The 104071-nt window shown below is 45.2% G+C and overlaps 24 protein-coding genes across 24 annotated transcripts; 8 read left to right on the top strand and 16 right to left on the bottom strand.

Annotated features, from left to right (window-relative positions):
* Nucleotides 1–203: 203 nt before the first annotated feature.
* Nucleotides 204–1772, bottom strand: DFL_008407 (uncharacterized protein; the record flags this gene model as incomplete). Its single annotated transcript, XM_067638135.1, has 4 exons — nucleotides 204–340; nucleotides 397–641; nucleotides 707–1134; nucleotides 1191–1772. 4 exons carry the CDS (start codon nucleotides 1770–1772, stop codon nucleotides 204–206), a joined length of 1392 nt encoding a protein of 463 aa, XP_067486054.1.
* Nucleotides 1773–4321: 2549 nt separating this feature from the next.
* DFL_008406 (uncharacterized protein) lies at nucleotides 4322–8726 on the bottom strand (the record flags this gene model as incomplete). The annotated part of the gene is made up of 5 exons (XM_067638134.1): nucleotides 4322–4936; nucleotides 5039–6592; nucleotides 6671–6752; nucleotides 7083–7125; nucleotides 7235–8726. The coding sequence occupies 5 exons, from the start codon at nucleotides 8724–8726 to the stop codon at nucleotides 4322–4324; spliced, it is 3786 nt and encodes a 1261-aa protein (XP_067486053.1).
* A 2409-nt stretch (nucleotides 8727–11135) lies between these two features.
* Nucleotides 11136–11820, bottom strand: DFL_008405 (uncharacterized protein; the record flags this gene model as incomplete). Its single annotated transcript, XM_067638133.1, has 3 exons — nucleotides 11136–11165; nucleotides 11326–11445; nucleotides 11755–11820. 3 exons carry the CDS (start codon nucleotides 11818–11820, stop codon nucleotides 11136–11138), a joined length of 216 nt encoding a protein of 71 aa, XP_067486052.1.
* Nucleotides 11821–12129: 309 nt separating this feature from the next.
* On the top strand, nucleotides 12130–13247 carry DFL_008404 (uncharacterized protein; the record flags this gene model as incomplete). The annotated part of the gene is made up of 2 exons (XM_067638132.1): nucleotides 12130–12852; nucleotides 12921–13247. The coding sequence occupies 2 exons, from the start codon at nucleotides 12130–12132 to the stop codon at nucleotides 13245–13247; spliced, it is 1050 nt and encodes a 349-aa protein (XP_067486051.1).
* A 630-nt stretch (nucleotides 13248–13877) lies between these two features.
* On the bottom strand, nucleotides 13878–15438 carry DFL_008403 (uncharacterized protein; the record flags this gene model as incomplete). Its single annotated transcript, XM_067638131.1, has 5 exons — nucleotides 13878–14288; nucleotides 14343–14639; nucleotides 14713–14955; nucleotides 15015–15226; nucleotides 15312–15438. 5 exons carry the CDS (start codon nucleotides 15436–15438, stop codon nucleotides 13878–13880), a joined length of 1290 nt encoding a protein of 429 aa, XP_067486050.1.
* A 6835-nt stretch (nucleotides 15439–22273) lies between these two features.
* Nucleotides 22274–23413, top strand: DFL_008402 (uncharacterized protein; the record flags this gene model as incomplete). Its single annotated transcript, XM_067638130.1, has 1 exon — nucleotides 22274–23413. One exon carries the CDS (start codon nucleotides 22274–22276, stop codon nucleotides 23411–23413), a length of 1140 nt encoding a protein of 379 aa, XP_067486049.1.
* A 10978-nt stretch (nucleotides 23414–34391) lies between these two features.
* On the bottom strand, nucleotides 34392–36534 carry DFL_008401 (uncharacterized protein; the record flags this gene model as incomplete). Its single annotated transcript, XM_067638129.1, has 8 exons — nucleotides 34392–34410; nucleotides 34471–34939; nucleotides 34995–35072; nucleotides 35130–35490; nucleotides 35546–35691; nucleotides 35754–35865; nucleotides 35930–36261; nucleotides 36378–36534. The coding sequence occupies 8 exons, from the start codon at nucleotides 36532–36534 to the stop codon at nucleotides 34392–34394; spliced, it is 1674 nt and encodes a 557-aa protein (XP_067486048.1).
* A 21-nt stretch (nucleotides 36535–36555) lies between these two features.
* On the bottom strand, nucleotides 36556–37896 carry DFL_008400 (uncharacterized protein; the record flags this gene model as incomplete). The annotated part of the gene is made up of 5 exons (XM_067638128.1): nucleotides 36556–36662; nucleotides 36724–36747; nucleotides 36928–36942; nucleotides 37021–37143; nucleotides 37812–37896. The coding sequence occupies 5 exons, from the start codon at nucleotides 37894–37896 to the stop codon at nucleotides 36556–36558; spliced, it is 354 nt and encodes a 117-aa protein (XP_067486047.1).
* A 711-nt stretch (nucleotides 37897–38607) lies between these two features.
* Nucleotides 38608–40181, bottom strand: DFL_008399 (uncharacterized protein; the record flags this gene model as incomplete). Its single annotated transcript, XM_067638124.1, has 4 exons — nucleotides 38608–39218; nucleotides 39280–39344; nucleotides 39407–39906; nucleotides 39978–40181. 4 exons carry the CDS (start codon nucleotides 40179–40181, stop codon nucleotides 38608–38610), a joined length of 1380 nt encoding a protein of 459 aa, XP_067486046.1.
* A 1876-nt stretch (nucleotides 40182–42057) lies between these two features.
* Nucleotides 42058–43004, top strand: DFL_008398 (uncharacterized protein; the record flags this gene model as incomplete). The annotated part of the gene is made up of 3 exons (XM_067638123.1): nucleotides 42058–42076; nucleotides 42676–42883; nucleotides 42971–43004. 3 exons carry the CDS (start codon nucleotides 42058–42060, stop codon nucleotides 43002–43004), a joined length of 261 nt encoding a protein of 86 aa, XP_067486045.1.
* Nucleotides 43005–43096: 92 nt separating this feature from the next.
* DFL_008397 (uncharacterized protein) lies at nucleotides 43097–44839 on the top strand (the record flags this gene model as incomplete). The annotated part of the gene is made up of 1 exon (XM_067638122.1): nucleotides 43097–44839. The coding sequence occupies one exon, from the start codon at nucleotides 43097–43099 to the stop codon at nucleotides 44837–44839; it is 1743 nt and encodes a 580-aa protein (XP_067486044.1).
* Nucleotides 44840–49630: 4791 nt separating this feature from the next.
* On the top strand, nucleotides 49631–51759 carry DFL_008396 (uncharacterized protein; the record flags this gene model as incomplete). The annotated part of the gene is made up of 5 exons (XM_067638121.1): nucleotides 49631–49929; nucleotides 49996–50157; nucleotides 50236–50385; nucleotides 50441–51165; nucleotides 51236–51759. The coding sequence occupies 5 exons, from the start codon at nucleotides 49631–49633 to the stop codon at nucleotides 51757–51759; spliced, it is 1860 nt and encodes a 619-aa protein (XP_067486043.1).
* A 1597-nt stretch (nucleotides 51760–53356) lies between these two features.
* DFL_008395 (uncharacterized protein) lies at nucleotides 53357–55195 on the bottom strand (the record flags this gene model as incomplete). The annotated part of the gene is made up of 4 exons (XM_067638120.1): nucleotides 53357–53691; nucleotides 53752–53857; nucleotides 53913–54963; nucleotides 55044–55195. 4 exons carry the CDS (start codon nucleotides 55193–55195, stop codon nucleotides 53357–53359), a joined length of 1644 nt encoding a protein of 547 aa, XP_067486042.1.
* A 600-nt stretch (nucleotides 55196–55795) lies between these two features.
* DFL_008394 (uncharacterized protein) lies at nucleotides 55796–57006 on the bottom strand (the record flags this gene model as incomplete). Its single annotated transcript, XM_067638119.1, has 2 exons — nucleotides 55796–55999; nucleotides 56071–57006. 2 exons carry the CDS (start codon nucleotides 57004–57006, stop codon nucleotides 55796–55798), a joined length of 1140 nt encoding a protein of 379 aa, XP_067486041.1.
* A 2534-nt stretch (nucleotides 57007–59540) lies between these two features.
* Nucleotides 59541–62102, bottom strand: DFL_008393 (uncharacterized protein; the record flags this gene model as incomplete). The annotated part of the gene is made up of 1 exon (XM_067638118.1): nucleotides 59541–62102. One exon carries the CDS (start codon nucleotides 62100–62102, stop codon nucleotides 59541–59543), a length of 2562 nt encoding a protein of 853 aa, XP_067486040.1.
* A 2586-nt stretch (nucleotides 62103–64688) lies between these two features.
* On the bottom strand, nucleotides 64689–65063 carry DFL_008392 (uncharacterized protein; the record flags this gene model as incomplete). Its single annotated transcript, XM_067638117.1, has 2 exons — nucleotides 64689–64807; nucleotides 64895–65063. The coding sequence occupies 2 exons, from the start codon at nucleotides 65061–65063 to the stop codon at nucleotides 64689–64691; spliced, it is 288 nt and encodes a 95-aa protein (XP_067486039.1).
* Nucleotides 65064–65846: 783 nt separating this feature from the next.
* Nucleotides 65847–67737, bottom strand: DFL_008391 (uncharacterized protein; the record flags this gene model as incomplete). The annotated part of the gene is made up of 2 exons (XM_067638116.1): nucleotides 65847–66845; nucleotides 66964–67737. 2 exons carry the CDS (start codon nucleotides 67735–67737, stop codon nucleotides 65847–65849), a joined length of 1773 nt encoding a protein of 590 aa, XP_067486038.1.
* A 2651-nt stretch (nucleotides 67738–70388) lies between these two features.
* Nucleotides 70389–71737, bottom strand: DFL_008390 (uncharacterized protein; the record flags this gene model as incomplete). Its single annotated transcript, XM_067638115.1, has 2 exons — nucleotides 70389–70451; nucleotides 70520–71737. 2 exons carry the CDS (start codon nucleotides 71735–71737, stop codon nucleotides 70389–70391), a joined length of 1281 nt encoding a protein of 426 aa, XP_067486037.1.
* A 758-nt stretch (nucleotides 71738–72495) lies between these two features.
* Nucleotides 72496–73815, top strand: DFL_008389 (uncharacterized protein; the record flags this gene model as incomplete). Its single annotated transcript, XM_067638113.1, has 1 exon — nucleotides 72496–73815. The coding sequence occupies one exon, from the start codon at nucleotides 72496–72498 to the stop codon at nucleotides 73813–73815; it is 1320 nt and encodes a 439-aa protein (XP_067486036.1).
* A 1435-nt stretch (nucleotides 73816–75250) lies between these two features.
* On the bottom strand, nucleotides 75251–76399 carry DFL_008388 (uncharacterized protein; the record flags this gene model as incomplete). Its single annotated transcript, XM_067638112.1, has 1 exon — nucleotides 75251–76399. The coding sequence occupies one exon, from the start codon at nucleotides 76397–76399 to the stop codon at nucleotides 75251–75253; it is 1149 nt and encodes a 382-aa protein (XP_067486035.1).
* Nucleotides 76400–84796: 8397 nt separating this feature from the next.
* DFL_008387 (uncharacterized protein) lies at nucleotides 84797–88414 on the top strand (the record flags this gene model as incomplete). Its single annotated transcript, XM_067638111.1, has 3 exons — nucleotides 84797–84938; nucleotides 85004–85572; nucleotides 85631–88414. The coding sequence occupies 3 exons, from the start codon at nucleotides 84797–84799 to the stop codon at nucleotides 88412–88414; spliced, it is 3495 nt and encodes a 1164-aa protein (XP_067486034.1).
* Nucleotides 88415–89389: 975 nt separating this feature from the next.
* On the bottom strand, nucleotides 89390–89889 carry DFL_008386 (uncharacterized protein; the record flags this gene model as incomplete). Its single annotated transcript, XM_067638110.1, has 2 exons — nucleotides 89390–89708; nucleotides 89828–89889. The coding sequence occupies 2 exons, from the start codon at nucleotides 89887–89889 to the stop codon at nucleotides 89390–89392; spliced, it is 381 nt and encodes a 126-aa protein (XP_067486033.1).
* A 1348-nt stretch (nucleotides 89890–91237) lies between these two features.
* On the bottom strand, nucleotides 91238–91806 carry DFL_008385 (uncharacterized protein; the record flags this gene model as incomplete). Its single annotated transcript, XM_067638109.1, has 3 exons — nucleotides 91238–91553; nucleotides 91664–91712; nucleotides 91794–91806. 3 exons carry the CDS (start codon nucleotides 91804–91806, stop codon nucleotides 91238–91240), a joined length of 378 nt encoding a protein of 125 aa, XP_067486032.1.
* A 4204-nt stretch (nucleotides 91807–96010) lies between these two features.
* On the top strand, nucleotides 96011–97315 carry DFL_008384 (uncharacterized protein; the record flags this gene model as incomplete). The annotated part of the gene is made up of 1 exon (XM_067638108.1): nucleotides 96011–97315. One exon carries the CDS (start codon nucleotides 96011–96013, stop codon nucleotides 97313–97315), a length of 1305 nt encoding a protein of 434 aa, XP_067486031.1.
* Nucleotides 97316–104071: the final 6756 nt, after the last annotated feature.

The following is a 104071-nucleotide window of genomic DNA, read 5'->3' as shown; positions in this document are numbered from 1 at the left end:
GCGTCTCTGCAGGCTCAATCTAATTTGTAAACATCTTCAATATTGGATGCTCAAAGACAATCATCTGTGTTATAAAATCTAAAATATCGCTGCTATGATACATTTAAATTCTCAATCGAAATCATCATTACATGGCATAGTTTCCCCATAAGAGGGACTCTTCTAGATCTCCTTTATTTCCAATATTCTTTTCTATAGGCTGTTTACAATATTGGAGCCCCTTCTGGAGTACATGGGATGCCAACATCGCCAACGATGTTCTGGCAAACAGCCACTGGTGGGCTGCCATTTGGAGAGGTTGTTTCAATATCCTCAAGGTGGATCTTCTCGCAGACGGCACCTATATTTTCCGTTAGTATAAATGCTCTAAGCTTAAGATAGAAGATTTTGCCTTACCTGGAGAGCACTTGAGGTCAACGACAACTTTGCCCTTCTTACCGGAGCTGGAACCGGTGAAGTTGAGAAAGTTGATGTTAGAGATATCGACACGGGATGGATAGCTGGAGCATTCGGTAGCATTGATATTGAAGTAGCACTGATCAAGAACAATTGGCTCGTCGGTATTGTAGTTGTAGAAGTTCTTGAAGGTGACGTTGCGGATGTAACCGTATCCTGCTGATCGACCGGCCCAAGCTTTGAGTCTACATTTTTCATATTCTATATCAGCATTTGCGTTTTCATTGAGGGGTAAATTGTAGTATCATACCTAGCACCGCATTGTGCGTTCAACATGATAATATCCTCGACATGGACATTCTCAATGTAATCCTTGACACCAGCATATTGACCAATTGATCCCATGGAAATACCATGAGTACCATTGCACCAAAGGTTCTTGACAAAGATGTTAGACGTATTTGGCTTTGGCGAGAAGCAATCGTCACCAATGTTAACGTATGAGTTTGTGAAGGAAATTCCGTCGAGGTTAAGTGAGTCGAAGCCATCGGTGTTCTTAGGGAGATTCTGGTTCTTGGACTGGTTGTCGATAATGACATTGTCGTACTCAACATTCTTGGATGTGACGACAAAGTTAGTCCAGCATGGAGAATTCCTGAATTCGATACCCTCGATACGGAGATTGGTAGCATTTTCGGCGTAGAACAGAATCGGGCGGAGGTAGGTGTTAGTGGGATCCTGGGAAACTGTTAGTTTTGCGTTGTAGACGTTAAAATGCAACAGTTTATACATACCAGAATCTCAAGACCCGCGAAACCATCATACCATGCCTGACCGTTACCGTTCAGGATACCATTTCCATAGATGAGGATGTCTTTCCCTCCCCATTTCCAGAACGTAATTGACTTCTGGAATGGGTGGTAGAAGTAATCGTTCTGCCAGTAGGTAACATTATTGGTGAACAAAATCTCACCAAGAAGCTCGACATGAACATTGTTCAAGAATGTCAAGTCGAGTTTCTTTCCAATAACGTAGGTGGTCTCTCGCTCAAGAACGAGAGTGCCACCGTTATTCGCATCCTTCAAACCCTGCAGGAATTCAGCGGAGACATCATCCGTCTCGTTCTGAGAAGCACGGATGTAGACCTTCTTTCTGTGAGAGAAATGTGGCCTAGTATATTTAACCCAATGCTTGTCCTTTCCACGATTGACGATTAGAGAGTTAGGAAATCTCTCAAGATATTCCTTGGTCTTGGTGGTCCTCTTTTCTAGCTCAAGAGAGTCGTCGAGAGCATCGAGGTCGGCGTATTCTGGGAGAGCCGCTGCGAGCGCAGTGGTGATAACACCAGCAAGGGCTGCAAATCGAGAGAACTTCATCTTTGCGTTTCAAGGAGGGTCAGTGGAGCTATACCGTCTGGATTGAGGAGCGAACTGAGCTGATCTCTGAATCGGAGGGAACCGTCGATGTTTCAGGGAGTTGACAGCATATTTATATCATGGCAAGCCGAGGTGGCTGATTATCAAGATAGCGAGGGCCATCTCAGTAAATGTGAATGAGATTGAAAGATTCTCCACATATCGCGGTGGATAGATGAACTTTGCGGGGCACGGCTGCTATTTTCTCCGTAATATTGTTATCCAAAACAATTTCGCCAACCATGGGGTTTCCACGCGCTCCAGTGGTAAGTACTTACAGTAAACCCCTACAATATCGTAGATCCCATCGACCGAATATACTCCAAAGTTCGCATCAGTACTACTTGCGCCCATGAAATTGGCAGGGATGCTTTCGAGCGGTAGTAATTTGGAAGTTGAAGAGCTACATTCCGGAGAGCATTGGCCTGGTCGGATCCCGGGGTACATTTCGGATAAAGACCCCTGCCGTTATCGATACCCCTCAAGAATTTCTAAGTATGCACAAGAAATCTTGTTCAGAACAAGCACCTCCTGGCAAAGCCCTGGCTTGCCACGGCGTCTTTAATTGGTGGAAATCACAGCTACCGTTGCGGTCTGTCCCGAGGGCGCAAGATCCTGGGGTAGGATGCTCTTGGCAATATCGACAAAAAAAGCTATGACCTCGGGGGAACAAAATTCCATCCAAAACGAACGACTTCGTACGCTTTGGAGTGATGGGGATCTTATATCATACAACGCTAGTTACCACACCGTCTTGTCAATCGATTGGCTCATGATACTATCCCCATGATTCACTTGTGGATTGACTGGATTCTGAAGGCTTTGGGCGCAAGCTTCGGAGGGAACTACTGTAAAAGCCAAAGATTCTCCGAAAGTACCCCCACCTTAGGTATTGTGTATGGAGAAGCGGTCCGATGTGGCTGGACTAGTTTAGCGTTCCTCCTAACCTTATCGTATGTTCTCCATCATCTTGCGTTAAGGAGCATTGGTTTCACAATTAGAGCAAACTTCATGATTTTCGAAGATAGAAAATACTCGACTAGTTGTTAAAAAGTTTGAGACATGCTAGAGTAGACATTCGTTCAAGGTGCTTCGCGGGCAAAAACAAAGCGCTTACAAAGATGCAGCTACATAGAACCTCTGTTCGAGACTGTAGCCGTATAGACGTCTATCAGTTATGTATGACCCTTCACTACATTGTTGGAATCCGAGAGATTGTGCGTTGTATCTGCAGGTTCCCGGTTCCATGAAGCCAAGAAACTCCAAGAAAATGCGAAGAGAAGTTAAGATTTCGCCGCGACCGGATTTCGGCAACGAAGGAGCCCAGAGACTGTCGAGGGATGGTGGTCGAATATCCGTCTTGGATGATTCTTGGACAATTCTTGGAAATTATATCCAACGCAACACGGCCGGCCACGATAAAGCATTCGTAAGCCCGGGAGGTTCATACGTACCTTGTGGTGAGAGGTGCGAAGGAGTGAGTCCGAAGCTGGCAAGGATCTGAGCTTTAGCTGCAGAGCTAAGCTGCCATAGATCTTCCGTCTTGGTCCAGGCCTTAATGTTTCAGTATTAGTTTGAAAAACTTTGTACAGTACAGTTCTAACCGTGCAACAAGGTTTCTCCGTCGGTAAGCTGCCGGTAGCTTAAGCGATCGTAAACAGTCTTATCATCTAGACTAGCTGGGAGATCTTTCACAGTTCGCAAATGTCATATTTTGCAATACTAGTCAAATCAATTAGAGTGGAGATATTGTGTGTATCAATTCTGTTGGCACTGCACTACTTGTTCGTAGAGGTCCAGGCTTGACCTAATCTTTAAATGGGCACTTAACTTCGTCGTTTAGGCCGTAGCTAACGATAAGTTAAGAATCGGTGCCGATTATGTCCCAAATGTTCGTTCAATCGGGTCTCGACATGCATTCCCGGTCGCCCGCCTTTGCGTCAACCGGGACTTCGAGGCTGGTCAACCAGTTTCTGGTTGCTGGAAGCCGTCTCTAAGAATCCGATCCATGCACTTGTACCACGTAGAAGGATTATGGTTGGGATCCAGGATCACTAGAAAGGTATGAGCAAGGAAGCTGCTGATAGACGTGTACGTGTTATAATTTTCCAGATAGCATGCATGATAATCAATAATGATATATTTATTCCCAACAAATGTACTCTCACGATAGCACCAAAAACAGATAACCAACCGGTGATAAGAATAAACTTGGGGAAGGAGAAAAAGGAAGAAGATGCGAACGGAGGGCCTGGCGAATGAGGCCGCTATGAGATGAACTCACAACCGCAAATGAAAGTGAGATGAAAATACAAATGATCGAGATGACTAATGATAATGGTCATATGAGAATGAGAAGGAAAGCGGAGTTGCACAAACAAGAATAAGACTTCCCATAAAGGTAGACATAGAAGTTAAGGAATGTAATACGGATCCAGAAATGACTGAAGGCATGAAGGAAAGTGCAAATAAAAGAAAGATGAGAGGCGCAAAAAGCCACAGAAAATAACTCATGGCTTGACTATCACAGTGCCAAACCCAGCCGCATCTTTCGCATGCATCCACCGTATGTATGCTTGCAGCTCCTTATCAAGTACTTCACGATCTGGGGATATTTTCCGCCATTCCTCGTCCCCAGGGGTAAAGTCGCTCGGATACATAACCGCAGGTAAAGCAAGCGTGTCATCATCAACCGTTTTACGTTTCTGAGGCTTTCCCACCGTGGTACCATCAATGAACCCTCCTTCCCCAGGTTTCATGCAGAATATCCGCCAGCTATCGATGGCATACATACCACATCCGTATACGTCTCCGATGATGCAGCCCCACTTTCTGTTAAGACCCGTTGGGTCTTCCGGTTTATAATCCGCTCTAACTTTCCAAGACTGGAGACCACGGGGCTTTTTGTAGGGATCTAGCAAATGGAAATGATGTGCCATCATCCATACAGTCTTCGCCCTAACCGTATGTAAACCGAGGGGGTTGAACATTGCTTTTACTTGATCCATGGAACTGGCGAGAAGATCTTGGGGGGTAGGCCAGCGCCTAAGAAACTCTCGGAAAACTGGGATGGCTGAAGAAGCCTTAGTCTTTTGGAGGAAAACAGTTGCGATTAAAAGATAGTACTACCCAAAACAAAGGAAAATGTTAGACCATTTTTTTTGGCCATATATATATGTAGGAGGCCCCCTGTGAGAAATTTGGGGTGATCAAGAGGCGGTACCCACAGGATTGTGGCAGACCTCTTCTTGAATTAATCCGAAGCGCTCTGCATCGACGGGCGGTGGAACGATGACTGAGGTGCCTGCTGGGACTCGTTTAGAAGGTGAGTTTGAACCAAGGTTCAATACACTTTCGGAGACTGTTTCTAGCGCCGTACTTGGGACGTCTTGCTTGGCTGGAGATTTCCTCTGCTTGGTAATGGATTTGGGTTCCTCTACGGTACTCGCGTTTTCGACGTCAGTAGTGGATTTCTTGGCTTTCTTGGGCTTCGGAGTCTCTGAGTCGTCTGACTTCCGCTTTCTAGATCTCGTTGGCTGGGTGGAGTCGGAAGTTGTATTCCCACTAGCCTCAGGGCTGGATGAGGACTGCTGTTCCCTTGGAGTAGCGCCTTCAGATGAAGTATCCGTCCCTGCTTCCTTCTCTTCCCCCTCCTTGGATTTCTTCTTATGCTTATGCTTCTTTTTCGTTTCCCCATCACGCTCTTTCTTTTGTTTCTTTTCTTCCTTCCTCCGTCTTCGCTCCTCCTTGCGCTGCTTCTTCAGCTCCCTTTCAATCTTTCTTTCCTCCTTGGTCCGCTTTTTCTCCTCCTTAGGCTCATTAGTTGCTATAGCGGATGTTTCTGTGGCACTTTGTTTCTTCTTTGAAACACCAGAGGCCTTACCCGATGATGTTCGATTTTCTCCTTTCCAGTTTCCGTAGAGCTTGATATTTTCGATGACAGTAGTGACTGAAGGATCTGTAGGTAACCTAGTTCTTCTCATACAAAAACTAGCATACTCTCCCCAGTCGAAATTCTCTCCGTACTTCAAGACCAGATCGGACTCGTTGGTATCAGTGGTGGTAGGAGCATTTGTCTTGCGGGCAGAACCTTTGGAAGGGTTCTCAGACGACGTCGGCTTCGAGGGTGTCTTTGATGGCGTCTTTGATGGTTTCTTCGATGGTGTTTTCGATGGTGTCTTCGACGATGGCTTTGCAGTGTCCTTCGAGGCCTCCTTCGCAGCGTCCTTTGGAGTCTTTCCAGATTTCTCTTTAGGGGTCTTCTTCGAAGAAGCGGTCTTGGGGGTTTTCGATGACTTATCGTTTTTCGACTTTTCAGGCGTTTCTTCGTATTCTTCCACCATTTCGTCTTGTTTTCGCGCGCGAGGGGTGGTTGTCGAAGCGCTACGTGTGACTCTCTTGCTAAGTAGTAATGGTGATACCTTTATTGGACTGCGAAATGTCCTGGGTCTAAGGCGCCGAGTAGTTGTCTGTGGTGTCGCCTCTGCGAAATAAGGACTAGTCTCCATGGAAGAATCTTCCGACGGAAGAACCGGTTTTGGTTCTGAAGGTTCATCCAACGTATTCTCAGCATTCGAAACATCTTCAACCACTTCGGAAGATTCCTCTCGAGTGCTTGGGAGTATAGGCTCTTCGACGAGCTTTTGGATTCGGCTTGATGCCCGCCTTCCTCTTCCAGTCGACCCCTCCATGACTTGTTCAATTGGATTCTCCATCCTTCTCTTCAAGAAAATTGCAAAAACTCGATATGTCGGAGAAGAGCTGTTGTTCCAGAAAGGGTTCTGGTGACACAACTTGTTAACAAACTGTCCTTCTCGTCGGAGAAAAAAATGCCTGTTTGAGATAATGTGGGGACTCACAAAGTCCCGAAGGATATATCGAAGCCGAAGGAGCGATTCGAAGTAGACGGGGATATCAAGGGGGATAGTACTCAAAGGGCCGCTGGTGAATAGTGAAGGGAAGAGAAGGAGACAAGAGAAGGAATGTTATCATGATCCCCTTCTTCGTGTATCCTCGCGCTGATGAAATCAAATCAAGATTGGACGCGTCGTTGGTGGCTCGAATCCTGTCGGGGTTCGGCAAGATCTTGGCTTGGACTTTGCCCTTTTGAGCGAGTTTCTGAAATACCACAAGAACAACGCTGGGCTCCTAATGGAATGGGGCTATTATCTCAAATATATGCATTGATGCGCTAAGTTTAAGGGCTAAATGAACGCTAATAGGGATAGAGTATCTAAAATACAAGACCTAGCATGCTAAAGGGCAGTATACCTCGCAAGCCTCGTTGAAATATTCCCAACCCCCCCTCGAAACACTATTGAAACGCCAGAGATATGACATCCACTCATATGATTATCGTAACATTAGAACTTCAAGACCAGGTATTGTCCCGCTTTCCAGTATAGTTTTACTGGCGCTTTTACCATTATTAATTCCCTTATCTTGCTTGAAAAGTTCGCTCACAGGAATAGATTTTGTTTTATCCTTGCAATTGCTCTTGACGATAGTCTTCGATTTCGATTTCCGCAGCGATGGCCGTGACTTTTTGGAGGAGAGTGATTTCGCGAAGAGCTTGAAAAACCTCGCATCTGCATCAGTATTTCTTGTGCTGTGGCCATACTCCACAGCAGAAACGGTAGGGTGGCACGAGTCCGAAGGGTGGAGATATTCGCTGAGGACTATTGTCTCAGACTCCACGTTTTCGTCTGCCTGTTCACTCTCAACTTTAAGTACCGGCTTATTTTCTTCGTTTATAGCATTGAAAGTGGGGCTTTTGCTCTTTGATCGCTTTCTTACTCTCTTCCTCTTCTTTTTCGATATATCCGGCTCGCTCTGCGAGACTTCCTCTGGAGACCGAGCCAAGGATATTTCAACAACTTCGCCGTCTGTGGCTTCGGATTTCTCTTTTGTTTCCAGTTCCGGTTGTGAAGAGAAATAAGCCTTCTGACTCTCCTCTAACTGGCGACATATCTCAGCACGAACATCTCCCCATCCTTCCGGTTGTTCCAGAACCGTCGGAATCCCATGCGTGTATGGCGTGTGAGTTGGCTCTCCTGATGTGGGCGGCACCCATATACTCCGCTCAGAATTGTTTCCGTAATAAAGTATTTGACTTCCGGTAGCCCGTGGTGCTTGTGTTTCAAATTGCGCTCCAGACAATAAATCATCTTCTGTGACCCCTGTGTTCTGGTTTTCACTGGCGATATTCGCAATGGTTCTCGCTTCCTCGCTTCCCTTTGAATCCACAGTGTCTGATATTGTGTCGAGCTGTTTTGAAATAACTCCCTTCAATGCCATCAGTTCGCCCACTCGGTTTTCCAACGTCTTCGCGTTACCGTTCAACCGAGCGATCTTATCTGCAACATTCTCTTGCTTCTCCACCATCTGGTTAATCATCCAGGGTTGAACGCGTCGAATATCGCCTTCCATTTCGTCACAACGCTTTTTCAAACCCACCAGGCAGGCCGCAAGCTCCTCCTGGGACCTTTCGAATTCTCGTAGTTTTTCGATTGTTTGTTCCATCAGATATAGTGTATTCGTTGATTTAACCCGATCAACTCCTTTCTCCTGACTAGAAACCCAATGATGTTCCGCCATCAAGGTCTCCGTCCGATCCTGACATTCGCGTAGTTCCTTCCAAAGCCTGGATACATCCTTTGCATCGCGTCGTTGTTTCTGTTCTACCTCTGAAATTCGAAGTTCCCAAGGATGTTCGTCAAGTCCTCCCAATTTCTCTTCGAGGAGTGAAAGCTCGTATTTACAATCGCATGGATGCTCTGGTTTGTGGTGACGAAGTTTGGTCTCTAGCGCGATAACACGCATTTCTAATGTTGGGATTTGACTAGCAGATAATGATGCTTGGGACCCCAAAGGGGATCCGGCTGTTGAGATGGGATGTGTGTCCGAAGCAAGCATTTTCATTAGCTTGGGATGCAAAATAGATAAGGTATGCGGAAGAGCTGGTGGCAGTGTCGATACGGATATCGGTAGAGCGGCCAGAACCATGGTTCCACGACATGCGCATGCAGGCAGGGACCAGCCCGATTCAAGGGGCTCGAGTCGAGGCTGGGCATCGAGCCAGCCTCAAATCCCATCCCCACGACAACATGAAACCTAAAGAGATCCTGGGACTGGGGCAAATAAAATCCAGCAGCTGTGCATAGAGCCGTCTAACATAGCTTTGGAAATCAATATTCATCTACGTATATGTAAGTACTTACATATTAATTGCATTAATTGTATCGCTTCAAGGCTTGGGGACACCTTTAATACTTTATTAATTCTGTGTTGGCGCATAACTCTTGTGCACTTCCCCGTGCAATGTTTTCCGGAGTACTCTCTAAAATTGATTCTTTCGCAGGGTACCTCATGCCCGATAGGCACCTAGCATCATATCTAGTATTGATCATTGGTCTCGTACTCCCGATATCTGGCTTAACATCATAGACGGGCTGTTAGACTTCACATAGCTACTACGCTCCTTTTTTATCTTCAGTTTCGCCACCGCAAGCCTCTTCTCTAGAATTTCTATTTTGCGCACTAGAACTTTTCTCTCGTCCAACACTTGGTCTCGCTCAATAGAAGTTTGGCGCAAGACATCTTCCGCTTCTTGGATCTCTTTTTGTATGGATTCCCGCGCATACCTTGCGTCGTTCATTTCGTCTTCTAGATCACATTGTTTATTAAGCAGGGCGCCGATGGTTTCCGCAGGGTGTCGTTTTCTGGCGGCCACGAACCACTCTTTCAGTCGTACGGCTGCGGGTATATCTTGCTCTTGTACTATGCTGAATTCATGGCTTCTTGCTTTAGCTTTGGGTTCATTTGCAGACTTTGTTTCTACTGTGCCCGCAACCATTGCTATTGTTTATATCGGCTTAGCTCTCTCTCGCGTAGTCCCTACAATCTTGGGAAGCAGCATCTCAAGTAGCTTTTGTCGATTGTCGCCTCGTTGATGACAGCAGTAGGCTTTACGAGCTTAAGCTTCGCATACTCTGGCTCTTCAAAAAGAAGCCGCTGGTGATAAATGGCCAAATTTCGAAGCGCTTCCCGACTAGCAAGTTGGTTTGCGTGCTCTCCAAACGGATGCATTTCCTTCCACGGTGATGCGCTATAGAATATGTCTTCAATGTAGACTGTAGTATCAGAGCGTAGATCCACCACATTCGGGATAGCCACCTCATTGTGCCGGTATATTAGACGTTGTAGATTGAACCTTTGACAGTATTCGGCGAATTCGCTGACGTAGACCCGGCTATCAGGTCGGAGGGTAGGCGTCTAGGATATCGACTTGTCTAGCGGCGCCAGTGGCTGTGACGATGGTATGTCTAGTGAGGCCGGCGTAGCTTTGTAGGCGGCCAAAGGTTTTTAGGGAATGCATCAGATTTCCAGACTCCATCCCTGTTCCCTAGATTGGCTTGATCTAGATACAGAGCTTTGTGTGTAGTAGGGGACTTGATTCGAGGCTGATAAAATTGATTGAGGGAAGAATTCACTCCTCAGATCTATGTAGGCCGTGCCGCGTTGTGGATTATACTCCACCTCGAACCTTGCATAAGCATGGTACAGCATGCAGAATCCTGCAATTCGCAAGCCAATTAGGGCAGTAAATTTGCTAAAGGAGTTCTAGAGTTTGCCCTCGTATTTACCCCACCACCGCTTTGAAGTTTGGGCCATAAGATTCAATTCACTTGCTTGCAACTTTCAACCATGGCGGGGATACCTATCGCTGCAATATCTCTCCAAGCTCTTCGTACACCGTCAACTTCTTCTTTGGCGAACACAACAGATGACAACCGTAATGAGCTCTACAAAGCGTTATGAGGTGAAGTTTCTGTGACGGTTGTAGATATACCGGAATCTGCACCCTCGTAACATGTCCTGGAAATCGAACGTCTTCTCTAGAAAGGTACTTTGGGAATTATACAAAACTCGCTTCATCATATAGTCACGATCTCGAGCATCATAGAAAGGATGCTATCGTGAGTTTTCACGAAGAGATGTTCGATCTTATCAGAATTTTCAAGAAGCAGCCCAATATAACCCGAGGCTCAAGTATTTGGAAACCCTACTAATATGGGAATAGAATCTGAGCAAGAACATGTTATTGGATTAGCTGTCAAGGCTCTTACAATGGTATGCTCTACCCACTGGCTTAATCAAAATGCGGAACATGATAATGGAGACCTGGTATCACCTAATTGGTTAAAGGATATTCCTTTCCATGCTTTTCTTGAGGGTTATTTCCGATGATAGGCCATCCTGGATTTGGTGAAGATGCTTCTGCTTCACTTTGGGAGATAAAAAGCAGTATAACTTGTAGTAAACTTATTCGAAGAGGAGGGTTGTCGTTTGCACCTATAGAAGGCCTTAGCAATCACCTCAAACTCAATAGAAAGACTGGAGTCATAGAAATCTGTCATCACACCGCTTTCTTGAAAAAGAACCTTCAGATTACAAGATTTCTTAAAGGGGTAATGGGTATAGAGGGAAGTCTTCGTTTGTCAGTATATCTTACCTCCCGAATTGTAGAGAAGCTTATTATCAAATTAGAGGTGCATTCCTTCGTCAGCTTGCTCTTGAAGCTCTCGGCTTCATCCAGAAGATTATTCCCGCTTTCTGATCCATCAGCCGTCACCTTACTTCAACAACTCGTCATAGAGAAGGGATCCGACGAAGACTGTCTTCGATTCGAGGCGTCTGCAATACTAATACTCGGTACCTCTACTTCGGTGCAATACTTGCCGATATATATGACGAGTTAGAGAACCCAACACCTCGAGGGCTGATATCTCGATGGGCCAAACGCAAGGGTGCCGGACACGCCAATATCGCGACTATTGTCGCCGTTATCATTGCACTGATTTTTGGACTTGTGACATTGGGGCTGGGCGGCTTCCAGACATGGATTTCCTGGCGACAGTGGAAACCTTCATTGAAGGTTCACCATAGCTTCACCGTTGTTGGATTTAACAGAGTTCGGTATGGTGGTCGTCTTGTCGGATATGCACATTTTCTAGTGCCATCGATGACTAAGCTCCTTTCTGTTTCGAGGCGATACGTCATTTCATGACGTTCGGAGTCGTTCTAATATCAGTTAGAGCATGTGAAACCGGGGTTAGGAAGGTTAAGTCCGACGTCTTCTTTCTACAACATTCGATGTCGGCTTTGTGTTGTGGACGGTGACATAATCGTCGTCCACCCCACCATCCAACTCCATCGCCATTTTTAAACTTTTCATCATCCCGGACGGCTTCGTCAGCTTCACCGATACACTTCACTGGACAATACAATACAGCACAGTACAAAAATAATCTCCAGTATGATTTCTCTACGACGTCCTCTCGCCGGCTGCGCTGCTAGGCCAGCTGTCGCCGTCACACCTATTGCGAAACAACGGACTGCCACCTTCCTCAAACCGCGAACATTCACCGCTGCGTTCTCCTCGTCACGGCCCGCTGCATCCCGCCAGTCTGTTCTTACGACTTTCTCCAAGTTCTCCAAGTCATCGAATCCGTTCTCCCGTTTCCAACAATCTCGCAATTCCTCGTTCGCCACTGAACCCGCAGTAGCCCGTCCGAATGAATCCGCTCTGTACAAAGGTCTCTATGCCGTCGCTGTCTTCGGTGGTACAGCATTTGCTATCAACTTCATCTTCAACCGGGAGACTCGTGAAGGACCTATTCCAGCTTACCAACGAGAATATCTTCATGAGACGTTCATGTACACCGGTCTCGGTGTCGGTATGATCGGTGTTGTGGCGAAAAGTCTTCACAATATGGGGTGGAGTTACAGGTTGATGGCTATGAATCCATGGGCGTTCGTTGGTATTTCTTTAATCGGTGGTATCGGAACTATGATGGCGACATGGGCATGTCCACCTGAGAACTATGTTGCCAAGCATGCTCTATGGTCGGCCTTCAACGTCACTCAGGCAGCTACCCTGAGCCCTATATTGTTCTACAACCCAGCTATTCTCGCCAGGGCCGGATTGTACACTGTCGGAATGATGGGTGCTATTTCTTATGTCGGTGCTACAGCAAAGGTATATTGTCTTTAACCCTAATAATATATCGTATAATATATACAGATGCTTACAGAACACCCTTGTAGACTGACCAATACCTCTACCTCGGTGGCCCTCTCCTCGCCGGTCTTACTGTCGTCGCCCTCTCCGGTCTCGCGCCATTCGTTGTTCCCGCTACCGCCGCTCGTACCCTAGCTTTCACTGAGAACCTCTGGCTCTATGGCGGTCTTGCGGTCTTCGGCGGCTTCACACTATACGATATCCAGAAGGTTCTGTACCACGGCCGGATGTCCGAGGCTGGCTTGATGAAGAGAGATACAGTCAACGAGTCTATTTCGCTCGAGTTGGATTTCCTCAATATCTTTATCAGGATGGTTTTTATCCTACAGAATGGCGGTAATAGAAGGAAATAAGCTAGGAAAATAACTAAACTGATGGTGGTGTTTATGAAGCTGTGGTTTTCGAATGATCTTAATCGAGGACTCCGTTCTTTGAAGTTTCTTGTCTTATTGTTAAATTTCCTTTCTTTTCTACTGCGTAATGGGGCATTCTTAGCGTATATTTTAACGGTTCATTCGTATTTTGTATAAAAGAACAAAAGATACATTCCAATATTAAATAACTGTATGTAGTCTAGCTGGATGAATCTATGAAAGTTTTCTCTTAAAATATCAAAATTCGCTGCTAAGACAATATAGCCAGAAGTAAAGCTAAATGTCGTATCGGGAAGATGAAGGCGGGTGCTAATCGATGAGGAACCAAACGAGATATAATGCAACCAGATGTATATTTCCATCACCAACGTATGTACCAACAGACCAAAACTCCCAAAAAGCCAACAAAAATAATGAACTACGGCGTGAAATGAAAAGGACCAAGGTGTGGAGCTCGCAGGGTTGTGGGATTCTCATCGAATAGTCTCATCTCTTCTGTAATGAAAACAAGAAACAATAAAAGCAAAAGGCAAAAGACAAAAGACATTATTAAAATTTCATATATCATGCCACCCATCAAAACAAACCTCCAAACATCACCCGATTATCTTATAGCAATATAGCCATAGCGAGAACCGCAGCCGCAAAACAACCGTTCAAAACGACCACCACCTTACCCGCGGCGCTAGGCTTCGAAGCCTCCGCCGGAGCTCCAGTAGTAGTCGCGCTACCATCCCTCTCCACCGGATCTCCAGAGGCTTCGGCCAAAACAGCTGTCTGTCCCAACGTTGGCAATGCCGAAGAAGGGTCGACGTTCCAGATACCGGATGTAGATGCAGGACAAGAGATCGGGCCGTTGGTGGAGGTGTATTTGTCCTTTGAGATTCCGGATGGGATAACGGAGGACCAGACGGATTTGAGGACGGTGAAGTCTAGGAGAGGGGTGGGTTTTCCGCCGCGAGCCCAGGTGTCACCGCCGATTGCGGTTTTGGGGTCTGCTCGGCCGTAGTCGACGAGACCCTGATTGAAGTTAGTTATACGGTTTCTCGATCACACATTAAGTGGAATACTAACGTAGTTATTGTCTTCTTGAATCCATTCGTAGATTATAGCGCCGGACCAGACATCTCGCATTTCGGGACCAAAGATTGCAAACTGGTCTTTGAAGTCTCTTGGAGTCGGAACATTGCAGCCAGTCTCGGAGAAGAAAATGGGGACGGGGTAGTCGGTAGCGTTCTTGTTGAGCATGTCATAGCCGGAGATATGGTAGTCAGTAGCTTCGCCACACCATTCATAGGCGTTGAGACCGAAGAAGTCGACATTGACAGAGGAGTCCTCTCCACAAGCAAGGTAGTTCTGGAGGTTTGGACGCTGTATTAAAAACCTTTGTTAACGACACTCCTAAACCTTTTGATATATTGTGTACATGTATAGGAAAACATACCAACTCGGCAATGTCGGCTGCTGAATACCCAGTAGGGATTTTGCGAGCGAACTTTTTATCCTCCATGTACGCTTTGATATCTCGCACGGCAGCCTTGATATACGGGGCAGCAAAAGATCCATTAGACCTGGTGATGATCTCGTTACCAACGAAAACACCTCCGAGGTTTGGATAACCAGCGAGGTTATCCAAAACTTTGGTGTATTCGGTCAATTGGGTTTCATTCCAGTGTGGCGGTCCGTCCTATTTTCTTATACCGTAAGTGTCCGTTCCGAGTATAATAAATATCGTGGTATTCTAACCTGTTCGATGTAGGTATGGAAGGTATCAAGATCGATAAAGGCATAAACGCCAATATCCTCGAATATATTCATACAGTCATCGTGGTTCCCATCTGGGTCGACATGGTAAACACGGATTGCGTTCGCACCAAGCTGTTTCATGAGGTCGGCATCCAATTGACATTGCTTCTTGTCTAGAAGCGGGTCAAATGGAGAGCGTTGGTACGCAATTCCTATTCATAAACGACAACATCAATACATATTCTCCCTTTTACGGGAACAAAGATCCTTGGCTAGGCAGGCTGAGACTAAAACCACCTTTCATGAAGTATTGAGAACCATCCGCATGGAAGAATTTGGAACCTTTGATGGTAATTGGTTCGAGAGCGAGCGAACTTGCTGCCAGAATACCAGCAGCAAGGATTGAGAGACCAATTGCCTTCATCTTGACTCGAATGTGGTGATATCGCAATGACACGCGAGTCGAGGTTGGGTCAAGTTGAAGGTCAAACAACGATCGAGAGGTGAGTAAAATCGACTGAGGTTTCCAGATCCAGCGAGTTTATATATCCGTATCTTCTCTCCAGAGAGAATAACGGCTACCGGCGCCGAAAGCGTTAACTTGAAGTCGTCGAGATGCTCCGGTTGAAGTGAATCGCTGGAGACGTGTTGTTATATGGAATTAGGGGCACCAAAAGTCTGTCGAAGCAGCCCAACCAAACGAACGGTGGCAAGCCAAATACTATATTAATGAGACTTGAAAAGATCGATCCAGCAACAGCGAGTGACTAAATTATGCCTGTAATATTATCGACATCGAAAACGACCGAAATGCAAGAAACGACTGTCCAAAGTTCGAGAATGTATATGTTAGATGTGAAAGAATTCAACATTCCGAAAGAAAAAAGGCGGGAAACGGGCAGAAACCTGCGAGAACACTAAATATCTCGCCCCCAAAAAAAGTTAAATCCGCCATCGCGATTGCATTGAGCAATTCGCCTCTTATTCCCTGCTAGTTTCTTCACGTTTGTGCTGCCTTTGTCGCGGATTGAGAATGTGGGGTACGTCATTCAAGCATGGACAAGCCAAACAAGCATCTCGTTCGCTGGCTTGGTCGCGGCGTCGGAATGGCCGTCCGATTGGTTAATCCGCTTCAGCCAAGCCGACCTGAATCATCTCGGGGATAGGCGGCAACTGCTCTGCTGCTTTTGATTCGAGCTAAAAACAGAAATGCAACGTCCTCAACACGTATGTATCGCACCTTAACAACTCGAATTTGTTCCGCAGTACAGAAATCAGACAGATTTCAGATTTGCCTAAGTTGGGCACATAACTTGTGAACTCTGGAAGATTGTAAAGCTGTGTGAAATATGACAAATCGACAAAACACGATCGCAGTGGAGCTGGTTCAACGACAACAAGGAGCTAGTATATGATAAACACTGGCCAGATCGAAGCCAGAGAACTGTCACCATTCGATCTCTCGATTTCGGCCCTCCATACTGCCAGGTACTTTATATAACTCTTTTCTCGGATGCGAAAAACTGATGTATAACTTTCGATCGAATGCGCTTCGATATAAGGCTGAAAAGTAATGTTGCGAAACCAAGAATAGATTCTCGCATTCATGCCTTCAAAATCATACCGCTTTGATACTCCAGTTACAGCCCTTAACACTGCTTCGGACGGCCAACAGAATATATAATTCCTTTTGAAATATATTCCGGATCACTGGTATGTTTGTTAGATATATCTACTGTTTAAGGTGTTTTTTTTTTTTTTCCTAATTGGCTCATGCGCTCACGGGGCTGGGTTGACCTACAGATTTAGATGGTGTGTAGTGGACACCTACAACATCATATGCAGCAAGGGGACGTTTCAAAAACGGCAAATGATGTTGAAAAACAAGTATTTTACATGAATTGGATAAGCTGGAGCATTTATCAGATGGTGGAACCCGTCGTCTAACATCTGGTTAAAAGAATTGTCATCTAGTTTTGGGAGATTCTGACCTTGCGGCCTCGTAGACATCTATGGGCAAAAGAAGAGAAAAAGCAGATGGGGTCAGTGCATTTGCTATATGCAGTTGGGTTGGTGGTTTCCAAGCCAAATATCGTCATGCCATCCACACCCTCACATTGAAGGCATAATTGCCATATATGCGCATGCGACTGCCGGCGCGAGCTTACCCTCCTAAACTGGATTTATCGGGAATGCTACCACCCCACATTGCCATGCACACCAAAAGACCAAATTATTCAAGCGCTCCCAGTTGCAGGCCGTTGTGAGACCGTTGATACTGATGTGATAGCGATGCGGGGTATTTCGAAAATAGTATCGATATCGATAAATCAGGCACACACACTGGAGTACGAACCGATCGAGATGCCTAATAGATACGAATTCGGAGCCTAGAAATGGAACGACCGCGATCCGGCTTATAGTGAAGGGTGCCAACTCTTTGGCTCTCCAACAAAACTATCCACTCACGTTATGACCACCCGATCAAAATGAGTTTGCCCTCAAATGGATTATATGCCACGTCCACAGCTGTACAGATTAACCTAGATTACCCCGCAGAGGCCGTTTTCAACGGTGGTGGGTTCGATTTCGACATGTCTACCTTGAGAGCAAAAGAATCTTGCTCACGGTGCGCAATTTACAGCTAGCTGCACAACCGTTAGGGGGCGTTATGGCCACAGTTTCACGGGGTACATCGCTCTTCAGCAGAGAGCTCTAAGCTTCGTATTTCTTAAGAAACTTACTTTGCCTCATGTAAATTTATCAAATATCTGTCAATTTTGTCAGTGGAAGATATCACTCATATGCATCTACGAAACGTAAGGTTGGGCAGAACCCCCACAGTCATGGTTGTGTCTGTGGCTGAATAATAACAATTAATTGTAAATTATGTTATCTGGACAAAGGAGGGGTGCAGGGAAAGGTGAAATCTCGCATATCATAAAATTACTTGACAAAGAAAAAAACCACCGACGGACCGATTTTTCGATCTCTCTCTACCCCTAGTACGTACAAACGTTTGATATCTCATGCACCCCTAGCCCCTACGTGATACATGTTATCAAAACACATGGCAAAGATACAATCGAGTCTAACTGTACCTAGCTAGGTCGCCCGAAACTTTACCGTCATATTTGTGCGATTTCTGCCGCTAGATCTGGTATGAGTTGGGGCCCAACAATGTTGCACTCGTTCGCGATGTCGAGACTACATGCCGTCCCTTAACAGTTGCCACCCCAGCTCTGTTGCAATGTCAAATATAATTTAACATCGAAAGGTTGGCTTCCCTTGACAGCTCGCTACCGTCGAAGTGCACATGACTAAGGTTCTAACAGGCATAACGGAAGAAAAAGTCGCCACCTCCCTGCATTAACTTCCCGTTGTCCATCTACTGCCTAATTCGACCGTAGACGTCGAACGGTAACCGCATACCGTTTCTAGGTATTCCAGGGCTCGATATGGACTACCTTGATATTTTCACGAAGTAGTTCCGGATGACAATCCCACCACAAGTGTGGCACGAGTGCATGGAAAATGCTGCGCCTATGGCCTAGGGCCCACCTCGCCACACAATCGGAACTTGAAAGATGCGGTGTAGTTAATCTTAAGTTCGGAACAGGCTCACTCGTCAAGTAATTGCGAAACTAGTCTAAAGTCTCGGATGAGGCGGGGCGAGGCGATGTACGGAATTCACCCGAGGATTGCTGCCGCGCTTCTCCAATAAATGTGTCAAAGATAACGGGATAAAGTATGAGATTGCAAATAATACCCATGGGGACTGCCCCTGCACCTAATCTACCGATATCGCCATACCCGTCAATCCTAAGACCTAATTATTCGGGGTACCTCGTGACTCTAAGACAATGGGCCGTCAGCAATGTTATATCACAATGCGGGCACGCCATGCAAGGTACTGAAAAACGAGCACCCCGCCTCCGCGCAGTTACGTTAGTACTCATACGAAAAAAGTTTTTTTTTCTAAAGCAGGGATAATTCGAATACTGCTGCGGTACGGGCTGTCGTCAAGGCAAATCACGGTTTAGTGATATCTCGGCGGGCATATTCATCGTGTTGGAGTGTATGGTATGAAACGGTGTTTTCAGCGCTTAATTACATATCATAAACATTCGAACCACGGTTTCGGGCCAACGTGAAACATGAGCATCTCATGCCTCAGAGGCTTAGTGCCAATCGAATCATGTGCTCTTTTTTATATTCCTGCTGTTGATTTATTTTTACTTTCTACGCGGTAACATTGCATAAAACTCGCAGGAATTTTTGGCAATTGGGTAGATAGTCACTTTTTCGTTAAATTTTCTGAGGGTAAACGGTGTCGAACATTGAAATTTCGAGAGAAAAAATTATTTTTTTTTCACTTAATCCTATACTAGAAGTCATGCGTACGACCACATGTCTACAAGGTTATCCGAATCTCATATTGTTTGAGGTATCCAACGTCAAGGAGATGGTAGCGAGGGTCGCGAATGTTGTGCAGTTGGATTTCTGCCGTCTTGTTGGAAAATCTCTTCAAAGTAGTCTCAAAGAACAGATTGACCTTGATAAAACGCCCCATTGTTTATATGTTAGTTCCGGGGTAAGATCTTAATTGATTTTCGGTTTGGGGCGCAGGAAATCTTTCCCGATATAATTTCTAAGGCCCAGGGTACCAACTTTCTGGGTTGAGATATTTTTATTTATTTTTTTTATCTTCGAATCTCTGATGGAAGGTTGTCCCCCGTTTGGTTATCCCAACAAACCCCTTCTCCAAAATACCACCGTGATACATGTGTCGGCGGGCCGGACCCAGCTTAGAGAGAGCAACTCGGCTTCCAAAGGTAACTATCGACGTCAACTATATTTGGACAAACAGGCAAACTATGAAACGTTCAAAGATAATTCTGTGTTTCTAAACCTGCAAGGTACGAACTAAATTTTGACAGCGACAGCATCATGACATCTAGAAATTGATGGGATGTTTGAGTTCGCTTGCGATTGTGTTAAACGTTCGGCGTTGGCGCTAATCACTTCGAGCCTGAAATTCTATCACGTGTTCTAGTAGCCGGCACTCGATCTGTTAATTTTAGTCCTATGTGCATAATATATGTGTAGGGATGGGAAGAATATTGACAAAGAACGATTGTTCTGGCAGAGTGTATCGTATTACATTGTATGGTCGTAGAAATCCGATTTAGAAATTGTGATTGGTCTTTGAGTTTAGGGTGTGTCTACGAACCATTCCGTCACCTCCTGCACCTTTGACGAAAATAGGCCGGCATAGACGTGTCCGCGGCAGCAGCGGGCACATCTTTCTCACAAAAAATTCGAATACTCGGTGTGTGGGGCATCCAAAAGGTTCAAAGATGTTATTATCTTGGTTGGAATGGTTTGTTTGCACTTGACCTGTGTCTCCAAAAATAGGCTAGAATGACCTCCACCTGAGCACGGGTTTTTGAACTAATCGCGCTCGAGGATGCTGCCAACTAAAATTATGCGACCAAACTGTCGGGTATTCATTCGTTTTCGAACGATACTGCTTGCGGCATGGCGGCTTGGGGGTTGCTCTGCCAATTTCGTTCCGAGACGCAGAAACCGCGGTCGAGTGACATGCAACTTGCAAGCTTGATTGGGGAAATCGGAGCGAGTAACTTGGGAGCTAGCGAAATGAATTGAGCCGAGCTGCGGAATCCGACTCAGATCATGGAAATCGAAATCAGGGAAGTCCTTAAGTCTTATCAGTCGAAGTTAGACATTTCAGACTAGGCCCCTGTGTGATATACGTAAATCTGAGAAATATGTTCTCTTGAACCTAAAATTTTCTAGGATTTTAAACCATTTGTCCATAGACATGGTGTTGCAATCGTTGATCTCTAGTACAATGGATTTTCATCCAGTCAGGATACTATCAACGAAGTGTTTCTGGACTTGCAAAGTGGGGAATCAGATTCGTGAAACCAAAGCCTTTAGGAACATGTATCGATGAGGCACAGAAGGTAAGGCGAAGAGTGCGAGCGTGTCATCACTTTTTCGGCCCTTCCACGGCTTGTGGACCGCCAGAGGCTATATCCGCCTGCTCAATGCAAGGATATCGTGTACATGTTTGGCAGCCAAGGTGACTCCGTGCGAGTTTTGCGCCAACATGCCTGCGATGCTTGGTCAGGCTAGACATTAGCGCACCTTCCTGCCCGTGACAGGCTCGGTGGACCAAGGGATGCCTCCCGAGACCTCCACTCCTTTACAGGGAGCTCCCCGGCCCGTGATAAGTTTGAAGAAGCAAAACCTCGAGCGGGGATTGCATAGTCGCGAGGCACTTTTCGACCACCACACCCCCTTCTTCTCGAGGCCCTCAGAAGCACTTCTCCTGCGAGCAGGGTATTGAGGATACGCATTCCAACATGGATTCGAAGATCCTATCAAAACCTGACCTATAGGCTACTTCAAAATAAAAAAAGTTGGTCGTTGGAACTAGTCGAAATATAGCACTCGTCCATTTTTTGAAGGGGTGAGTGGGCTGCGTCAAATAATTGGCGGCTACGAGCGTGAGCGAAAATCGGGCAACAAAGCTCTGGCCTCGAACTAGTATGCGAAACCCGCCGCAGGTAGGTGTCCCCAAATGTTTGGTCGTGCCCACCTTCTTTTCGGCCACCCGTATCGCATGATGCCATCCATGGGAACTGGGCTCCACCAAAAGCCGTTTGAATGTTTCAATAGCAAGTTCTCGTAGTAGCGTTGTAGCCGCATCTACACATGGGAACAAAAAGCAAAAGTGGGAGAAAAGTGATGAGCCCTGCTAAGAAGGCTAATCAGCTTAGGACCCTCCATTGCATTTGGTGCAGGTGTCGTGTCCGGCGTCCAGATTATATAACAACCTGGGCTGTTCCACTTTGACAGAAGTGCTTCTTCAATTGATACCACACAGCACTCGAAAAACGATATTCGAGAAAGCTTGACAGCACTTTACGAGTTTTAACATCACCACTTTTCTTCCTTTTCCCTAAGAACTCGCTACTCGAAGACGGAATAGAAATCGTCTTCGATCAGCCGTGCCACCTTCTTTTCTGATAATACAAACCATTAGGACCCTTGTTTAATTTATATAAGCTCCCCCCTCGAATACCGGGCCACAGTCTACTGTATAGGCAAGAACTCCACAGAGACAAGCCTTAACCTTAAGTTAGATCATGGTTATGAATTCAAACTTAGCACGTATCTCTCACAAGAAAGAACGGGAGACTTCTCTGCAGAGGGTTACATTAGCAGGAATGTCCCCTTTAGTCAAACCAGAAGATATTGAATGCCCCAAGGTGGCAACGAACACACAGTACTATATGTCAAGCGTTAAAGATGTGGACGGTATACAGTCGTTACTGTCGGCAGCAGAATTCTCTTATCCACCCGCTTACCTTCGGCCAACTACATCTCCTCAATCGATATCTCATATGGCACCCGGCCGTGGCAGCCCTCGGCGACAAGTTATCAAACCTGCCAAAAGGACGCCAAGGGACCATCGGCCTATGTACTCGCAAGAGGAAGCTGATGCTATCTTATATTTACGCGATAGCGTTGGGCTACCCTGGAAGAAGGTTGTCGAACTATGGAACCTACTTTTTGATGCTCGTACTGGCAAAAGATGGGGACCGAGAACAATTTCCGGCCTTCAGTCTCACTACTACCGGATGCTTGGAATTGACAAGTCACATGGGCGTCGCTCCTCAGCCCCGAACCCCGACATTGGTCTCCTTAAAGCAACCACTCGTCGTTATTGGTGGGTTTATGGTGATAGACCTGACATCGTCGACCAAGTTAATGGCGCGACACCGGAAAAGGTTAAGATGCTTCAGAAGCAAAATATCCGACGATTAAGGCGTGAAGCCCAGAGAGAAGGTCGACGACAACGTAAACTTACCCGACGATCGATTGTTGAGCACTCTAAGGAAACCGGCATGGTATCTCATCTCTCGAAGGTTATGCAAACTGCGTTCGAGGAGCCAAAATGCATAGAGATTGAGGAGAACCCTACGAACGACTCTGATAGCGACTCTTCCACTGGAGACAGTTTCGATCAGAATTCAATCTCAGACGTTGATGGGTATGATACTTCTAGCATCGCCCCGCCGCCTTCCTCCCATACATCTACACCAACAAGCCCCTTTGAAGGCTTTGATTTCGAAGCCCAGGCCTCCCGACGCCCGTCAGAGGACCTTAAGATCAAATCCAATATACTTCCACCATTTAAAAGCTTGTGGGGACTTGCTGATCGAGGCAACCAAAGGGACACCAACATTATTCGATGGCAGGATCGAGTTGAAACTCTACACCGAACTGGAAGAGAAAAAATCAGCGTCACACCGTTCCGTCCCACAAATAAGAATCCTATGGCTGTCGCAAGTCTCTTAATCTAACAACCACCACCACCATCCAACAATCTATCTGTTTTCTAGGTTTTTTTCTCCCAAAAGTTCTTTGCCTGGCCTCTAACAGTATCTCCAACGCTATATCTTCGATTTCCAACATCACGTTTCAAAATCAAAGTCTCGAACCCTCGAGCTTCACGAGTTTCCTTGTTACGAGTTTCCTTGGTTCAAGGGTGCGGCAGAATTGATTTCTCTTTACATTCTTCAAAGATCCTACGCCACTAAGGCTCTATCTCTTTAATATCGTTCTTATCATCTTATTTTTTCAACTCATGGAGACACTCGCTCGCTCTCCTTGGAGTACATATTCGCCTTCTTTTATGAGTCTATGCATCGTTCAAAAATTCCTCTTTTCACGGATCATCTTGCCCCGTCGCGCGACGGTGACGGCATTCCTCTCTCTTGTATTGTAAATAGGCTGCTTCACTTTGCATTTACAGTGAAAATATTATTGGGACTGGATTTTTTGTTTCTGGTTGTACTTAAATTCTGCATGGGGGGGTTTTCAGTTCCTGTTTTTCTGGAGGTTAATTCGCTTCGAAGCGCTTCTGGTTTTATGAATTGTTCTTGCTTTAATTTGTCTAGGTATCTCTCATCTTTGGACCGCAGTGGTGCGCTCAATCGGCTGTTTTCGGCAGGAAAAATCTTTTTTATCTTATTTTATCTATTTTTTTTTTTTTTTTTATTCTTATTTTTTTATATGTTTTTTCCCCTCTACGCTTTTTTTTGATTCATTTCATTCTGGATTCTACATTTTTCTTTCATACAGATGTTCGTCTCGAAGTGGTGTTCTTGTTTATGAGAATCTCTTCTTTGCCCTGTTACCGACCTACCCTAGTTCCAACGCCCCTGTTCAACGTTGCAACTCGGTGGTGCTGGATTTTTTGAACATGCCTTTCCACTCTTTTAATTTCCGCTTAGCTGCTCGTATAGTAAGATACCCATTAAGGCCTTTCAAATAGAAAGACCTTTCGCAAGTGTTATCCTTGTGTCTTTTGCTGGCCTGAGATACTTTTTTGTTTTTTGTAACCTTCCTCTTTGTGCCGGTCAACGCTTCTATCTGGTTTAGAATTTCAATGCAGATAATTAGATTCGTAAATCGATGCTGGTTCATATCAATACCATGTGCTTAAGTTTGTGCTTTAATGATCGGGCTGACATTTTTGTAAGGCATCTTTTAGCATTCCACTGGATGCAGGCTGGCCAATTGGTCAGATCTAGAGTAGAGTTGTTCCGAGCCCAGCTTTTCCTCTCAATTCTGTGCCGCGAACCTGCATCAAAAGGGCTATACATTCCAACACAGGTATAAGCCTTGCTATAAGACCACCTTTGGTCTGGAATCAAGCTACTTGTATCATATTTAGACAACCAGCTGCTGTGCGTTCCATCAACTTATAGTTTGAAAGGATTCAATGCACTGTTTAAAGCTAAAGCTCCAGACGAGCGAATCGAGCATCATATGATTTTTGAGTTCAATGGAACCTCTAGAATCCGTGCATATCGATATTTTAGCGATATCGGCCCGGCCGATTCTTCTGCCGACATTCCTGAGCCAGATATCGAAGCAGGTATGTGATTCTATAGCCTATAGTATGCATCAAAACCTCCGCAAACATGGAATTTTGAGTATTTCATCGCGGGGTAATATAAATATAGTATATATTGGACATAACTGCAATCCCTCGTATTTTAATGCGCTTCGAATTTAGAGACCTAGGGTTTGCAGAGTGGTTCGTAAACAGCCGTCTGTACTGAATCATTTCGTCAATCGGACCACAATCAAACATCCGCTCCGGATGTCCTCAAGACTGGACTGAGAGTTAGGGTATGTTCGTGGGGCGCATCTGCAACTGAAACTCTTTAACCGTGCTGATGTGATGTCTTCGTCTCTTTTGCTACGCAATTCGAAAAGAATCTCGCCCTTGGTAGGGTGTAAAGTCTTAGAATATGTTCACCCTGACACGAGCAATGTACAGCTCGGATCCCCTTCAGTAGAGTGGTATCCTGGCTCCTGGTAATTTAGGACCGTATAACTAACATCCACACAGAAGACATATACATGTCTACTCTGTACACATGATGGACTAATTTTCTTAATTCAGGGAAACATTCGGAGACATGTCGGGAAACTATTGCATTGACAGATGTAAGTATATCCCTATTAGAACATCAGCTCAGGCTACGCATACGTTACCAATCTGCGCCGAAGCTGTATCCAGTGACACTGTCGCAATAAATTCTTGGCAATCTTTCTTCCAATTGCTGCAAATTACAATACTGATGATGAAGCCTTTGACAATCGATGCAATGAATCGACCTCAAATATTATACGAGGTCCCCAGTTTGAGCAGAGCACCATTTTCAGTCCAGTATGACGAAGCAGGCGCGTATGCATCTTACATGACTTTGCCGCCGCAGCGCACCTCTTGAATATCCTTTACCTGCCAAACACAGGCCTGGCACAGTATGCATGCCTGTCCACATAAACGTCAAATCATTTCAGAATTTTAGCAGCTGCCTAAATGAAGAGTTTAAGGACATGAAGCTTGCAAGACAATTCTACCCCATCAACCGGCCGTGCTCATTTCCCGCGCGTGCAATTCCAAAAACTCCAGGAGCTAGCTCTCTTCGTGGGAACCTGCGTTAAAAGGTTTTTTCGGTAACCTATCTTCACAGCACGGGGTTCATGGACACCTGGAGACGCCGTGCCGCTGAGATGCGTCTTTCTGCTGCCGAAAAGGAATGCAGTGAGCCTGCATGAACATGGGTCTGCTGGCATTCACGGTCTCCACAACCTCCGCCGGCTAATATGAATCACGTCGTATTTTCACCCGTTCATTCTCGTTTATCACCTTGTGTCTCAGTCTGCAGAATCCCTCAGCATCCACTTCATGCACTGAAGAGCAAAAAAAATATGAATTTAGGATGGGGGCCTGTAGTGGTAGATTCGCGTGTTCAAATATTGCAGCGTATTAGTTTTCTTTCCCTCTCCAAAATTTGCTTCTTTTTTTCGCAGCATGGAGCTGCAAACTTAAGTTAGGTGGGAAATTCTCCTTGTTCAGGATGAAATCCATGAGAGGGCGGCCGAACCGTTGTAGCGGGTAGGCGGACAAGCCAATCACGAAATGTATTACCCGATAACCACGCAAGTATTCGCTTGCCATATCCGGTGAATTTTAATACCCAAACCCTTCAAGATTCGGGTTTCTATTTGATTCAGCTCTCCTAAATGTCAAGTTTGTCTTGTCACTCATGATATTAAACAGAGCTGGGGGAACGCATCCGAGACCATAGTCTGGAAATGGCCCGAGGCCATACTGCACGGTAGGCATAAGAGACGGGGGAAACTTCTGTTGTTGCCCGCCGGAAAACTGCGCTTAGCTCTGCGGTCTCCCACCCAGGGAAGCCCCAGGCAGTCCGTGCGCAAATCCGTGTAACACAAGGATTCTAGGGGCCGGGATCACAACGTAAACTTGCCAAAAAAAAAAAAAAAAAAAAATCATGAGAGGTATTCGAATCAGATGCATCTATTTCCAAACTATATAGCCGGATTCCAATGTCGTTCTCCGCAGCGAGACATTTTCATGAGAGACATTTCCATCGAAGAAATTTCCATGGGCAGATATACAGCCGTTTAAAGCATGCCGAACCGCATATTTCATAGCGACGTACGCGCACCCGTGGGATCTTCTAACTGGAATGGAATGAAGCCTCGCAGCCTCATACTCCAGTATATACGATACGCCAACGAAAGACAATCGTACTCTCATTGCCGGGGTATTATTCCACCCGGATGCCTTCTATCTCCGAGTATTCTACTAATTGGAAATGTTGCCTGTCGATTTTCAAGTCCACCCCTTATTTCCCAGCCGAGTTTTCGGTCACATTTGCATTTAGTTCATATGGTTTTCTCTACAAAATCCTCAACAAGACGTCAATCTATCCGGAACAAAATCCAATTTGTAGTCAGATCCTCGAATGACCCAGCAGCTATGATCTAATTTCGCCAGTTCGGCCAATTGCGTCTCATGCTGTGTAGACACTATGGAATGGCTTCTCAAGAACGATGGACCCTGGCCAAATTCCAACAACCAAGAAACTAGCCAACCAATAGTGGCCGATGCTACAACTTTTAGAGTCTGGTTTAAACTCATTTTGTCATAACTTGCGAATTCTCGTATATAGATGCAGAAGTGTTGGGATATTTGGGTTTCGGAAATTTCCCTCTCTCTCGTGATGACCTGGCCTCGCATTGTTAAGACGTTGATAAGATTTCCAAAAGTGAAAAAACTACGATGAGCTCCTCGGCAATGAAGGTTGGTTCAAAAGGGTTGTAAACCAAAATATCAATCACTTTGTCTGCTCAGTTACAATAATATTGTAACATATACCGGCAACAAACGCTACAATGTTAAACTGTCGCATGGGTTCTGAAGAAATCCACAGTATGTGTAAATATTTCGTTGGAATAACTACCCATCTTGAAAACGAGTCCCCGGCGCCCGCCGGCCCTCAGCGCATATGGAAACAGCTGATAGCACAAATTATTACAAGACACCGACAGAACCCCAAAATAACAGAGTTCCCGTTATATACGCTATAAAACTCGAGCACTCGTAAGTTTATACCCTCAACGACCCGAATCTAATTGCTGAAGTCTAAGTATCCTATGTTGGATGTTATGAAAGAGTTAGATCCGTCTAGGCTTTGCTCATAGCTTGTTGTCTTAGATCAAATATTTAAAACTGGATCAAACATATTAACGGTCAAACCACCAGTTCAACTGACGAATCCACTAATATCTCGACCACCACCATTTTTGGATCGCCCCACCTAAAACAGGCAGTTACCAGGTAATGAAGACACACCATACATCTGAGGTTCTAGTCCGATTGGGTTACTAAATTTGCAAACCAAAATGTGCCTGAAGTTTTTCTTTGCATCGTGAGCTTGCCCAATGCACATGTTCTTGGCACATTCCTTGGTCTTAAAACGATGAGCAGTGCGAAGCCCGTTAAAGGGATGTTCCGAAGCTGAAGGGACCACTCGATCCGAGTTTTCCTTTGCAGCCTTGGCGAAATCTGGATATCGATGCTCATACCACAATTTGTGATCGATCGAATGGGTCTTCGATAGAGCTCCTCAACTTTCACAAGCCCCTTTCGTAGACTTAGTCTAGACTGAAATTTTGAGAGTATGCACTTGGAGTTGGATGTTCGGGGGCAACGCCTCGTGGAAGTCCTGGGCACTAGCAGAATACTGAAATGGAACCACCTTGGTCCATATTTCACAAGAGCAAACAACTTGTAAACCAGGCACCGACTTTTAGTTTTGACTCGTGGTTTGACCCCCTTGCCTAAGTCTTCGTCTTCAATCCATGGCCCCAACGAGATGCAAAGTTGTCTGCATGCAACAATAAATCGCAGGAGTTAGCGCCACTACAAAGTTGGGTCCGTGGACTTCTACGAAAGCATACTCTGTTATTCCAACAAGAATGAACACCAAGGTCAACTCAAAGTCTTTGCCAAGCCCCGCGTCAAGGCTTAATGTGAAAAACTGTCCTCGAGATGCATATATTCTTTTAATGTATATAATATGAATACGTATGGGAGCGGAGTTAATAGTCTGCAGGATCTCTTTGAGCAAAAAATGACATCTTGGTTGCCTGTTGCAGAGTTATGCGCACGTGCTACAACTCGATTGAGAGCAGACCCGAAATCGCAACATCTCAATCATCGGATGCAGATGTCAGGGACAGGGACTATGGGTCTTGATCATCTGTAATACCTAACCTAAATTTTCTGTAAGAGAAAACCAATTCTAGAGAAAGGGTTACATAAGTCGACATTTTTCTCAGGGATCTTGAAGTGATGACCGCCGCCGGCTAGCCTCGAGAATGTGAACAGCACATGTACAGGGCAATGCAATTATAGGGAGCTATTCAGCCAAACTACAGTGATATGGCTAACTTAATGTTCGTATCTATTAGAATATTTGGAAACGGTATCTATTTATGCTCCCTACGGTCTTTCCCGAAGTCGGAATTACAACATTGACGAGACGCCGGGTCCTCATGATGAGTTTCCACGTCGGATATCTGTATTACGTTGACTAATGAAAATTGTGCATAGCGTAACGACGCCATTGAATCAACTTACTATCGTCCTCTCCACCGTCATAGAATCTAACTTATAACTTCAAAAATTACATCGTTGATTATACAATGTTGCAACTTGATGCCGCCATAATTCGCTGCATCCAGACCTCAAAGTCAAGGGCACTCCATCATTGAACACAATGTTTGGTTGATGTTTTCCACCTTTTCCTCAGTATCGAACTTAGTGGTCAGAAAGGTAGTCTTACAAAGACCAAAACTATCCGGCGGCTCGCTGATGAGTGGAAGGGCTTAACCGATTGCATGTTGAGAACATCAAACAATGGAAAGCAACACCTACCCGCCTACCTTAGGGGCCGACATGAGATCCATAAATTTAGCAACCTAAGATATGCAAGATCAATATTTAAAATAATGACAAGAAACTCATTACTCAAGGAACGGAACTGTTGAAAGCCGACATGCCGAACACATGGTGGGCGAGAACGGAAGGGGTCTGTTCCTCGAAGCGAAAATGAATTGAGTCAAAAAGGGTGGGCAGTAGCTGGATTTTCTCGTCCTACCTGAGGTTCAAGAGCCTAGGTCTACTCGTAGTGGTGTGAAGAAATATATTACTCCTGAGCCATTTGTAATAGTGATGGGACTAAACACGGTTGACCTTTGATTTGGAAGGGGTCACATGTAATTTAATAATTATTGTATGGTCTGGAGCCTGTGGCGACGAGAGTAGCAGCATATAAGTCACAAGTTTTGAGTCTACACATTCAAAGACATTTGTCAAGTATACTTCTAGAATTTCTCATCACGGCATCTAAGCGTTTCAATTTCGCACCAAGGAGAATATGATATCCATAAAATTATTTCTGGTAGATTCCGACAGCGAAGACTATCATCAAGTGTGGATACCCTCGTACATACACTCTAAGTAGTGAAAAGTAATTACACTTGAGCTTGAGATTGACTGAGCTGTTTAAAATGGTGTGAATGATGAGGCCTCGGAACACAGTTAACTGTTCAGTTGCCTTGAATCAACTACCTTCTGAATAAAGCCAACCATATAGAATAGCTCTTTTAAGAATAGAAATTGAATCCACGACCACCCGGGTTTAATATCAAAGGAGGGAATATTCCACCGACCTAGCAGCCCAATGCATCATAAACTACACCAATACAAGTTTTCACCTTAAGGATTCGGAATTTGGTTTGTTGTTCCCAAGGCCTCCAAGCAAACATTTACGAAGCTGAAATGGTGTGCTACTTGCCCGAGAGACTGGCAATCCTAAGCAAACCGCGAATGGCAAAGTCCGTGAACTGTGCATGAACAATCCAACATTCGTCAAATTCCCCAAGAAAAAAAGGCATAAGCGCAGCCCGGAGAAGGCCCCGCTGATGTGCTGCCCCCACGGACCCCCGAGGCCCCAGAGCCGGCATAAATTTCCACCGGTGTTAATGCTCATGCATCGTGTGATATAGGTCTCTCGCGGCGCACACGCCATCCAGCCTCACATTTCTTGGTCGGTTAGCGCATAACCCACCCGGTTATATTCGTATTCATGATCCACTTGCCACTCAAGCCGTGAAGATTTCATTCGTTACCAAAAAGTTTTCCAACACTTAGCGCCACCCCTGAGCTGAGGTATTAACTCTTGCAGCTTGAGAGCTCAGGTGCTGGTCTATTCTGGGAGGATGGAGATGCTATTCCAGGTGGAATACTTTCGCTATGGGTAGCTGAGACCGATTTCAGGATCGATTCCTTTTATCCCGTTCCCCGAGCGCAAGCCATGTCACGTCACTCTCACGAGTCCCACGGATTTCTTGTGCTAGAAATCGATCTCGAGAATTCGAGAATCCCGACGAAGACAACAACACAGAAAAAATACCACATCCTTGGATTTCTCTCATTAAAGTTCCTATCTAATATCTCAACGTCGGGTCTTGTACCTATTCTATAGACAAATTGCTTGCGAAGCAGATGTTGTATAGGAAGCTCTAAGTTCGAAGTATTTTTCAAGATATCATTTGTGCTAATAACCTTACAAGAAGAATCGCTTTTCTCTTTACAAGCTTCTCCAGATATTCACTATTTCGGACTAAGAACTCGATCGGACATCCGCGATCGATATATCCCTAGGACCAGTTATTATCAGGCCCAATGAATCCATACTGACTGAAGACAACTCCCAAACTCAACAATAAAGTCAAGTTACTATTTTAGCTGTTAACATATTAGGCTTCGCAGAGCTGGATCCCACTTTGTGGCCAATTTTGATGGCAGGAGGCGGAAGTTATCACCTATATCATGACCCATATACAGTTGAACTAGCGGTTGTGGGTTTTAGATACATTCCATGATCTAGGCCTTTGATCGAAACCCCTCGTCATCGAGGAACTTCATCCACTAAGCGGTGGATCCACACTCAAGTTACTCAAAGGGAACCCGATCCGCAAAGGTCCGGCCGCCAACAAAGTATTCTAATGCTCTCCGCTCACATATCTATCCTCTCAAGTTTTTCCCCCCTTGCCGTATCTATGTACGAACGATCGATCTCTGGATCTATACATTGCCTAAGAAAAGCCGGCCCCGGTTTATGATTTTCGGCTTTATACCTTTTCGGCGTGACTGGGAGTAGCATCTGGATTCACAGCTCAGTCACAAGCGCAAGCATATGCATATGAGGAGTGAAGCTTACATTCCCGATGTAGCACAAAAGTGCCTATTTGGATAATATCACGGTGGCTTGAGAATATCACAAATAAATAAAAAAATTAAGAACAAAGATACTTGGGCATATTGTCAACTTAGCTTAAAATGTTTCTATCACCATATCCTCACCACTAAATGTGTAAATACGTATGTAATCTGGCCGAAAAACTACCAAAAATAGTTTATGTGAGCTCAGATCCATGATTTCGATATCGAAGGTATTACACACACCAGAACTAGAATACAAAGGGTGGTGAGCCCCGCTCCAAAGCTCATCCATATCAAACCCTCAAAAATTTAAATTTATCCCGATCGGTCAACTTCGTATTTCAAGCTCTAGCCTCGGAGTCGTATTGTGCCTCTTCCATCCTTAACCCCAGCTCGGTACTAAATTAATCTAAAATAGAATAGAAAAGAAAAAACAAAAAAGAATATACCGAGTTTTTCATCCGGTCGCAGACCCTGTTGTGTATATTGTTGAAGGTGGATGGGCCTCGAAAATAGACCTGCTCGAAACACCTCCTGGTGTCGACGCCCTCCAGTTCCTTCGAACTGATGCCGGGCATATGTAGCCGAGCTTCGTCCCCACACCCAGATCTCGACCTTAATACCTCGTTTTCAGCAACCCCGTTGCGGCTTGTTGTAAGTAGTTTTCGCGCCGGGCCAACTAGTTTCTACTTATTTTTACAACAAATTGACCCCTCATCCCCAAATGCAATACAGCCCGAGAGAAAAAAGATATTAATGGATTAGAGCAACCCCGGGGCCCTGAGCCACCCTCAAGCTGGCTGAATGGGTAATTCCTCGTCCCAAGGCGCCGCTTCATATCCCTGAGGGGATTTTTTGCTGTGGGATCATGTACGGGTGATCCGAGCTGCATGATGTTCCATCGGCAACTCCGTCTCAACCTAACTCGAATCCTAGACAGCGAGCATCCAGCTAGCGACGAACGCCTAATGCCAGCCGTTCTACCCCTCTTGCTCTATGAGAAATTATATGTGATATATACCAATCAAAGGTTAAAATAATTTATAAACGGGTACAACCGTCAAAAAGAAGGTGTCGCTATGCAGCTAGGCATATACCGAACGTCTACATCCTTTGTATACTGTACAGGTGTCAGATGATATATTGACGTCAAAAATCAAAAATGAATTTAACCCGGGTCGACACCATCTATCCGTTTTGCGAGCCCCCTAGAGGCGAAAGTAAATGCATAGATCCAGAGCAACCAAGGAAATGCTAACATCCAATCATACATCAATTCTTCGCTAGGTGGGCTATTTAGCGTGTCAACTAAGCTTGCACCAATATCCTTCGAAGAAGTCCTTCATGAGCAATCCATCCTTGTCCAGCTGGAACGCTTGCGGCGTTTATGGTTTGTTTGTGCTGCACTACAGTTACATGTGCTATGTATGCAGCAGACCAGAAAGAAACCGCTTCAAACTTCCCAGACTGCGTTCAAACGTCATTGATCCTTGGTAACATCTTGACATTGCAGGAGCTAATGTGAGCTGTCATTAAAAAGTCTCATTTATACCTGTGCCAGGCTCGAGCGTTGCATAAGGTTTGTATCTTTGGCCGCATAAGCACAGGTCAATTTGTGTGGGGTAACGCTGCTCGCGCCCTGTGCAGGCGCAGCAGATTGCAGCAGGCTGCATATTGTTTTTCATGCTGAAATTCATATAGAATATTTATCGGAGGTAGAGCAAACAAAAAAGTAAAATAAAATAACTAAGAAATATTTATGGTCTACAGGTTCTTGCTTGTAGGCTTGGGGCCAAGTATCAGGTATCTCGGCATCTAGCCATCTCATAGCACGCTTCCATTGTTATCGTATATACTTTCGTTTCCTATATTAAAAGACCAAAATAAAAAAGGGTGAGAACTTCTTCCATTTCAATAGTTTAAGAATAGCTTTCCCATAAAACAAAAAAGCAGTGCACCAAAGGGACAAGGGAGGGAATCGACCAGATCCTCCGTATACAGGCTTTGAAAAAGAGGTATCTTTAGGATAGAAAGGTGTCTTAATTGGAGAATCGGCATGGGTAATAGGATACATCTAGCAAGTAAATTGCAAAACGAGGTCGCTGGTCTTGTTAAAAAGCGTTGAAAACAGAAGGAATAGGACACAATCCAATTACTCCTCAGTCGCCCTTTCGAGATCTATTGAAACAAGTCATTAGCATCCAATCATTCATGCTGGCCTCGCTGGGAGAAACTTACACGCTGATCCTCCTAGCAATTTTGTTCAGTTGCGGGTCCTTGTCAGCGCTCTGGACTGCCTTCTGAATCGCCTCCTTTCTCGACTCCTCCTCTTTGGTATTAACTTCCTCGGCGGTAGGTGGCAACCTCTCATTCTGCAAGTCGACCTTTCTAGCATCCTCAAATCCGTGAATCGCATTCTTGATACCTTCAGCGCCCAACATCAATGTACCAGCCGGCAGCTTACCACCGGCAGCCGTTTTAAGCTCTGTGATGCTTTCTGATTCCTCACGGAGGACCTGGAAGACACGCGAAAGACGACCAATGGCCAAAATCTTGTTCTTGATGGCACGGCGTTTCGCTTCGAGGTTTTCGGGGTCTCCACCTGATTCACTAATTGGAGGCGATGAAGGTTCAGCAGAGAGGGGTGTTTCGGTTTCAAGTTCGTCCTTAGAACAGGTATTGAGGATAGCAATAAGCATATCGGTGACTAGAGGATTGTCAGAATATATATAAAATAGCTCAGATAGGGACTGGATACTAACTCTTCTCGCCGACGAAGGGAAGCGACCAGGTAAAGACATCCATAAAGTTAGGTAGCCAGTACGGGTGGGGTGTGCAATCTAGAGCCGATTAGCAATCCTAATCCCGCATCACGATTCCATAAGCCTTTCACTCACTAAATTGTCTGATATTCATAACATTATTCTCATATTTCAGTACGGCAGCCTTGTTGTTATAGACATCCAGATAGTTTGGTGCCGAGAAGATGGTCATAACGCTAGGAAAGCCGGTCGTTTTTGTTTTCCTATACATACGGTAACCGGCATCCTGCGCTTCGTGGGCTCGAATAATCGAAAGAAGGTTGTTCTTTTCAAGGAAATTGCAAGCGGCGGGATATGAGAAGAAGTAGGAACATCCACGAACATGGTTGTGCGTGAAGAAGTCGTTCGTCTTCTCCTGACCAAACTCTTCCAATGGGTCGGACCACAAGATGTCGCACATGAGGCCTTGCGTGGGTGGCTCGCGGAATCGGTCAATCTACCACGCGAAGTTAGCAATCACAACTATAGCCGATCCCAAACCACCAACTTACAGCTCGGATGTCGTCGAGGGTATGTAATTCCGGACTGAGGCCGCCGTGGATACAAAGGAACTGCTTGTTCATAACAGCAGCCAAGGGTAAGGAGCAGAAAGATTCTGTGCATGCATCATAAACTCTCTCAGTATACTTGTGCTTGCCTTTTCACAAAAAGATTCATCAGCTGCATATCCTCTCAAAAGCCATCTTGATGACGTCATACATTCAAGCTTAAAGGTAAAGTAGTCTGTGAGATGCCTGCACTCATGGTTTCCGCGAAGTAGCCAAAGGGTATCCGGGTAATGGATTTTGAGGGCCCAAAGATACAAAACACACTGTTCCAGCCGTTAGCATACTCCTATCTGACCTTCAATGGAACCCAGGGATCGCCAAACTTACTTCAATGCTAAAGTAGCCTCTGTCGACGTAATCTCCCAAGAACAGATATCTGGTCTCCTCAGGATTGCCACCAACTTCGAAGAGTTTCATCAAATCGTAGTATTGACCATGGACATCACCGCATACTGTGATGGGGGCATCCATCTCCAACAAATTCGGTTCCTTCCTAAGAATTTCTGTTCCTCTTTGGATGATGAAGAGAGCCTGCTCTTCCGTCAAACGGCCTTCTCGGTAGAAGTGCTGCTTCAGGAATGTAAGATTAGGTTTGGTAGGGTCATTCGGGTCGTAGAATTGCTCATCCGTCGGTTTTTGGGTAGCAGGAGCTTGAACATCTACATAATCCCGTATATCAGTTAAGCTCCGTATGTGGTAGCGGCGAAGGCCGATGGGAAATGAGGAGCAGCCGGTCGATATTGGAATATCGAGAGTATTTTGAAGCTTTATGTACCTTTGATGACTCTCTCTTGTGTGCTAACCGTAGTTCCATCTTCCATAGTATGCAGAGTAAAGTCGATCTCAGGGACGGGCTTCTTCTCCTGAACCGCTTTGATGGCCGCCTCGATTTTCGCCGTATTCTCTTTCGCCAAAGCTGCTGCGTCCGCCATGATGAATATCGTAGATATGAGCTAGTTTCCCAATTCAAGAGTGTTTAGTTTCGTTGTGATGAAGTTTCCGATGCTTTCGTGGGGCGGCTGTGATCGAGATGCAAGTGGTAGAAGTTGAGAGGAGTGAGCTACTGCTGACGTTAGAATAGGAGGCTGCTGAAAGATAGTGCTTAACAAACGAATCCTGACACTCAACTACCCCAGGAAGATGCCCTTAGAAGCAAAAGGATGAAGTTGATACTAAGGAAAGAGTAGAGTCGCCGACAGCCAAGTAGGTGGAGATTGTTTGAGCAAGTCTTGTGCAGGTCGAGCAGGGGGCAAATCGAAGCGGCAAATAATCTTAATCCTAATGCCTAGGAAAGGCTCGAATCTCTCAAGTGGCTGCAAAATTACCAAATCGTTGAACCACTAACAAGGTAACCAACTCGGTATAAGCGACAAAGCTTCGTCACGGCAAGCTTGGGGGAAAAGGGATATAATCCTCACAGTTCCTAATCGACGTCAACAACCACCGGATCTTGATAGAGACCGCCGTTTCGCTAGACAAGATGGAATTCAAGTTTGCCGATGACACTTTTTTTTGACTTTGACAATTGGGGGGTTTGTTCGCTGGCACGTACGAGGTTTCCAGTATTAGCGTGTGCTTGAATTTCCTGCAGAAGGAGGGGTAATCCGCCACAGAAGGCCTTAATGTCAGCCAAGTTTAGACTTCCCCGATTCGTCGAGGAGTGGCGGTGAATAGTCGTTAACGGAGCTCTTGCGCCACAGCTTCTGGTGACGCCTAAATTGATGTACCTGATTGGTAGACGGAAGCCGGAGAGAGGTGCAAATAATAGTTGGTATCTGGTCGTTCGATATGAAGTATAAGCACCTACTGCCTGTTCAGAGGCTGATTAGATGATGAATGGTTTGGTAGATTAGATTGAAGATAAATTTATGACGGCGGTTTCTGCATGTAAAAGCTATTGACGGTTGTCGCGCTGTGTTGTTCGAGTGACAGTGAAGCCGAGACATCTGTGACACCAACACAAAACTTACCACACTACAGACCTTTACATTCCAAACACCACAAGGAGCTCATGATAATGATATGGACCTTTGGTGCATCATAGCTTCATCGACAATCTAGAGTACTCCTCTAGTCTGGTACTTAATATACTATGTAGCTACGTAGTTTCATCAGGCCATTGTTGATCAATCAAGCCAGTCTACCCGGTCTCATATGATCATGCTATACATATCGAACTATCGGAAGGCAATGCCTCATACGAACATACCCTGTCGGCTTTCATCCACTGACAAATTCACACTGATAATGCCACCAATCCCCTCATCTGGTGCGCAGATTTGTAGAAACTTCATGCCTGTAAATTCCCGTCCTGCAGTTCTTTCATAAATTACATTTCGGTCACAAATTTGAAGGATATTGTGCACGTGAATTTGGCGAATATATGAAGACCGCGCAGATCGATCTTACATACAAATATAGCAACCTGGGATATTGCAGGACATATGGCTACTGTCATAACACTCCACTTCTAAACGGAATGTTGACATTGAATTCATATGAACTTTAATTTTAACAAGGATATTTCGTTTATGTGGTATATCCGGGTATCTGCATAGTATTACATCTATCGCGGTATCAGATGGCGGCCCGTAGGCTAGTTGCGTCTCTCTGCATGTGCCTCTAGACCCTACATGTGCGAGTATGGAGGGATAGAAAATTCAGCGCGAGTACTGGAGATGTCAGTGGGATTTCGAATTTCTAATAAATCTTTATCGTCATATATACATAATTTGGTTGGGTTAGATATCATAGCGGCACCTTTCCTTCCGTAAATTCATCCAAAATGTCCCTGTTAGCCTCATTATCGCCGCATATATAATCAAACTCAAAGAATAACTCCACTAAAAAATCCGGGCGTAATCGAAAATACAAGTAAAATACACAGAAATAGAAACAATTCGTGGCGAAATTGGGTATATGATTTTGTTTCGTGTCCGTCGACATACACGGTCAAATAAGAAAAAAGCGAGACCGCAATCGAGGTATAGCATAAAAACTCAAAATCATAAAAACTCCTTCTCGAGCGGAGAGTCATGAGCCAGAGGGCTCCTTGGCCTTCCATTTGCATTCGGCCCCTCAGCGGACTCACTCGTCACTGTGATCTCGGTACTTTTGTATACCAAGAAGCCTCCAAATGTCGGTGGTGGCACTGCGATTTCTTCAAAGTCGTCGCCAGCACCCAGTGTCGATTGTAAAGTTGCACTCCTAGATCTTCCGATCTGTGAATTGAAATCAAAGTCCTTTTCATCGGTTATTGATTTATTCGACTTGTGCCCTCCTCCAGCGAGTTTCAGACGCTGTAGAAGCGAAGGGCTATGTTTTACCACGCCGTTTCCGTGAAACCCTGAGCCGCCACCGCTTCCGTCGACTGCTGAGATTGTGGTAATCGTTGTATTATCATCGAAGTAGCGGCCATTAGTGGTCGCTAGAGGGTTTGCCGTCAATTTCAAATCCGGATTAGAAAAGAGTGTGCTTTCGACTTGGTCATGGGCTGTGAAGAGGGGAACTTGGCGGAACAGCATGATAAAAGATAGCCGAATTCCGGGCAGGCTGGCAATTATGATGCCGATGTGGACTTCCAGACTGACCCAGAGCCAGAGTTCGTAACCATACCCTGTGACATTGTTAGTGTATGACTTCTTGATGAGGCCTCCGAGAATATTGATAGAACATACATGTATGATCACCTTCGAAGGTCTTGTGCAAAGCCTTCAGCCTCAACCCTGCAAATATACAAACGCTGATTCCCGTTAGTTTATTTCCTCTAGATATCAATTCGAATAGATGTAAAGGGGAACTGACAGTAAACCCAGAGAAAACAGCCCAACCAACGCAGCTCTCTCCTTCCTTGGCCTCTTCATTGCCATAACTGTTGTTAATGGCAAGAAAAACAGAATTATGTCGCTCACCAAGTTGAGTCCTCCCTGTGCCATGTTCAAGTGCTTGAAGGCCTCGTAAGGAATGCACGACCTTTTCGAGATACCTTGCCCCAGCAATTGCCATGTCGATTGTACTGGTTGACATTGAAAGATCATCGGAATAGCCAGTCCCAAACTCCATGCTAAGAAGAACGCTAGGACGATGTAGATTGCCCATCTAAACCCCTTCTGACTTGCAACGCGCAAGTAGAAGCAGAGAATCGAGACTTTGGTGAACATAACGCTGAATGAGAATGCCCAACCATTAATCCATTGCCAAAAGAGAATATCCTGCGCATTCCGCCAGTCGATATCCCACATGTGCCTTCCCCAGCCATATTTGAGAGTTTTGAAGTGAGAGATCGAATCGGCGATTGCGAAACCCTATAGCAGTCATACTTTGTCAGTACTTTACACATTGCTTCCATAGATCCTAGATTGTAGGGAAGTATTACCCAAGCCGGAAGAATGATTATATCATCGATACCCAGGCTTCTTGTTACAACTCCCCTCGTTACTACTCTTAATATCACCGCCGTCGAGGACAATGCAAGTAATAAACCTTCCACGGGAGGTAGATAGGTTCCATACAATTCCGGGTTGACATAATTCGCCTTCGGCCATTGCGCTACTTCGGAGAGTGTATATGCTCTATCCATGGCGTCGTTGAACACCCCTCTCTCCTTCCTTCCCTTCCCTTCCTCTAGGAGTTTGCCGGAGGGTACACGTCAAGCCTATATAGTCGGTGTAAATGTTGGAAATATTTCTCCCTAACTACCTCGACATGATACTAGTATAGTCGAAGCAATAATGTTGGTGGCAACGAAAAGGAAAACCTGGAGAGACTGCCGTCGAATATGAGCTGCAAAGCCAGTACAAAGGAAGACGGGCTTGATTGGAAACGCCTCCGAAGGAATAAAGAGAAAACGAGCCAACGACCTGTCGTTCGAGTTCCGAAAATCCAAGCAAGAAATGACCAAAAGGAATGTGTGGGTGCAAAAGCGTCGAAAAGAAAGAAGTAGAAGAATAAGCCGGACCAGCAATTCCAACCCGTTGGGAAAGATAATACTGCAGGTTTTGTTTAAGGATGTAAAATATCAAAAGAAAAGATCGCAGACTACTTTTAAGTCGGAAACTGTCAAAAAAGATAGTTAGCGGACTCAACAACTGTCGAAAGGTGTGTCTGTGGTCGTTTCGCTTGGAGCTGTTCCCAAAGGATGGACCCTTCCCAAAACATCTACAACAGGGATTGCAAGCGCATGAAGTTAGGGAATGAATGACGGCATTGACTACCTTTGCTTAGCTTCGTACCACCCTTCGTCTAATCTTTTTGATAACCATAATAGAATAATAAAATAAAGGGAAAATGTGGTTGGGGAGGAAGAAATAGAACTGTTTCCCAGAATAGATAGGCTGCCGAATTCTCACTCGATCTTCTTAAAAACGCAAAGTATCGACACTCTTCAGAACCTGTCAATTTGAACAAGGGGGAATCATCTAAAGCGAATGCGACAAAACAGAAAGAGATTCCCATTCGCTCCTCTTTTGTCCTTGTGAAACCACGAGCCAACGACAGGCACTTCACAGCGTACCGCCTCTGCGCCTGTCGGAGGGGTTGATTTCCAAAGGTGGCATTTCGCTGGTGATTGGATCACTGTTCGACACTTTGGCTGATCCCTGGGTCTTATTTCCCAGCTAGTGACTGGGTTTCTGGCTTGGCCTATGGGGTTTCTTTGTCTTGGAACTATGGAGCTTAAAACAGCTGTGTCTAGGCTACCCTACCCCGATATTGTTTCTGGGCCTGCGGTTCCGTCGAATCGTGGCATGAGAAAGATGGTGGGGAACGGCAGACACCAGTGTGGATTTGATCAAATTTGAACGAGATCGTGGCGGCGCCCCATCCTCTCGCTTGCTGGCATTTCACCAACTGTCCAACGAAAGCTCGTTCGTGTTAAGTGACTGGAGAACTTCGATAATATAATGCGATATGCAATGCATCTGTGAGCTCATGAGGAGAAATGAATCTATTCAAACCTCATTTCTGGGAAATTGGATGAAGTGGCACGGCAGAGAGCTACGGGAGCTAGCAATAAGCATCGGCACAAGTGGTCGACGGGTACTTCCAACGTCCCAAATAGTCACTTGCGGACTTTGCATGTGTTTGATGGCATGTATTCGATCGAGGTCGGGCTGGTTTCAGATTTTTCGGCATGCTGCTGAAGCCATTTTCGCCTACCTGAACCTGCATTCCACGGGCTAGAATCCGTCTAAAATCGGAGGGAGATATCTTCTCACACTTAGGATTTAGAGGTCGAGAACCCCATCTTGTAGTAAGCAGGAACAGTTCGTTTCAACCGCCTAGAAGATAGACAGGAGGCTTCCCGTTGATGATCAGACGGATGGTGATTGGGATTGCTCGAATAAGCAGCCGACAATTTTTCATATCTGCTAGTTCCAAAAATGGCCTCATCGTAGTATTGCGTAAATAGTGTCAACGATATCTTGGCTTCTCTATTGCAAATATTTTTTGAAAAAATGAATCCATTGAGGACGAGTATATGAGGATAGTTGGCCGTTGAAGCGAAGCGTCAGGTCCATCCCAGCCAAGAAAAATCTACGCAACACTGTTCTAATGGTGGCTGATTCCCGCTGACGCTTACATTTCTGCATGTGACTTTCCAGGAAAATTCCGTGTCGCTGATGTCTACGGAGGCTCATGCATCTTGTCCCATTTTATAGGTTTACTACAAGCCTGTATTATAATATCCCTGGTTATCAGACTTATCACTGAACTGTCTTGGACATGCTCTGCAGGGCCGAGAATATGTCCTTGTCCGCCAGGGGATCGTGATCAGATAACTGATCAAGTTGCCAGGATTTTCGAAACACCAAAGGGATATTTTCGAAATATGAATGAATAATATCATGTATCATTTCATTTCTCTTGATATAAATCGATATCGATATTTATCCCAAGATATTTTGAGATCTATTTTTGTATGGCCACGTGAGCTGGCCTTCGTTTGTTCGCATAGACCCTGTTCGTGCCTAAGACGCAGATTCAGGAACAGGCCTTGGCGAGATTAAGGGTCACCGCTTAAGTTCGATGCGGGTCCAGGCGTTTTGAACTGATGTTTTGATTCTCAATCTTAGATCTTGCGGAATCGTGTCGCGACCGTCTCCTATTGTCGAAATGGGTTTCTCGACTTTACATTTACAATACCCATAGGCAGAGGGTTGAAATCCGACATTTTAACATTGCACCCTTGTCGTCGGCACTGGTGCAAATTGTCTGTCGCGAAGCCGAATTTTGGCCTGGGTGGATTGCGCTTTTGGATGTCGAAGGTGCCTTAGAGAATCGGTAAGGCAGTCGACGAGTCTTCCCCTGAATCGATAGCCGATAGTTCGGCATCATGGAACGAGTATGACTAACTATGACTCTACGAAGGCCTTCGCAAACCATCGTTTATATCTCGATCTGATATTTGAGTGATCCAATAGTTTCAATACTCAATCGTCTAGAATTCAGAATACCCTTGGTTGTACCGACATCTCCGGCTGGAAATCTACAAAAATGGGCAACAGTGATGATGGAACGAGCGCCTCCGATATTATCACCTACATCGGTGTTCCCCTTGCCGTCCTAGGTGTTATGCCTGTTCTCTACACATTTCTTGTCGCTATAATTACCCAGCATCATATCCGTCGGGAACTTCGTCGTAATTACATTAAAGCGGTTACCCGTACATCTCTCATGTCTGGTACCGTTGAGGTCGAACATCCTCGGTACTCGATACAACCTTTACAAAGAGATGACGTAGAGTACTGGAAAAAATCCGATGAGAGATCCGGAATTCGCGGAGGAAGCTGGACAATTTTCAATTGGCACAAAATCATTACAGGAAGAGTCCATTATCATTTGCGTCTAAGGGAAAGGATGGTACAGCCCCAGGCTGAGATCGATTTCGAAAAATTGGTAACATTTTTACTGGACCGAGGAGCGGTACCGGATGCTGAGGGTGTCAGGATGTTGAAGACAATGGGTCTACAAACACCTAGGATGACGAGACTCTTAACTACATCCGGGCCAGCGAAGAGGAGTGTACTCGTCGTCAGCAATCCTGAAGAGGCAGAAGGACATCTAAGTCTGAGTCTCTTCTGGGCCGATGAACTCGGCTCAAGGAACGAAGGCAGCTTACCTCCTTACTGGGCAAGGCTCCAAGGCAGTGAATTGCAGCTCGAGAAGGCTCCAGAGCCAACTGCAGGAGAAGGGCCGGCAGAGGTTCCAGATACCGCTGGCGAATCCAGCGAAAAGGCTGGCGATATCAAAGCAGACCCTTCTACCACCGAGAAAGAGATTCCACCACCTCCTTTCCCAGCGATTAATACACCAGCCCACTGGAGTGCTGAAGATTCGACATCCCGACTCCCGGTCCGACTTTTCCTAGGTACCACCGGGCTTGAGGATGCAAAAATCGAGACACTGGACGGGTCAGACGTCTACGGTTCATTCCGCATCGAGCATCTCAAGTTTCAATACCCTGGCGGCACAAGCAATATGAACATCTGGTTTGCCGCTGGCGCTGTAACAACTTTGGGAGAATACCATAAGGGCCTGTGGAAGTATTCTATTCCAATGGATGTTATGAGGTTTGCGCAAAAGGACACAATGCCGCACGGTGCCCTCGTCTGGCTGGGACTTTTAGAGGAAGAGGAGACCCCGATGATGGTGGCTCGAAAAGAGGCTAAGGTCAAAGCATTCCATGAACAGAGACACCAGGAATTCCTGGAAGGGATAAGACAGCGAGAGTTGGAGAAGAACATGCCAGAGGCAATGCGTCTACAAGCACAGCGTTCACGGCAAATGGCAAATGCGCAGGCGATGTTACAAAAACAAAGGGATGAACAAAGGGAGCGGCAGGAAGAGGAGTTCAGGAAGAAAGAACTCGCTTTGACAAGTCATCGGGTCACACAGGCTGTTGTATCTGCTGCCTGTATGGAATATCTTAAGAAGGAAGGCTATGTGCCGACGTCGGTTAACGTGCAGCAGGTATGCGAGGGTATGCTGTACAAGATGCTTTTTGAAGAAGAGTTCGCAAGCAGGATTTGCAAAGTACTAGATGGATGGATGGGGTGGGGGGAAGTTGGTGTCATGAACGACAGACACCTTGATGAGCTGAAGAAGGATATGGCAGGGTTTTGCTTTGCAGGTGTGATGTTGGCGGTTATTGGGGAGAGGGCGAAGAGCGCTGAGACTTGGGCGGGCAGCGATCTTGCTGAATGCCAAAGAGTCTTCAGGAGTATTTATTTAGGATGAAAGTTTCCCGATCAAAATATCCCTGTTTTGATGTTCTATCGGCGTTTTACGGCAGGCATGTCTTTAGAATCCAAAAGTATAGGTCATTGTATTTCGTACATTCCTAAGTGTAGTATTACGTGTATCATATTTAATGCATTAGCTAATATCTCCGACTCTATAACATCGCTCCAGAAGGTCAGATCGATCCGTGGCGGACTGGGGGTAACCGTAGATTCTTACCACGGGGAAATCAAGCCCACCGGAGCGGCTACAAGGCCTCAGGGAGGAAGGAAAACCTGACATCCTGATAAGTTATCGAGTTATCCCCAATCATAGTAGATAGAGAGTCTGTATCCTAAATGCTTCGGGCAAACACGCGGTGCATGGGCATTCTAAAAGTATATCGTCCTCGGCGCGGTACATGTATATATACCTAGGTATTCACGCTTGTGACTAAGATCCCACGGCCCTGTCAAATTCGGAAGCTATATCTCATGTATTTCCTGATCTCCGACTTCATAAATTCGAATCTCGTGGGTTAACATGAAATATCAGGCCACATCGTAATGCCTCTACGCCTTCGAGTTAGCTAGTATCCCATACGAGAGAAATTTTCTGCCGGTCTTCGTGAATTCGACGCTAACGATGTCTTCTGTGTCGGCCTTCTCGGGTCTTTTTTTCCAAATATAAACATTTGAACAAGAAACTATTTCAAGGGTTGAGCAAGAGGAAACCCTTTTAATTGAAACGGCTGAACCCGACGTATGCACGTCAAGAGTTTTTGAGTGATCCAGAAATGCTTAACTCAACAGAAGCTTTCGCTCAAGCCTACTTGGTTGTTGAAGTTCCGTTAGACTATGTAGACGCCTTCCCGAAACGGTCAAAAGTGACAGGGTCCACGCAGGAAGAAGGTGGAGATTGATCAGATTAGTAGATTAGATCCTGGAGATATGCAAATTATCAGATGTCAAAATGGCATATTTAGAAACTAAATTCGAAGAAAAAAGCTTAGCTTCAAAGCCATCTGCAGCCTAGGTGGGTGGGATGTTAACAGAAAACTAATGATCATCTTCCGAGATCGGGGAGGTAAGCGGGATGTGTAATTTTTGACGACGTTTTTCAAAAATTTCGCGCGAGCTCTGGAGGATTCCGTTGATAGAAATATTTGTAGTTGTCTTATCAGGCCTAATCATGCTGATTAGATCGCATCTGATTTGATTAAAAATTATCGTTCCATGGAGCTAGGTGATTTAGACTTCGAGTTCCCGTTTGTACCGTCTATAAGTGGTAGGTGAAATAGGCGATCATGTTCCAATTCCTCGAATATAGAGTGGGGTCTTTCTAGTGTGCAGGATATGGTGACGAGAACGCGGGTATCCAGGCTGCAGATTGGATCCCTTTATGCAGCTGCCCACATGCGCATGCGCATATGTTGTCAAAATCCCTCCGTTAACAGGAAACGCTCGAAACGTAGAAATGGCAGATCAGCGGAAATCTTACCGTATCATGCCGAGGAGATAATCAGGACACGAGATCTCGAAGGATCTAATCTTGATATGATACGACACGACCTCATCCTGATCATCAGTCTGTGTATGGTGTGCGAGTTAGCTTTAGGGAGGTAATGCTGTCAGTAATGCATGGCCATGGAACATACACAACAACTGCAGCTGCAAAGCATCGTCGAACGCAGACTTTTATTTCCGTGGGACCATGATCAAAATTTTTGATAATTAATTGCAGCTTCTTTATCTTGATCCAGTGGGGTTGCAGGATCTAATCATATCATATCTTGCTTTGGGATGCATACAAGGATATACGTATATTCCCAAGTCCGCATGGTCTAGATATCTCTTTTCTCCCGAAAAGGCTCGAGTTTTACAGAGTATTGGACGAAGAACAGCCGGGAAAGAAAATAACCTTGTCAAAGCGGGTGACATAATCACATGCGCCTTTTATTCCCTTCAAACCTTCGTAAATTCGATTTCGATCCAGGCATGTTAATATTCCGCGGGCTGAAGATTCTAGCTGCATTGTGGTAGTTCATGCGGATATTTCGAAATCGAGTTCAGAGGTTTCATGCGACCGCCAACACCACTGCACTATAGGTCAGGACCCCTCTGTGACGTCTTTTCCCAGTCCCATGTCCGTGAAACACTTACAATCATTTTATCCAGTTTTAAAGAAAAAGTTGTTTCCATATTTTCATGGGTTGAAGAAGAAAAGTGGATGCAAGATATATTGGGGTTTTAAAGTGTGGCACGCTTTGGCATTGTGGAACCTTGCGGTAAGGAGGCTAAAAAAGCAAAGGCCTGCAAGTCGGAAAGTTCGACCGTCGAACCGAGGCACCGAAAAGCCGCCTCTCCAATTACAAGGCATAGTCCGGTAGACGACAGATAGCCTCATCCGTAGACAAGACGGGTTCTTCGTTCTAGTGGTGTCGCTGGATTATGGGATGCTTATGGAATGCTTACAATCGGATTGTGTATTGTTGATTACCATCGCTGGCTGCCAATGCCCATGCTTCGTTCTATTACAACTTACAAGGCGAACTGCCCTTCTCGAGCTTCTCAGACAAAAAGACGCTGTGGTAGTCGAGGGTAACCTAGCACAAAGTTAACTTGCAAACTCGGGACTTGTAACTTTGGGCTATAATAATTTTCTCTGAGAGCACGACCTGAGGTCCCACCTATGCATTCGGTAGGTATTGGCATATTCTCACTAACAGGACGAAGTTCTCGCTACATGTGGAATACCCCCACTAACAGGGTAGGCTGCAGCTGTTGGATTTGGAAGGTTGATATCCGACAAGCGACTGTTGGAGATACCATCCCAACACATTTACCCAAAGACAGTAGCTTCAAATAGATGATGCCATTTTGCAAATGTATTTCATGGGCGAAAAGTTTGACGGGACGAATGGCGTCCCCCCAGTGTTGAAGATAAAATAGCTCTCTCAACCTCAGGTATAGTGAACTATGGGCCCAGGAAATGCCAATGTTGTCCACCGGGCTTATTACGTCTCGGAGCCAAAGTTTTCCGGGAAGAGTGCCTGGTCGTCTAAGTTGGCTGCTTGCCTGATCGGACTGGTCGAGCTTTCGAAATTGAAAGATTATCATAGGATACCTAAGGTTTGGCTGGCTGCAGAGATCATTAATCTTCGCTTTGTATTGTGTGATCTTTTTATTTTATTTTTATTTTATTTTATTTTATTTTATTTTATGTTTTTGTGAATATGGACCATGGGGCGGCAGGCCGGAGACTGCGATTCGCTTTCTTGCACCGGGTCGTTAGATTGACTAGTTTTTTTTCCTATTATATAATCAAACCCTGATAGCGAACCTCGTGAGCATGGCAATCATGCAGACGGCCTGCACCGTACCTGTTGCCAAATGTCGGCCACCAGAGCACCTATCCGTGTGGGAAAGTAACGTTGTTGTATTTTGCTCACAGGTGGTTGTTCTCCGATAACCGGGAACCCTGGGGCCGGTCTGCAGCTGTCATAAATCAGAGCCATCATAAATCAAAAACTTTCAGGGATTGCCATCTAGATCGATCCAGAAAGCACTATACCCACTGCCAATTTAGACTGTGAGTTGAAAATCCTTTTCAAGGAATGTATCCTGGGGGAAAGTTGCCGAGGTATGTAACGTAACTGGTCAATTTTTTCATGGTACAAATGGGATTCCTTCGAAGATTTCAGTAGTTTCATGGTAGTTAGCTGCCTCATTTTCAATATAAAGTCCCGAGACAAGCATATACCTGTGTTAAGCAAATACCATGGCGGACTGGAGCAAACTCAAAATTTAAAAAGGTCAAATGGAATATTCCCTAGAAAATTCTAAGGGGAAATAAGAATACTTTTATCTTAGTTTATCAGTTCCGTACACATATACAATTCCCCGTGGCTCAACGGCCACCTCGCCGCGATATTTCAATAGTTTGCAGGCACGGAGATTATCTAAGAACTTGGTAATGCTATATCTCCAACACATTCGAATATTCAAAAAGAAATTACATTTGCCCAGCCTCTTCATGCAGAAAAGAGGAGCACTGCAGCTTCTCTTGCCATTGATACACGCAAATTATGCACCTAGTATTCCGTCTTGGTAGATTCGCGGATCGGTCGTTTCTATATGCTGAAACATAATTATCTCTGTCTATTCCAATATGAGAACTTTTCACCGATTAGTTGTGTAGCATTCGTATGCAAAAACCTTAATTTTTTTTTTCTTGTCTCTTGAAGTTAACGCGAAGTTGGCCCGGGAGGCCCGTACCTGGATGAACCCCATATTTAAAGGTTGTAAGTATCCGCGGTGACACAATGCCCCATGGGCGCCCAGAAGGGGTACCCACAAGGAACCCCCCTCTTGTCAAAAATTTCTTTTTATCATGTAGATGCTAGTGGCAAGTTCCATCCTGTAACTAGACTCCGCAGAGTGCTTCCGCCCGTTCACGTCTTCAAGCACCGGAATGGTATTGCGACTAGCTCCTATCCTTGCTTGGGCCTATGACCAAATGCACAAGGCACAGAAAAATCAAAAAACAAAAGCGAAGGAGAAAATAGTATGAGATCCCATATTGGGATCTTATCAATCTACACCCATGCAGAGCTTGGGTTGATTAAGACAACTTGGAAAGTGCACCAGTTGCCGCGGTGGGTGGAGAATTATAAAGACTTGACGTCCCTACCCGCCGTCTGAACGGATATCTATAGCTACCCAGCACTATAGCATATTTCATCAACAGTTTGGCCCAAGGTCATAGGTATATCCAAGATCTTTTCACTTGGTGTATCATATTATCACAATGGCTTCAATGATTCAAGAAATTTGGGCTCGTGCCAACGCTGGCTCTGGCGGGCACTCGGCAGGCGGCCATGGAGGAAATAATTCTACAGGCGGTAGCAGCAATGGCCAAATGACCGAGGAGGAACTTCGTGCATTCCGCCACTGGATGTCAGTCATGAATGGCGAAATGGCGAAATGGTACGGGCTGAGTCTAGGCGCAATAATCTTCCTATTCATCTTCTTTCACGTTTCAAGAACATTTATGCACCTTCAAGGTCGTCGAGGCGTTATGGGAAGAATGGCTGCATCACCCTTCCGGTATGCGATTCCATAAAGGTTTTAAACTTATCGACGTTAGGATGACTGATGTTTTGTTGCGTATAGAGTATTTCGAAAAATTGCTTTGCGAAAGATGCCCAAATTCACTTCAAACGGGCATTTTGGTTTGATAGCTGTATATACAGGCATCAATATCTTCTTTGCGGTTTATAAAATGGGATGGGGAGGCAAGTATGGAACTAGTTTCATCTCGAAGAGATGTGGATGGTAAGACCCAATCCAGTTCTTGAATATATCACAGGGAATAAATTATATTAACCCTTTACCTGATTTTACATTACCTAGGCTCTCTCTTGTCAATTTGGCGTTGGTCTTTCTTTTGGCCATGAAGAACAATCCTTTTACCTTCATTACAGGGTACTCTCATGAAAGACTAAACGTCCTCCACAGGTGGGCTGGGAGGTTCTGTTGGATCCAAGGTTCTATCCACGTCATGTATGTCCCCTACACCATAAAAATGACAGAATATATTAATTAACATTGGGAACAGCCTCTACATATATAGTTGGACTAAGAGCGGAAGCCTCCTATCCCGCCTTAGGCAAGGAGATCCGGCATATCGAGCGGGCTTGATAGCCTGGATCTTCTTTACTGTCCTCTTCTTGTCCTCCTTCGCATTCATTCGCAGAAGAGCATATGAATGGTTCTATATCGTTCACATCATCTGCGCTCTTGGCGCTGTTGCAGCGCTCGGTTTCCACCAACCAAAGACATATGGGGCAGCCTTATATCTAGCCTCTGCCATGTGGATTTTTGATCGGCTTGTTAGACTCTCCCGTGGATTCCACTATAGCAAGGGAACCAAAGCAACTATTTACCCACTTCCTGGCGACTGCGTTAAGGTTGTTCTTAACAAAACTGCAACTTTCCAGCCTGCATCTCATGGATTCATCAACATTCCGTCCATCAAACTTTTCCAGAGTCACCCCTTTACTATTTCTTCGGCGGACTCCCTCGAGTTCATCATCCGTGCTCAGAGAGGATTCACTCGCAAGCTATACGACAGGGCCGTTCTGAACCCTGGTGAATCCCTTGGGTGTTACTTCGACGGCCCATATGGCAACATTCCAGACTATCGAAGGATGAACCGTCTGGTCTTGTTCGCCGGCGGTAGCGGTGGGTCATTTTCTTTTGCTATTGCTACGGATATTGCCCGCAACCTGAGCCGGTGCTCCGTCGAAAGCATTGAGTTCGTTTGGGTTATTCGTGAAAGATGTAAGTTGAACCCCGACCTATTAATCTATCAAGGAAATTAATCTTGAGACTAATAATCACATCCTGGTAGCTCATACAAAATGGTTTGAAAAGGAACTCGAGGAGCTACAGAACTGCCCCATCGTGAACCTACGCATCTTCGTCACCCGCAAGCCTTCAGATCTCATCAACACACATCCAGAGTCCCCAACAAATGCAACAGCAGAGGACCTTCAAGGTTCTCTTCCAGTTCAGGATAGCACAGACTCTGGTTTAACCTTCGATGAGAAACCTGGCCCTTCAGTTGCGAATTCAACCGACCTTCTTACTATTCCTGAGAAGGCCCTGGAACTTGTCATTGACACCAGGGTCCGACAAGTTAACAGGATTGGTTCTGACAGAAGCCTTAGACGAGATATCTTCGAATATGGCCGACCAGAGATGGACATGATCGTACAAGATGCTATTAGAAATGCGACCCAAAACGATCTTGTTGCGGTCGGAGCCTGTGGCCCTACTGAGCTCATGAGATGCGCCAGAAATGCGGCAGCTTCAGCGATCACGCCCAATGGACCAAGCATCTCTCTTCACTGTGAGCAGTTTGGATGGGGCTAATTCCATTTTCAGAATTCTGATAAAGTTGAGGAGGACACAAAGAGACTAAAGATACCCCGATAATTATTTTGTTATGAGTTTCGATGATTTACATCAATGATATATACCTGTTTCGTTAGTTTTGCATCGGGCCTGGTCGTTTATGGAGTTACCTGATTTTTGTTTTGGAGTTCAACATTTGTATTGAATCCTTAGAGTTTAAAATACGAATGATTGAGCTAGTATATACATAAATTAGTCCCTTACATAAATCTTCTGCCAACATCATAGTATTTGAGAGGAGTAGAAACATGACCACAACGTAAGTTCACTTGCATTTAACTTGTTGTCTGGTATTGACTGAAAATATGATACCTGACTCTGAAACTGTATAGTATGATCGGAACCACTCTTGAATTGGGACCCCTATATCGAACAAGTTCCCTAAGTTGTTAATGTAAGTATGCAAGAGTATCTTTCGCATTGCCTGCTCCGGAGTGCCAAATCGAAGTCGTTCCAAATCCATGTAAATCTCTCCCATATATTCATCCACACCAGATTAGATCTAGCCCAACAAGGGTTGAAAGTACCATGCTTGTGATCTTATGCCGGTTTAGCCGGTCTATATAACCCCGAAGCCTTGGAAATACATCACATACAAGGGTAATATATATTGCAACACTCGTTAGGCGGCATGAAATCCGAATATACTGTGACGTAGAAAAGTCTCTTGAGCTCTCACGCCACCCAAAAAACTAAGAGCGCAATATGCGAATAGGTTTCTGTGATCTGCCAGTTTATCATAAACATTGCATAACTCACACATTATGATACCTGACTAAGTGATGATAAAAGCGCTATGCGCTGTATGTGTGAGAAGGATACCCATGTGGTCAAGGGCGAGGGTCAGGCCACAGGCAAGCCGAGACCGTCGATAGCTGTCAACTTAAGGTGCGGGGTTTCAAGCCACAGACCTTTTTGCGGATTGTGCAACTTGCGCCCGTTTCACAGTTGAAGATATTCTCCACCCGGGAATATGTTCCGACAAGGACAAGCTAGTTATGGAACTACATGCTACAGGCAGCACGAATGTGAAGTGTGCTAGCGGCCCCTGAAGGACCACGCCTTTGAAGATGTAGAGACGTTTGCCGTAGGAACCGAATCCCGGTCTTTCATCTTTGGTTCTTTCTGTTTTGTACCCTGTGACTACTAATCCAGAGGTCATCTGGAATGACAGCCTAGGTTGGTCTCGTACCCAGGCCTAGGTTGCGAAAAAGCTTGTTTTTTAGGAGGAATACGCGATTGGCTCATGTGTAGAGTGCTGACACCGCACCTATATCTCCATTATAATATTACAGCGTGAAGGACAACGAGAGCTAAATAGATGACAGATGTTGGAGCAGCTAACCTCCTAACTTCCGGGCTGCCTTTCTTGAGCAAGATACGTGCAAGGGTATAACTTCTACTCTAATAACCCCACCTCTTCTTTCTTAATTGCGCTATTAAGCTACCGGGGTCCAACCAACGTGGCCAACCCTTCGAATTCTACTTACCTCCGTGCGTCGAGGGCTGAAGGAGAAATGGGGTTTGTCTCGTAAACCAAACAGTGCTTCGGCACTCAAATCTTCTTCGGGGGCTCCCACTTGTTCCCTTTATTCTCATGGAACTCTAGAACCCAATCTCTAACAACCTCGATTTCTTGATAATGCACATCCTGGATCCTCATTGGCTCCTTTGAGATATCTCCCAAACCATTTTCATCATTATGGTGCCATGCCTCTTGAATCAAAATGCTAAGTCGGTCACTTCTGTCCTTCTGTGGTGAGTGTAGACTGTGTGGTGTAGCGTAGAGCCAAGGGTCGTGAGTTCCGTCGATATACATAAGTCGTGGGGCAGTGAGATTGTAGCCGCCGTATTTTAGAACTTTGGATGTATCTATGACAAAATCCGGGGCTACGAGCTATCAGCAATAGAATGGCAATCAATGCAAACTAGGACCAAGGTAAAACCTACGCATCTTGAAAGAATTTTGACATATTCGACGAAGATACTTGAGGTCTACGATTCGTGGTATCAAAGTCGGGAAACCGGCAGGAGCTCCTGGGATAAGATATCCCCACTATATCATCGTCATCAGTATCATAACCAGCGCATAGCAATGGAAGGAGTAGTACCTCTGTGCAAACTTGCCACGTCCATAGCTTCCAACTATCATTCAAAGACTCGCCTTCGTATCCGTTCAAATTCCACGTCCCTGCACACTTCACCAGGTCCTCGTCGCCGCAACTACTCCCTAGCGATGCCCTCGTCCACCTCGCAAAGTTATAGATTCCTTCTTCTAGATCAAAATCTGACCTCTCACTCAAGACTTTTTCTGGACAATCTGGTACACTGTAGTCCTGACCCAAACCCTCTGTGATATTCCCGCAAAACCTATCCCAGTCCTTCGCCCCGCTTTGGTTCTTATCCCAATTCCCACCCTGCCAGATTCCGAGAATACCAAATATAAAGTTTGCAGCATCCCGATCCTCCAACCTTTTCACCCCAAACAACTGCTTGAAGTCCGACCATACCGATCCTCCCACCGCGCTGTATGTATCTATTCTCCTCGCCGTCTCTTCCAAGATCGCAATACAGGTAGGATCTCCAACCTTTCTCACTGGTTCATTATACTCCCAAAAGTTCTCCCCAGCCCAAGTCACTGCGCTTGACGCTAAAGACCCGTAGTATGCCTCCGGGTACTCCACTTGTAAAAACGCCGACTTAGCTCCAGCATAAGACCCACCATAGCTAATGAACGGCGTGGTATCAGGCCGAATGTGAGATAAATTTGCAGGAAGCTCTTTCCACAAGTTCTCTGCAAAATACGCATTATCCTTCAAACTCTGCGCAGTATTCAACCATTTCAGGTTTTCAACTGTTAGATTTGGAGTTACATAGCTTTTGCCGTAGTATCTGTGTTCTAGAATAATTCCAATTCCGCCAAGGTATTCTGTGATGTATCGCCCAATGCCTGTTTGCATATATTCGATACGACCTGCACCACTTGTTTCCCCGCCTTCGAGAACAAAAACGGGTCCACCAGGCTTGTAGAAATGGGTGGATATCCAATATCGTTGTTGAAATGTGTTGTTGTTGGAAGGATCGAAGTGGTCGACCTTTTGGGGGAACCAAAGTTGGGAGTATGGTATGGCATTGGGATTCGAAGAACCATCTAGAGCCCGTCTAATTGGTAAGGGGAATATAGCAAGTTAGATATGTGTTTATGTAATTAAGGGATTTGGTTGTTCAAATTAATTCCATACTTTTCGAGTTCAACTTTTAGAGCTTCTTCATGTCGTCTGCGTAATCCTGGTGGCTGGAAGGCGGGTTGGTATCGCGGAAACCTCTCCTCGCCTAGCACCAGTGACACCGACGCAAATGCTGCGATGGTAGTAGCAATGAATCCTGCTCTCATTTTGATTTCGCCTAGCAAAGAGAATGAAGAAAAGAACAGGAATGGAATGCCATCAAGATCAAGAGATCTGAGATTTAAGAACGGAACAAGATATATATCATTGCGCATTAGCTCCTATATGCCGTGGTCCGTTACATACCTGCCTATGCAAGATCCATCCCGCTTGTCTGAAGAAGGAAAGAGGACCTGCATATCTCGTCACACAACCGGAAACTCCACATCTAATATCGATTGCGGAATCATATCATGTGTTAGCGAGGATCCTCAGGGGCCGAACGTCTATAGATATGGAATCGAAGAGATACACTAGTACTAACTGCTGATCGAGGACTAGCGCATAGCCAGCTCTACCACTCGGAGTGATATGAAGAGTCCGCGAGATTGATATCTATAAGTACCAGTAATTGTGCAATAAAGGTGCCTAAAAATTCTGGACATTCTTTTTCGATATAGCCATAGGATTTTATATTATTTTTCTTATTACATTTACTATTAGATATTATGCCCCGCACGAAATCCATCGGATGATAACGACAACATATCTACCTTCTATCGTCTGTACAATGACAACATGACAACTGTAGACATTGCCGCCTGGTTTTAGATTGGGCAGGTATTGGTATAAGGAGGGGCAGGAAGTCGCGAGTTCGTATAGGTATATGAATTCGCAACCTTGTAAACACCATCAGACCTGGTCTGACCACCGTTCACAGCGTAGCTGTCATCCCAAGTCCAAGTGTAAAGGGTACAAGTCAAACCCTGCGCCTTTCCGTCCTTTAACACAACATATGCGTCAAAGAAGTTCTACAGTTACAGAATATTATTAGCATTCCACAATCCAACATTAAGATATTAAACGGTATGAATACACTTACGCAAGCCTTATATTGACATGGAGTGCTAGCATGATGTCTTGAATTGTATGCCGTCTGGGCATCACAAGCAGCAGCACAAACAGCGGGTTCAAAGTAATCCACATTCACATCTGTGTTTGGATAACTCTTCACACCCAAATAAGTGCTATCGCCATTCAAAAGAGGAGCATTAATAGATCCGTAGAGATCTTGTCCGTAACTTGTGAAGTTGGCCAGGTTGCTAGCGGCATATGGTTTAACATATCCAACAGATGCTGCAATAACAACTTTGAATTCTCTTCGAGTTTGACCAATGTTATCGGCTGCACCAGCAAGGAAGGGGAAAGACCAAAGGGTACACTTGTAGTTTGTGATAATAGAAGGATTAGGGCATAAATTGCCAGGATCAAGAGATGGGTCTCGCTCGACGTAGAAGTTGAAGCCAAGGCATTGGGCCTTTTTTTCACAAAGGGTCTTGCAAGCGTTGATATCGTAGGCGTGCAAAGTGGTGAGTCCATGATAACCGATCTGGCTTACGCTACCCCTAAGGCCGTCGAATACCTTTTTATAGGGACCGAGAGTTGAGGGGTTAGTAGGAGGGTAGGCAGCTTCGACGGCTTCTTGCCACGGGGTGGGCTCGAGGTTAATGAATTGCGGGCCATTGTTGATAGGTTGAGGGGCGCAATCTCCAGGTACACGCTTAAGAAGAGCATTGATACCGCGACGAAGTTTCTTGATAGGAGTAGCTGGGTCTTCCTTGATGTCATCAACGATATCGCTGGTTGGGGGCTTGGAGACAGGGACAGGCTCTTTGGTCATCCCAGATTCTGGACCAGTGGACAAGTCATCCGATAAGAATGGAAGACTAGAGAAGTCAACATCCTGCGGGCGCGGTGCCGGCGCCGGAGCACTTAAGGCAGTAGCAGCGAGTGCTGCAAGGATAATTGATGTCTTCATCTCGATATATATAAAATACCAAACGAGAGTAAGTATATTAGAGAGATCGATATATAACCAATTAAGGAATATAAAGTACTATCAACGTCCTCCGCTCGTTATCAGATAAACGAATGTGGACCGTGTGATGGCAAGTAAATGTCGAGGAGGACTTGCTGGAGAATCTGGATGAAAGCCGTAGTGATCTTCGTGCTACCTCGTGTGGGGCGGGGACACATATTTATATTACCTTCAGGGTGTATATACATTCTCGTGTACTTCCAATCTAGGTTCCAGTGCGTGTGTGGCATAGAGTCATTACTCCTATACATTATAACAACGGGATCTAATTCTGTCATCTCTCTTGTTAGCAAGGCTGGGTGTACATGTTGGCACCCCTATTGTGGCTCAGAAAACGGCCAGGTAGGTATGTTTTCTACATGTATATACTTACATGTATGATAAGGAGGCGAGCTCGAGCTCGAGCGCACAGAAAAGCCTCTGCATGTTTCTACCTATTTGCGCTATAGTTATCGCGGCCCCGATGTTTTTTTTATGTGTCTTGGTAACCAAAAGGAGTACTATTTCGGCGAAACGACCCTGGCGGGAAGGCATGTAGTGGTGGCATAAGATTAGATTGAACGTCAACGACTGGGATGGCCCATCTAGATTTCATGCGGCTGACTCAAAGCGGCGAGAAAATCCGGTTAGGTTTCCGCACCGCGCAGCCAATGCAATCGGTTCCTGTTAGGGCGACATAGATCCCGGACGTACCTGTCGATCTAGAAAACAACGTTATGGGAATAAGGCGCGAGAGATCCCGTGGTAGAATTCTCAGCGTTTCCCGTCTCTACATGTACATAGTATCCGTTAGTAGTAAGTTGTATAGACGTTATAACGTTTAGTTGCCTGATATGACCGCATTGTAGATATCTCCATTGACTAGTCCGATATCATATCAAGTCTCCTAGCTTAGCAGCCAGCGGTAGCGGAATGTAAGTCTATGCATGTCTACCCCCACTTTTGAAAATAAACCACATTCCATGAAGCCAGTTGCCATTTTGGCGCCCAGAAAATTATAATCTCAAAGCTTGCAGGTTATGCATGTGGACCTGAAAACCGCTTGCATCTGCATGGGATTCTATAGCTACAACTTTTTCCTTTCCTTGCGCCTACATGTCAAGATGTCTTCTTGTTTTTATCTCGGATCATCCCGGATTTGCGACAGGTCGTCAGCGGTAGAATGTAGCATGAATCCACATCTGCCAACAAAGCGCTCGTCTTATCTTTCGCCAGGTCCTCCGAATATTACATAAACCCCACCAACTATAAATCCTCGGACTTACTTTAGGGCTGAAGTTATTATCGGGGGGGGAAAAAAACCCAATAGCTCAGGTCGTGCAAGCGTGGTAAGCTTTGCTTGGTTCAAATGGTTTGTGAGAATTAAACAATCATTGTATGGCCAGATTTGTGTGATCTCAATGACATGATTCCCTCGAGAATCCAGTTGTGGTCTACCAGGTCCAAGTCCGAATTGGTTAAGGTGGTATTGCGTTGCATCTGAAGGCTTCAACTGGCACCTTCGCGGTTCGATAACCAATTGCGATAGTGGCGTTTTTGTCCTTTATCTTCTTGAAATCGATGAAATGTTTACCATCATTTTACGATCATATTGATATCCCGGGCCCGCCTGGTAAAATACCTCATGTTCTGCTTAGGTTAAAATGAGACGACATGGTTTTCTGATCAGTTCAGTGCATGGAGTCCTGCGGCTGAGATTAAAAAACATCAGACAGATATAGACCAGGGGTAGACGTAGAACTTTCGAAAAACCAACTCTGCTGAAACTGAAATCGAGGATTGATTGATTTCAAATTGACTACCGTTCAATAGTGCTTAGGTGTCGAGACCAGACTGGTCCCGAAGCCTTAGAGCTCACGATATTTCGCTTGTGTAGCTCGCCATCGTTTTCGACAAAAAGAATATAACAGATGAATTTCACCCGCTAAAGTCGATATCATGAATCGATATCGCCCTCCACAAGTACGACTAAAACGGGTCTATATGCAGATACGTTTACATTAGACGATATTCGAGATGGCGTTCTAAAAATGGCCATACAATGCTAAGTTCCTGTAATATATTTGAATTCCAGAGTTGACACAGAAATTTAAACTAACTACTTGTGCAATGCAATGTAATTGTGTTCAATTAATCAGAGTTAAGTTCAAACAAAAGCCTGCGCCCGCAGCCTGTGGGACAGCAACATTTGCGATCTTTAGCAAAGGAAAAGTGATAATTAACGAGCGACAGGATTCAGAATCGATCCCAGCGATTCTGTCGAAGCCTTTAGTCCCAATGGACATCAGAAACGCCTGATATGTCAATAATAAGAGGAAGAAATAAAAGAAAATAAGAAGACACTCAAACTCCAAGATTCTATAGACCATGCACGTTCAAACAAAAGAGTGTACAGGTAAAATACCCAATAAAAACATACCACACAAACGCCATATGTAATCTATTAAAGTTCGACCTGACTCAAGGAAAATATTTTATGAGAATGTAGCCCCCATCATTGCATAACTCCATCTCCACTTGCCGCTTCCTCTTCCTAATTTCGAGATCCTAGAGATCCTCGAAAATCTTGAAGATGTTCTGGGCGGTGTTGCTGACCTTTCTTCCTGTTTCTCGTCTTTACTCTTCTCCACTGCCTCTTGTACTCCCTCGACCTTCTTCGCCTTCTTCTTCTTCTCAGCCTTCTTCCCCGACGTAGCTTCACTTTCGTGGACAGCCGATAGAGGGCGTGATTTCACACTCAAGCATCTAGCCAGAAACCTCTTTACTTTCGAGAGTCCACTTTCTACATCTTCTGCGTCATCATAGTCTTCAAAGAACGACCGAGAGTTTTGATACTCCGGTGCAGCGGGGGCAGTGCTCGGTCGTTGCTGGTGAGGTTCTTCTTCGATAACACGGAGTTTGCTATTACTTCCTTCATCACCGTTTCTAAACATCGATGGAATTGGGATGATGCTTCGGTGGCCTAACAGTTTATGGCCAGGTGAATGAAGGCTTTGGGCTCCTGGGCCCTCGCCACTATTATGAAAAGTAGTTCCCTCTGAGCTTACTGCACGATTAATTTCTACAGAGGGGACTGGCGGTACTGGCGGCACGCTTTGGTCTAAAACGGCCTTGAGATTGCTGCACGAGTGGGAACTTAATCGAGGCGCAGAATTGAGTGATTGGGTAGATTCCGATCTACCAGAGGCAGGAAGATGAGACGCACTAGCGCTCTTCCTAGGATTCTTGTGTTCAGTGGGAGTAGGAGGAAGACCAAAGCTAACATGAGGTGTAGCTGCTGAGGTGATGATATCGTACGACGACTTTGGTGTTACGGACTGGAAAACTGGGACAGAAGAGTCGAGTCCTACTGGTGTAGGTATGGGTAGGGGAAGAACCTGTGTGGCCTCCGTCTCAATCGTAGTTGCTCTAAATGAGCACTTCTCACTCTTGTTTGCTCTCCTTGACGCAGCTGAAAGCCTCTGTGGGACTGGAGTGAAGCAACCCTCTTCGCCAGCGGATAACTCAGAATCCGGATATGAACTGGCGCTCACAAATGATGAAGCACAGGTATAGTTTCCATTAACGTCTTCATCTTCGTCGGCTTCATAGTCCTCACAGTCAGTCGCCTGGCTCTCCTGATCATACTTAGTGTTGTGGCCGCCACCTAAGGTTGAGAAAGTCATCTGCGACCTCGACGAAGAGATTGACGATTTCTTTTGATGTTCGCGAGTATTTTTTTCGGGATGTGGTGGTGGGAAGTTGGTATAATAGGGAGGCTGTCGATTCACAGAGGCCCTCTTTTGCTGGATAATAGACGACGACCGTTGAAGGTCCATCGATAGTTGGGTTGGATAGTAGACGTACCGTCGTTCTTCGACGCCATCTTCATTGTAAACAGTTTCCTCTCGACCAATGCATCTTGAACCGGCTTGCTCTCTCATTTTATCCATCTCGGCAGCCTCATCGTCCTGGAGGCATGATACAGTCGGAGACGTCCCAGAGTTTGTACTTTCAGGGATCTCAAGTCGTAGTTTCATTGGCAGGCAACCAAACCTCTTCGCTTTGATGGGAAGATCCGAATCGAGGCTTTCATCGATTGTTCCTTTCAAGTCGAAGGGTGAAATAGGTTCCTCAGCTGCACCTAGCACTTGTTCAACACTGGCAATTGGAACAAAACTAAAGTCAAATAATGATAACTCATCATCCTGGTTATCCTCAAAGGTACGTATACTTTGATTGGAAAATTGATGCTGAGGAACCGCAGGGACTGGAGGTGCATAGCCTTCAAAGCCAATCGTGACAACTTCTGCATCCCCCATTCCCAGTGTTATAGCCTCGGTCTTCGGTGATCCCTCTTCGGTATATTTTAGCGGTAACTTGATAGGAGCAGGCCTAATATTTGTTTGAATACTTGCAAGTTCCATTTGCTGCTGCAACTGTCGACGCTTCATATTCTCTCTTTTCCTCCTGAAGCTGAGACTGGGTTTCAATCCTTCCCCTTCGCTCTTCTTAATTATCAAGGGTAAAGGTGGAAGAGGCCGATTCTTATCGTAATTCAACGGTTGTGTAGCTGAACGTTTCCTCTGCCACAGACCCGGAGACAAGACAATAGAACCACGAGCCTTTGAATCCGACATGGCACGTGCACAGGAATACGATTGCACTGCACTACTTTTCCTCGAACCAAGTTCCCGATGAGAAGCCCTCATCGACAGCGACAGGCTCTTCCCATGTGGAGGAATTTCAATTGTAGGGCGAGGACGACCATTACGTGTGAACGCCACGGACGGATGAACCGAATGTCCCTGTTGTAACGGACAGAACTCCCATTCCTGAACGGGGTGTTTATAACCTTTAGACCATGTTGTGGATACTTTTGGTTGAAGGTCGAATTTGTAAAAGTTCTCGCATAGTGAGGTGTCTCTGGCCGAGCTTGAAGAGGCCCGGGTTGGTGTTGATTTGATAGTGGCAGCGGTCATATCGGTAGCTCGTAAAGTCTTCTCTGGACTATCCACTGGAATGAAGGTTAACTGAATGCCAAATGCTTCGCTCATGGCGGAAGGATTCTGTTGTATATATTATACCTGATAATCGATAACCGTGCAAGGCAAGGTCTTGACAGAGATATAGAAATGAACAAAGAGGCGTAGACAATAATGCACGTAATAGATCCGAATGGTATCTTCACCGTTGTACAAATAAGTGTAAGAAACTAGAAATCCGCGAGTTTCAGAAATAAAGGTCCACAGCCCCATGCAAAACAGTTAATACAAAGAAAATAAAAAAGTGTCAACATACCCTCGCCGCTCGGTCCCATTCTTCCATCCATATATATATACCACACACGCCCTCATAACCCATCTAAATCACCCACAATTCACCAGGCCGCAGGAGCTCACAATTATAGCAAAACGTACAACAAAAACATCTAAATCGAAATAGCTGTCGCCACAAACTTTCAGTCCCACAATTCGCTACACCCCACCCAGCCTTGTTTTGGAAACAGCTAAATAGACCCTGTAGATCTAAACAGTTAAGTATCAAGGATATTTCCACTTGCCGCGGTCCAACAACCCGTTACTAAGTTGGATTATTTCACGTACATCTCGTCGATAACAGCTTTGTGCGCAGCGAAGATGTTTGCTAGCTAGCACATCATGCGTATTCGCAAAATCAAAAGTCAGACATGTGGGGGAGAATGAATAGATACAATGGCCGGAGGAACGCCTTTACGCCACTTTGGTACCATGGTACCAATGGCGCTAGCAAGGTATGTTACTAGTGTAAATGTTACTCGTTACTCCCTGATGCTTGTCTATACATTATCAAATTACCTCGACAAACCAATCTCTTGCTAGTCTCCTAAAAAAAAAAAGAAAATACCTGCCAACAGTAATTGTTTCTCTAGCCAGCTTCTAGAAATACTTTTCTTGTAAGTCCTTTTAGAATTATGCAAAGGCATATGCAAGTTATATCGTTCGAAGTTTGAAACTATGCCCGAGGCTAGAATCTTTATTTACGTACAAGATGCTAATAGAACCCGCGCCCGCGTCGGAGAAAAAAGGATACCGTGAGTCAGGAAGAAAAAATCAAGTTTGATTCCTATGCGATCCAGAAGCATGAGATTCTTCGAAACCCTAGCCCAGTTAAAGAGTTGTCTGTCATGTTGGAATACCTCGTCCCCTGCACCCACGTGCCCTATTCACGATCGAAGTTAATAAAACAGCTTGTAGGGCTTCTTGCGAGAGTGCGTTCTGGCCAGGGTAGGGTACCGTAACACCTTACTCGAACATAATTTAATGGCATAGGCGGCAGGGCCTGGTCTGGATAGCAACTGCTGCGTAGGTGGACAGAACTATACCATCCAGGCCTGTCTAAACCTCGGGATTGTGTTTCCCTAGGCATGCAGTTTAGATATAGGCATCCAAATACAGATAGTCAATGTCCTTGCCTAGCTGGGTATGGAACGGTCGAACGGTGGCAATGCTATATGGCACCTCACGTGAAGACTGATAGGCACTCCGTTCTAGCATATGATAAATGATATTATTGTAGCTTGATCCAAAGTATTGGGACTGAATAGGAGTTGCGTGATTGCATATAAATTCGTCTTGGGGCATGGTTACGCAAAAAAGATTTGTGGCTGCCTTCAGAAACATACTGGATGACCATTTTCCTGTGGGGGCTTGTGATGTCGGCGAAGATAGATAATGGGGATGGATGTGCAATTACCGAGCATCGGGGATTGTGAAGTAGATTCGCCCTATCGCAGGAACAAGAGTTAGGCCACATACTTCCGTTACAAGCGGTGTATCCATTGATATTCTCGCTCATAAAAAGGAAAGGCAAACAGTAAATATTAACATCTACCATCCCGTAACGACAACGTTGTATATAATCCGATATTGTCGTTCTATTTCTGAAAAATAACCCAATCTTGTTTGAGAATTCAAAGTATGAAACCAATCTGTGGCAGCACAGCAAAGTGGTTTAGATGGCACAAACAAAAAAACCAGATTGGAGTTGTTCTCATGCCTCCTCCCTCTCAAAATAGAGGGGAGTCCTTAGGATATATTTCGATCGTTATGGTGGTGGGCTTGGGAGTTATATTGGCTTGTTGGATCTCGGCCCAAGTGCCCGGAAACAACCACACAGAATATCTTATGTTCTATGCAAGGACCCTAAACTAATGGCAAGGTGTTGGGTAGCAATCAGACCAATGCGATATCGGCGTGCATCATTATCATCCGTAACCAGTTTCTATCGATCGCAAGTAATGTGGTTGCGAGTTCGGTTTCAACGTTTGGGAGTGGCATAAGGTAAAATGTAGATTTGTGCGAGCGAGTCTTCGGGATGTATCTATGTCCAGAATTCGAGAGTTCGAATCTCATAAGGCAAAATGAGGGTAGCTGGTAAAGGTTGTCACGGGCAGACCTTCGACATCCTCATGCGCCATCATAAAAGACGCCTTTCTTCAGAAAACAGACCAAAAAGCTATAAAGTTGTATAGAAGTTTACTTGTTACGAACGAAAGCCCTCTAACAAGCAAAAACCACCAGATCATAACTAAAGAATGGCTGTGCCGCAAAAGCTCTCGATCCTTTGGGGAAGCTAAGCATCCTTCCTTAACAAAGCAACATTTAAGAAACAGCCTTCTTCTTCCCAGTGACACCAGCATTTGGCGCAGCTCCGTTCTTCTGCAAAGCAGCAGTGTAGAGAATAAATCCAATCGCAATAACGGACAGAACAAATATGTTTACTAGAAAAATATTCACAGCTCATCATTAGCCTTTGTTTTTTTGCGCGAAGTTAAATGACGTCGATGAGGCTGTTTTTGTATACTCACACAACAGGAAGTTCAAGAGACTCTTGGCTAGGTCAAATACACTGACAACAGCGGTCTGGAAGAGCGCAAGGATCGACGTGAAGACGGCAAATATTGAGTCGATGACGTTGCGGAAAATGCCAAAGATGGCAGAGATGAAGTTTTCGACGGAGAATGTGACAGAAATCATTGTGACGATATCGACTTCTTAGTCTTTTACGCCTTTTGTTTCGTTCTTTTGTAGTCTTTTCAGTTATTTGGGAAGTATAGTATCGATATCGATGTTTGGTTGAGTGTCTTGAGATCTAGATTCGCGAATCGTAGACGATGTTTCTTTTAGAAAGGCTAGCGATGAGCGATGAAGCTAAGCAATTTATGTTCTTGACAACAGTGGCTATAGATTGAATCAAATCCGAGTCGAATAAAGTGCGCTGTATTTATATTTTCGCTTTTTAAAGTGCGACTTGTTTTTTGAGCGGTGGTGCACCAATGACGTCACAATTCGATATATAATAAGGTCCCACGAGACTACTGAAATAGGTAAGAAGAAATCATCGTTTCATGAAGTGATTATCTGGCGAAGATGAGAGGAATAATAAAGAAGAAATGATACTAGTACAGCAACATCAATATCAATATCCACCGAGCATACAGGATAAATCAAATTGAATAATACAAGCTCCCAAACAGAATATAATAATATCCAACAGTCAAGTGCAAAAGCTCATACAATCCGCGATTATTCCCAGCCCCCATCCTGCCTTGATATAAAATCAGTATACACTATATATGCTTTTTGAGCCCGAATAATTTTGTTTTGTTTTTTTTCTTCCAAAGCAAATCCCAAAGATACAGTTGAAAAAAGGAATAAAGATGTCAAAAAAATAATAAGGATATCAAGAACATATAAATGGAAAGAGCAAAGAAAAGAGGAAACGAAGAAAGAAGAAAGGACTCAAGGGATACTGGTACATCACCGATCTTTCCTGGCTTCTTCTCCTACCCCGTCGAGTTCCATATCAACGTCCCAGCCAACTTTGCCATAGTCCCCTTCCTCTGGCCTCTTCCTTCCCAGCCTTTCACACCATTCTTCTGCTCTTTCCAGTGTCAATTGTACAATTGCCGAAACTTGGTGCAGCATTTCAAGTCCTTCCCTTGCCAGAACAAGCACTCTCTTCCCTGCTTCTTCCCTTCTAACCACCACCGCCATATTGTTCCCAGAAGCATTCGCGCCAGCATTGTCGTCTTTCGCAGCTAGCGCCCATCTCCTGGGTAAATTCGTGATGCATGCCTTGACCACTACCCTTGCATTCTCAGGTAGTGCTCCACCAGCATAAGTGCTAACGACATCCACCACCCTCTTCAAAGTTCCGATAACATCTTTTCTCAACGTTTCAATTTTATTTTGTAACTGTGCACTTCTCTCGTCGTCTCCTTCGTCGGTGCCTCCATCTTTCCCGCTCGTGCCGTTGGCGCGGGATTTATCCGAATCGTACTCCCTTATTACCCCGCGAAGGGCCATGATGACTTTATCAAGATGATCGTTGGCCCAGCGAAGCCATGCGAGGCAGTACTTTAGACTCTTAAGCGATTCTTCGCTAAGTGCGACACCCACTCCGGCAGTTGAAAGCATTAACCTCCTCTGCCAGTTCAACGATACAACATCGGTGGCAGGTTTATGCGTCAACTCATTATCTCTACCATCTCTTTCCCCCGTGGAAGAACTAGTAGAATCGACTTCCATTGCTCCACCACTACCGTTATGTCCTTCTTCGAATGCTGTTTTCCGACGCTTTGTGACGTGTGAGCCCGTCAGTGATGATGGTTGTGAGTGTGAAGGGGATGACTGTGAGGATGTGCCTGAGGACGATAGACGACGGGCTTCGAGGTTGCGACGGAGGACAGATTCGACCCCGGTTGTTCGGGCGGCATAAGAGACGACCGAGGTCATCGGTGCAGCGGCGCGCTCAACCTTTCAATCACATGTGTTAGCGGATGTAATTTTATTGGGGGGTTATGCATGAAATAATATATTGGCGAGGAATGGAAGGAATGTGATTGATTATATAAAACAGGAAGGGAGGACATACTATTTCGGCACCATACTTGAACCGCGGACTATATCGTTTCCCACCTTTATAAACACTTCTCCCCGCCCTAACCGCTGTTCCCAAAAATGTATTTTGTCCTTGAATCATCTCCATCATAGATTCCTTTCTTTCCTCCCTCTTCTCGTTCTTTTGCGGTGGGCTATTCGGTACGCTTTTGGGACTTGACACAAAATCTGCACGTAAATCACCAAGCGCCTCTGCGGCCATACGAACATCTGGATCGTCGATATCTACACTGAGATCTCCATCAACCGAAGCCGAGTCCTCGGTGTTGCGCGTGGTGGTATGCGAAATTATAGACGAGGCATCGTCGTCGGTTATAGTTGCTGAGGAATTTGTAGAAACGAGAGATTGGATGGACATGCTGCGGGCGGTTGATATAGGAATTCCAGAGTTATTAGATATGGCGGAATGGTGAGAATAGTAGTCGACAACGGCGGGAGGAGGAACGGAGGAATACGTCGGAGCAGCGGATGCGGCAACGGGTGAGGCGTGCGAGGGGTCTTGTGCTTGTATCTGTTGTGTCTGTGCTTGTGCGACATCTGGAGATGGCTCGTGAGGAAGGATGGCGGGTAAAGGGCCGCGCACTGCTGTGGGGGCAGAGGCGAGCATGGTGGTGTTGAAAACCACCGTAGATGAAGCCAAAGACGATGAATTCGAAGTCTGCGGAGATGTTGTCGAGGAAAGTGGAGAGGCCTTGTCAGGGGAGGGGGGTTTGGGGGTGGTGGATTGTGAACGAAGGCGTGTCGCCATTACTCAAACAGACGACATGTAGTGACAAGGCGTCGAAATTAAAAACGGTTCTTAAAACTCCTGAAATAAATTTAAATTGGTAGATCTAGTTAAAAGTTAGAGAGTCAAGACGAGCCGAGTTGTATAGTATTAGTCGAATCGAATAAAAAGGAACGAGCAGTAGAGTAGTAAAGGGACTAGAGACTCGAGCAGCAGCACAGATAAGTGCGGTGGGACGGTTGTGATCAGGCGAATTGGATTAGCTTGTGACAAACGAGGTTCCCGAATCACAAGATTCAATAACAACTCAGATATGGTTATAAGATACAAAGCGGACAAGGGCAAGCGAAAGAGTATAAATAAATTCGTTGGGAACGGAGAAAAACTATATAAAAAGAGGAAGCTGCTTCTTGGAGTTCGACCAAGGGCTGATAAAGTTCGGAATTCTAGCTCGGAAACCCCGCTACCGACCGAACAGATACTCTGATTTGGATCTATGTACAGAGTACGAGTTAAAGGAATGTGAATGCCGATGTCATCTCCCTGCGATCGAAAAAACAATGGGGTGTGAGAAGTACGAAGTGGAAACGCCGTGCATGCGCTCGTAATGTCGTTCATCTGGGGAAAGCCCGTGCGAGAAGGAATCCTTTCAGATTGACTTGACATCCCCGTCCGATTATTCCCCACCAATATAGCTCATATCCAACCTTTCTCCGCACGAAGTTTTTATTATTAAATTAAAATTTTTGCGGTTTACAAAAAAAATAAAATATATAGTTATCTACCACGGGCTAGGACACATACTATGAAACGTCTCAACATTTATCAACCGTCTACGAAAGAACACCAAATCTTTTTACTCATCCATGGAACTCGGTTTCTCCGCTCATCCACAGCTTCCCCATTCAAACATGCCACCGACATGTGCATACATTACACAGGTCTCTATTATCATGCTATAATACCACTACCAGACTAAGCCTGCTAGGGTATCGTTCGCTACGGCGCTCTCACAGGAAAGACAAGGCATGGGGGGAAAAAATTTGACTTTGGCATGTGATCCCTCCACGTTGACAGGCTTGTGATTGAAGAAGTGTAATGCCAAGATGGAAGGTTTTCCCGGCAACACAAAAATTGAGCGTGGTATTTTGGAGATGGACGAAAGCGGCAATTTAACCTGATTGTGTTAAGTCGACCGACGCTGCTTGGCTTCCCGACTTTGTAGCAGCCCCTTTAGTATGGTACCCGCGGTTTCAGCGCCAGAACTGGTAACGATATCTGTAAATTGGCCAGACTGGTTCCTGTTTTTAAAAAAACGTTCGTCAAATTTAGGCACTTTCTCCAGTCATTGCCTAAATACACCAACAATATCGAGGTCATGTATATGCGCTGACATGACAATCTTAAGACAACTATAGACCTCTTCACAGGATATATTATAAGACTTGGAGCACGTCCATACATTCTACCACCCAAATAAGCCTAATATAAACCTCGAATTCAATATTGTCACGTGCACGCCCCGCATATACTTTCCCTTTGTCTATATCCTTGTCACCCATGACGCCGGTTCTGCCGTCTTCTAGTCCATGGAAAAGGTTCCCCCCTAGCCGCCAGCACAGTCCATCTTCCAGCCGTAGTCCCAATGCGACCTATAAACGTCGATCGGTGCATATGGCGGCATGTTGCTAACTAGCCTTCCAGATTTTCTATCAGAAGCTTAAGCTCTCAGGCTAGATCGAATGTTCTCGATCGAGATTAAAGTATGGCGTATTTCCTAAATTTACCTATTTGTCGATTTAATTGATTATGAACTGTTCCTTACCTTAGAGGATATACTCCGGCCGCAGAATTATCGTGATATCACGAACTTCGATTGTTAATTGAGGATAGCGCAGAGACCAGCTGCCATTGCATGGCTGTTCTAATGATGCAAGACACCTGGTAAGATTTGGTAGAGTCATATCATATGAATCGACTGCGATAACACCTCACTCTCCAGATATTTATTCCTGCTGGCCTAATGGATGGTAACATTCTTGCCTACTTGAGCCAATTCAAAGTGATAGCTACCCTTCACAAGTTGAAGAGTGAAGGTGCATTCTCTAGAAATTAAAAGCGATAAACCCGTCATTCCATCAAAACAATTACTAGAACCCATATATTCCGCCATGTTTACCACGAGATATCCTGTCAACAGCCACAAAAACCAACCAATCTTCCAAAAAGAGGGGTTGTCAGGCCGGTTGAGCCCGGGATATACGTGGACCCCTGGTATCGCCGAAGTCACATGCAAGATATCCGATCACCCTATGCGCGATAGCCACTTCACAAGACCCAATTGACAAATCATGCAGCCTGCTTATCATTCTCTTCGATTAGATACTTTACCACGGCCATGGTAGTTGACCTCGCTAACTTGACCCGCCAGCCCGCAATTGATTGTTTCACTAGCTACACCTTGTCTTAGACCTCACTTTTAACTACACAGTACGGCTTAAACTCGAATAAAATGAAGCATTAGTACCTAGGTTAAGTGATGGATTTCAGCCGTTCCGCATTAAACGTTAGATTACATAAACAAGTATTGCGAATTAGGTACAAAGTGCCTTTCCCAATTATAACCAACTAGATAATTACCAGATACAAATATTTTAAGCTCTAAAAATCAATTAATAACCATATGGCCTCAACTTATGCCCAGCCCGTGCCAATCCATCCTCGACTTCGTGAGCCTGATAAGCGCCAATCCCGTTAGTAAAGGACCCACAATATCAACCCAAATACTCTATTAAAAACTCACCTGGCTATTGATATCCATAATCAGCCTATTCTGTTCATCAACCTTCTGATGAATATCCCCAGCAATACCCCTCAACCTCTTCGATGCGTCAGACAACAAGTCCAAATTAGTATCAATATCCCTTTCTAACTGCTCATCTTCCTCATCCGCCTCGAATTGATACATCGATCGCTGTCTCTCTCTTGCAGCTTTCTCTTCTAGTGGCATGGGCTTCGGAGCCCCCACCGGTGCCAAACCCATCTTCCTCATTTTCTCCTCATGCGTAAGCTTCGCGCCAGAACTCCTATCAGCACGTTGCCTCCTCTGTCTTTCAAGCTCAACCTGTTCGTTAATAACTTTCTCCTGACCTGATGAAAACGGGTTTTTAACGTGTGGCATAAACAACGGTCTATTCGCCACTTTCAAGTCCTTCGCCTGATGTGCCGCGATATCACCGTGGGTCTTTGCGATCTTAAGGTTTAATTGGGTATTATACAGTGATTCACCCTGTTGTTCCAGATTCAGGAGGGTAGATTGTCCGGCTTGTTCGGCGCGGGCGGCGGCGTGTAGGGCGTTTACGGTTGATGCGTGGGATGCGTATTTTGTGTATTTGATCTCTTGTTTGATGAGTTCGGGATCTTGTTCGTCATCCGCGAGAGCGGTGGTTTGGTAGGAGGAGGAGTAGGAGTCTTGGTAACTATTACCACCGTAGTGGTAGCCTCCTCGACCTGATGTGTAGGTGTCTTCCGGATCAGGGTCGTTATCAGGTTGGTGTTTTGGACGACCATATGAGTTTGCAGGCGCACTAGGTGCCGCAGCCCCGTATGGGTTACCAGGAGGTACATTACTCTGGCGGTTGTTATTGCTGTAAACGGAAGCACCGTACGGGTTACTAGAATTTAAATTACTCGGGCGGCTGTTATTGCTATAGACAGTGGCACCGTACGAGGGTGGCTCTGGCTCTGGTGTCGTACTACCATAAGATGAACGGGGTCCGCCGTATGTAGTCAGCTCTGTAGGTTTTTGGTTATAGACAGATCCACCGTAGGTTGTAGGTTCGTTATTCCGACGACCGTATGAAGTCGGTTCGGTATATGCTGGTTGAGATACGTAACTCGTAGGGGGAGGGGAGTACGCGGATAGATTCTTTGCGGGCTGGGTATGAGCGACGGTTGTATCTGGTACTCCCGGTGCCGGGTTGGTACGGACTGTCTTGTCTTTCTTCTTGAATAAGCCCATCGTGAATGAATCGAATTAGTTAAAATACGATATAGTAAAAGTGGGAAATGTGATCTTTTTCTAGAAGTCTTGAACTAAGCTACGAAGGAAGGAATAGTAAGTATCTGTAACTGAGTAATTCATAAATATATAAACAAACAAAAAGGTCATATTATATACGGCTGATGAATCCAACAATAATCCCGTAATACCATACCATTAGAATGTCAAATCAACGTTACGGCGACCCATGGGCAGTGCCCAGCCTGAGGATCCAGGATTTTGTTACCAAAAATGGCAGCCGAAACTCTTATTTTCTGCACCCGCGCCACCATATCTAGCCTACCGCTGCCTTGCAAGTTGCAACATAACATACACTTTTTACAGAGTAATATGCCATGAAACAAAGAGACTAGAAATTAGGCTTTTAGTATCCAACATGTCGATTTTAAGTTGGTCGGTCAATCAAGGCTGGATCAATAGCAGTGACTCTGGTAAAAGACAGTGAGGACAAAAGTGTGTTGTGTTATGTCGCACAGAATCCTTGTTCTGGAAATGGAATGCCGTCCAATTCGGGCATCGATCCTTCCATGACCTTCGAATTCGAAGTCATGTTGTCCTTCCATGGTCATCCGTCGGACTGGTCTTATATATCCATCTCATCTCGACATCTACCACCTACTATCACCACCATCGCCACTATAACTATAACCACCATCGCCTCCCCCACCTCCAGCCTCATAGGTACTTAGCTAGCTAGCTAGATACATAGATGCATTATGTCCGCCGACCCAGCAAACCTAGCAGCCAAGGGCGCCGCTGCTCTCTCCTCACAAGACTACCCCGCCGCCATCTCCTACTATACCCAAGCAATCGAGGGCATCCCAACCTCCGTAGACTACTATATCAAACGGTCCACCGCCCACCAACGGGCCTCATCCTACTCAGATGCTCTCTCAGACGCCGAGATAGCCGTAATCCTGGCACAACGTAAGGGTAACCGGGAACAACTGTCTACATCCCAGCTGCGACGGGGTATAGCATTACTCTTAATGCAGCAGTATGGTGATGCCGGTGCATGTTTCGGATGGGCTGAGAAGCTTAATGAGAAGGATAAGAGTATTCCGTTTTGGCAGAAGAAGTTGGAAGTTGATCTGTCGAAAATTTTGGATGATGATGTTAGGAGGGAGGTTACGGTGAAGGAAATCCCTGATAGGGAGGTTCCTAAACCTTCAAAACCAGCTACATCTAAAGCTGCAGCTTCTTCTTTCAAATCACCAGGAGACAGCGGCAGAGTCGAAGAACTCCCAGACGACTACAAAGAACCAAAGAAAACTGAACCAAAACCCGCCGCCGTCGAACCACCAAAACCTACTGTCCCAGCCGGCGTCAGCACTCCAGCGGACAAAATCCGTCACGAATGGTACCAAACAGCCAACTCCGTCACCGTCTCCCTCTTCGTCAAGGGTGTCCCCAAAGAATCCACCACCGTCGAACTCGAAAGTAACTCTTTATCAATAACCTTCCCATTACCCTCCGGCTCCGACTTTAGCTTCACTCTCGACCCCCTATTCGCCGATATCAACCCTTCAACATCATACTACAAAATCCTGGGTACAAAAGTAGAATTCACCCTTCAAAAGGTCGAAACGGGCAAGAAATGGGCTACTCTAGAATCTACCACTGAACCAACCCCGGGAGCTTCTACATCAGCTTCTTCTGCCGCGAAGAAAGAAGATAAACCACCCGTTTACCCAACTTCTTCTAAAACTGGTCCTAAGAATTGGGATAAAGTCGTCGATGACCTCGCGCAGTCCTCGAAGAAGTCAAAGACGGCAAAAGGCGCTGATGGGGATAAGGAAGATCAAGATGACGATACAATCGACTACGCAGATATTAATGACGATGAATTCTCATCCGACCCTGTCAATGGTTTCTTCAAGAAGCTTTATAAAGACGCAGATCCAGATACCCGTCGTGCAATGATGAAGAGTTACGTGGAGAGTAATGGAACGGCGTTGAGCACAAACTGGGGTGAAGTGGGGCGTGGGAAGGTGGAGACGAGTCCGCCAGATGGGATGGAGGCGAAGAAATGGTAAAAAAAACCGAACTGCCAAGCTCTTTAGAAGAGAGGAAAATGAAGAGGGACCATTAGCCATTTGTCGATAACGCGGCGTTTTTGTTTTATTCTGTTTTTGTGCGGCTCCAGTGATGCGTATATTGTTCCAACTCCCTGGCTGTTGATATCTTGTCTATTTCTTCTTCTCCTCCCTCATCCACCATGAGAACCTAATTCTCTCATCAAGAAAAAGCCTATAAGTACCATTGCATTGACTAAGGCGTCTTGCATCGAATATATAACCTTAACTTTTCTTCATACAAAAATAGTCGTTTAAATTCGTGCTGTGATAGAACACGACCTCACGGTACCGTATATACCTATACTACTACTACGACACCGTATACTACTATATCTCTACGAGTTCATCAATCCAAACTACTAAGTACTTAAGTATATATATTAAAAAATCAAACCCGAATTTAATTTTTTCTCAAAAAGGTAGAAAATAAACGCCATAGTATTCTCCATAAAATATTCCTCAGATACGGAAAAGAAAGTAACGAAAAAGAGGTATATACGCCATGAGAAAAAAAAGCGAATGTCATCAAAATAAAAACCCAAATCCCCCCAAAAAAGCAAGAATAGAAGACCCTTTTGTGTGGTATAAGGAAGGCTAAATGGAAGAAGAAAAAGAGAACGATGGTATACGGGTGTTTTGTACTTGTACAGGGTAAAAATAAATAAAAAAGTAGATGAGAAAGAGATATCAACAGAGAGGCTGGTGGAATTATATATAAAGCGAAAGGAAGAAAAGGAAGAAAAAAACAAGAGTGACTCTCGGGGTATTAAAACGCAGTCTCTTGCTGCTGCTGCTGCTGGTCGCAATGAATATAACAAAAAGCGAAAGAGAAGAAAGAGAAAGAAAAAGAGATCGTGGGTCCTTAAAAAAAACCGACCCTTCGAATGTGCGCCGGTAGGCACTATTGCTCCTGTCCCGCTGGGTTGAATAAGAATGAAAGAGAGAAGCGAAGACTATATACAATGGGATTCCATGCCCGGTGATGGAGGTAACGATGGTCGTGGTCGGTGAAACGACAATGGTGTAATTTGGCATGAAGAACGATCGTGTCGTGGTACTCGTAGGCAATGCCTTCCGGAACGAAAAACAGACGTGAAACTCATATGAAAACAGAATCGAGGAACAGGAAGGAAGAAAGAAAAAAGCGAAAGCCGCATGCATTGCGTATTTAGGGCGGTAATTGAAAAAAAAAAAAATGAGAGATTTGGAATGTCGCAGTCAAAACGAATGCGATTACGCGGGGAATGCGGTCAGGTTCTGGAGAATGGTGAAGGAACACCTCCGACGTCCGTTTCTTCGTGAAAAAGGTGGAAAGTATGAGTCGATTGGGAAAAGAAGAATCCCAGATTCTAATTAACCCCTCCCGTGCTTGGTGATATATTAACCCCACGGTTTACTGATCCGGGTTCGCTACGAACAAGCGGACACGCCCCATAGTCGACGTCCTACTATCGTCGATACTACCTTTCCGTCTCAGGTCCGCGGGTTCTCTTGAACTAATCGCCCTAGTAACTGCAGCTGGTCGCGGATGAGCGGATCCCTCTGAAAAGCCAGGCGGGTAGCCCTCGCTCGGGTAGCCCTGTTGGTGCGATTGGAGCATAGCATCAGATTGATTTGGGCTCGGGTGTTGCCTGTTGATACTGCCGGATTTCCTGTGTGCCGGGAGGTATTCATGTCGAAGGCCACCACTGCCCCCGCTGTTGTTTCTCCTGATATCTGCCACGGCGCCAGCGGTTTCTGCTGTCTCTGGAACATCTGGTAACGCTGTATCTATTATACTCGATGTCCGAGAGTATGTCGACGGGCTCGAAGAGTGAGTTGCGTTATAACCATTGTAATTTTGTAAATCGTGAACCCGAAGTTGTAGCTGCGGCGTTCCCGGCACACTGGTTCTATCACCACCTGACGACGTAGTCGTAGCCGTGAACCGTCTCTGGCCTGTGGAATTTATCGAACTCCGTCCAGAGTTTGTCCGTCGTGCGATACCGCCATACACGCTGCCGTTGCCACTACCAGGCTGCTCATCACCTGACGTGTCGTCGTCAATGTCCAACCTAGCAGGCACGCCTGCAACCAAACTTCTGTTTGTACTGAACTCGTGATCTACACTGTTGCTCTTCCGACCACCGCGATGGTGACTTATCTTCCCACGGTGCATGGAGCTGCCGCTCTCACTCGTTCTATGATGGCTTTGTTGGGCCGCTGCACGGGCAACCTCGAGGGCTGCTTTTGCCTTTGCAGCCTTCTGGGCTGCGAGGAAACGGGAATCTTCCCGTTGAGCACGGTCACACCATACAGTCGCCTTTTGCTTTCGTAAAGTGGTAACGTAGGCATTTGAACTGCCGGAGGAACCATTAGATGTAGAACGATGGAGAGAAGAGGAACCGGTAGAGTTTGTTCGGCGGTTTGATGGAGTGTACCCTGTCGATGCAGATCTTGATTGTGACGACGGCGAAGGAATCGATGCCGAGAGGTAAGGTGTCGGGAGACCGCGAGGTATAGCACTACTCAGGTTTAGAGGCTGAGGATAGTGCTTTATCATGGCGGGAGGATGATGGTGAGGTGGGTGTCGGGCGGGGAAGGCGTAGGCTGAGGGGGCAGTATAGTGATAATCGACTACTGTAGTCATCTCATTGAATTAAGGAAAGGACGGCTGGTGTGAGTTCTTTTGGCAGGAGCGGTCGGAGAGATCTGAACGGTCGGTAAGGGAAGATGTGAGACTGGACAAGTGGTGGTCGGCAGATGAAGCAATTCGCACTCAGAAATTGGTCGGTCGAATAAGTAGATTGGCCGGCAGAATCAGAAGAATGTCGAAGAGGTGAGGATGATTTTTTATTTATTTAAAGGATCTCTACCTCTGTTTATTTTTCTTTCTTTTTTTTTTTTTGTATATCTTCTTTGCTGGGATGAGTGTCGAAGCCGAAGACAGCGAAGAAATGAGACTTTTAACGGCCGCACAGCGTGATAAGGTACTTAAAGGCACAACAGACCACGAGCTGGGTATTTAGTGGTACTTGTACTCAGGCAGGAGTACCTGGTTCCGCCAGCTCGGATCGATGACGAAAAGCGCCAGTGTTTTTGTACCAGGAAGCGGTGGTCAGAGAGAGAACGATATCCAGCCTCCTTCTTGCTAAGTTCGCTTGGAGTATCAGATCATATCAGGCCATATCACGCCCCGGACAGGCATAGTGGGAGCACCCCGGCCACTTACCAATCACAGTTCGAATGCAAGTCCGGCCCAGGAAGGCGATCGAAGATCGAACAAGCAGCAAGCACAGGGACTGTAATGACTTAGCTGTCCTGGTAAAATATCTCTCTCGAACTAGTTCCTCCGTATGGTGCTTGCTTGCCTGCTCGGAGCTGCCAGGGACGAAATGAGCTGTGCTTATATGATGCTAACACCGACACTAACACCGTTCCTTTCGATGGAAGCGAAGCAGAGATATCAGGAGATATCCAGAAGGTTCGAAGATGTTCGTATTTGGTCGGACAATTGCGTATATGCAGACAGCAATCGATTAATCGAGTCAGTCCGTCAGTGTCTACCTTGGGTAGTCAGCCAGCCAGCCAGTACTGCAGTCAAGGGGAATGCAAATGGTGGGAGGGCCAAGCATGCAAGGCATCGTAGACGGGGTGTCGAGGACGTATGGTATTTGGATTTGTATGATTGAATCGTGGGACAACCTCTTGGTGACTGGACTAGCCGAAAGGGCTGAGAAGGCTGAGCTGCCTGATCCCGGTATCTTCTGCAGCCGTACGTGTGTACTCTCTTGTCCTTTCTTTCTGTCGGTATGCGTGTATGGTATGGATGTATGCCTGGTATGCGGGAGCCGTAGCTTAACTTAGCCGTAGGTGCTTCTTGACTAGGTGTATGTATGTATTATGTACTCCGACAGGAGCTCGACGAGGAGGACGTCAACGATGCTGCCAATATTGCAATGCCAATGCCAATGCCAATGCAGCACAGCATGTAAAACCCGCACCGTATCGTTAGTTCCTTAAGTTTTAACCGATTCAATGATCTGAAGGAAAATTATATCTCTAGGAAGATTTCGTGAATTGATCAAGAAGCAAGCAAGTGTGCAAGCGAGACCAGGCCGGGACAGGCGTGGGAGGAGCCCTTCTGCGGCGTGTGGGATGTCTTTCTTATTCTGTTAGCGAGACAGAGACTACCATAGTAGAGAAGAAGAAGAGGCTGAATTGACAAATTGATGAAGCTTCGAAGCTAAGTTAGTTCGAACGTTCATTAGCAGCTGAACGTGAGCTTTTGGCCAGGCGTTTTTCATGCAAAAGGATTTGAATTCCCGCTGCGGTTTTGTTGGATACTTTTGTATCTAGTCTCTGGTACGAGTATAGTCTCGAGGGATACTTATCCTCTTCTCTACACTACAAGTTTGCTCTACACTCTTAAATACACACATGTCATATGTCTACTACATCTACGTCTACACCGATGAGCTAACGTTGGAATTCTATAATCCCTATAAAACACCACTCATAGAGATAGCAATTACAATAAACCAAGGCCGAACGACCAGAAGCGCCCGACGAGGGATATGCCTGCTCATATCCTGCCTGGCCTTGTCGACAAAAGCTGATGGTAATTAATTATCCACTTTCGCCTCAATAAACCTGACATCTCCAACTTCCTGTTCCACGGTCGAACTCTCTCTTAGGCTATTCTTCCTGTCTTCGGTAAGAACCCACGGCTCAAGCTTTAACAAGACCTGGACGATGATGGGATGAAAGCGGGGCAAAAACTAACCAGTCTCCTGTCAGTCCTATTGTCATTTCTCCCAATGCAATTGTTTTCCCAATCAAATCCGCTTGTTCTCTATCGTGTCCGCTAGCTAACTACACTACCCTATAATACCAACCCTCACAATCTCCGCACCAAGAAGATTACGGAGTACGCTCTGAACATTTGGAAGCCTAAAACCCCCCAATTCAAGCAAGTTTGCAAGCTTGATCCCCAGATATCCATTTAGTCAACGTTAATCGGAGCTATCGAATGCAAGCAGACCTGTGTGAAAATGACTGCATTTGCATGAAAAGTAAAGTCCTTCTCATGTACTTCTGCTTCTGCTTCTGTTTTTTTAGATTTCTTGAAAGCTTCTAATGTCCGCGGAAGATTCTCTCACTCTTTTGCAAATGTGGAGAGCACCAATTAATCTTCCCACCTCGTCGAACTGCCAAATGCAGCTCTTAACTCTTGCAGCCAAGCTAGCTGGACCAGACCCCATCCCAGCGCTTTCCATTGGGATTGCAATTGCATTGTTCTACAGCAGCATCACATCGATATGTACTGGGATATCAACGCCATTATACGGCAGAGCATCTATGAATTGCATATTTCGACTATCTCCACCAACCTCAGGCTAGAATCCATTTCATTGACAGCTGGCACAACAGAATTTAACCTAGAGCTTGATTCAAGGGGAAAAAAAAAAGGGTATTAAGCACGCAAAAGCGCCACTTGGTGCGATCATGCACAATAATAACTCTGCTGGGTTAGGTGATCGCATTCGCAAAGACCGTACCAGACCGCACGCATGAAACGAAATGCCGGTTGTGGGGAGAGAAAGATATCATCTGTGCTCTTGATGTCCGTCTGCGAAAAGAAACAAGGAAAAAAGAGAGACCGGCCTTTTTTGATCCACAAATTGATAAGGTGCCCCGTCTTTCACCGTGATAAGCTTGACGCTGACCAAGCCCGTTTGATATTACATAGTATAACTCGTGAGTACGTATCTTATCTTGTTTCAAATAGATCATATGAAGTGTAGAGTGGTCGGCGTTATCCTAAACGAGGGTATTCACAATTTGGGGCTTATGTAAACATCCCATTCCGGTCGAAGACCTACATGAAAGCCCGAAGCTAATCGGCCCAAGTTACTGCTAGCCGTTCAAAAGGTCCGGCCGTCATCACCCACTGCAAATCTGCCGGAAAGAAGGGAAATTTTTGACCACGATTTTTTCTTTCTTTTCAAATTCGCATCTTTTTCAACCCGAAGCTGCAGTTCTATTCTTTTTAGTAATCATAAATTCAAAGCGCAGAAGCTTGGGAGATCCGGAGAAAGAAAGAAAGGGGAAAAAAAGATTTCCCCAGGGATCGCAATTGCAGTGGCCTAGAAAAGAGCTCTCGCGCGCTACTGCTGCAAAAAAAACTAATTAACTGCATATTCGTCTACAACACATCTAATTCGTGTTCCCAAAGTATGCACCTTCGACAGCAACTGCTTCCCATTCGGCGAACCGGAAAGATTGGAAGTCTGCCCATGCAGACCAGGCTCCCCTTGCTCCTTTTCCTACGGACCCAACAGAAACCCTTTTTCCTTCTCACGATCTGTCCAGATCTACAAGAGACAAAATGCAAATGCATCCACAATAGCTTCTCATACTTCTGCATGGGAAAGAAAAAAAAAAAGTTTTCTTTCTTCACCCCTCGCTTCAGAGGGTGGACTAGTACTCGAGATAGTTTAGCACAAAAGTCATGATGTCATCGCCTTGCATGGTTCTAGACTTCGACAGCTGGTCCTCGGACGATCTTTTTTGGTTTTTTTTCTTCTTTCTCTTCTCTCCGTCGAGCTTTCCCCAAGGTGATTCTGGGTCGGTGTAACTCTGGGGAAAAAGGACTTGGGCGGTAACCGCTCATACGGGATTCCACAGTTTATGCCATATGTATAGGCGGCAACATGTGCATATTCTTCACCCCAGCCCCAATCGAACTCTTTGGATGAAGTTTTGAGAAGAAAAACAGTAAAAAACGATACTGCAGAAAGAAAACAACACCTTGCTAGCAAGACATTCTCTGTTGACAGAATCCAATGCGATTGGAACGGATCTTCGGTGGCTAGTAGCCCCACGTGCCACGTTTTCTTCCTCTTGATGCTTCCGACAGGCTGGCCCAGCGACTATTTTAAACAAGTAAACAAAATCCATACGTATAATGCATTTCATCAAAGGTTTCTGGAAAATCAAGACGGCAAGGAAAAACAGTCTTTCCGGTGCGATAAACGGAAATCATCTTTAAATCATCTTTAAGCAAGGAAAACTGCCTTTTCCTCTCGGTAAACGGATTCCGATATACAAAGGTCAAGTGGACGAGTTGTGTAAGGTACCCACTTTTTTTCGTTGGTGATCATCGAGCGGGTATTACTCTCACAAGAATACCCCTTCGTCAGTGACAGCAGCGAAGATGGTACTTGTGGATCTGAAGCTTTCGCGGTTATCGAAAATAATAATATAATGCGAACTCGGATGATCCATGCATGGGGAGACCTTTTACACCCTGAAGCGGTTGATCAAGCTTAAGTTTCGGAACTCGGAACCCAATGGCTCATTAACTAACGTTTCTTTTTTCTATATTCTTTTCCGTCATTTCGGAACTTTTTTTCAGAAAGAGGGGCGATGTAAGGTGATGTACACATGACGAAATATATATTTTTTCAATAGAGGGTAAGAGGTTGCCATTTTATCGAAAATGAGGTGGTTGCTTAACAGCTGGCGATATTAATATTAAGATTATATCGTGAGATATGCAAACCCATATGTTCCAGAAAACCCCCCATTTGACTTACGACATGACAGCTTAAAACTTGAAATTATGTGAATGACGTTACAAGAGCAGTAGTGTACCGTTATTAATTCGTGGTCGTCGAAAAATTATGGCCTCGACGTCTTTATCAAAGAGTCGAGAATCAGCCCCTGACGTCATTCAAGATTCCGTTCAACATATGACATAATTCCACCCGAGTATCAAATTTCAGAAGCCTCAATTCGAATTTTCCCCACTTGTGTTTCGAATCAAAGGCTTTCTAATCTTTTTTTTAAAAAAAATCTCCTTGAGAACTAAGAAAGAGAAGCGCACTATACTAAACAATAATAAACCCCGATAACAGATATATAAAAACCCTTCCCGATAGCCGTCCTGCCATCTGCCGCACCTTGCGCATTTCTCAGTTCCTTGGATTAAGGGTATTCTTCATGCGGGTCTCCGTCTTGACAATCTGACTAGACCATGGGGCGTCCGTCGCTTAGGCTAAGTAGTACGTTGTAACGTTGCCGCACACAAGCTACCATCGATTTCTGTCTTTCTTTTTTCTTTTTCTTTTCTTTTCATTTTTTTTTTTTTTTTTTTTTTTTTTTTTTTGGGGGGGGTTGTGACGGTAACATTAGCTAGTGTCAGATAAATGATGGGTTTGAAATGTTTTATTGGCTGTGAGCTGCGCTGCTACTGAGAACGTATATGTCGGTAGATGGTTGTACTTTTGTCGAAGCCAAGGTGAAGATCTTAGCCCGCTATTCTTTTTATTAGATTGAGATCTGAAGCTCGAAAACTTTCTTGCAGATTAAATTTTGATTTACTAGTAGTTAAAATATTTACAATGAGTTTGAATACGCCGTCACTTTGAAAACGTAAGATAACTACCCTTTCGACGATTACTATTAATTGTTCAAGGGCGAAATGTCGAGATCTTCGGTCCATATATAAAATACAACGCAGTACAACGCGAAAGGGCGGTGGGGAATATATACACCACCAGCTACTAGGGTCCTAGGATCTGATATCAATACAAAGCAACAAAAGGATCAATTGCTCATCAGAGACCTGGTAATCACAGGGGGTTTGTAAAAAAAAAGGATTACGTATATAACCCTAGCTGTGTGGCATCACTTTGTTCGCCGTCCCTGGATCTTGTAGGACTACAGGTATAGATTTATGTAAGCTTACCCTTTAAGTTTTATATATAATTAAGCTTGACTCCCTGATACGTAGTAATGATCATATGGTTAGATATGACAAGGAGTAGCTGATGTTAAATGGATTGAAAGTATATTAAGTTGCATGAATACCCTGTCATGATCTATAGACGCTTTGATCTCTGATGACTATACCATACATGTACTAGGATGTGCCGCATGGCTATAGAATCCTTGTGAGGATATCAATTTTTTGACGGATACACCAATCTCATCACATGTTTGATTGGGCAGAGTAATACTATATCAATATATTAGAGACATATATCGACAAATATTTCGCATTATATTAACACGAATTGGTAACAGTTGACGGGTTCCTAGTTCTTGTATACTCCGATTAAACTTACAACCGGGTGAGGATTTGATAGGAAAAATCTGATTTCTTATGGTGCGTCGACAGTACTGTCATAGGAGGATACCGTATGGCGGGATACGGAAGATAAAGTTTCGTAGTATTGTGTTAACGTAGACACGGGATACTAGTAGGTCTTACGGGGAGTCCGGCTCGTTGAAGTTTTATGTAATTATGATGGCTAGAAATTTCGAAACAGGCTTGTGATTGAGTACTAGGCTTGGTGTGAGAATGGTGTGAGAATAATATGCTCCAAAACGCATTATGTGGTTTTCCTTGCTGAGCTAAGTTATACGGTATATTCACCGACCTTCTCATTAAAAGGTAAGGCGCGGCTTAGTCTTGAAAAATTGACAAATTTTTAAAACAAGGGAAGCGATAATGTCTTAGAGAATGAGCGTCGACACAGGAGTCGAGACGAATGTACCTGTACCTGTAAACTCAGACAGGGTACCAGTATTGTGTATCTAGCTAGTCCTAGGGCTTTAACAAGCATCTAAATGTAATATCTCATCAGAAACGGCCAAAGTTTTGATTATAAAAATTTCCGTTCAGCCCTAAATCTCTGCACTTAGACTAATTTGGGCTTGAGAACCTCGATACATGAACATTTAGAACATGCATGGTACATGTATGCATATGATCTTGCGGTTCGGATTTAACAAGCAAACCGTTTCGTCAGCTCAGCAGCACGAACATTAGACTGTATGCGGTCTTATCTTAAAAACCAAACTCTTGATACCTTGACCACATGCCATAGCCACATCGTTAGCTTGATATGTATTAAGTTTCAGTTGTGGCTATTAAGATGTGGCTTCCAACCTGCATTCCTCATTCTTTGTCACCAGTTCAATTCTCATTGTCCATTGTCGCCTTTTCTGCACATCTGTCGCCATTCCACTATTAAACCAATCCCTGCAGCGGTATTGTAAACGGGGTTAACTGTTTCTTTGACAATAAGCACCAGACTTTTCTTGAATATTTCCAAAAAGGGCGATATGAAAGAATGAGCCACATGTTTCGACAGTGGGCGTGGCTATCAGCCAGAACCCGAACACATGCCGCATCGTCAATCCTCAAATACCACAATTTCAACGCGTTAAATATCGGTATTAGGAATAAATTCCATCCCTTTGAGCCCTGCATTTTAGGTTCTATAGGTAATTTATCCAGCAATGAACACCATTGATCTTCGCATACCGTTATATATTTTTATTCGAAACGTAGCTGGCGACTTTTCTTTGAAATGCAGCTTAAACTTGTTGATAAGATGAAAAGACTATATGCTCACACGTGCCCGCACAGTGCCTTGATAATTTGTTACTGCCATATTCCAATCTAAAATACCGATACATTCTAATAGTCCCTAGAATTTATTCAATATGGCAAATAATTATAACATTGTCTATTGTATATCTGGCTGTTCAATTCCGCAATATAATCTGCAACAGTCCCCGACAGTTCTAACTTGAATATCCTCAATTATTTTCCTATTTATCTTTCATGGCATGAATAACATCGTCCTCTCATTAATGTAACTTTGTGATCTCGTTCTTCTTTTCTTTGTCTTTTCGATTCAGTTCCTTCATTAAAAATCTACGATACCGCCAGCTTGGGTAGTATAGTTTGGTATTCGGGCTGCATTGCTCACTGTGAACCAGTGCCAATTCGAACTGTCGACTATAGGGCCGATATTGTAGATCTCCAGGAGTCAGTTCGTGGACGGCTCACTCCAGATATCAGTCTTAATCAGGTTACGAGTCCTAGTTTCCGATCCTTTTCTCCTATATCCAGCTTCGTCGCTTGGTTACTCGATTGTCAATGAATGCACTACAGAACCGAGAAGGTGGGGATAGGTTTCTAGAGATGATTGAGAAGCGGGAACCTATCCAAACCATCATCGTCGACTCAGATGAGTTTGATAGGATTACTAGAAATGGGGTCGGCCCAGCGAACCTTGCTGGTAAGTGATAATCCAAGATATAGAGCCTCAAAGTCGGCTTCGGCTTACAAACTTCTTGATCGTAGGTATTACCAATACCATACGACAGGCAACTACACTCTCAACGGTCCCTCGCGCAAAGCCTGCTAGCTCTCCACAAGGCCTTGTAGAGACTACACCCAGCGTAACCGCAAAACCACCCGAGAGTAGACCGGCTCTCCCATTCGCTGAGCCAGTCACAAAAGCCATAGTTATCACCGGCTTCACACAGTCGATTACCTCTCTACATTCATATCCAACTTCAAAACAAGGAGTACATCTAGGTACACCTACGACTTCTATTGTTCACCAAACCCAATCGTCTGCACATTCGAAGCCAGAAAACCAACGTCATGACCATGTAGCAGGTATTGTGGTGGGACTCGTAGTTGTTGGTATAACCTCAGCAATCGTTTTGCTCGTCGGGCTTTTCTTCTTCTGTAGGTATAGGAGAAGGAGAGAATCAGCAAAGGGCGAGGAAGAGGAAACCGGTAGAAAGTCCGTGGTTTTTGGCAAGGGGGCGAAAAGAAGCGCATCCCAAAATAGTTCTGAAAGCAGGAGAAAACTGTTGGTCAGGACCGCAAGTACCAGAGAAAAGGGTGGAGGAAGCGAAGACGTAAGTTTACTGAACTATCACAGTTAATGCATATTCATCTAACCACTATGATGTTCAGGAGCACTGGAAGCCAGACGGGAAGGTCCACTACCCGCCGTACCAGCATATTCCTAGAAATCTAGGGAGTGATCTCGTCCCTAACTCAGACCAATGTGACCGTACAACCAGGGCTGTTAGTCCAAGCTCTACGGATACTCCACTTCCAGAGCTTCCTATCCGGCCTCCAACAACTGAAATTAGGAACCCAGCTCTAAGGCATCGGCCTAGTCTTCCTATTGAGCTCCGACCATTTAGTACATCTTCTAGGCCTGTCCCCGGGTTCACCCACCCTAGAACTGCTTATGGCAACAATGGTCTAGGAAGATATAGTATGGCTCCTCCAACCCAAAGTGACTGTGGAGTACGAAGGAGCAGCATCAAGACACATAAAAAGCCGCAGGAACCTAATGGGAGCACTCGAGGGAGAGCTTATACGTTGAATACAATTAAGAGCCCAGAGGGACTTGCTCCTCTTGCTCGAAATATTGACATGTTCTCTTCCTCTCGATCCCCTTCTCACTCACCAACCTCTGATCTCAGCCGGCAGGCGTCAACATCATCCCAAAGATACTCCATATTTCCAAAGGGGGAGAGGAAAGGCTCACTCGACGGGTCTGTAGCCAGCAACTCCACTAATGGGAAATTGGCTGGCCTTTATATCCCTGGGCCTAGTAACGCAAATACACCTCGGGCGGGTATCTCACGGGCAGCAAGTTACAAGACCCTCCGTGAAGATGCCTCCAAAATTCCAATTGTTTGGATGAATGGTGCCGAAAGCCCTAAGGCATGCCCCACACGTGCTCGAGCAGACGGTGAAAGTGGGCCACCACCTGACCTCCAAGCTCTCCCGGTTCTTCCAACCTCACGAAGGTCCAGAAATCTTCAGATAGCCATCCCGGAGTCCCCAATTGACGGTACCATGAGGAGCGTATCTACAACAAACAGCTCTATCTTAGATACATTCAAGCGTAGCTCTGGGCCTTTACCTCTACCCGAGAAGTTGCCTCTGAGACCAACTTCTCCAGGATATTCTATAAAACCAAGCATGTCGTCGTTGACAGGAGCTTCCCCTCCATGCCCGACCAAGGACTATATTTCCGACGCTACAGAGTCTGGGACGCCGGGTAGGATGCGTCGCCGAAATACCGGCTACAAGCCTACCCGTCCACCCTCGGGGTCGCCTCCTCCAGCTCTGCCAACACCTCCAACGTCCACAATTGCTCTAATACAGGAGGGCCTACAAAATGACGGCACAGACGAAGCTGTCACAGACGAATCACGTTCCCGCAATACCATGCCTCTAGGAACCTGGAGCCAAATTACTTTCGCCAACACAAATAAGGGATCCAGGCCACATTCCTACAGCACGAATACCACACTGTCAATGTTATCCCTTGGAATGAAGCTTAAGGAGAAGGCAAATACGAGGTTTTCGGCCTCCCCAATCTGTGAAACTTACGATTCGGGTACAATAGCCGCTTCCAGTAGGAATAGTTATATGCCAAAATCGGATTCTCAGGCTACACATCAGAGTCCTGAGCAGGCTGTAGATTCCTTCTTTCAGACCCCTCAAGGCGGAAACGACAATCGTCTATCATTGGGAGAGATTGAATATACTGAGCCGCAGTTTGCTCGTTGCATCAGTATAACTTCAACCTCTGGGTCGTGCAGGACTACCATTGAATTCAAATCCAGTGCCGAAAGCCTTCACTCTAGAATTCTATCTAGAAGCACAATCCGGACAACCGACATGCATCTAGAGGATATCGATTTGGAAACTTGTGCTGATATCGAGGATGTTACCGCTACTTTCACTCGTAGCAATTCCACGGCCTCAGGATATATGTCCCGTCGTGGACACCCAAGCCAGCTTCAGAGCGCAACTGACAGCATCGATATCGATATGGCCAACTCCGTAATTTCGAGCACTTACTCTCCAACTTTATCAATGTATAACTTCTACTCATCAGATTCCACCAGATACTCCACGACAGTCGCTCCCCCATCGACCCACTCACCTATCGCGGCTCGTAGAAACAGCATTGTTCCAAACATCAGTATCCCTCAACCTCAATTTTATACTTTCCCAAACACCCAACTCGAAGCTAGCCATGTCGAAGAACTAGGACTTACCTCGGGATCTACGAATCCCACAGGAGGTTCATTGACATCAGCTACAAGCCCCGTAAGCTTCACCACCGCCAACAGCAGCGAAGCTTCATATTCTTCTCCATTAGACGCCGATATCGGGGTACCAATCCCGTTAAATGCGGCCGTCCCAATCCCCACTCCACAAATATATTCCTCAATCCAGGAGGATTTATCGCAAGTGCACATACACCCAGCACTCAAGCGCCAGGGTAGCTATCCAAGCTTCAACCCGGATAAAAGTTACGGCGACCTCAATTCCGCACTAAGTCTTGCAACCGGACCTGTCCTACTTGGAAAGCCATCGCTAAAAAGCCTTGCTGTTAACAGCTTGTTTGGAAGTAGGCTCGACACACATGGCTTTGGCAGGAGTATGAGCGTAGGGACACTGTCTACTCTTGATATGTCCAGCTTCCGTGATTCGGATATTGATAAAAGCATGTCGAGTGGCTTACTGGAAAACTCGGACAACAGTGCTAATGATATCGAGGGCAGTATCGCAAGTGATGCTGTTGATTCTGATGTCAGCTCCATAAGTGAAAAGAGGAGAAGCAGGAGCCTTGGCGCCATTACTACGCTGAAAAGGAAGAGATCGACGACTATTGTGAAAGATGTGAGAGGGAGGTCAAGAGAGGGGACTTGTGTAAACGAATGAGAGGGGTGTTCTCGCAAAGCGCGAAGCATTTGAGTAAGCGAAGAGAAAGCGAAGAGAAAGCGAGATGCTTTGATTTAGATACTAGCAGAGAATTGAATATCAGTATCTCTTTGTTATAAATCTTTGTTATATATTTATTCAGTCTTTATTTCCTTTGTTTTTGGCATCTACTGCAATCCCTTTCAGTCATCACAAACAACATGGCGCTAGTCTGCCATCAAATGATTTCCTTACACTCATATTCATACCTTGATAGCTTTTATATACTGCACTTTACGTTAATATTTAAGTCTAATCTTGTACCAACTACTTGTAATATATACTTGTTTCCCCGTTACTTTCATTCATGATATTCCGGTGCGAAAGCGTAGCTGATTTTTTTGAGATTTCGAAAGAATATATGTCCATGTCATAGAAAAATGTATATAATAACTATAACCCCGCTGTTTCATACTGGAACATGCAAATTTTGTAATATAATAACCTCGGTAGATTAGCTTAAATAGATATCTCGCAATAATTCGATACTTTGATGATACACCGATATCCCACACCCGACATCTGAACGCACGCAATGCTCAGTCCTAGCGTTATTGTAATAATCCAACCAAATAAAAAAGAAAGGAAAGGAAGAGAAAAGACGAAAAAGTGAGAGGGAGAAGGAAGAGAGAGGGAGAAGGAAGAGAGAGGGAGAAGGAAGAGAGAGGGAGAGGTCTCGAAAATAGGTTTCAATTTGCCATCCAACACAATATCAAAAAAAGTTGTCGGGGTGGGCCTAGGAATCAGCCAGCTATTAAACTGATGGCACTGCAAAAACTCCCTGTCCATTCCAAAGCGCCATATTAGAAGGTTTGGCTGTGGTGCCAAAAAGGAATATATATAATAAGAAAGAAATAAGGAAATCAACCTCCAAACTCCTATCGCAAAATCTGATGCCTAGAAAATCAACCTCTTCTCTTTACGCCATTCGTTCTTTTAATCTGAAGACTCTCTTCGATGGAAGTGGTGGCGATGGCGGCGCCTGTGCTCTTCACCATCACCGTCTTCTTCGTGTTCGTAGCGGTCTTGATACATCTCTTTACTCTTCTCCCTTGCTTCTTCTCTTGCTCGTTCTCTATACTCTTCCCATTTTTCGACGCCTCGAGTTTCAATCAGTTTATCCGCTTGTGCGGCAGCGAATGCTGCAAGAAGTTCTTTGGCTAAAGCGTGGGATACTGGACGTCCTTGTTCGCGCTGGTGTTTCTGGAACTCTCGGAAAGCGGCAAAGGCCGCTGCGCCTGCTAGAAGTTCGTGACTAAAAATTAAGATCGAGAATTGTTAGTTGCAAAGCCCCGAGACAAAGATATCAATATCCCTGACAAGTAGGTCGAGGCTATCTATATATGCCTATATTTAAACAATTGGGTCCCATACCTGAGCCTGGCGTCGTGTTTGTGATGGCCACTCCCAGTAGACTCGTTGTCCGAGTCTTCCATGAAACAAGTTAGTCTACTATTGCATTTAAAAATATGCACTCTGGGCGCATAGGGAACGAAATAATCAGCTTTGCCATGCCGCAAATATGCATACCTTCACTATGATGGTGCCCCATGGTTTATTTAGAATTTATTCTCAAACTTCACTTAAAGTTTAGTTCTCTGGGATTGGGGGGTTTTTTTTTTTTTTTTTTTTTGTTGATAATTCGGATTTATAGCCTTTCTGATATTTTGGTAAGGGTTTGAGTAGCTAACAATTCGACCGAGTGTCACGTATAAGTTTTTGGCAGTGGTAAATCCTGATACTCAAGAGGATGTTTCGATATAGATAAGTTATCGATTGGAGGATTGTATCTTTCTTTCGATATTTAATTTGATTTTGTGTTGTGTGTGGTGGGTATTACAGGGAGCGGCTGCGGGTTGGTCTATTTTATAGGAAATTTACCGACTCGGGCCGACATATTATCATACCACCCCAACCCTATATTTCAAATCTATCCCGAGATATTGTCTAGAACCTATGACCAAGTTCGTCAGCATTCTACTTGTCGTGAGAAGCCCTGCGAGCTCGGGCAAGTACGTCCACAGCAGTGGCGTGACGCGCGTGATCGAGCTTACCTTGACAGGATTAAAGCTCGAAGAGAAAGGGAAGAACTCTGAGAAATATGGGTCAGCGGTTAAAAGGTTGAAACCGTAGAGCTCAGTTACGCCGCCCAATATACTGATCTCAGGCCACTTTTATGTCGAGGCCCAGCCGATCCAACTTTTTATCAAGTTCCTATTCCCTGCGTTTCCCCGGGTTTCGAAGATTCCGCAGTCTGCCAAAATTTCCGAAAAGGCTTTTTAAAAGCCACCTGCAAATGTGAGCCCCGACATCGAAGTTTTCCTCAGGTTCCACAAGGCTACTAGCGTGCCCAGCCATCGATTCTGGTCTCGAGGATCCTGAGTTGGTGATTATCAAGTTAGAATCGGTGGCAATATTGTTAATCAGGTCTCATACGCGAAATTTTTGTAAATATTCATGAGTAAAAGTTTGCGGTTGAGCACTTGAGGCTGACAAAGTGTCACACTAGGCACAAATATAACGAGAGATAGACATGACAATGGCTTAAGCTGTTGTGGCATAAACTGTCAGAAAGTAACTGCTAGCGCTAATAAAATATTGATTGGCCTCATCCAAGTTAACCCCAACAAAATAGCGACCGATATCTAGGTAGTCTATTTATTCTAGATACAGGGTACATGTATGTATAGTGGACTGGGTATAAACCCCAAGGGCCCTCTATTATTGTGTTTATGGTGCCAAAACGCCATTCCTTGTTTGTGATCACGGTCCTGTCGTGAACGCTTACCATCCTCCGTGATGATGTCGGTGATGGTGCTCAACATGTTCGTTGGGTGGATAGCTTGGATCGTACTGTGGTTGGTTGCCATACTGCTGATCATAGAGTCTTTTGGCGTTGTCTTCAGCATTCTCCTTTAATTTGTGCTTGTCCCATGCGTCTAATCCTTTGGTTTCGACTAATTTCTCAACTTCTGCAGCGGCAATTCCTCCGATGAGTTCCTTTGCGAGGCTATGTTTTACGGGTTCGCCAGACTCTCGCTGTCTCTTTTCCCACTCATGAATTGCCCCAAAACTAGCGGCGCCGGCGAGAAGTTCATGACTAATTTTCCGTAATGCGGTTAGTAATAATACTTGATATTGTGAAGTACAAGTGAAGGAAAGACAGCCACGAGCATTTCAACTCGTTTGGAAGTTCTGGGAGCCACATACCTGAGTTTTCCTTCGTGGTGGACTTGTTTGTAGCTATCGTATGCTTCGTCTATAACACAAGATTTAGCTGGGACCCAGAAAAGGCATATTTATAGCTCAGATTGGCTCCACATTTAAGCCAAATACACACCGTAGCTGGTCATTTTGGAATGAAAGTTCGAGTATATGATCAAATTGGGAAATATCCGAAATAAGTTATGATGTGTTGGTTATGTTACACGGGGATTTCTGGAGTGAGTTGATTGATGTGAATGAGCAAAAAATGATGATTTGATTTCAATTCACTCAACTTCCCCGGCCTTTTATATTAATCTTCGAACCCACGACAGTACACCTCGCTCGAGCTCTAGCTCAGCTTTGAAAAGCATAATATCGCCGTTCTCGGCTCGTACGGACATAGCAGAGGTAGTATACATGTTGTCGCCATCCTAGTTAAGTAATCCATTTCGTCATAGCACCCTGGCCAAATGCAAACCTTCGTACGTTCACAGTGTTGGTTCGGCCGGGATTGCCAGACAGAACGACAAAACTGGTGAGGGGGAAAGTATCTTTGCATCTCAGCTGCAAGAAAACAACATCGCGGGGATAATATCGGGACGCGCGTTCAAAAGACTTCCTCCAACCCTAGTCCCATAATTGAATCGATTGTCTTACCCAAGGGCAGCATCCGAAGAGGGGTTCTCAGCTCGCTGTTGGTTGTTATTGGGCGGAAGTTGCCTGTGAGGATCTTCGAACAGGGGTATATCTGTGGAGCTAAGCTTTCCTGTCCAAGAAAACTTGCATGGGCCAAGGCGGGTCCGGGAGGGGTCGGATTTTACCCTAGTGCCTAGACGAGGATTTCAACAAGTTCGTTCGACTGATCGAAGTGGAAGTTGCTTGATCTAATTGCCTTTTACCAAGGCCATTCATGTTGTGTCAAATATATGGACCGGCTAGATCGGCAAGCAGCGCCACTGAGAAAGACTCCAAATTTAGTAAGACGTCATATATAAAGAAAGAGCTATAGGTATGCAAAGACGATGCAGATATCGCGCTCTGCGTAGAAAGATGCTCCGTGTAGTTATCTTAATACCGCGGTTGATAGTGATCCGGCTATATAGATGCGGGTTGAGGCCAATTGCCTCGTATTGTACCCCGAGCTCCAGCAGTAGCTGTGTATATTCATATATGATATTGTAGGAAAAATTTTGGCGAAAACCCCGAGACATTGGAGTCAAGGGTACACATCGTTAGATTAATATAGGGAGGGGCGGAGTTTATCATCGCCCTAATCGATTGGTGGAGATCGTCGATGTATCTGAAGACGTGTAAATAATCATCAGCTTCCAAGTAGGTCAAGAGTATGTAAGCATACTAGTACTCAGGTACACGTTGGCTCTCTGAGTCGAGTCGACGCTAGATCTTAATGTGATATCCCACCGAACTTATATCATTATTCTGGACGCCTAAGTAATCATGCTAACACTGCACTAGTATTACTCCTCAGAGTATTGTATTTTTAGACAGGCTGAATAGACTAGATATCAGCGAATACTATCGGTATATACATATGATCTAAACTACAACATTAAATCCAGGTCTGGGTACGAGACAACATTGAATCTTCAATCTTACAAATTCCGTCTAGAAATGCCAGTTTTCTGATCCTATCTCACTAGAAGGGATGCCAATATGTTTATAAATAAATCCTATTGTTACTTCCGTGTGGGTACCTACGTACTAGATTCTCGCCGTGAATTAACGTATGTATTACGGGCGCAGCATCCACCGTAAAAAATATATGGTTCAAGTAGTTAAAAAGAGAGTCAATATATTTCGTTATCTACTGCAAATTGAAAAGGGTCCATCACGTATAGGCCTGTCTTCATGCCCGGCTTAGACTTGAGATATTTGGATAGGTGCCGATCGAGGATACTAGCGTTGCATTGTGTTACGGCGTACCTTCGGCCCGCATGAATTAATAGTCGCTTAATATGTAAAGTACTTCGGGTATCGCAGGCTTCCTTGCGAGCTAAAGACCATATTAAGCCTATTAAGATTCCTCGGGCTAGATCTTTGGGTCTAACAATAGTACTTTGAGCCAAATGATTATGATTTTACTGGCTCTGAAATCATTACAATCGCGGACACACTGGGACTTTCGTGCCGTGTTGTGGAAGATCTGAAATCGTGCCCTGCAAACTGCATAAATCTGAAACCATATCATCACCAAAACGGAACGGTCGATGGAGGCTGTATTTTCAGAAGGGGCACTTGGAAGCCGCTTGGAGGAAGTCCTGCAGACTCTCAAACAACAAGATCAACAGATATGGAAGGAATCATTGTCACGTCACCGACTTCAAACATTCAATTGGTCAACCCTCAGGCTTTCCACCGTCGTCGACGCTCACAATGGGTACTCGACAATGCTTGTAAATGCTCCAGTTTTTCGAGGTATGTAAGTATAATGCCACGTGCATGGGCCAACTCGGATATAACGAGGTAAACCCAGTACACCCATGAATCTATGCGCAGGATATTGCAAAGGTAAACCAGTGCCTACTCGCCGTTTTCCTATCTCTATCGGCCAATTAATTGGTTTACGAGAGGCCCCGACCGCGCAGCTTGCATCACAGATATGCGGAAACTCCATAGTGGCCATTCTCCGTTAGGCTCCTATGCTGTCAGAGGCGTCAACATGCTACCTAGTGCATTGTGGCCTACATATACAATTGATATCGGGCAAAGATCTTCGGGCGGTTGGCTACTTCAACATCGTAACCTATTTTATATACGATGAACGGCACTTTCGCCGAGGTAGAGCGATATGCAGAGCCGCTTATATCATAAAAAGGTGTGTCCTTGAAAGCATAACCTTCGGGGTTCGAAAATCGAAAGGCCATTAGTATCGAAGAAAAGTGCGGATGTTAAGGTAAATTTGTTCTTTTAGCTCTTGCTTGGTGCACCAGTGATTCTCAAACTTCAAACGTTTTTGGATCCATGGACCGTCGTCCGTTTACCAAAACAAAGATCGCTGAACATCGAACAACTCCACTCTGCAGCCGTGCGAAGCGCAAAAAGGTCCCGTTATGACAAGCCCGGGTTTCCACCGCTACATCTCGTGCATCACGAAGCCTGGAGATCGTAACTTCCAAACGAAAAGTCCCAGCCTTTCGGGCGGAAGAAATCTTCGGTCCCTGGTTTCGCTGGGGTCCTGCTGCCGAGGTAGAACAACAGGGGCGGACCTGTCAACAAGATGCAAGACATCAACGCCTCCTTCTTTTAGGCGAGGCTGTATCATGCAGAACCCTTAACCGCTCCAGGCTCATATTCAGGTATCCTCCTACTCGCAACTCTGCCCTAAAACGGCGCGGACCCAAAGATGGACAATTTTTTGAGTCTGTCACAGAGAACCTTGCTTTAGGTGTCGGTCGAGTTTTGAGGTGTGCATGAAGCATGCATATCAGCTATCTCTTTGGGATTGTTGTGGCCTGGGCAAACTATTAGATCGTAGTATCACGCAGTTGGTAGTTTCCAGTGCAGCTCATAAAAGAAACTGTGGATTCGTCAGCATAATTATTTCTTTTCTCATCAAGCCCAGATTACGTCTATTTGCATGCTCCTCGGTCTCAGCGCTTGAGCGCAAGGGCTTTACCGATTCATAAAGGATATTGCATCCCCCCTCGCCTTGCGCAGCTGGGAAATCTTTTGCAATTTGATCCAAGGCCTGTGTTTTATTATATATCTATTATTTTTTTTACCACATTCCCCCTTGCAAATGACAAAAGAGACTTGAATGAGATTGATGGGAAATAAGAGTAAAGTCTAATACTCATCAGATTCGTTACCCTCTGGCACAAATTCTCTCCGAGTTTCGAAGCAAGACCTTTTCGTGGTGACTAACGCAAACCAATCTACGGAACAACGTATGCACATTAGCAATGCAGCATGCTGTTCACTACTTTTTCATTGGAATAGTCTCGGTTTGGAGTAGGTCTAATATATATCAGCCCTGAAACTTAGGATCTCGGTTCCTGGATTTTTTGGAACCATACTTTTAATTTAATTCTTCGCCAACGTTATACACATTCGATATTCGAGATTTACATTTGTCTACGATTCCAACAACTTAACTTTGAATTTTGTCTCAACGTCGGAAATTAGTGGAGGAAAATTTCGGCTTCAAATTCTTATTTCTATCGTCTAGGTCGGCCCAGACCTTTAGTAACCCGAATTTCGATAGACCTAGTCTTTTATTGCTTTCTTCGACATGCATTAATTATGTTCTTGCGATATCAAACTGGAAGAGGGGAAGGGGGAAATATACAACAAAACCAACACTATGAAGAAGTATCGAATAAAACGGGCATGAATCTGTCCCACACGCGACTAGAGCCCCGACAGGAGGTGGCCTCGACAAGCACAAGCCCCTCAAATGACGGCACTAGTTTTTTGGTTCCAGGATCTGTTGTGATGGATTCGGCGACTACATATACGAACCCAGGGTTCATGATTGTACCCCAGTTAACCACCGTCACTGAGTCTGGTTCTGTCGTCGTCAAAAGTCAGATAACAGTTGCCAATATCCCTGCAGAGCAAACGATTCGACCTTCTTTCGATGACAATGATATGAACCTCACGGCTCTTCTCACGGATACCGCACCGACTCCTTCACCACGACCTACAATGTCATCTATGACAACCATAGTTAGGACTACAGCGTCCGGAGCATCTAGAACACCGACCAATACGTCCGCTTCACAAAACAGCGAATCCGACCAAGGGATTAGCCCAATTCTTATCTTCGTCGTGGTGCTGGTCATTGCTCTTGGGGTTATCCTCTCCGTAGTTAGTATTATCTTATATCGGCGGTCTAAGAAGCGTCATCAAAAGATGCGAGAAGAACGCAAGTTGGAGAAAGCTGCTGCGCTTCGTCCGTTCGTTATGACCCCGGCGGGACGACGAAATGAATCATTACCGCCTCTGCCTCCGCCCCCTCCTCCACCACCATCTCCACCATCTCCTCCAAGGACAGAAAGGCAGGTCTCTGGGATGATGCGAAAACCCAGCTCACTGCTTCCTTCACCACTTCACGAATTCCCTCATGCAGACTTCCCAGTTCCACCTATGATACCAAGAAAAAACCCACTACGACCACGAATCCCTATTGTACCAATACCAACAACACCACCTTTAAACTTCAAACCTCGAAGTCATCCTGGGACACCGTCAACACCTAGTAGCCAAGGATCACAATTACGGATAGACCCAATCACACGGGCACCCAAATTATCAATAGAAACATCGCGATCACGACTACCATCATCATCTTCCCTCTCAATACCCTCACCAGCAGGTCGGAACAAGAGCCTTGTAAGCTTGGAATCAGCTATTGACCCGGACCTTAGCTTTACTGTCAATGGCACCTCGAGACTATCTACGCAGGTTGGCGAAGGGGCGCATGAGAATCATTATAACAGTTTTACATACTGGGGGGATTACGATTTCTCAAGACGACCCTTTAGCAGAAGAAGGAGTACACATGGCTCACCGACGGTTACGAGCCCGCGCCTTAGTCCCTTAGGGGAGAACTCTGTCTGGGAGGACGCGTTGATAGACGTTGATTTCGACTCCAGAACCCCGACAGAGACCGGAGGGAGTCCTCGACGTTAACGAATAATATTTCATATCTTCGAAAGATCCATGTCAAGATCTACATATATACCTGAATATACGAATGGCGTTTTGGGTTGACATGGGTCAGGTATAGGCGATACGCAGAAGGGTCCTTTCTACATCATTTTTTTTACAAAAAAATTTTTTATACGTCGATTTTATTTTCTAGTCATGTTCGGCAACATTTCCTTCAATCGGCATACACATACACCATTTCCTTTGTTTGAGATACCACATGAGGGCATTGCGAGCATTTCTGAGGGCGTTCAACTTTTTTCCCCCTGTTTCTGTACATCATCCCTTGCATGTTTTTCAGTTTTGTTTTTGATATCCCACTAATGTCTGCTACTACAGCAAGGCGTAGCTAAACGTCTCGACTTACTTGACTGTACCAGTTTGAATTGAAGAGAGTTTTTTGTATATAATACTTAGCTGCAGTAGTATCGATCAAGAGATCGAACCCAGAGTATAACGAATATACTGTGTATATAGCCAAGTGTTTTGCATATATTTGCCTCAAGAACCTATAAAAGCCTCATCATTGCGGCCACCAGAGCTTTGGAACCCCTTGGGCATGGTATACATAGTACATGTACATGCCTGAGACGAGCCGTATCGACGTACCGACAGTACCAAGATCGCCCATCAATCGGTATAAACGGGAGCCACAAGAAATTTTTGCCTCCGAGTCACGTTCCCCGGTCGCAGTTCATCTATCTGCTGCAAAGTGAAAGCGGCTTCTCGTAGCAAATGGAGGGAGCTAGAAAAAAAAAGTGTTCTCGTTCCTCAAATAATGAATGAAGCACACCTCGTATTGATCTGTCTTACTTTTCTTCTTCTTTTCTCTCCCAATATGAATGAAGACGAAATATAGTGTGGCAAAACATAAATTGAATTTCGCCAGTCCCCGGCACCCTCATGCTCGGACGTTTATCATACGACAGGCGGTAGTTAGTGGGGAAAGTTATGTTAGAGCTCATCTCCAGGCGTTGGATTTTTCCTCTGTGGCTTCCACACTTTTAGGAAGTTTTCTTTTATCACCCTCTAAAATCTTCGCAATTACTCGTGACCCCTTCCGCGGAAACAGGGTGTAATTCTTCATAAGGGAGCGATTAACTAGCGCCGTGAATCGTCGACACAGACGGGGGGAACTCGGGAGAGAGTGTAGAAATTAACGCCCTTACGAGAATCCACCCCTAGTCTCTGTGGCTTGTTAATGGCTTTCGTCGTGACTTGTAACAGGTTGAACGTCGATACCCATGTGAGGGTCAAAGGCAACGTTATCCTAAAATGGCCTTTTAGGATAGTGCGGGTTTTTGACAGGGGGAGATCCGTACTTCCCATGTATTTGTATATAGGCGTACCTGGGTACATAGTTGAGTGACTGTAGCTAGGAGTTTTACTTGCTCATCCAGAGTGTATACGGGTCAGATCCGCAACCAGAGATACAAGGAGTTCTATTACTTTGTTAATCCCGTCCGCTGACGAGATTCCAGTTCATATTATTTTCCGGATCCGACGATATACACGATGATGTCCCTAGATATATCAATGACTCTATGTGGGCTCGAGTGAAGATGTATGATTATGTTAGGCAGACTAGCTATATACAGTTGCAGAATCTTTCCGCAGCGAGACAATGGGGTGAGGGATAGGATATAAGAGTACTGTGTACCTACCTAGTAGGGGCAAAATACCGCGTACTACATACATGTACTCTGCAGGCTATCTCCGAACTCGCGACAAGGCAGGCACCCGCAAAGCTCGTATTTGGTTTGACCGTTGAATGTATCGCTCAACGGCGCGGAGTTTCGGTAGATTCTGTTAGCCCCAGCTAAAACTGTTCAGACCCTTCGCAATTGATAATCGAAGTGAACCAATTCCACACCAATTGTTAATCTTGAACTGCTCTCACAAAGAAAAAAATTTTGAATTAAAAAAAAAAAGTCAAGAGATCTGACGAAACGTCAGCAAGGCGGAGAGTTCATGAGAAGAAATAAGGGGTTCTGCCCTGGAGCATACATAGCATGGGCATGTTTATCACTATCAGGGACAAAGTACCCCCAACCTTGTCGGATATGCAGGTACCGTTCACATTCCCGTATTGGACTTCGGTTAAATTCCACCCGGCAGGTTGTAATGCTTCCACAAGGGAAATCGAGTGAACGAGTGGGCCGCGATTAATATTAATCTCACCATAAAGGTAATCGGGAAATCCCCCCAAATCCGAAAAGACGAAGAGGAAAGAAAGAAATCATTGATCCCCACAGCTACATATCCGCTTCCTAACACGATTGTTTCGGGCACGAGTGTACTACATCTTTGTGCCCACAGTTTTAAGAGAAATTGCAAAGAATCGTTATTCACAACAGAATTGTAGAGTGGGAAAGGGAATCACATTGTTCGGCAATTTGAGAAGAAGCTTTGGCCATTCACAGGAACCGAGGAACCGAATCCTATAATATCACGGATCATAAATGTATAAGATCGCTGGTGGGAGAGGAAAAACGGCGACCGAGGTTCTGTTTGGCTATTCCTGAGAGGGGTTAATCTTCAAATGGAGAATAAGGAAAGTGGACGGATGAGAGAATTTGCGGCCTGGGAGTTTCCAGCACGAAGTATCAGGACCGAGAACACAAGAAAGAAATCATGTTCATCATGAAAATTCTGTTCTGGTGCCGGTAATTTGATCACAGGGGCGGTTGGATTTTTTTTATTCGAGACATTTAACAGGCGGTACCAGTTCCATGGGAAGTGCCTTTTAGTGCAAGCTAGAGGAAGAACAACAATCGACTGAGGCGGCACAACATTTCGGTAAATTCGTCAGCCGAAGGCGGGTGAAATATATTTTCTCCTTGAGGATGTCAAACACCAATGACGACGATAGCGGAGTTAAATTCCGATTACCTACATATATGTATACGCATCATTGCCCAAGTTGTGCATACACGAAAATGAAGGTTGGGATTCAGATGCACGGCGGGAACTTCCGCAACTCGATTAGAGCGGCTGAGTCTCTTTAGCCGGCTCATTCCACGGAATTGTTTTGCTGTGAATACATTTGGTTAGAGGATAGGTATTGGGTTCGCTAGTCTGAACATTTGTGCGCACATTTAGCGGGTGTGGGGTTGAAAGACCTGGGTTGCGGCGAACCTAGGCATTAGCTGAAGGTTTTCCATTCGGCCTTCTGGAAAAATGGAAAATTCTGGACTTTCTGTCAAATTCCGGCATCACCGCGAAACACTGAAGGAATGATCTTGTCGTTACGGAGTAATGGGTCTGAGCATCCCGGGACGTAGTTTCCTGCTGGGGAAAGTAATAAATATCAAGACGGCTGACAGTTTTGTTCGATATTAAGACTTTAGAGAAGCATTATGCGCTTGGTCCTCTCCCGGATCGAGGGCCGAAATGAAAGATCTCTCATCCGATCCTCGAGAAAAGGTGCTTCTAGTAAATAAGGTGCGGCAAAGAAACCAGAGTCGAGGAGGGGTAACAAGCTTGCAAGCAGCGGATACGCAAACCTCGAGTCTTTCTCTACCATGTAGAGAGATGATCGACACGTCTAAGCTGGGGAAGTAAGTAGTTTCCCCTATACGGCTGTGACGCAAGTACAAAGCGGATAACATAGATAATAAGCAGATCAACTGCTAGTATAGTCAATAGGAATTGTGAAAATCTGCGGGTATTTAGTATCTGCTAAATCCATGGAAATATCAGGATACAACACCTAGTGATTCTAATATTGCTAATCAATCCTATTGATGTGAGGTTAAGTATCTCCACGTGATTCATAACGGGACCTAGAGAAGAGCTGCTGTTGGACCGAGTTAGACACTGCGTTTCAGAAAGTGTCTTGGGCAAACCTGGCTGAAGAGTGAACAGACCGCTCCTGCGACAAATCGTCGACTTGTCTTGGGTCTCGTCTATCGCTACATGCATAGTTATGGCTGGGGGAGTCATAGAACATCTCGTTTGAGGTCGTGCGCTGTAGGATGAGGCTGCCCACAAGCTAAGTTATCGCTCATGGGCTAAATGATCGAGGGTCCGTAGAAAAAGGAGAACGGCATATCTCCTGCTTGTCAAACCGCAACTTGTCGGGATCCCTGGACCCTGTTCCTGGGAGTGGGTTGATGATGGCCTAAACTCACACTTGACATATCGTCTCGAGGTGTGGAGGGTATTGCGATATTGGGAAGTGTCCTGAAGAAAAAGGAAAACTTTGAAGGAAGATGTTATCGACAAAAATTTCTGGGCTCTTCATCTCGTCCCTTCTCTAGCTTAAGCCATCGCTTCAGCAATGTGACCGACGCTTCCTTTTTCCGGACTCAGATTGTGCTTATGAGGGGAGATGGGGCGCCCCTATTCCTTCTCGAGCATAGCCAATATCCCTCTTCCCAATGGTTGAATGGTACCAAAGCACCGGATCTGCGAGGCCTGGCTGTTGTAGTGTCCGCAAGTGATGCAAAAGATGCACCAATGGAATGGGCTGTTATAACCGTGACCGTGACTCCGGGACGGGAAGAGGGGAACGACAGTTTAATATGATGAAAACCCTTCAACCTTTGCTTTTCCGTTTCGCTTTCAAACGAGTCCATATTATCATGCTTGCTTGTCATGTCGCAGGAGATGTCATTTTCTGATTACCCTGACTATCTGTTCCTCAATGTGACTAAGCCGTACCGAAATATCTGCAGGTGCCGTTTGGGGCCTTTGAACGTTCAAGATAATGGCTCACATTTATCTGAGCGAGAATGAAATCAAATTGCCTTCCACTGGAAGCCCAATTGCCTGCTAGGCCCTTTGAGGACCCCTGTATAGAAATTTTCTCTTCCCGATAATAGACCAGGAGGATTTTATTCACAAGGAAGCCCCTAACTCGATCAACTTGATAGTCCCTTTTTTGCCAAGCTTAGATGCATCAAATAGGGAACGACAGAAATTTTTAGAGGAAGCCGTGGATAGTGGCGACCCGTTTTTTTTGTGGCCCACTTCCCAAGCACAAAAGTGGAGACCGATGGGGCCACTGGAACCTTGCACCAGCTCTGCAGCAAGCCTTCGTCGCCTGCCAAGTTGCGCCCATACTTACGTTTAAGTGTTTGCTTGGGCCGTCAAAATGACCTCTTGTTTGTTCGGGTTTGATTGAGCGTCCCGCTCGTTCTAACGATCTAGATCTAGAAGGGTTTGATAGATCTGTTAGTTAGGATTAGAGGTTCGATGAATTGACTTGGTAGTTAACAATGTTACAATTCATTGATTGATGGTATAAGCCTACGAAGGCCGAGGCCCCGCTCGATATGCTTTGCACAAGCATTAGCTGTTGGGAACCTGGGTATTCAAGCTGGTCAGTTAGCGGCCGTGGCACCCAGTAAGTGTAAGCCATGTAACCGAGCCATTCGGGCGCCCTGGAACGAACTGTCTGATCCCTTCAAATTGAACATGCCAGCCAGCAGATGTACTGCATATGAAGAGGAGCTGGACTCACTGCCACCACCGGGATCGTGCCCAGGAGCCGGTGCGACGGCTAGATCGGTACTAAACTGAATACAGACCAGAACAAAAGGAGGCTGCTTTGCTTGGGGCCTCGCTATCGATTGCACAGGCGGGCTAACGAACAAAAAAGCTCTCGAGCCCTCAATTTTCGGTTCCTTCCCTTTGGTTCTACATCCACTTCTTCTGCGACCTGGTGAGTGGGCCGAAATTTGTTTCTTCATTTGTTTATTTTGGGTTCGGGTCACTCTCTTCTCCCCTTTGTCAATTTTTTATTCTTCAGGGCAGGCGATTGCAATCGCATATCCTTTTCGACTTTGGGCAACAATTGAATCAATCTTGAAACGAATTCATCGCTGGCAACCAGAAGAGCTGTATAGGAACGGCCCAACAAACCGAGGCGCAGACGACAATATATCTTGTGACCTTCGACGTGCATCTTGGCCCCAACGAGTGTCGAAGGCATCATTAAAGTGGGTTCTATACTCGCCCACATCAACATCCAACATTCTTGTAAATCGCGGCGGATCCAAACAGTCTTTCAGCAACATTTCCGTAGTGTCCCGATATCCTGCCTACCTCGTTAGCCCGGCCAAAGTACTTCAAGGTGTACGTTTTGTATTCGGGTAAGTTCCATCGGTCAGATGATTTTTTTGGATTCATCTGGTGCCGATTTGGGAATTGCATATGCTGTTTCTCCTGTCGGCTTCTCCTTTTATACATCTTTCTTCGATGCATGCCACCTGTGGGTGTTGCTTTTGCAGGTTAGAAAATTTTGGTCGCCTGTATTGCTTCTTTGTGGCCAATTGGCTGGCTGTTTCGAATTTGAGACTGCAGCAGACACTGGTATCAGACATTTCCCTAGCCTCGAATTCATTCTTGAGGCATAGATACCATGAAGCTATCGATGCAGCTTTGAAGCCGTCATTTCTAGGCGTTGGCAGCTGCCGTTTATGACTGCGCTTTTAGCTGCGTGGTTGTGGAGCAGAGCAGAGCAGAGTGGAGTGGAGTGGAGTGTAGTGTGGTGTATGGGTGGGTGGGTGGATGGATGGATGGTTGAATGTTGGACGACAACAGGTCAACGCTTCTTTTCCCTTCACCGCCATAATCTCGAGCCGCTACGCATATACCTCCTGCTTGACTGACATATCCCATCCATCCTCCCTCCTATCCTCATATCCACCATCCCCATTCCAAACTCCTTTCCAAACTCCTTTCCAAACTCCCCGTCTCCCTTCACCTTCATCTTCAATCAATTGTTAGCCG

Source organism: Arthrobotrys flagrans (genome assembly GCF_004000055.1).
Source record: "Arthrobotrys flagrans strain CBS H-5679 chromosome Unknown unitig_1, whole genome shotgun sequence".
In the NCBI taxonomy this organism is placed as follows: domain Eukaryota; kingdom Fungi; phylum Ascomycota; class Orbiliomycetes; order Orbiliales; family Orbiliaceae; genus Arthrobotrys; species Arthrobotrys flagrans.
Note: the sequence above shows the minus strand (reverse complement) of the source record. Positions and strands in the feature narration are given on the sequence as shown.